The sequence below is a fragment of the Notamacropus eugenii genome, chromosome X, assembly GCF_028372415.1.
Source record: "Notamacropus eugenii isolate mMacEug1 chromosome X, mMacEug1.pri_v2, whole genome shotgun sequence".
Classification (NCBI taxonomy): domain Eukaryota; kingdom Metazoa; phylum Chordata; class Mammalia; order Diprotodontia; family Macropodidae; genus Notamacropus; species Notamacropus eugenii.
The window spans coordinates 22,876,508-23,004,911 of NC_092879.1; the positions used below are offsets into that span (position 1 = coordinate 22,876,508).

The following is a 128,404-nucleotide window of genomic DNA, read 5'->3' on the forward strand; positions in this document are numbered from 1 at the left end:
GACTGAAACTTTCCAGGTTAAGTGGGAAGAGGAGGTTGTCCCCCAGGAGTTCAAGGATGCCTCCATTGTCCATCTCTATAAAGCAAAGGAAATAGATTGTGCTGCAACAATCACGGGGGGGCGGGGGGGGGGGCTCTCTTAGTCATCGCTGGCAAGATTCTTACCAGAGTCCTCCTAATAGGCTGATCCTTCACGTGGAAGATGATCATCTACCTGAAAGCCAGTGTGGCTTCAGAAAAGGCCAAGGAATGGTTAATAGGTGTTTGCTGCCCAACAACTCTAGGACAAATGCCAGGAGCAAAATGGAGGTCTATATACAATGTTTGTAGATCTGACCAAGGCTTTTGGTACTGTCAGTCATGAGGGGTTATGGAAAATTATGTCAAAATTTGGTTGTCCAGAGAATTTCATCAGCATAGTATGCCAATTTCATTACAATATGCTGACCTGAATTCTAGGTAATGGACAATGCTCTCATGCTTTCCAAGTCACCAATGGAGGGAAACAAGGGTATGTGCTTGCTCCCATGCTTTTTAGCATGATGTTTTCAGCCATATTGTCAAATACTTTCAGTGAGGATGAACTACCGTATTGACAGTAAATTCTTCAATTTGAAAAGGCTACAAGCCAAGACCAAAGTGCAAGAAATGTTGGTGCATGGTTTTCTGCTTGCAGATAACTGTGCACTCAATGCAGCCTCTGAAGCTGACCTGCACCGAAGTATGGATCAATTCTCTGCTGCTTGTGCTAATTTTGGCCTAACAACACCAAGAAAACACAGGTGCTCCACCAGCCAGCACCACACCATCCGTATGTTGGAACCATCGGTTACAACAAATGGGGAAGTTTTGAATGCTGGGGATAAGTTCACTTACCTCGGTAGTGTACTTTCCAGGGATGTACACATTGATAATGAGGTTGATGCACACATTGCCAGAGCCAGCTCAGTATTTGGGAGGCTGAAGGAAAGTGTGAGAAAGAAGAGATATTAGACTGACTGCCAAACCAAAGGTCTACAGAGCCATTGTGCTGAAAGGAGTGCCATGCCATTTTGGTCCTCTTCAGGAAGGAAGGACAACAACCGATCTGTGGGATAAGGGATTGAGAATGGAAAGGATGGAGTTATAACTGGGATTTTCTTCTCTGCTCTGTTTCAGTTTGGGATATAGCAAGGCCAGAATGGTTTTACTCTGTGCTTGTAGAATTGTATTAGAGCTCTTATGGGTTCCCCATTCAAGAAACTTGAAGAAAGGCCTTCTTGCTGTGGGTTATCACCCATTCTCTCCCCCGTCACCTCCCAAAAGCAGTTTCCATTCCTGCTGCTTGGGAACAAGACAAACTTGCTCGGCCAGCAGGTGGGGGTACTTCATGTCCATCCACAATAATTCAAACTCCCCTCTACACTCATCATTATCTTTGTGCCCGACCTCCCCAGAGACAGAATAAATCTTGTAGATTTAATGGAGATGAAGGCTTCTTGGTTTTGTTCAGTCTTGTCCCAACTCTCTGTGATCCCACTTGGTTTTTCTTGGCAAAGATACTGGAGTGGTTTACCATTTCCCTCTCTAGCTCATTTTACAGATTAGAAACTGGGACAGAGTGAAGTGACTTGCCCAGGGTCACACAACTAGTAAGTATGTGAGGCCAGATTTGAACTCACAAAATTGAGACTTTCTGACTCCAGGCCTGGAACTCTATCCAGTGTCACCTAGCTGACTGAGCAGAGGTTTAGTGGACCCCATAGGGCAGGCAAGCCCAGAATCCTTGAGAACAGAAGCCTATGGACATCCTCACCCCTCCCCCACTGGCCCCCTCTCATTCTGATCTAGTAGCCATTAGACCTTTTAGAGATGCAACCTGTTAACTGCCTCTCCTTAAAACTGTCTTAATTTTCTATTTGTATCCTTAATGTTTTACATATAGTAAGTGCTTAGTAAATACTTTTTCATTCATTCATTCACCTGTGATCAAGGAGCACCCGTATTTTACCACCTCACATCAGATTGGCTAACATGACAAAAAAGGAAAATGGTAAATGTTGGAGGTGTGGGAAAATTGGAACACTAATGCATTGTTGGTGGAGTTATGAGCTGATCCAACCATTCCCGGAAGCAATTTGGAACTAAGCCCCAAGGGCTATAAAACTGTACATACCCTTTGATTCAGCAATACCACTATTAGGTCTGTATCTCAAAGAGATCACAAGAAAGGGAAAAAGACCCACATGTACAAAAATATTTATACCAGCTCTTTCTGTGGTGGCAAAGAATGGGAAGTTGAGGAGATGCCCATCAACTGGGGAATGGCTGAACTGGTTGTATATATGAATGTAATGGAATCCTATTGCGCTACAAGAAACAATGAGCAGTCTGGGACTCTATCCCCAAGAGATCATAGAAATGGGAAAGGGTCCCACATGTACAAAAATATTTATATCAGCTCTCCTTGTGGTGGCCAAAAACTGGAAATCAAGGGGATGCCCATCAACTGAATAAGTTGTGATATATGAATGCAATGGAATACTATTGTGCTATAAGAAATGATGAACAGGAAGACTTAAGAGAGACCTGGAAAGACTTATATGAACTGACGCTGAGTGAAAGGAGCAGAACCAGGAGAACTCTGCACACAGCAACAACCACAGTGTGTGAGGAATTTTTCTGGTAGACTTAGTACTTCATTGCAATGCAAGGACTTAAAAAATTTCCAATGGACTCTTGAGGCAAAACGCCTTCCACATCCTGAGAAAGAACTATGGAATTGGATCACAGATAGAAGCAGACCATTTTCTTTTGTATTATGTTTTGTTTTGTTTTATGGTTTCTCCCACTCATTTTAATTCTTCTATGCAACATGACTAAGGTGGAAATGTATTGAATAAGAATGTATGTGTGGAACCTATATAAGATTGTATGCCATCTCAGTGAGGGAGTGGAAAGGGAGTGGGGAATAAGGGGGAAGGAGGGGAAAAAAATCTAACATATATGGAAGTGATTATAGAACGCTGAAAACAAATAATTTAATTAAAAAAAAAGAAATGATGAGCAGGTGGACTTCACAAAAACCTGAAAAGACTTATATGAAGTGATGCTGAGTGAAATGAGCAGAACCATGACAACATTGTACACAGTAACAGCCATTGTGTGATGACTAACTTTCATAGACTTAGTTCTCAGCAACATAATGATCCAATTCCCAAAGACTCATCATGGAAAATGCTATCCACATCCAGAGAAAGAACTATGGCGTCTGAATACAGATCAAAGCAGACTATTTGCTCTCTCTTTTCCCCTCTCTCTTGTGTTTTTCTCCCTTTTGTTCTGATTTTTCCTTCACAACATGACTAATGTGCAAATATGCTTAAATGATTGTACATGTATAGCCTACGCCAGATTGTGTGGCGTCTTGGGGAGGGGAGAAAATTTGCAACTCAAAATCTTATAAAAGTGAATGTTGAAACTAAAAATAAATTTTAAAAATGTTTAAAATAATAAAAAAGCACCCCCAGTCAAAGTGCTCAGAACACTCCCTCAGGGGAGCAGCCCAATCACTCCCAATGGGGGAATCATCAGTGTAGTTGGCAAGGGTGGGGAAGGAAACCCCTTGTTCCAAATAGGTTGGGATGCAGGTATTAACTTAGGCAACTGCCATTCTTGGCCCAGGCTGAGGGAGAAGAGGCCCTTTCTCCAGTGCTTTTGTGAGGAGCCTTCCCTCTCTTTGGCCTATAATAATGAGCTCTCTTTGGTCTCTTCCTGGGAGGTTGAGGAATCAGGTTCACCACTGCCCATAACCAGAGAAATCCACCTACAGACCACTGGTTTTGTTGGCTGTTGTACAGATAGCCAAGAGGAAGGGGAGACATGGGGAACGGGGCCCACTGTGCCCATGGAGGTTGGTGTGGAGAGGACACATGGCCCTGGGCCCAGACCCTTCTCTTTTTGTGCATCTTCCTGAAAATCAGATTTGATTATGTCCCTGTTTTGCTCAGATTTCCACAGCTCCTGCGGCTACCTACGGGATAAAGTCCAAAACACTCGAGCATGGCACTAAAGCTTCTCCACAATGATTTGGTCCCAATTCACCTTTCCAGCTTTACATTTCCCTTTCACATACCTTCTCCCAAAGGCACTCCTATCTTCCTTATTCCTACCTTTGCTCTCAGTTGCTCCCCACCCCCAACTCTTTATTAGTCCCTACATGTCCCAACCTTCAACATCCAGTTTAAAGTATTTTTTGCTTCGAAGCCTTTCCAACAACTCACTTGTTCTCTCCTTTGAGCCCCTATAGACAGGCTTGGTCCAAAGCACACTACCCTATTTTTTGGAGGGCATCCCATTTTACCAGCCAGCCTGATAGCTCTCTGGGGCGGCGGGGGGGGAGGGGGGCAAGGCTTCCCCCTTCTATTTCTCCAATAATGCTGGGCATAGGATCAGATCGTGGGAAGAGAGCTGCAAGGCTTCTCCAAAGCCAGTTATCTAGCCCAACCTTCTCACTGTATTAGCCCAAAGAGAGGAAGGAACTTCCTGGATGACATTACTGAGCATCTGTAGAGAATCTAGCACTAAACACTTTTAGTGCTGGGGTCAGGAAGACAGGGTCATAAGAGAAATCTTTGGGTCTGTCCACTAAGAGAAACAAGATAGTGCTGGGGGCAAGTGCTGGAGTGTGCAGAGAAGTGTGGAGGAAGGATTTCCTCAGCTGGGCCTCAGGAAGAGGCAACTGGGTGAGGGGTGGAGGGCAAGCACTGGAGAGGCCAGGGAGGGACCCCAGCTTCAGAAGGCACAAAATGAAATCCTGCCCAGGGGGTTCAGACCTGCTAAAGGGAAACAAGCATCTTCAGGGTAGCTTGAAAGCCAATTCAGGTTCCTCTGGACCCAGCTGGCTTTTAGCAACAAAAGAGACTTTATATAATATAGACCTAGCTCTGAAATTAACTTGGTATGAGACTTTCACTTTTTAACCAATAAAATTTGCTTTTTCTAGCTGGGGAAAGATGAGATTGGACTTCAACGATTGTTTTCTTCCACCTTTAACATTCTCTGATCAAGTTGGGAAACTGAGAAACAGCAGGTGACATAAATAAGAGGGAACCCCATTTTTGTGCCCAAATGTGGTATGTTGGTAGGTCCCTGTCCTGGTTTCCTCTTCTCCAGTACAAAGAATTCGAAGAGGGAACTGAGCAGGGGAAGTCTAAGTAGCAAAGCAGCCAGTTACATCACCCCCCAGACACCCTGGGACATTCCATCCTCCACCCTTTTCCTCCTGGTTCGTGTGCTCGGCTCCATGTCATACTAGGGGAACGCAGACCCAATGGATTATTTTAACGCATTTCTTCAAGATATAACCTCTCTAAGGTGGCCCCTTAGATGACCTTAAAAGTCACCTCTGTCATCTCCTTTTCACAGATGGGACAACTGAGATCTAGAGTTTTGAAATCCAGAGATTTGAACCTGTCCAAAGCCAAACAGCTGGTTAGAAGTGGGACTCAAAGCTAGTCTCCCCGGGTAGCAAGCTTTACTCTAAAGGAAGGTTAGAAACTCCCTCTAAGCTGGGCCCCATGACTCGAGTAACCCAAACAAAGTACTGTACTTTCCATTTGGAGAGCAGAGGTAGAGCAAGGGAACATGTGTTTTCCACCTCTGGGCCTTTGGGGATGCTCTTTGGAGAGTTCCAGGATTGTGGGTGGGGGAGAAGACAACCACATGGTTATTTCAAAAAAACGTATTTTATTGTTCAAAATAGCACAAACAACATAGCACTAGGGTAATATTGAGTCACAGGGGGAGGGGGGCTCTACAATGGAAGATAGAACAGCTGTTCTTAAAAAAAAAAAGCAAGAAATTAAAGGGGGTGGGTGGTAGAAGATGAAGAAAAACAGATGGCAGGACCAGGCGAATGGAATCTAAGAGACTAAACAGTAAAGTCTTCCACAGTGAAATATACTATAATACAAAAGAACAGAGGCCCTACAGTTTTGTAGGGTCCAACAGCAGAGGGGTGAAGATGGTACCTCGGGTGAGTGGGGAAAAGGATAGCGGTCACTACCTCTTCAGGCTGGCCCAAGAACTGAGAGACCCTACCCAGGTCCTCAAGGCTGGCTGCTCGTTTGGAAATTCTTTTTGTATAGCATTTTTCAAAGTGCTCATTTTGCCAACGCGGATTTTGGGCACTGGGGAGCTTGGCTCCCCACAGACATCCTGCTTACATTGAGTTTAGCTCCCATCTCACTGGCTCTACTCTTCAGGAGAGCAGGTGGGTGAGGCTGGAGAGCAAGGCCTACAAATTCATGGAATCTGTAGGCCAGAGTTGCTGGCTTTGATAAAGAGCACCCCACCCCCCTCCAATCACCAAACTCCAACCTCTTCCAATCCAATGATCCACTCTTCCCTTTCAATTCCCCTCTCTCCCAAAATTCCAAAGCTTTGGGGGAGGGGAAGGAGCAGTTGTCTCTTGTGACCCCATCTTCGCCAAAAACTTTCCTGTTTGGACTGGCCCTAGCTGGGCAGGGCTGGGTCTGGAGGGAGCGCAAACATAAAAGGATTGGGGGGACAGGGGAGGCAGCATGTTCCAACATTACCTTCCCTGAAAACCAGCCTGATTTAGGGTTCGCTCATTTCCCAACTTGCCTGGTGACTAGGGGGTTTGAGCGTGTTGTGTGCTATCGGCTCCTTCCTCCCAATTAACCTGACATACCCTCCTCTTTTGGGGGAACTGGACCAGCAGAAGGTTAAGGGACCAGCAATATGCAATGTGTTTGCAGTCGAGAAATCAAAGTATCTAAAGTCTCTGTCTCTGCTGGTACTACCCAGGGGTGCCATTCTCTTCTCATCCTGGCCAGTTTAGCCTCCCCAGGACATCCCTGCCAAGACTGACACTAAACCAGAAAAAAAAAAAAATGAATCCGTTTTGTACATTGCTAAAAGATACCCCCCCAAAGGGAAAAAAGCCCCACGTACTATAAGATTGTAATAAAAATGAGCTTCATTTCTTCAATTTTTTACTTAAAATAAAAAAAAAAAAAGATGAGAATTCCTCCCTTCCCCCGACCCTAACTTGTCTGGGGCTCCCTCACCCTTGTGTGGCAAGGGGGGGGCACAATGTGATGCCAGGGTCCTGGGGAGTCCCAGGCTTGGAGGGTACAGGGGGGAGGCAAGTTTAAGGAACTTGGGTGGCTGCAAACTAAAAGGATAAAAAGACAAAAGATGCCCATGAGGTTGGCACAGCCTGTGGAGGAAGGGATAGGAAGGGAGAAGAGGGGAGGAAGGCTAAGTGCCCTTTGCCGGTTTCTCATGGCTCATGTCCTCTTCCTCCTCCTCCTCCTCCTCCATTCCCATACCTGTCTCCTCTGCAACCCCAGGGAAATCAAGAATGAAGAAATGTTTGTTTTAAAAAGGAATTTTCAGTTTCTCTTTCAAAGGTTATGAATATGGAGCAAGCATAAAACCTACAGGGGACTGTTGCTGTGGACAGCATCCATGGGCAGAGGGAGGCTGCCAATGGGCCCCTCCTGGGGGCTGCCTACTGTCTGAGGCTTGGGACTACATGCAAAATTCAGCACGGGGGCCAGGGTGTGAAGGCCTCTCCTTCTCAAGCTAACTTTTCTCCCTTCCCAACCCAACAATCAAATGTGCTTTCTTCATAATAACTTGTCCTCCCCACCCCTTAAAAAAATAACAAAAACCCGGAGAGCAAGCAAACTGGGCAGAGGGAGGCTCCGAAGGTGCCGGGGCGGGAGAAGTTGCACAAGGCGCAGCAGGCGGCGGCATCTCTGAAGCAGAGCAGGGGCCGGGGAGAGGGGTGGGCATCTGGGAGAAGGGGTTGTTCACTGGCCATCTGTCTTGGCTTTCTTTGGAGCAGATTTCCTTGAGAAGAGGGCAAAGAAGAGTCAGGACCGGATCCCAGTAATTCAAGACCTCAGTGGCAGGAAGCTTCCCATGGACAGTGGTGAGCACCCCCCCCTCCCACTCTCCATCCCGTTTCTCTCCAAGCTTTCATGAGCCCCAGTAAGGAGGCCCCACTTACATTTCTGGGGAGGACAAGGGCCGCTTGGTGGCAGGCTTTGAGCTGGAGCTGTCTTTGCTGGATTCTACAATAGAACATACAGGATGGAAAGAAGGGGGTGAATGGAAGTGGAGAGGAGATCGGGTCTCAACAGCACGTTGGCGCTGTGCTTTTGGCATCCCAACTCCCTCATCAGAGAACATGGCCCCTTCTTCAGGACTCAAGTTGTGAAATCACCTTGTATCTACACACATACACGGGTTATCTTAATTAAAAAAAAAAAAAGTAATAACCTGTTCCCCTCTCCTAGTCTCTTTCCATCCACCCCCCTCCCTTCTTCAAATGTCTTCTCCATGAGACTATGAGCTCAAGGGAAAGGATTAGATCTTCTTTGTCTCTCCAAATCTTAGGATAGGCTTCTGGGATGATAATCCCCCTTCTCCCCTGTGGAGGGGAGGCAGAGCATTATGGTATAATGGATGACCTATAGTAAGAAGTATCCTTCAAACCCTACCCAGAAGACCCCCAGTTCCCCTCCTATGGACAGTGCCTACCTTGCAACCACCTGACTTGTGTGGCAGGGCCATAGCCCTTCTCATTGCGGGCAGCAATGCGGAAGATGATGGCGGGCTTGGTGGTATAGTCAATGTGGGCATTGGAGAGGCTGGAGGACTGCACCAGGCAGGACGGGTTGGGCCCACAGTAGACCCGCATGAAGGCCAGCTGAGCTGGGGCAGAGCTTTTTGGTTCACCTGCCTGGGAGCTCTGGATGGCTAGGTATACCGAATACTCAATGATCTTGCCTGAGGTCACTGAAGGTGGCTCCCAGGTGAGGTGTGCACCATCGGGACTCTTGGGGGACAGAGGAGAAAGAGAGAGAAAAAAGAGAGAGAAGTAAAAAACTGAAAGGCCCAAGGCAACCATTGTCAGTCTGAGATGCCAATATGCAAATACTTTACTATGGAAGAGGGAACAAGTGGTAACCAAAGATCCAAAATTTAAGACAGGTGAGACCCTGAAACACAGCTACAAGCTCCCCTTCTCACCACCCGCTAGATCATAGAAAGACACTCACAGCTGTGAGCTAGTTCAACCTCACTTTATAAGTAGGGAAACTGAGGCTTAAAAAGGAAATGGTGGCTTGTGTGAGGTCATGCAATTGATTAGTAGGAGTGGTAATGCCACGAGGAGGACTATGTCCCAAGCCTAGGGCTCACACACCACACTGCTTCTCAGACTTACTATGTTGGTGTTCCAGGCAGACAAACACATTTCCTGCATCCACCCTACCCTACCACTCCACTCCTTCAACCTTCCCACTTCTGTTCACCATAAGCCTTCCCAGCTGTCCCTGGTGCTTTGTATAGAGGATGCCACACAAAGAGAGGCTGGGGACAAACTGGACAGGTAAAGAAGAGACCCTAGAAGGTAGTCCAGACTCAGGCTAATACTCACTTTACTGATTTTAATGGCACAGGGAGCCCCAGGGAAGCCAGGCAGACAAGTCTTAAAGGCTGAGATCTCACTGAAGGGCCCCCGGCCACAGGCATTGATACCTGCGACACGGAACTTGTAGGCTGTGCCTGGCTGGAGCTCTTGCTTCTTTAGCTGGTTGTAGTCAGGGATAGTGCCTGAGTCATCCTGGGGAAGGGAGGGGAAAATATAGCTAACTGTTAGCCAGCTGAAGCTACGTGCCTGGCTTCCCACCAAGGACCTTCCAGTGGGCTTGGCAGCCAGGGTACAGGGGAGAGCAGAAAAGCTGATGCTTTAAGTCATTACAAAAGGACTACAAGCTGTTGCTTTAATTAAGGGAATGATTCTCTCCCCAACTTTCTTAGCACCTAAAAGCCTAAGAAAACAGTGGCTGAAGCTTTTCTCTGGTCCTACCCACTATATCTAATGAACAGACCCTGACATCTGACTTCAGTCAAGTGGAGTTATTCATCAGCAAGAGGTGGCAGGGACTGGGGCAAGACAGTGAAACATGAAAGATCTCAGTTACTAGAACCTGGGGGCAGGGGAAACGGAGCACCCTCCGTGCCACACTCAGACCCAGGTTGGAGGCGAGGGGACCAAACGCTCCCAGGGGCACTCACATCACTTGGGGCATCATCTGGAGGCAGGAAATAGTGCATCACCATCATGTTGGTGCCCTTGATGACCCCGACATCAAACCACTGGTTTTCCTTCTTTGCTGTGGCTTTCATGGGTGGGGGCAGGGGATCTGGTTTCTATGGAAGACAATCAAGGGATGGAGTCAATCTCAAGGCTGTGTGGAGGGGTCGTGTTCCCTTATGGACCATCGCACCCAACTCACCCCCACTGGTGACTCGATGCCATTAGCTACCTCAGCCAGGGCAGCAGCTGCCTGGAGTTTCGCTGGACTAGCCACCACTGGCTGAGGAGCCACAAATGTGTTGGATGGAGCCAAACCTGGGAAAACAAAGTGGCTGATGAAAGAGGTCCCAGGGAGACCTGGCTCTCACATCCTGTGCCCTGCACCTTCTTCCACAGCTGCTATCCTGGCCCTGCGGCGACTGCCAGTGGTACCAGGCCCTTGGGGCAGGGCCTCTGCCATGGCCACAAAAGGGCACATGCTTTCAGGCTGTTGCCTTCTTCCTTAAATGAGCTTTCTTCTCCCGAGAACTGTGAAGAGGACTTCACTGCGAAGAGGACTTTGAGAGAAGTCTGGGGTGTGAGTCTTGAATCCAGATCTCTTCCCTCTAAATCATTCCACCCCACACAGGCAAACACTTAAGGCTGGCCGCCTCCAGGGGCTTCTTAGCTTTGTCTGCTCCCTGAGGAAAGGGCTGAAAGTCACCTTAAGTCTGAAGGTGATGGTAGGGGATGGGGGGGGGGGGGGGGAGCTTGGCAGCAGGCAACAAGAAATGTGTGTTCCCTAAGGATCGGTTCAGGCCCCAACACTGGGAGGATCCCAGAGTGATCCCCACATTACTCCTGGTCAACACTCCATTCGAGTGGCCAAGGCACCCACTTACTCTCTGTTGCTGTGGAAGGCAGAAGGGCCACAGTGCTGGTGACAGCACAGGCTAGGTCACTGAGGCCATTGCTTTCCGTGGCTGGGTCATTGAGGCTGTCAGCAGGGGCCAGAGCCTCAGTGGGCAGGTGGTGGTGGTGATGGTGCACCTGAGCCTGGGCTTGGGCCTGAGCCTCCTGCAATTGTTGCTGCTGCTGCACCAAAGCAGCCAGTTCCTGCTGGGTCAGCACAATGGGGATAGAAGTAGGCTGCCCCTCCTGGCCCTCGGCTGTCAAGTGCCCCAGTTCTGCCTGGGCCACTGCGGCTGCATCAGATGTGTCCATTGGCTCGCCGGCACCTGCTCCAGGGCCAAAGGGAACACAGATCAGAGCTCTAGCCAATTCAGGAATGACATCAGCCCTGGCTCCCCAGGTGGCCATTAGTGACTTGGGACCCTTACCTCTCCCAGCTCTGGGGAGTAGGGCCAAGCTGCCAGGCTTTCAGGAGAGACCACCCCATTCCAGTCCCCCCGCCACCTAACGAGAGGACAAGCCAAAGAACCCTCTGCACCTTCCCACCCTCATTTCTTACTGTTCTTCAGCACCAAGTAGGGCATTCTGCTAAGTGGCCTAGCTTCTTGGGCTGCTCTCCTGCTTTGCTCAGACCACTGCTACTGCTTCCTCCTCCTCCCCCTCCTCCAACCTCTACCCACACCTGGCCTCTATTGCCTACCACCCACTCATTCCCCTGAAACCTTAGAGCAACTCAGATCTCTCTGTGCCGTAGCTCTGAGTTTGGGCCTATCTGCAGCAGGCCCTTAAGAAGCTGGGTACCCCCACCTCACTGACTCCAACAGTGTCAGCAGAGATGGCAGCATCCTCAAACAGGTATGGGTGGCTCTGAAGGTTCTTTCTACCTAGATTCCCTCTCACAGAAACTTACCCATCACAGCCTGCTGGGCTGCCTGGAGCACAGCCTGGATGGCCAGGGCCTGGGCTTCCTCAGTAGCTGCTGCCTGAGCCGCAGCCTCAGCTGCTGCTGTCACTGCCAGTTCCTCTGGGGTAAGGCCTGTGACCATAAGGGTCGTTGTGCCAGCCTGAGCCTCAGCCATCAGCTCTTGGGGCAGGGACAATTGGTCCACCTCAGGCTGCGGCTGCGGCTGTACCATGACAGCAGTCACCACTGCTGAGCTGGTAGCCTCCTGTCCTGGGGAGGGTGCCCCAGCCCCACTCATGTCTACTGCTGCCTGTAGATCAGGGCTGTGAGTAGCTGATGGGCCCTCGCCCTGCTCCCCTCCGGGAGCAGATGGGGGCTGTAAGAGGTGCTGTGGAGCTTCTGTCTCAGATGGGATCTCCTCTAAGGGCTGGAGAATGTCTGTGGCCGAGAGGGCCACCTCCTGCGCGTCTGCGCTAGTCACAGCCACTGCTATTGTGGCTGAGACAGACGCTTCCGTAGTCATGGCATCGGGAGGCATCTCCGTCATTGCTGAAATGTTCTACAAGGTTAGAGGGAGGTAGCAGTCAGATGAGAAGCAACAATCACAAACCGTTTCTTTCCTAAGGTTTTCCTTGGAAATGTTAAAATGACGTGCTTTTGTTGAGGGGGGAGATGTACCCACAAAAGCTGCAAGAGCAACCTACTGGGAGAGCCTTGATGTGGATGAAAGGGCTAGGGACACTAGTTCTAGTTCCAAGGTTCTCGGTAACTCATTTTCTGTAACCATAGTAACCTCTGAGTTTCTGTTGCTTCACCTCTACAAAATGGAAGTTCCAAATCCTGCCTCCTTGTAGCTAAGTGGGTTTTGTGTAAAGCTGCTACTGAGAGGGGGCTTAGGAAATATAGCCAACTCTGCTGCCTGGGCAATGGCTGTTTCTTCAGGCTCTTAGGCTTCTTGACCTGGTGGCCATGATGGGCATGGTTATACAGCACTCCCTCCCCCTCAAAGTTGCTCCTCCTCTTCTATCCCATCTGTTTTCTGCCCAAATGATGGCATGGCTATATAGCGCCCTGATCTCTATACCCGGGAAAGAGAGAACACTGAGTGTCACACACAGTAGATGGAGGTTTGGAGACAAGAGATGTCACACTGGAAGGAGAAGTGATGGGAGTGGACAAGAGAGCTGTGCGGGGTCAACACTCAACATCCCAGGGGCCACAGGGGCTGGGGAAAAGGCAGATTCAGAATTTGCTAAACAGCAATGGCAAAGACAACTAAGACAAAAGGGTTGCTAATAGTCCAGCTGAAGCAAAAGTTGGTGCAAGGTAAGGGGAAGACTGACTAAGGGAGAACTAAGAGCATGTGGCCAGTGGGGGCTTCTTGGGATGGGAACATGAAAGGGAAGCGGGATGCTGGAGAGCCAGGCCAGGCTAGATCTTGGCCTACACTCAGGTCATCCCTCTCCCGTGTCCTGGTTGGGCTGCTTGGTCCGACCCCAACATCCTGTCTGAGGCCCACAGCAACCCCACAGAACCACAAATATACTACTCTTTCATGGACACGAACAGAAAGGACATGAGGAGCCAAGAATAACAGCCCTACCCAGGAAGGTGCCCCAGCCCCTCTGGTTTGTAAAGGAAAGGTTAATGATGGCCTTCTCACCGGCACTGAGGGACCAGGAACTGGTGTGGACTGGGTCACAGTGGTCACAGCTCGGGTCTGGATGGAAGACACTGTTGTGGCGATGGTACCAGAGCCAGTGGCGGCCATGCTTTCTCCTTGGGTGTTGTCCTGCTCCCCCTGACTGCCTGCAGATGGCGGTGGGTCTGTGGGAAGGCAAATAGGTGGGTTGGGAATGAAAGCTGGGCTGGGGTACACTCGGTGTAGGAAGGGCCTAATGATACTTTTCATCTCTCCCATGAGACTCTAGAGAAGTGGGAAAAGAGGTGTGGGGCCCAATAGAAGAAACCTGAGTTAGGAGTAAGGTGCTAGCTCCTATGGTGCCTCTGCAGAGGTACATGACCTTAAGACTTTTAGCTGATTTCTCTCGCCCAACTTATCACAGAGGTATCTTAAGATGTGATTGGGGGCAAATTCAAGTTTCCTTCCCCTGGGGAGCTCCCATTCTAAAGACTCCTGTTCTAAAACCAGGGTTGGGGGCCTGAATAAAAGGATGACTTGCCTCTAACTCACCTTGGTTTGAGCTCATGTTTGAGGTGACAGTGGTGGCCGTATGTGTGGTGCCTGTCTCATGGGTTTCACAGGGGGGGTTGGTACACACCCTCTGCCCTGGGGAGGGGGCTGGTGCTGCTGCAGAATCTAAGGCTGCCTCCAGGGTCTTCTGGGAGGGGCTGGGCCCAGAGGATGGGACAGCAAAGTTGACTGTCATGGTGGTGCCAGTGGAGGTGGTCTGGTGAGTCTCACAATGAGGGCTAGCAGGTATCTGCTGCCCAGGCTGACTTGAGCCTACATTGGAGGTGGCAGTGGTGGCCGTATGTGTGGTGCCAGTCTCGTGGGTCTCACAGGGTGGGTTGGAGCACACCTGCTGGAGAGTGCCTGCATTCGAGGTAGTGGCTGTGTTGGTGGTACCAGTCTCATGCGTTTCACAAGGTGGGTTGGAACAGGAGGCAGCAGCGGCCAGGCAAAGCACCTCTGTGGCTTTCATAGTCATAGTGGTGCTGGTGGAACTGGTCTGATGTGTTTGGCATGAGGGCTTTGTGGGCCCCTGTACCCCATTGGCCTCCCCGGGGCCCATGGTGGACCGGGCTGTAGTCGGGGTGTTTGTTGTATGGGTATGCTGTACCTCAGTCTGCCGGCTGATGAAGGCTAGTTGCCCTAAGCCTGTGCCGGTACCACCCCCACTAGCTGAGCTGCTCTGAGCTGATGGCCCCACAGAACCTGTGGTGGTGGCACCAGTCTCACAAGATGGACTGGGGCAAACTCGGGGAGCAGCTGGGCATGGTGTCTCTGTAGCTTTCACAGTCATGGTGGTGCTGGTTGCGTTGGTCTGATGGGTTTGGCATGGGGCCTTGGCAGGAGCCTGTGCTCCCTCTGGCTCCCCAGTGCCCCTATTAGGCCGAGCTGTGGTGGGGATGTTGGTTGTGTGAGTGTGATGTGTCTCACGCTGCTGGCTGGCAGTTGCTGGCTGCCCTGGGCCCATGTTGGACATGGCAGTAGTGGCAGTGCTGGTGGTTCCTGTCTCATGGGTCTCACATGGGGGGTTGGAGCATACTTGCTGCACAGCCATGTTCGATGCAGCTATATTGGTGGTACCTGCTTCCAGGGGCAGGCCTGGGGGGTTGGAGTACATGTGCTGTCCGGCCATACTAGAAGTGGCTGTATTGGTGGTCCCTGTCTCATGGGTCTCACAGGGGGGGTTGGAGCACACAATCTGCCCTGCCCCTAGCAGTGTGGGGACTGTAAGGTTGGCACTGACCACAGTGGGAGTGTTGGTGGTGCCTGTCTCATGGATCTCACAGGGGGGGTTTGAACAGACCCGCACCACACTGCTGTTCTGTCCCATTGCTGAGGTCACCAGTGAGGCACCTGCCTCCTGCCTATCACAAACAAATTGGACCTGGGTTGGCTGCTGGAGGCCCCCAAGGTTTGCTACTACGGTTGTAGTGGCTGTATTGGTAGTGCCCGTCTCATGGGTCTCGCAAGGGGGGTTGGAGCACACTAGTGTCACAGTGCCGGGCTGCACATCACCCTGGCCTGATTCAGCGATTGTGACTGTGGCCGTGGGCTGCTCTGTTGTAGGCGAGGCCAAGATGGAGACCGGCAGGTCATGCACTGGCTGGGCCTCTACTCCACTGGGTGTGGTAATCAACGTCACTTGAGTGGGCTGAGAGACAGGCTAGGAAAAAACAGAAGTAGAAACCCCCCCCCAATCCATCAAGTCTCCTTTCTCATGTCATCCCCTTTTCTTCCCATCCTCCCCAGTCCTCTCCACCCTGGCTCAGCTCTGAGGCTGGGGCAGCCTCCTAAGTTGGGTAAGCACAGTGCTGGCATGTAGAACGGGTATGGCACGGTGAGAAAGCCAACCCCAGCCCTTCAGATTAATTTGGGAATCCTATTTCTCAAGTCCAGGAAGGTATTTGGGGGTGTCCAGGGAGGGAAAGGAGAGTGAAGAAATGAAGGAAGTCACTTACACCAATACACTTACATAAAGGTGTTCCTTCAATCCCCAGTCCAGGAGACCATACCCCACTTGCTAGTGAAATGTTCAAAGTCTCATCCACATGGCAGTGGGAGGTTTTCTCCCTTCACCTTACTTAATGTTACCATGTGAGGTTAGATGGGAGATGATTCAATAGGAAATTCAAACAGGAAAATCCAAGGATTTGTCCAGGGTCATACAATGAGAATCTGGCTCTCCTGCCATCCAGCCTGACCTGCTTATCATGCTACCATACTGATTAGTTCTATGGTGAGCTGTTTGGCTGAGTGCTAGTGGAGGAAGGGCCTACCTGCATGGTAATGGTTGGGGTGGTGAGCCCTCCTGCCGCCGTCAGAGTGGTCTGGGCAGCTGACACAGTAATGGCTGTAGGATTGATCACCTGGCTCGAAAGGGTGGCAATGGTGCCCAGGGTGGTGATAGGAGTGGCTAGGGAGGCATTAGTGTTATGCCCGCCTGCTCCAGCGAGGCTGGTGGACACTGTACCGGTTACAGTGCCAAGGGTTGTGACTCCTGGAGGAAAGGGGAAACCAGATGAGATAAGCCTCACTAGCTTACCTGCCCAGCTTTCTGCCCCATGGGAGCTGAAGAGCTCCCCATTCTCTCTCTTAGTAACACTAGTTTGGTAGATCCTGAGATGGCAGGTACCAGGGAGAAAATATCTGATGCCTGGAGTGGACACTAGCAGGAATGTAAGTTTAAAGGGGCAAACAATGGTAAATACAGTGAGTGTGGGACATAGAACAGTAAGGGAAAAATAAAAATGAAAGACCCAAGGAGCTCTTGAAAGTGAGTTGAATGTGAAGACACAATATCGGAACATGTTTGGGAGCTTCTGGGGGTTCAATGGTGCCCTCCAGGGAGGATACCTCGGTCCCATGACCTCCATGCCATTCTCTCCCTTTCCCCTCCTGCGAGGCAGCAGAAGGATTAGATGAAGAGGATGCAGAGGCCAAGTGCTTGACCTGACTCCCTCCTGTCTGTCAGACATACCTGTGGTGCCTTTAACTACCAGGGTGGTGACAGTTGGCTTGACAGCAGATACTGTGACTGGGGTGACAAGCCGCACCCCACCCATGGGAACTGTCCGGAGGATGGTGCCTGGCTGTCCAGGGGCTCCCTTCAGCACTACCTGTAATGCCAAAGGTTAGGGGGCTGAGCAATTCTTGGCAAATACTCCAGGATACCCCAAGAAAGCAGTTTGAAGATCTTCTCAAAGGATGGGGAAGAAGGCGATGGATAATGTCGGATAATGTCAGTGGAGCAGTGGGCATGGCTCACCTGGGTCACGCCCTGCTGCCCATGCCCAGTAGCGATTTTGGGGACAGCAGTGATGATTTTGGCAGGTGTGCCTGTGCCCGATGTCATGACCTTTGTGGTGATGATGGTGATGGGGGATTTGATGCCAGGGCTGCTGGTTACACCTAGAAGGATGGGAGACGCTCTGGTAGAAGACAACAACTGCCAACTTTGCCCTCAAAACCCACCTCCAGCCAACTGTGGCTCAGTCGTTGCTTTACTCCCAAGTCTATTACCTTCCACCCCTCCAAGTGTCCTAAAAGGAAAAGTCATAGCTACCATGCCACCTCCCCGCAAAGCTTAAAAAAAAAAAGAAAAGGGAAAATAAGAGAACTCCAAACTGCCCCATTTGCTCTCTCCAGCCTCGTAATCCAGTTACTCACCAGCCTGGACCTTATACCCCGACTCAGAATTCAGCCCATTGGGGGACACCCAGGATGTTGTGTCGGGTGACTTTTGGAGAGTAATTGTATTCGGGTACATATCGCGCGGCCCCTGCCCGACGCCCCTACCCGTCGCTCCGGACTGGGTGATGATAGCCGACATGGGGATGGTTTTGATGATGGTGGTGGTGCCCGGTTTGGTGGTATTAGGGGAGACACTGCTGATGCCCAAGATGGTGGGTTTGGTTCCAGTCCCGCTGGCCTGGGTGGTGGTGATGATGGTGGTAGGTTTGCCATCTGCTGACGTTACCAGCTTCAGAATGGTACCCGCTGGCAGGGGTCCTTTGGTCTGAGAATGGCAGAAGTAGGTGAGAGAGAGAAGTGGGAAGGAAGAAATAATGTTCTAGCCAGGCACTGGTGCTCTTTAGCATCCTTTAGCACAGGTCTGGGGGCAGGGAATGGGATAGTTCTATCACTTTGGAAAACCAAGCATCAGAATCTTTCTTGCCGGTTTTTGTTTAAAACTTCTATACATACATGCATACATGTGCGCCTGCCCTAGCTCCAAACCTCTTTTGGTTGAAAAAAAACATAACGAGTGACATTTGTAGTAGGCACAGGTAAACAGCAGCAGCCCAGGCCACTCGCTCCTCTCCTTTTTTTCGTCCTTCAAATGAGATCACATTTGTAAAGTGCTTGGCAAACCTTCACCAGGTCTAAAATGCTAGCTGTTCCTGCTACTGCCGAGTGCTGGTGGCCTGGCCTGGTGCATTTTGGGAAGAAACATGTTTCACTGCTCTTAGTTCACAAGGCCCTTTGCATCCACCCCTTGGCCTTGTCTCTCCCCTGAGCTACTCCAGGGCAGATGCTTGTCTCCTTATACACCCTGCCCCGGCCCACCCCCCACCCCGCCCCAACATTCCATAGCAAACAGTCAAATCTTGATCATCAGTCCTAGTAAAAGAAATCACCCACAGTCACTTACTAGGGAAGTGCCACAAATCTGGAAAGGCGCCTGTTATGTCCTTTTGCAAAATTACTTTTAGAAGGATGAATACATCACCCCACTTCCCCCACTGCTACCCTAGGTTGGGTCGGTTACCTGGATGATCTGAGTCACAGGGCCAGTAGAAGCCTGGCCTGTGACTGCTGAGGTCTGAACCGGTTTGGTCTGAACAACTGACATCACTTTGCCCAGATTAGAAATCTGAAAAGTAAAGGAGAGATGAGATAGAGATTCTGAATATGGACGATTTAGGCATCTGTTTGGCTTATATGTACGTATTTTTAATTTAAAAAAAAAATCTAATTTTTAAAAAGATTTTAAAAAAGCAAGTCAGGACAAATAGGGTAGAGGCTTCACTAGAAGCCAAGTGGTAGCTGCAGTGAGGACTTTCCTAGAATGTACCTCTAAGGTTCCAGCTAGCTACAGCCAGGCTGATCCAGCTCTCATGCCCCTGACTGGGAATTTGCTGTGGTGGTTCTTGTTACTCACCAGGGCACTGCCCCCTGGGACAGAGATGGGGCTCTTCACCAGAGTGATGGTTTTGGTGACCCCACCAACCACGGTGGTTACCACCTGGGCTTGCTGTGCCACAGTCACAGTGCCTGACTTGTGGACAGTGATGATAGGGCGGGTGGGAGTGTTGGCAGCTGAGGACACAGATGTGCCCACTTGAGCGGCTGCCGTCTTTAGCATCCGAGTGGCCGGGTTGCTCACCTGAGGTGGAGGCAAGAGAGACAGTGTGACACCGATTCTAGGGGTCCCTAGAGATAATACCTGAGTGGGCTCACAAAAACCAAACAAAACAGAATTAAAAAGAGCTCCAGATGTTATGCTCTAAGAGCCCCAGAAGTTCTTGCCTTTGTGGATAATTTCCAATGAAGGGTTTTGGGTGGAAGGAAGGGAGACACATCAGTCAAGTGGTCAAGGCTACCATGGTTTGGGTGAAGAGTTCAGCCTCAGTTTCCCTGAATCCTAAGGAAGGACTAGACTTAAGCTACTCCATGTGCAGAATTTGGAAGCTCTCCCAGATCTCAGATCACAACCTTGCTTCTGCTCACTAAAGCCTGCTGTTCTCCTCCAGAACTCCAAGAACAGCCCTGGGGGCTCTGGCTTCCTTTCCTAAGCCTGGAGGATCACAGCAGTGCCAGGAATATCTTACTTCCACCCAGAAGAGAGGGCAGACCAAGCTTACCATGACTGGTGAGGAGGCCACTTTCACTGCGGCTGGAAGTGTGGTGGTGCCAGGAGACACTGCTACTGTTTTAACAATGGTGGTTCCTGCAGGGACACTCAGTACTGTGGGAGCTGAGGAAGGAGGGATCTTTTGGGTGGCTGCAGCTGCTGCAGCCAGGGCTGCCATGCCACTCATCTGAGGGTTGCTTCCAATCACCTAAAAAAAAAAAAAAACACAAGGGAAATAAAAAGGAAGACCTGGCTTGGGCTGGAGTCCTGAGTTTGAGTTGCTCCAACTTGCCTTGCCTTCTGGGTCCACAGGACCCTCTCCTACATTTCAACCTCAGGCCCTCAGCTAACAGAGCTACCTTCCAGAACTTCCTTCTCCTTTCTCCCCTCAGCACAAGCAGGAGGAGTAAGAGGAAGAACCCAATGATCTATACCATGTCTACCATCCCCTCCTCCTGACCCCAAAGTAATATTCTAAAAGGCAAGGACAGATTCCCAAACCCTGGCCACAGGGTTTTTTAATCATCAAACCCCCTATTTGTATTCTCAAGGACTGTGCAATCAGATACAAGCCATTCCTCCCAAGGCCTGTAAAGGCTTTTTAGTTTCTTTTTGTGTTCTCCTCCAAAGGCACAAGCCATTCCTCCCAAGGCCCAGAAAGACTCTTAGTTTCCATCTGCGTTCTCCTCCAAGGGCAACAGAGGATCTCTCTCCAACATCCTTTCATGGTAAAGCCAACTGGGCATCAACTCACTGTCCCCTGGGCACTCTGTGTCGGCACAACCATTCGGACACCAGCAGGCAGCGAAGTCACAGTAACTGGAGCTTTTCCAGGTTGGCTGGCTGGTCGAACAGTGACCAGGGGAGTTCCTGCTGTTGCTTGGGGGCCAGTCACTTTGAGAACAGCAGGGACACCTGCCAATAAAGGAGAGTGGGCGTGCTGGACTTCAGGAGAGCATGCCTACTGTATGACTGCAGAGCAGAGGCCCCTTCCGGGAGTCTCTGTAGGCTGACCCCACCAAGCAAGCTCATGCCACTAACCCCCAGATAGCTAAAGCTCCAGGCCACTGTTCCTAGTTGGGTTGCCTGGTTTTGTTTGTGTGTACCCTAGGAGTACAGACTGTACCGCTACTCCTCTCACACAATGAGTTTAAGATCTGACTAAATGACCACAAAGTTCAGTTGTCCAAAGTCAGATCTCCCTCAGACCTTGCTCTCCCCAACCAGGCAGAGGCCAGCTCAACATGTGGCCATATGGCTCACCTTGAGTCCGACCTGTGGTGGGCACAGGGATGGGGCTGCCAGGCACTGTCGGCAAGACCTGGATGGTGGTGGTTGTGGTTGGGGGGGTTGCAGCTGCCTGTGGGAGCAGCGTAATGCCAACCTGGGCCAGCGGCTGCACGGCAGGGGCTGCTGCAGCTGGGGCAGGGCTCTTGGGGGGATTGATAGGCACAGATGGAACTGGGTTGGCTGCAGGTGAGGTGGCGGCGGTGGCAGCAGCAGCAGGAATGTCATACTTCTGGAGCTGCAGAAGATAGCTGTCAGCTGTTGGCACGGCTCCCCAGCTCACCTCCAGGGAGTTGGTGTTGGCTCGGACCAGCTGCACCCGGGATGGGGCAGGAGGCTTTTCTGTAAATGCAAACACATCAGAAAGGAATGAGTGGAATACTTCCAGTGAAGCAGTGGGCTTGCCTCAGAAATCCATCTTACCTGTCTCTAGGTACCAGAGGTCCTTACAGCAGACTTGGTTATTCCACGCCTTTCGGTAACCATCTCGCCCACTCCAGATATAGAGCCGAGTATTAATGGCCACAGCACAGTGCCCAGCTCTAGCCCGGGGGATATTGTCCTCCAGTGTGTCCATCAGAATAGCTTCCCATGCCATGGTGTCTGGGGCAAGGGAGGAAGGATGAGGAAACCAACAGTGTGCATTAGACTCTGAATCCCGTGAATTTCTGCAGCATTGGTTCTGGGGGTGGCAGGGTCTGACAGTTCTGCTGGGCCCACCTGCCCACAGTGCCCCCTGCCCAATGGGTGAGGATTGAGCCATACCCAAGTTGAGACAGGCCAGTGTGTTGGTGCACTTCCACTCCTTCTCATGTGTGGCCACTTTGACGTCATCCATGACAAGAGGAACCCAGCCACCGAACACATACATTCTGGAGGAAGGAGGACGGAACATGTAGATGATGGGCTTCGAGGCTCTCCCAGGGCAAAGCCTTCAGCCTGCCTCCTGGGGCTGGGAATTCTCTGCTCCACCTCACCTCTGTGCCTAAGTCTTTATTTGAAATTTGAACCTGAAAGCTCCTCACTGAATTCCTATGAACACCCTCATTCACTTAGCTTCCTGACAATAGTGCCAATCCCCTCCATTCTGAAATTCCTCCTGAGTCCATTTGGCCCAAGGGCTCAGGGCTGGGGCAAAAGTCTCCAGGGAGCATCCTGCCACAGCTTGTTCCCAAGACAGAGTCCAAGGGCTCTGAGCTAGGCAGGGGATCCTGATAGCTCCCTACTGACCACTCCTCTACAGAGAGGAAGCAAGCTCCTTTTTGTCTGGGGTGCAGATTCTATTTGAGATAGGGAACCCTTCTGGAAAAACTCTTACAAATGCAGAAGAGTGGCAGCTAGTCTGCAAAGTCAGAACGTCAGAGGCAGGATCTGAACCCAGGTCTTCCTGACTCTAAGGCTGGCCCACCAGATATGATACCACGTGGTTTCTCTTACCCTGTCCTTGTCTTTTTATAGGGACACAATATTAAAACCAGAAGTGACCTGAGATAGTCTAACCTTTTTATACTCCCAGGCCACTATCCAAAGTTATTTGCTTCTCTTTGGCTCTAGCCTCACTATTGCCTCGATGGTATTGGGTTTGTTGGTTTCCATGCCCTGGTGCATGTGTGACAACTCTTTATTTGAGTTCACTTTAAGTATTCCTGTAAGTAAGGCATTCAATTTTTCTGAAAGCCCAGGCACAAGCACGATCCCCCTTTGGGAAAGAGGTGGGATTCCAGGGATCCAATCCTACAACTCAACAGCCTTGGGAAGCTGCCCAATGAATGAAGACACTCATCCTTGGCCCTCAGGGGCTGCTGGGCCAGTGGGCATGAAAGGGGAAGATGATTGACTCACTTGTTTCCTATGGTGGTGGCAGAATGCAGACTTCGAGGAAGAGGAGCCACCCCACTGAGAGTAGGTTTATTCCAGGTCAGGGTCTCTGTACACACAAGAAAGAGTTCAATTTTCTACCAACTTCTAATAATATGGACCTAATCTACAGGGAGCCCTGCTGGCCCAGAGTGACACGTTCTGTGGGAAGGAGAGTACGGAATGCAGAATTGCTAGATATTATCCGGTCCAGTCTCCCATCCATGTAGAACTCCTTCTACAGCACCCGTAACTGGTTGTTTCACTTCTACTTGAACATTTTAACTGATGGGGATTCAACCAAATTTTGTGGTTGGCCAGTTCTAGTTTTGAGAATACTCTCAGGTTAAGTTGAAATCTGCTTTAAAAATTTTTTTGGTAACCCAAAGCTACTTTACCCTCTCTTTTATATGCCAGCCCTTCAAAGAGAAGGACTGCCATCCCCTTGCCCCACCAAGTATTTTCTTCTCAAGGATACGCCCCTCCCTCAAGCTCCTTCCTAGGTCACAGCTGTATGGTGGAGTGGACAGTATGGGGAGGCCCCTGATCTATGTACACTCTCTGTCTCAGGCTGATCCCACATAAGCCAACAGGCCATTGTGAAGCCAGCCTTCTTCCTTTGGACACTGCTCTCTCCCAGAAGTGAGAAAGTTAGTCATCAGCATCAGAGAAGCCTCTTTACACAGATAGGGCAGGCAGAAAAGCTTGCTCTTTGACCTCAGGAAGTGCCGGAAATCTTAGTTCTAAAGATGACTGATTGGATGAGGGCCACCACACAAAACACAACAACCATTCAGAGAAGTTCTGCCCGAGACAGCAAAAAAGAACAAAGATATACCTCTGTTTCCCCCAAAGTTTTGCCTCATACATTGCAGATGCCAGACTCTAGCTAGAAGTCAACCCTTCCCTCTAGATTCTTACCAATATCTAAGGTCCACAGGTCTCCAAGCCTGCAGCCACTCATTCCCCCGTAGATGACCAGCTTGGATTTCTTGTTGTCCTTTTCTGTATAGACTACAGCTGTGTGGGACTCCCTGGGGGGTGGCAGGACCCCATAAGTGATGGGGATGTCCCAGGCTACCACGCCAGAGCCTGGTCGTAACTCCAGGATATATAGGTCATTCAGGTACCTAAAAAAGAGAGTAGTCCTATCAAGTTGCTACATTCCCTGAAACTTATAACTAGGTGATAGGTTTTATACGCCAGATATTTCTAGATCACATCTGGATGCATGGAGAATCATCAAAAGCCACAAGGCCAAGTTCACTCCTATTTCCCCTTCCACCTTCTCCCTGGGAAGGGTCCCACATCCATTGCCCAAAGTGAGCCAAAGCCCCAGGTAGCTTTCTGCCCCTCCGACACACAGAGCTAGGCATTGTACAGAGTGAGACAAGAACATCTCTAGACAGGAAGGCCCCTTGGCCTAAGGCCCTGGAAAATACCACACTTGCAGGCAGCCAAGGCTAAGCAGAAAGGCCAACTCGAGCTCTATGGGGGTGTGGGGAGGGGCTGTATCCCTGAGACTGGCAATTCATACAGGTCAAAGCGGGAAGGGCTATTCACTTCACAGCTGCAAACCATGATTCAGCTGTTCCATGATTCTCAGAGTGTCTAGGTGTTAGAACAAAGGGAGCAGCAGGAGAGATCCTTAAGAAATCCAGTCATGACATCTCCACTGAGGCCCTTCCTAACCAAGTGCAGCTCCTGGCTCAGGCTGGGACCACGGAGTCTCGGAGCCTTGACTACGGGATTCTAGGGCTGAAGGGAAAAGCCTCACCTCGGAATGTTGTTCTTAGGATCCTCGCTGTCGTTAGCCAAACCCCCAAACAGGTAGCATTTGTTGCCCACGAGAGAAAAGCTGTGCCCGAGTCGAGGGCATGGAGGAGGCCCATTTTTGGGGGCTTTTGCTTTAAGCCTTTTCCACTCCCACCTGCTTGCCTGTAACCAGAGGACAAAGGGTATCAAGTCCTGCTGAAGAAATGGTGGGAGCCTGGAAGGTGGATGGCGGGGTGTGGCCCCAGGGAGGTCCCCTCGAGGAGGCCCCATTCAGTTCTGGTCCCTTTTGTCTAGAGCCTCTCTGCTAAATTAGCTCCTGTACCCCCAAACTCCCAACCTTGGAGGCAGAGGATTGTCCCCCAGATCCCAAGGCCAGGCTGTTACCTGCAACTCGTAGAGGTCGTTGCTGTACTTCCCATACTCCACCATCCCACCAAACACCAGCAGGCGAGTCCCATCACACACAAAGCCATAGGCTGCGCAGCCTGGAGGGATGTCCCCTCGAACCGCGGGGATGAACCATTGGTTGGTTGCTGGAAAGAAGCAGCAACAGTCAGAAAACTGCTCAGGAAAGACTTTGGGCCAGGGACAGAGGCTGAAGATTCTGCCATTTCTTCTCTGTCCCTTATTTACCAAGACGTGAAAACCATTCTATCACTAACCCCTTGTTTCACCTCACAGGAAGATGTTGCTACACTACAGATTTAGGGGGGTGGTCAGCTTGGACCCCCCCCCCCACGTACATACAGAGTTCACCGCCGCCCCCCCCCCCCAGCTCGTTCTGCCTTGAGAATGACTTTGTTTCACGCCAAGTTCCTTATAATATGAAGAAAGTTAGTGACCAATATAACCTGATTTTGGGAATCTTCTTCCCTGAATGTCTCCTGTTTTCCACTGGCTACTTATCTTGCTATAATGTTCAACAGTTTGCCCAACAGAATGCACTCTCCAGAGGGCCTCACCATCCATCAAGGCTTGAAACTTCAGTGCACCTCAATGCTGCTTTCCCATTCACTCCACATATTCAATCTGTTGCCAAATCTTGTCCTTTCTGGCCAAAGACTTCTATTGAACACTTCTCTTTTCCAGTCACATACAACCAGAAGTCTAGCTCCGGGCCCTCTTCTCCTCTTACCTAGACTACTGTGATAATTTTCCTGCCTTCAAATCTTCCACTAGGCTATCAGTGATTTTTCTCAAGTTAGCTTGGACTCTGCCAGGCCTGCTCAATGAAATCCAGTGGTACCTTACTGCTACTGTCAAGGGAATAGGTTGGGGGGGAAAGGGGGAAGAGAGAATTATGATTTCCATAATAATCGATATGTGTAATAAATACACTAATAGATTAGATTTTTATGTAAGAATCAGAATTCCCTTCACATCCCCAATAGAAACTACTGTTCAGCATTAAAAGTTCTTACCTTTTCAATCTTTCTTCCATACCCTCTCTATCTAGCTAGACTGGTCTCCTTGCAGTTCCTTGAAGCCACATGCCATGTCCTGTGTCCATGCCTTTTCTCTGGTTGTCCTGCAATGCTCTCCCCCAACCCCCCACTACAAGAAGCCTTTCCAAGTCTCCAAAGATAGAAGTGATTACATTTCGCTTACTTTGTCTCTATCTTCAATAGTTCTATGTTGTATCCCCACCCCCCACCCAAGGGCTTAGCAAGTGCCTGGCACATAGTAGGCACTTAAAAACGCTTGCTGCCTAATTGAATGCTGAATATTCAAGGCTTAAATCTCCTGTACTTGGAAGCTATAGAGTCTTCTTCCCTGTCACGACCTCATCAATAGTGTCCCTTTAAATCTGCTGAGCACGAGGGGAGGCACACTGCTTCTTTTCCAGGGGTTCAGTCGGAAGATGAAGCAAATAGAAGAAAAAGGGGAAATTAAGCGGAGGTCTTGTTTTTTTTGTGGCTGAGTAAAGGACTAATCAACCCCTCCTTACAAGAGCAGAGTGACTATTCAGTGGTGATAAAACACCACAAACCACTTCCCATCCTGTGTGTGCGTGTATTCGTTCACAAGCACTCCGGGCGCACCCCCCCCCCCCCATCCTGAGGAGCCAGCTCCATCACATCCAGTTCTGAGGAATGCAGAATGGGATCTCCCCAGATCACCACCAGACTGGCCTCCCTTGCACTAAAGCATAGTACTAACAAACCAGTGAGATCAGCAGACCATGGTGAAAGGCCTGGGGGAGCCTGGACAGGCTAGTCAAATATCTTCCAGTTGGAAGTGGGAGGGCAAAGGTACAAAGAGCCAGGGGAAGCCAACTGCTTCACAAGAGATAAAATGCTACATCCTTAGTGAGTTAGTGTTCAAAGGCAGAGTAAACGGACGGTGAGATTCAAGTTGCTTCTTTGAGTTGCATATAAACTGCTTTTCTGACTGTGGCTGTGGAAGTGGGGGTTGGTAGGATTGGGAAGCCCATGGTCATGACCTGATTCCAGCAGCCTCACCAAGAGTTGCCACACTTGTCTCAGGGTCTCTGCTTTACCATCTGTGCTATCTCCGAGATGCCCTTATAGTTGCAGTAGAGCCAAACAACTCCCTTTTCTTAGGTAGTACTGCCCCCCCCCCAATAGAAATGCAAATTAAAACAACCCTGAGCAACCACCTCACACTTATCAGATTGGCAAAAATGATAAATGCTGGAGGGGACATAGGAAAACTGGGACACTAATGCACTGTTGGTGGAGTTGTGACCTGATCTAACCAATCCTGGGAGCAATTTGGAACTATGCCCAAAGGGCTGTAAAACTGTGCATAGCCTTTGATACAGCCATACCACTACTAGGTCTGCATCCCAAAGACATCCAAAAAAAGAGGAAAGGACTTATTCATACAAAAATATCGATAGCAGCTTTTTGTTGTGGCTAACAATTAGAAATCGAGGGGATGCCCATCAATGGGGAATGGCTGAAGAAATTGTGGTATGTACAATTGTATCACAATATTATGTGGTATATGAGCAGGCAGATTTCAGAAAAACCTGGAAAGACTTAGATGAAATGATGCAAAGTGAAGTGCACAGAACCAGAACATTGTACAATAGAAATATTGAAAGATGAAGAACTGTGAATGACATAGCTATTCTCAGCAATACAATCTAAGACAATTCCAAAGGACTCATGATGAAGCCTGCTATGCCTCCAGAGAAAGGACTGATATTGTCTGAATATAGACCCAAGTAGGCTATTTTTTTACTTTCATTCTTTTTCGAGTCTTCTTGTACAAAATGACTAATATGGAAATGTTTTACATGACTGCACATGTATAACCTGTATCTGATTGCTTACCGGCTCAGGAAGGGGGGAGGGAAAGATTTTGGAACTCAAAACTTAAAAAAAAATTTTTTTTCATTGGGGAGAGGGAGACAATGAAATATATATTTTTAAAAATTCCTCTAATAAGGTTTGGAGAGGTATTCTCCCTCCCTCCTTTTTCCTAAAGAGGTTTCTGACAAGATTCAGGAAATAGAAACACAAGAAGGTTATCAGAACTTTAGTAAGAAAAGCCCCAGTTTTAAGTCTCTGTAGAAGGGCTGTCTCAGGAAGGATGCACAAACAGCTCAACTTTATTTTAAAAATAGGCAACCCCCAGGACATCACTTGGGTTTTCAAAATTGTAGCCATTTTGAACCATTGCAAATTCAGGGGGGTGGGGGGGAATGGGGGAAACAGCTAGGTGAGCATAACTCCTTCAAACCAAATAGCTTCAGTTGGACTTGTTCACACATCCCCTATTGCATGCTGGGTAACAGGCACCCCCCATCCCCTAAACAGCCTTTCTACAGCTTACATCTACATTAAGATTTTTTTTTCATCTGCTTGGCCCAAGATGCCTCCTCTCCCCTTATCTCCCAGGCCTGCAAGGGTGGGAAACCTGCTGCCTCGAGGCTGCAGGTGGCCCTCTAGGTCCTCAAGTGTGGCCCTTTGACTGAATCGAAACTTCACAGAAGACATCTGCGTATTCAGTCAAAGGGCCACACTTGAGGTCTTAGGGGGCCACCTGTGGCTCCCTGGCAGGTTCCCCACCCCTGGGGGATGGGCCAAGAAAGGCACAATGCTAAAGCTACCAGGCAAATTCCCACAATCTTCTAGGTAAGTGAGCCAAACAATAAATGCAGGGATAAAACAATCTGTAAATAACTTGAGTCAAAGAAATTTCACACACCCTTGGGAGACAGAGAGAAGGTCTACTCTGTGAGACCTAAAACAGTGACTTTTTGGTACTAATCAGAATGAAGACAGGAAGCTATCAATCATCTAGGTCTCAGAGCCATAAAAAAAACCTCAGGACATTTAGTTATTTAGTTCAATCCTGTCCATTTGATAGAGGGGGAAATAAAGGAGGTGTGTGTGTGTGTGGGGGGGTGTGTGCGCACGGTGGTGCCCACAGGAACAGAATGGTCAGAAGGGCATATACTACCTTCCCCATACTGACCAAGGTGTCTGCTGTATTACTATGGGGATACGTGCCCAACCTTTCTACTGAGTCCACACAACTTTGGAATGATCAGCTTGGGATGGAATTTGTGACTAGGAAATAGTAAAAATCAGTGGGCCAGAGTGAGATTAAACCCGTGGCAGAATCATGCTAACTTTCACTCACCTCCAATTCTACTTTTTAAAAAAGTGTCAACCAATGCACTGAGCTACCCAGTCCTCAACTGTACCTATTAGACTGAAAATAAATACCCTATAGGTACCACAGGTTTGGCAGGGATCTTGAAAAATCCTACAGTTTAACCTTCCAAGTCGTTCATCAATTTTCTAATTGATATTCCAGCAAAGTATCATCCAGCTTCTGCTCAGATACCTGCAGAGCCAGAGAGCTCACTATTTATCACACCACTGCCTACAGATCTCTGCTGGAGAAGCAGCCCCCTTCTTCCTCTGCAGGAAGCCTCTTCAAATATGCCCATCTAGAGAAGCAGCTGAAAGACTACGAGGCTGTGTGCAGGAGAGCCCTAAAATCCCACCTCTGACCACTTTGACCTCCTTATACCTGGTTTCCATACATATCAAATACGGATAATATCTATTGTACCTATTGCCTCATGGGTGAAACTCCAGTAAGCACAAACTGCTATTGTTGTCTTAATCATCCAGTTCTTTAGATCTGACTTTATTTGTGTGAAAAGAGTTTTGTAACTGTGTTCATACAGTTTCTGGCAGGGGGACTCCCAAGTATTTTATTTATGTCCAGTGATTTTAAATGGAATTTATGTCTAGTTATTTTAAATGAGATTTCTCTTTCTATCTCTTGCTGCTGGGCTTTGTTAGTAATATATAGAAATGCTGATGATTTATGTGGGTTTATTTTATTTAATTCTCCAATTTCCTTAGGATTAGCCCTGTATGAAGTCAATACTTATGTGAACAGGTAAATCCCTTCTCTTCTCTCACAATTTCCTCTTTTTTTCAAATGAGGGGGTTAGATCAGATGGCTTAACATTCCATGACAATATATACAGAAAGGAAAATCAAATGCAAAAGTTAATAATTCAAGTGCCCATTACCTAGGGTACCCAAAAACTGTGTTATGAATGCACACCTAGCACTTACAGGTCCTAAATACTTAGCAATGGTCATTTTTTTGTCTGACTTTGGAACTTCTGGAGGGGCAAGACCTGCATCTGACCTAAAAAGCCCCCAAGACCCCAGAGGAGTGCCTTGTTTTTTAGATGTTGATGAAAAGGCATGCTTCCCAGGAGGCTCAGACAGGGGGAAGCACTGGTGTTGGAGCATTTGAATTCAGGTTCCCATCTGACTTTCTACAAGGGAGCTTGGATGTTAGGGAGGCTGCTCCAGGCTTCATCTGCATAGGATTTCCCAAACTGTTCATGGCTCAGAAGTTGTATCTGAAACAGGCCTGGTACTTGAGACGTAGATTTTCTTCCTATCTCATTTTGCTTCACTATTTCCTCTAACTGCAGCTGGGTTTGTCCCCTGAAACAAAGGTCCTTTTCTGTAGGGAGTGTGCAGAGATGCTGCAGATGAGGAACCAAAAACTTAAGCAATCTCCACTTGAAAGCTGATGTTGGCAGGAGTGAATGCTTAAGTACAAACTGAAGAACTGTCGCTTGCGTGCATGCGTGTGTGTGCGCGTGTGTGTGTACATGAACTTCAAAAGGTTATCTCATTTGATGCTACAGCTGCTCAGGGAGGTAAGTGTCACAGCTGTTGCTCATTTTACAGATGAGCAAAGTAAGGTTCCCAGAGGTTGGAGGGCTTACCCAGGGTCACATTTCAGAAGCAAGTTGTGAAACCAGGTCTTCCTAAGTCGGGTATGCTGCCTCTTTAGCAGTCTTGGTAGCCTAGCTCAAAACCTCTTCCTCTCAGCTCCCCCTCCAACCAATGCCAGCATTTGTGGCAATGATGCCAGGCACACAGAGTAACAGGGCATTTGACTGTCTGCCAGTCAATTGTACATTGGCAGCAAAGACAGCAGCATCATCAGGTAGTTCAAGAAGGAGAGCATTTGTCCTCAGAGCACCCCTAAAACCCAGACGCAAAGATATACTCAAACCCATCTCTTGCCAGGCCTGACCACCCATTTTTGTACCCTGGCACATTGCAGGATTAGTTGTTAACAAGACAGGCTTAAGGAACACGGAAGAAAAATTATTTCTAAGTTGGTTTAAAAAAATAAAGAGGAGGGATCAATTCTTCTCTATGCATTTTAACCTAGTTTCACACCAATTAACATGAAGCACTTTCTCCAAAAAGGGATAATGGAGCCAGGCTTCCCTTTCTTTGCTCTTTTTAGTCCTTAAGCATTTTTCGGGGTATACCCCAACAAAACTCCATTCACTGTCTTCTACAAAGCTTAACCCTTCTCTTAATAGAGGATTCCCTCAGCCTGATCCCCAACTTTGAGTTGCAACTATCTGATGTGCTAAGCAGCCCTTTCACGTAGGTGAACTCCAATTAAATTGGTCCAAGTGGCTGAAAGGATATACCAAGCTTGGAGTAAAAGCTATCAGCTTTTGGCCAGAGGCATCAATCCCCTCCTTGTTTAGGAATAAACTAGGGGGCTGGGGGGATACGCTTCAGCTCTAATCTGGACACAGTAGAGGGAGTAAAAGATAACTAACTCCAAGGAGTTCCAAAGATAAGGCTGTGGGAGCTGACTTACTGACAAGTAAACGGAGGCTCCCTCTTACGGACTTTCGCTTGCACAGTTGGAGGCTCATTTTCAGGACAGCTAGTGCCACTGTTAGGTAAGGAACTTTGTGGCTTTTACTATGGAGCCATTTGTTTATTTGCGTACTCTCACAACATTTTCCCATCAACCTGAGTTGAGCTTTTTGGAACAACAGATCTCCAGTTAGGAAATGCCTACTCGCGCCAGTTCTGGCAACTGCAGGAAAGTGGTGCTGAGCAAGGAAAGCCAGCGCGGAAAAAGTAGCGGGGAGCTGCGCGTCCCTGCGGGGCTGAGCCCCGCACCTGCCCCGTGTTACCGGGGCAGGGAATGTAGGGGGCGGTCACTGCTCCACCAGCAAGGCAGACAAGACAGATGAAAGGGGGCGGCGGCAGCGGCGGGAGCAGCAGCAACAGCAGCAACAGCAAGAGTTCAGAGGCGGGAAAAGAAAAGCGGCGGCTTTCCCGCCTGCAGCAGCCCCGCCAGTCCCGCTCCCGGTTTCCCGTTCCCCGGCTCCCGCCTCGGTCCCGGTCCCCTGCTCCCGCCACCTCCCCGCAGCCCAGGCGCACTCTCGTCTACAGGGGAAAGACAGGGTTAAGGCGAAGGGAGGGAGGGGGCGGGGGCGGGAGAGGGAAGGAAGCCGGGCGCTCGCAGCAGCGGCCGCAGCAGCAGCAGCCCCGCCGCCGTGCCGCCCGGCTGCCCCACCACGCTGCCCCCCGCCCCCCCCCCCGGCCCCGGGGCACACTCACCCGTGTTATACACGTGCAACTCGTCCACGATGCCCTCGTTGCCACCGCCAAACACCACGATGAGTTCCTTAATGGCCACGGCGCGGTGGCCGTGGCGGGGTCGCGGTACCGGTCCGGACCAGCCCACCACGCGCTTCCAACGCGGCTGCAGGAGTTGAGCCACCGAGCCGCCCGCTACTGCGGTAGCGGCGGCGGCTGCAGAAGAGGAGGCGGAGGCGGCAGAGGCGGACGCCGCCGCGGGCTGCAGACCCGAAGCCATGGCCCGGAACAGGGGCAGGCACACCAGAGGAGAAGGGGGGGGGTGCTCGAGTCGGGCGGAGACTCTGTAAAAGTTCGCAGTCTCAGTCCGGCAGGCGCCGCGGGGCTCGGGGCTCCGAGAGCGGTCGCTGGCTGGCCAGCAAAACCCACTCACACGGCAACGGGCGCCTCTATGGAGGCCGCCATCTTACTCACCCCCCCTTTACTCGAGCCTGACTCCCCGTTCTCTCAGCAGTTGAGACGCCCTGAGCAATAGTGGCGGCAGCAATGGAAGCAGCGACAGCTGCAGCAACAGCCTCGGCTCCCAGAGAGCGCGTTCGCCTCGGCTCCGAGGCCCCAGTGGCCCGGCCGGCAACTCCGCCTCACAAGCCAGCCCTGGGAGCCGCCATCTTGTGCAGCCGCGCTCTCGCCTCCCTTCCTCGGGCTGAGCCCTCCTCCACCGGAAATGGCCGAGCCCCGGCAGCACGCCCACCTCCCCCTGAGCTGCACTGGCTGCTGGGCTCCCCGGGCGGGCGCTGCAGCCGACAGGACGCACCGAGCCCTGCTCCCGCGGGCGTCTCTGACGCTCAGAGCGCGCTGCTGGGAGCCGCCATCTTGGGACGGTTTCCCTGGCCGCCGGCCCTGAGCCCGCTTAGGGCTTCCTGACGCAACCGCCTACGCTGCAGCCCTGACCTAAGCCCGCGAGCAGCCACCGGGGCAGCCACGAGCTCTCAGGACCCTTCGGCCCGTGTGCACGCGGAGCCTGAAGCAGCCACTAGGCACCCCCAGCCTAGCCCAGCCCAGCCCAGCCCTGCAGCTCAGGCCGCCGCAGCTGCCCTGGGAGCCGCCATCTTGGGACCGGCTCCTCCTTTCCCCCTGCTCTCCTCCCGGCTCACTTTCCCCAACAGCAAAGCAAATGAAAGACAACGGCAATGCCGCGTCCTCCTTCGCGAGGATCCCCTGCTCCCCTCTCTGCGCCCTGCAGAGCGCCGAAGTTAAGCCCGAAGGTAGCAGCTGTACGGCACAGACAGCGGCAGACTCGGGGCGCTCATGCCTCCTCCCTGGGAGCCGCCATCTTGAGTGGAGAAGCAACAACTAAACATGGCGACGGCGGCTGGTCGGGAGGGCGGGGTTTGAGAAACGTCACTCCCCCCGCCCTCGTTCCTCCCGCCCTGCTAGGGCCCTTAAAGGGCCCGCCAACCCGAAATTTTTAGGCAGTCCCGCCGCGGACTTTTCGTAGCTACCAACGTTTTATCTTCTCCTTCCCGTCAGGGCCCCTTTGGATGCGTGTCATCCTGCGGGATTTTATGCCTCCTCCCTGAGAGCCGCCATTTTAGCCCCGCCCCTCTCCCCCATAGCGACAGTAAGTAGTTTTCTCCATCAACACTAAAAAGATGGCGATGGGCGGAGGGGGAGGGTGATCTCCCGAGTACCCGGATGAAGACTAGTAGAAAAGTTTAGCAAGAGACCTCGACCCGGGCAGTCAGCTTTTGAAATGTGTTCAAAGACACTCGGCGTTGAGGAAGCCACTTAGAAACAAGGGAGTCAGGGTTAGTTAAGTGCTAAACGCAATGCGAATTTGGAGTCATGCCTTGTATCTGGGAGCTGCCATATTTTTTTTTTCCGCCCCTCAAAACAAACATGGCGGCGATGGAAATACCCGGATGAGGGTGGTCAAGTTTGTGGGAAGGAAAGCGGCGTGATGTGGGTTCGTTTGAAAACAAACATGGCTGCGCTGGTGCAAGTGCCAGGATGTGGCATCCCTAGCTGCCGTTGCCAAGGCTGCTCAAGATGGAGCTGGGCATGCGATTGAGACATACGGTATCACCACCTTCCCACTTACAGTGCCTTCATTACTTTATACCCAAATTCGGAGGCGGGGGCGGGTGGAGCCGAAGAAATGGGCTGCCATTTGATATGAATGTAGCCTCGGTTGCCTGGGAGCCGCCATTTTAGCTCTTCAAAACAAAGATGGCGGCCAGCTGCCCATGTGGAGCACCTCCGCTCCACTGCGGCTGAAGATGGCCGAAGCGGACGCCACGCCGCCCGTCCTTGCGCCTGATTTCGGCGACAGAACCCGTTCCCCCCAGAACGAGACCTGGCGGAGGCCGGAAGGGCGGCCGGCTTATTGGCTATTCCTCACGCCTCTTACCAGGGAGCCGCCATTTTGGCCACTCCCTAGGGCCGGCCTTCCCCCCCGCCCCCGCCTTCCTTCGCTGCCAACAAAGATTGGGGCTGCCGAAGGGTGCGCGACCGTTACTCCTCCCTTCCCGCCACGCCTTAGGAACCCTGGATTTCCCCTTTTAGGGAAGAAAATGGTGGTCCCGGAGCCCTGTCCATTCTCTTTTTTCCCCGCCCCCCTCAGCTCCCCGGCCATTTTACAGCGAGGCCCAATAGGGAACGTCAGGGCTGCTTCATTCTGACGGGCTCAGGGTCATTTATTTCTATACGAGGGCATTAGAAAGGAGTATAATCTTGAAAACGCGGCAGCCTTGACTAGCTGAATTCCTGCGCGCCAACTAAATGGGCGGGAGAGGAAGGAGGAGGAGGAGAGGCGGAGGCAGTAAGTGGCTAGCCGCCATCTTCTCTAACTCGCTTCCCTTTCCCCGTAACAAAAATGGTGGCGCGGGTCCCGGATGTTGGCGGATGGGGAGGGGCACAGAGAGAATAAGATGCAGTCCAGGTGCCGGACTACCCCATGTCCATTGGGCTGCTCCCTCTCCTTCCTGAGCCGAGGTGGTGGTGGGGAGGGGGTGTTTGCATTCTCACGAACTTCCCACAAGCCCTCAGCGAATCCCCGTGCTCCATTAGCCACGGGCGCCATTTTCTGTCCTCCTAGCAACAGCCCTTCCCCCCTGCCAACCTTGCTTAGCAACAATGTTTCTCCCCCAACTCGGGTTCTGCGCATGCGTGTACGGTGGCTTTCAAACGTAACAATTTTCGAATTCGAACTTCCAAACTGGAATTACTTTCGATGAGGACGGTGGTCAGGTCGGGCGCCAGGGACTTGCGTGGCCGCCCTTCCTGAGACCTGTCTTCATTTTGACAGGTGTTTCAAAGTTAAACGGAAGGGAAGGGGGACCGGAGGGGTACGCAGGCGGCAGCGGCCGCTACCGCCCCCTCCTCCCCACTCCCGGAGACTGAGGTGGGTCCCGCCCACCGCGGACCCAAAGAGCCGGAGTCCGGCTAAGGTAAGCTTGGGCCGCCTCGGCCTCCGCGCCTGGCTCCCTTTCCAGGCTGCAGCGAACACCGCCCTGCTCCTGGCCTAACCCTCGTCCCCTCGCTAAGGAGAGTCCCTCTGGCGTAACGTCCAGAAAAACCAAGTCTCCTATCCTTGTTAACTACAGCCGGCTAACCGACTGACGTAATCCCCGCCCTCCCTCGGCCCAGTTAACGGAAGCCAGCCCACGGCCCTAGGAAAGCCCCGCCCCTGTCCTAAGTCCCGCCCGTCCACTGCTGCCCGCCCACTGACTGGGGTAGCGGCCTGGTCTTTCGGATACTTAACCCGCCCCCTGACGTAAACCCCCTTCAGTTAAGTGCAGTCCGCGTCCCGCCCCCGGTGGAGCCACCCCCCCTGCTGGGTTTAACCCCGCCCCGCCCAGTTAACTTGAGTCCCCCCCCTTTCCCCCCATCGCCCGAAGTCCCCATCCCTATCCTCGTTCACTTAGTCCCCGGGAGAAAAATATTTGCCAACCGCCCTGTGGGGACCAATGGAGTCTCCGCTGATGCTGAAAGGTCCTGATGGGGCAGAGGCTTGGGATAAGCTTCCACTGCCAGCCAGTAGGGAGGCGCGGTCTTTTGAGCCCCGAAGTAAAACGGTCCCTAAATTTTCTTGCCTTAGAAAAGACATTTTGGCTGCGGGGCGAGGAATGGATTAAAGATTAAAGGCTGAGAAAGTCATTGGGAGACTCCAGTGGTCCACGAGACGAAGTAGACCGAGTCTAGGCTAGGGCTGTGGTACTGAGGCAGGTTAGAAGCAGCCTCAATCTGAATAAGGTTTTGGAGACAGGTTGCACTAGTGGAGAGAGCACAGACCTAGGAGGCAGGGGGCTGCTTCCACAGATGCTACATCTTTGCAAATAAGCAGTTATTTTATTTCTGATTGGTGCTTGTGGAAAATGAGGGAGTTGAACAGATTACCCAGATACCTTGATTCAAGCTCTAAACCCATCATCCAGTAATCCAGATTCAATGCCCTCTGCCCCCTAAACTTGCCATAACCAACAGTTGCCAAGTCAGAACTTTTCTCTCACTTTTACCTTTTCTCCTTCCACCTAGGATCCTAGGTTGTCCCATTTGATTATTTCAGCAGCAAAGGAAGCAAAAAAGACTACATACCTGTCTGAGTTCACCTCTCAGCTGTATCTTAGGAAGTTTCATTACCAGCAGGCAAGCTTGGGTTTCGGGAGTGAACAGTTGGGGGCTTCAGTGATAGCCCAGTATTATCCTTACTGGTCCCCACACCCCTTTCATTCCTAGAACTTCAGGTTTCATTTCATTTGTTGCAGGAGCCTGGTTTGGTCTTCAGCCTCTAAGGCCATCCTCACCTTGTATGATGTTTATACAGTTCTAGGGACTGTACATTTAGTAAGAACTAGATCTTCAGGTTGAGGTCCTTTCATCTGCTAAAATGGGAGGAGGAGTGCTGCTGGGAAGTTAGAAAACAGAGGAGTTGGTAATCCAGAAATAATGACATATACTTAGGCATAGAAAACTACAGGAAGGGGTGTGTGAAGATGGGAATGAAATCCAAGAACCTGAAATAAAGGGGCATTCCAGTAGGAGTGATATATCTTAACTGGGGACTCCCGGATAATTTCCCTGAAGAAAATTGGAGGGAAATTCTTTCAGATGGTTTAATGCCCAACTGAACCAGATCACCAAAGGAAGGCTTATTCAAGCCCTAGTGAAGAATTGAAAGTGTCCAGCAGGGGATAGGATGAGGAAAGGCAGTGCAGAAATGGAAAATGATAATCCCAAAGGGCATTTGTACTGAATATGTTGAGTTAGAAAGTCGAATGAAAAGATTGCTTCAACTAGTTCTACCTCAGATTCCCCATATTTAAAAAAATTCAACTAATAGTATAAGTAGAATTTTGATTTACTGGAATCTTCAATGAGAATTTCTTTCTTTTAAGGTAAAGAGGCAACTGACAAGAAAAACATCTTTCTTCAGGGATTTAAGAGACTAACTTAGATGGTCAGTACATACCCAGCCCAATTTTCTTCATCCTCTATAGCTACAGTCTTCTATGGTAATCATTGATGATGACAGTGATGACTGAAACCCTACAAAATCTTGAATCTTTAAAACAAAATAGTCAAGATACATTATTAGTAAAATGCAAAGGTAGATACTAATTTGTAAATACTTTCAACTTTAGTTGAAACCAAAATGGTTTCTACACAGATTTTCTTGTGTATTCAATTCCATTCTTTTCTTCTAGCTCTAGAAGACAGTAAAAGGTTAAGTGACTTGTCCAGGTTCTCAGAGGTGGGACTGTGCTAGATCCCCCTGGTTCCCAGGCCAGCTTTCTATCCACTAATCCTTGGCTGCCTCTCATAATAATAGAACAGCTCAAAGGAAACACAGGATGCACAAATTTAGAGAATCCATCCCAAATGTTCACACGGACTATTTGTTCCTAACCTACTCTACTGTGGTAGAGGATTCTGAGCTCATTAGTCTGATCAGCCACACACTGAAACTTGACTCTAGCAGTGATGTCATTTTGTTCCTCTTGGAGAAAAAAGGACAATAACCAACCAATACATAATAGTAATAAAAGCTAGCATATATTCAGCACTTTAAGTTTTGCAAAGTGCTTTAATGTATGTTACCTCACTTGATCCTCACAACAAACCTGAACTATTATTCCCATATTAAAGGAAACTGAGGCTAAGATCAGTTAAGTAACTTTCCCAAGGACACCCAACCAGTATGTGTCAGAGGCAGAATGGGGACACAGGTATTCCTGGCTCCAAGGCCAACTCTCTATCCACTAAGCCGTGATTGCCTCTCATTGAATAAGAATAATAAATAATCAAAATTTGTATAGTACTTGAACTTTAACAAAATACTTTCTATTCATTCATCTCCTTTGTTCTTTAGAGCCCCACAAGGTAGGTACTATGAGTACCTACATTTTTATAGATGAGGAAAGTGTCCCAATTTGGTCTTTCCTGAATCGCAATCCAGCAGCACTCTTTCCGTTCTACCTTGCTGCTGCTTCTTATAAGCAATACTTCATTCATTCAGTTCACCATGACAGCTCTTTATTGAGTACCTACATGAAGAAAGCTCTTTTGTGAAATGTTTCAGAAGATATAAAAATGAGTAAGATACGATCCTTGCCCTCAGGCAGTTTATGGGGGAGGGGCAAACACACAAATAATTATAGTTCAAGCAGACTATGCAAGTACCTAAGAAGTACAAGCAATGTGAGGAGGGTTCAGAAGGAAAAGATATCTAGAACTCAATGCCTGACAATCCTAGGTAGTCCCCTGAAGAATAAATCAGTTTCCCAGATAGCTAAAGTCAATTCCATTTTTTGTTCTTTGTTTAACTTTTTATTAATATCTTTTGTTTTCACATCACCTGTATTTCCCAGTATTTCCATCCCAGAGAGCCATTCCTTGTAAGAAAGAATAAAAAGGAAGGGAAAGAAACAAAGCTAACCAACACATTGAACAGCTCATTCCTTGGCATGCCACATTCCATACCCCTAACTTCCATCTTTGCAAAGAAGAGGATGAGTTGCCTCTATTTCTCTTTTGAGGAGAATATAAACTTACTCCTTTGAAGCTTAGTAAATTTTTTTTATTGAAGCCATTTGGAGCAGAAATATTTCTACAATAAGGCATACTTCCTTAGTTCCTTAAATAAGTCCCTGGCTTACAAAAAGTTGTGTTTTGCAAGTATGCAAGTAAGTTGTTTAGACTTGGAAGACAACAAAAGAATATAAGCTTCCCACAACAATCTCTTTAATAATATATTTGAAAAATATTATTGTAGTGATAGTTACTGGATCCTAACTACAATGAATAAGAATGTTTCTGTGGCAAAATATCTTCAGAATCCCAACCTGGGGTTCCAGAAGTCCCCTCCCCTGAGCTGATGGAATTCTGGCTGCAGGCCCACAGCCATCCTGGATAGTGGGAAGGGAAATAACTGTGGGAGCATAAGGCCTCTTGTTATTGGGGACTCTATAGGGGTACTTGTCCTTGGGAGCCAGCTCCCTTTGTTTTTTTCCTCTCCCTCCCCCTTTCCCACCAGTTTCTCTTGGGCTGCACCATAGTACCTGTGCTTTCCAATCAGGTTTCTCTACTGTGGTGTCATTACAGGACAGAGCGTATCCTCACAAATAGCCCTTTTAAGATTTTGTGAGGTATTTTACACCTGCTGTTGTTCAGTGGTTTCAGTCATGTCCGACTTTTCATGACCCCATTTGAGGTTTTCTTGGTAAAGATACTGGAGTGGTTTGCCATTTCCTTTTCCAACTTGTTTTACAGATGAGGAAACTGAGGTAAACAGGGTGAAGTGACTTGCCTGGGGTCACTCAGCTAGTAAGTGTCTGAGGCCAGATTTGAAATCAGGTCCTCCTGACTTCAGGTCAGGTACTCTATCCACTGCAGCACCTAGCTGCTCATTTTGCTGTTAGCAGCACCTATGGAAAGGGACAAACTAAAGACCATAATTCTGAACCATCATGTCATAGGCTGTTAGAGTTGAGAGGGACCTTAGAGAGAATACACCCCCACCATCTCATTTTAAAGATGAGGAAACTGTACCAAAAAAAGTATTTCACGGAGCTAGAAAAAAAATACCAAGATTCATTTGGAAGGACAAAAAGTCAAGAATGTCAAAGGAGCTAATGGAAAAAAAGGTAAAGGAAGGAGGTACCAGATCTTAAACTATACTGTAAGGCAGTAATTATCAAAACTATCTGATGATACTGGCTTAGATATAGGTAGATCAGTACAACAGAGTAGACATACAATCCGCAGCAGCAGACAAAAATAGTAACCTAGTGTTTGACAAGTATAAAGAATTACGTTTTGGGGATGAGAATTCATTACTTGGTAAAAATTTTTAGAAAAGCTGGAAAGCAGTCTGGCAGAAATTGGACATGCCAATTTCCTCCATGTATCAAGATAAGGTCAAAATGGATACATGACCTAGATATAAAGGGAGATATTAACAAAAAAATTGAAGAACATGGAACATATTACCTATCAATTAATGAACAAACAATAGATAGTGTTGTGAGATGTAAAATGAAAAAAGATTTTGTGCAAATAAATGTCTCCAAGATCAGAGGGATCTTTGCTCAAAGATTCCTCAAAGCTGTTCTTAAAACAATACTGCTGTTACTGTATGCAGTATTCTCTTGGTTCTGTTCATTTCACTCTTCATTATTTTGTGGGGGTCTCTCCATGCTTTTCTAAAATCAGTGAGCTCATCATTTCCTATAGGACAGTAGTATTCCATTACGAATACATACCATAACTTGGTTCAGCTGTTCTCCAATTTATGGGCATCCTCCCAATTTCCAGTTCTTTACCACCACAAAGAGAGCTGCTATGAATATTTTAGAACATGTAGGTTCTTTTCCATTTTCCCTAATCTTCTTGGGTAATAGTAGTATTGCTGGATCAAAGGGTATGGGCAGTTTAATAACTCTTTGGATGTCATTCCAGATCTCTCTCCAAAATGGTTGGATCCACTCACAGATCCACCAGTAGTGAATTAGTGTCTCAATTTTTCCACATCCCCTCCAGTATTTGTTGTTTACCCCTTCTATCATTTTAGCCAATCTGATAGATGTAAAATATTTTGCATTTCTCTAATCATTGATGACTTCGAGTGTTTTTATATGACTATAAATTGCCTGTTCATATCCTTTGATCATTTATCAATTGGGGAATCACTTGTATTTTTATAGATCTGACAGAGTTCTTTACATATTTGAGATTTAAGACCTTTATCTGAGAAACTGTCTGTAAAAAAGTTTTCCCCCCAGTTTTCTGCTTTCCCTCTGATCTTGGCGACATTTATTTTATTTGCACAAAATCTTTTTTTCATTTTATATCTCACAGCACTGTCCTAGGTAATATGTTCCATGTTCTTCGATTTTTTTGTAATATCTCTCTTTATATCTAGGTTATGTATCTATCTTGATCTTATCTTGGTAAATGGTGGACACTGGAATGCCCAATTTCTGCCAGACTGCTTTCCAGCTTTCCTAACAATTTTTACCAAGTAATGAATTCTCATCCTCAAAACTTAAGTCTTTACACTTGTCAACTTGAACAATAATATAATTATTATAATAATGACTATTATTAATAGTCATTCTGACTTTTACAAATACCCCCATTAATTGCAAAAATTCTCTGGAGGAAAAATGCTGTTCGAATCCAGAAAAAGAAAAATAGATACATATATTTCATAAATACATCTGTATATGTGTGCATGCACATACATATATGTACATGTATGTATATATGTGTTTGCATGTATACATGTACAGATTTGTGTCTAATGGTAGCCATCTCAAAAGTTTGAGTGGGGAGGGAAGGGGGAAAAAATCACATGATAACTTTGTTGTATATTTGAAAGAAATAGCAAGTTGTATAAATGGATCTGCAGTGCAATCCTCTGTTTTTCTATCCCACTTTGTTATGAAAAGACTTGTTTATTAAGTTCAGAATGAAATAAATTATTAAAACTATATTCAAAAAAGATGAGGAAACTAAGATGAGGAAACTAAGATCCGGAAAGGCCAAGTGACTTGCTCCAAATCCCACAGTTAGTTGGTGGCAGGACCAAGTGTCCTGACTTCTAAGGCCAGGACCTTTTCTGCTGATGTTGTGCCTAACAGCAGTAGCTACAAGGGCAGGGGTTAGGGCTCCAGGCTTATTTTGGGAAATTTGTCAGTTTCTTCCCTCCTTGTCAGCTGCAAGTATACCCAGTTTTCACTCCCATCTAATCTGCAGCTTATTAACCCTAATTCCAAGGGACTTTCCTTTGAGTAAAGTGCATTAGATTTCATGTTTGTGATCTGTGACATTGTTTTGGCCAAGCAGAGGCCATTTGTACAACATGCTGTATGCTTGTAGTTGCTGGACAATTGGTGTCTGGGTAAGCAAAGTATTTGGTTTGTAAGAAATGTCATCTTTCACTGTGAAGCTTGAGCAGAGTGCTTTCTCTTAGCCCTGGACTCAGAACTTGAGTCTTTTTGTATTGTGGTCCTGGCAATCTTCCAGATATGATTCCAACAAATATTTTCATTTCCAACAACAAATTACCTGTCCTTTTCCTGGCCCAAGCCACTTCCATATTAAGGAATTTCTAATGCTACCTTTTAGGATTTTTGTTCAGGAAAGATAGGCTTGTGTTTCCTCTTCTGTTCTCTAATGACAATACCAAAACTATTTATAGCCTGGAAAGGGGGAAAAAAAAACCCCAGCCAGTTGTCATGAAGCAAACTTGAGCATATCTTGCTTTGGTTTTGTGCTTAATATACTTGAGAAGCCAGGATAAAGGCTTCCTAGGCTCCCTAGCAGTTGGTCCTCTTGATAATGTATCAGTGTTTGCTTTGTAGCATGTTGGAAGACCAAGGCACACACAGATCTTTTCAAACACTAGGCAGACAGTAACTTGATATTTATTTTATTCTGTTTTATATACTTTGGCTGCATGTACACTGAAGTCTAAGCTTCTCTCACATGCTCTGGTTGCTGCTTTTACGTACAGGAAACTGCTTAAGCAACCAGCCTTCCTGATAGTCATCATGCATAGCCTCCAAAGGAATAATCTAAATTTCAGAAACACATCAGAGGATTTGACTCTGAGGAGCAACTTCTGGGTGGGATTCACTTGTTTGGGGCAATTGCCCCCCAAAGAATATCTCTTTTCATCACACCCCCAGTGCCTGAATTTTTTTTTCCACTTGTTTGGTTTTTTTGCCTGAAAATTCTACTGACCAGATGTTCAGTTGGGTTAAAAAAAATCCTTCAAAAACCCCCTGATGACTCTGGTAAGATTAATGAGGTGATATATTCACATTGAGGAAATGGAAATGTCAATGGGGGATGGGGAAGGAAGATAAATGATCTTGAAGTTTAGAGTCATTTGTGAAGGGAAATTGGTCTGAATAGGATGCTATAACATTGGACTTAGAACATTGGGATGACATTGAATAGTGTTTTGAAGAGAGAGGGTGCCAGGAGTATAAATATTTAAAAATTTTCATTATGGTTGGTCCTTATCAGAAATGGAGAAAAACACCTTCCTCCTGGGACCCAGGATTTAGGGTACTACTATAATTCAACTGCATTATGGGTTAATAATCTATTGGTAATGTTGTTTCCATGAGAAAAGGAATTCCAGGTTTTCTACAACATAAAAAATATAACTGCCTTATTTGTTGGCATGTTTGAAGGAAGAAATTTGAAGAAATCATGTCTGGACTTTCCTGGGCTTTCCTTGCCCAAAATATCAGTGATACACACACACACACATATGTATCTGGCCACCTATCTATCTAATTTATCTATTTAGCAAAAGAAAAGATAACTAGAAAAGTTTAAAGTCTTCCATAGACAGGAAAATAAGACTATGAACTTGATGGAGGCCAAAAAGGAGACATTTTAGATGTCAAAGAAAGAACTTGGTAAAGCTTCTAAGAAAGTAAAGATTAGGTATCATGAGAGGAAAAAACAGAGCAAATGAAACCTACATGTTTGGTGGAGGTTTAGTTTCACTTTTGATTTTTTCTTTCAGTTATGAAAAAATGAGGGGTTCCTAGGGTACCATGTGGACCCACGCTTGCTCTTGTTTTGATCATCTAAACTTTAAGTCATAACCTGAAGAAGAAACTATGGAATTGAAAAGCAGAATGACGCAGAATATTTTCTCTTGTGTTATGTTTTGGTTTTTTTTTTTCTCGTGGTTTCTCCCATTCATTTAATTCTTCCATGCAACATGACTAATGTGAAAACGTATTTAAATAAGAATGTATGTGTAGAACCCATATAAAATTGTATGCTGTCTCAGGGAGGGAGGGGGAAGGAGGGGGAGAAAATCTAAGACTTGTGGAAGTGATTGTAGAAAACTGAAAACAAATAAATTAAAAAATAAAAAAAATTAACCTGAAAAAGAGGAGGAAGTTTTCTCCCTTGGTACCAACCAGCGGACACAGTTTCTGTCTGTGAGAAAACTCAGAAGGTTCAATTTATTAAAGTCTTTTTTCCCTGTACATTTAATTGTAGGGGTGGCATATTTTATAACAAACTTTTGAGATTAATTCAGAAAGAATTGACAAAGGTTTCTATTTGACTTTGTAATCAGGATTTGCTCTGATTGTTGTTACAGATGAAACCAAAGTATCACCGGGCCTTGATCCACGTGCTTCTTACAGCCTGTGCATGCATTGCCACTGTCTACACTGGGCTGTTTGATGATATCTTTGTTGAAGTTGGCTACAAACATTATGCAGAGGTTCCCGTTCCATCTTTCCCTACCTTTTTTGCCATGCCTTTCAATTCCGCTATTAATCTTGGCTACATGCTGTTAGGATGCTACTGGCTGCTGAAAAGCAAGAGAGTCTTTGGAAATGATGAAGATGTAAGACAGATCCATTACCTGAAAAATGTCTTTGCAGTCATGGTCCTGATTTATGGTCCTGTTCAATGGGTACGCATCTGGACCCAGACTCACTATTCTGCTGTTCTGGACCAGTGGTTTACCTTGCCCATTTTTGCTTGGTCAGTGGTCTGGTGCCGCTTCGTAGAGAATGGTTGGCAGCCCTGGCTGTTCGTTTGTATTGAGTGTATATCCTTGGCTAGTTATGGTCTTACCTTGCTCCACCATCTTGGATTTGATATAGCCCTAGCATGTCACATTCTTGTTGCTATGTGGAGTGCCATACATGTGCACCAGGAATATGGAGATAATGTCTCTGCCATATACATCAGCCTAGCTTTCCTATTTTGCCTGGGCTTTATTGTCCTTAAGCTGGCTGACCACTGGCTTGCTCAGTGGATTCTCTTCAAAGAACTGACTGGACACTTCTGGTCTAAACTTTGTGATATCATGCAGTTCCACTGTGCGTTTTTGTTCTTGACACACTTCAGTGGTTCTCAAAGACGCATTGCTGAGGAAAAGAAAATTTGAGTGAACAAAAAACGCTTCTAAAGTGTTTTAGTTGACACATACATTTGAAAAACAGTGTTCCAGCCAAGAATATACATCCACTCCATGCTTATGCCCAGTTCACTTTCTATTGACCTTGTTCATGTTTATCATGGGCCAGTAAAATAAAATCTGTCAACTAAAAAAATGAAGACTCTTCCTTACCCCAGACAACACCGTAGTCTTGGATCTTCTTCATCTACACTATTATCGCATTTAACAAATGAATAACAAACAGCACCACTAGACTTGCACATTTATTGGAAATATACAAATATCTACCTATATGAGAAATATATAGACCCTGGCATAGTTCATGCAAGTCTCTTCAACTCAACAAACATTAAGGGTCAACTATGTGTAGGATACCTTTTTAGATATTAAAAAATGAAGTAGTTCCTACCCTTAGGAGTGAGATGTGGATGGGTTCTTAGTCCATCTTGTTGCATAGCTTCCCTGAAAAATATCCATAAATTAGGGAGGGCAAGAATTAGGTATATAATAATACTAATTATATTAATTAATGAATTAATAATATTAATATAATTAGTAATAATATTAATTCTTTAATCTACCTCTCACAGAAGATACTAGACATGCAATAGGGACCTGGTAACTGTTTGCTACAAAGACAAATGAAACAAAAGCTCATTCAACAACATGGGGAGAGCAGAAATGGATGGGAGGGGAGATAGAGCTCCATCCACTTGAGTGCAGAGTGCATGACAGATGCTAAATGTGTTATTATAAAGTTGTTCAGTCACGTCTGGTTCTTTGTGACCCCGTGGACCATTCTGTCCATGGGGTTTTCCTGACAAACATACTGGAGTGGTGTGCCATTTCCTTTTCCAGTGGCTTAGTGCAAACAGGATTAAGTGACTTTCCCAGAGTCACTCAGCTATTAAAGTGTCTGAGGCTGGATTTGAACTAGCATCTTCCTGACTCCAGGGCTAGCCTTCTATCTGCCAAATCCACCTACCTGCCTCCTATATTTCTGAATTAAGTTTTGGGTGAGGGAGACATTTTAGCATGACCCTTCCACTGCATAGATGAATGGCTTCCAAGCTTTTTTTGAGCAGGCGCCCCCAGTGTGTCTATACTTATAAACTATATACCTATACTACTGTACAAATAATTATACATATTATGAAATAGAGGTTTTAAACAGATGAGATGAATAAAAGTTGATCTTAGAGTCAATATAGAGCCACTGGAATTCAAACAAGTAGGGTGACATGTTCAGAACTGTACTTTAGGAAAAATCACTTTGGTGGAGATTGGATTGCAGTGGGGAGAGACGAGGCAGGGAGGGAGACCAATCAGAAGGCTACTGTCATGGACCAGGTGAGAGGTGATGAGGGTGATTGAGAAGAGGACTCAGATGCAAGAGATGTGGAGGCAGAAAGTACAAGATTTGAAAATTGACTGGATAAGTGGGGTGGAGGGGGAGGGAGGGAGGACTACACTGAGCTTGTGATTCTGGATGACCTAAAGATCATGGTACCCTGGGCAATACTAGGGCAATTTGGGAGAGGGCTATGTTTGAGGGGAAAGATAATACAAGGAGATGTAGGTAGGATCTATGGCAACTCTTCCATGCCTGCTAACCCAAAATGAAAAGGCATAGGGAGGCCTTGAGGGAACAGGCCTCTTACCTGTCACTGACTTAGCCACAAGGGAACCAGGAGGGTATTTTTCCAGTGACTCCTTTGAAGTGGCTGCTGTAGGGAAAGCTATGAGCTTGTACAGTGGAGGGAATGTTGGAAAATAAGGGTTGAGCCCTCCTCCACCAATACAGACCGGCAACCCCTCTGAAACTTCTCCTCTTGGAGAGGTGATTTAGAGACCAAGAAGTTAAAGTGACTTGCCCACAGTGACAAAGAGGTGGGGATTTGAATCCAGTCTTCCTTGATCTGAGTGTCCACTATGTGGGCATATTTCTCACTGGTGTGTTGTTTAATTGAATGATTGTGTACACATATGAGTTCTAGCGGCTGTGGACACAAAGGCAGTCCCTTTGAGTTGGGGCAGCTAGTTGGTACAGTGGATAGAGTACCTGGTTTGCATTCAGGAAGACCTGACCGAGTTCATAATCCAGTGTCCAACACTCACTTAGCTGTATGACCCTGGGCAAGTCACTTTACCCTGTTTGCCTCAGTTAGAAAACTGTAAAATAAGTAGGAGAAAGAATTGGCAAACCACTCCAGTATCTTTGGTAAGAAGACCCCAAATGGGCCCATGAAGAGTCAGGCATGACTGAAAACAACTGAACATCATTAATGAATAAATTAAAAACTATTTTTAGGAAAATCATTTATTTTATCCTTTAAAAATTTGCATATATTTTATAAATGAACTCAAAAAATTTTTTTTACCAAGAGGGGTATATGATCCCCAAAGTTTAGAGACCATTGGTATAGACAAAAAGTGTCATAGGATTTTATTTTTTTTCAATTTTTATTCATTTTAAACATAAATACAAAATGAGAAGAGAAAAAAGAACATTTCTATGTACACAGAAGAACACAAGAGAAGATTTAATATAAAACCATAAACTTCCATTTCTTGAAAACCTATGTAATAAATCTTACACATTGTTTTTAAAGCAACCCCACTTTTCTGTGCTTTCTTCTAGGTTTTCTTTTGTTCTCTGATGTGCACTTTTTATTTTATTTTTTTCCTCCCTCCCCTCCTCCATGCCCTAGAGAAGGCTATAACTAAATGAATATATATACACACATATTATATATACATATATATGTACACACATATCTATAAACATATATGGAGGAAGGGAGAGAATGTGGAACTCAAAGCTTTAAAGATGAATGTTAAAAATTGTTTTTGCATGCAACTGGGAAATAAGATGTACAGGCAATGGGGTATAGAAATCTATTTTGCCCTACAGGAAAATAGAGGGGAGGGGGATAGAAGAAGGGAGGATGATAGAAGGGAGGACAGACCTGGGGAAGGGGTGAATGGGGTGCGTGCTGTCCTGGGGTGGGAGATGGGGAGAGGTGGGGAGAAAATTTGGAATTCAAATTCTTGTGGAAGTGAATGTTGAAAACTGAAAAAAATAAATTATATATTAAAAATGAAAAAAAACCCATATACATATACACATACACGTAAGATCATGTTATGCATATTTCTAATTGTCATCTCTTTCTCTGGAGGTGGATAGCATCTTTCTTCACAGGTCCAAGACTTCCCTCGTTTTTCTTAATCGATCAGTTTATTGTTTCTTATATCACAGCAGTATTCCGTCACAGTCATATCCTATCTGAGAGATGTTTATGAAAATCCTTTCCCAATTTTGTGCTTTCCTTCTAATCTTGGCTATGTCAGTTTTATTTATACAAGAAAATTTTTAATTTAAAATAATTGAAATTATCCATTTTACACTTTCGCAATGCTTTTGCCTTATTATGTAGTTTAAGTTCTGATACTACTGAATCTTTCCCTTAAGTTTCTTTCGAATTCTTGACCTTTTGTTCTTCCAAATGAATTTTGTTATTATTTTTTCTAAGTAAAATAATTTCTTAGTAATTTAATTGGGATGGCATTAAGTAAATAGATTAGATAAAACTGTCATTTTTTAAAAATTATATTGACTTTACCTACCCATGATCAATGAATACTTTTTCAATGATTTAAATCTGACTTTATTTGTGTAAAGAGTGGTTTATCTTCGTGTTGATGTAGTTCCTGTGTCTGTTTTGGCTGGTGTATTCTCAAGTATTTTATACTTTTTAGTTATTTTAAATAGCCTAAAACAATATTAAGTAATATTAGTGACACATAATGTAGTTTCCCTCTTTTTCTCTTTTAATTAAATGTGTTGTAGCTTTAACTTTGTCTGAGATCATGATTACTACCCCTGCTTTTTTTGCATAATAAATCCTACTCCAACCTTTTATTTTATCTGTTTATAGCTTTCATTTTTATTGTGTTTCCTGAAAGCGATATGTTGAATTCAGATTTTTAATCCATTCTGCTATCCATTTCTACTTTATGAGTAAATTCATCCTATTTACATTCTGTCATAATTACTTATTGTATATTTCCCTCCAGTCAATTTTTCCTCACTATCCTTCTTGCTCTTTTTATCCTATCTCCCTTACCTCTACCAGCTTTCTTGCCCTCCGATTCCTTAATTTACCAACCCCTCTAAGAGTCCCTCCCTTATCCTCTCCCCCCACCCTATCCCTTTGCCCTTTTATTTCTTTTTCAATTTAGAAGACTTTCATACCCTTATAGACATATATATTGCTTTCTCTTTAACCCTTTTCTAATGAAAGTAAGGTTCTAGCACTTCTCCCCTCCTCCTCAATTGCTTCTTCTGTATCAATTTGTTCTTTCATATCTCATTTGTATGAGATAATTACTCCTTCTTATCTCTCCCCATGAAGTTTTATTTTTTTAAATCACCTGATCATACACTGTTCAGCCAAGCCTCTCTTTCAAACTACTCAAATAATGATGACAGTCATGAGCATACTGATTACATTTTCACATATAAGAAGTAAACAGTTTAACCTTAGTGAATCCCTTATAATTGGTCTTTAATGTTTACCTTATATTTCTCCTGGATCTTATATGTCAATGTTATAGGGTTTTAGAGGTGAATGTGCTCCCCAACAGCTGAGGCAGTAAGGGAAGAATTCATAAAAGCATTGGGACTGTGGCCTGGAGGTCATGTGGCCCTTTGACTGAATCCAGACTTCTTGAGGACCTAGAGGGTCACATGTGGCCTCCAGACCGCAGGTTCCCCAACCCTTCATGGGACTTAGATGTAGACAAAAGTGGGGATGTTTGTGGAAATGCACATTATTAGTAGTAGTGGTGGTTTATTATCTATTATCTATTATTAGTAGATAATGGTTCTCATTTATAGGTTGCTCCTTATGTGACACTTGGGGCACTACAGTAGTAGCAGTTCAAATCAGCTTATGTGCTGCCTTCCTCAAGCCTATAGTATGACAGTATGTCACCATACTAATTATCCAGCATGAGAGATAGAGAGTAATGTCTGAGTTCCCCACCAGGGGGCATTCTTTAGACCAGTTGCTGCCTCAATTCCCCTCTGGCACATGCATGGGATAAGACTTCCAAAAGATCACAGGATTAGAGGATCTTGGCTTCCAGAGGGAGTTTAGCCCACAAATGTCTAAATTACTTCCCCACAGCCAAAGTACTCTTATTTTAAGTAGTATCACTGAGCGGTCAAAACTCATGCTAGCTGGGTTTGGAATTTAGTTAGAAGTAAAGCTTGATAAAGTAGAATATTGCTAAAATAAATAAATAAATAACTATATGAAATAGAGCCCACACTCTAGATCTGGACCGAAATTCTCAGCATACTGTAGCTACATAGTTTATTGACCATAGTGAAATAGGAAGGAAGGAAAAAGTGCTCCTACATGGATATTTACCTCTAACCATCTCCCCAAACCTCATCCTCAGTGATCCCCTAGTTCTTTGGATGTTTTTTGGTCAGATTCCCAAACCTCATGTATAGAATGAGAGGCGGGGGAGGTAGGTGTCTGGGACCTCAACTCCAAGTCAGACACTATATCAGGGGAAATCTGGAAGAGGGGACAGAGAAAATAGTCCTTCTTGCCTTACTAAACCATCAATGGCGTTCTCAATAACTGCCAGTGCTGAAACTTGAGGTCCTCTAGGTGGTGTAGTGGATACAGTATTGTACTTGATGTCAAGAAGATCTGAGTTTGAAGGCTGTCCGAGACACTTGCTGTGTGACCCTGGGCAAATCACTTAACCTCTCTCAGTCTTAGTATCCTCATCTTTAAAATGAGAATAATATAGCATAGAATTGTTGTGAGAATAAAGTGAGGTAACATTTGTAAAGCACTATTATTATTATGAGAACAAAATATCTCTTTACTTTGATATGTTAATGACACTGGTCTTACCCAACTTGCCATTTCCAGGGTTGTTTGGTAATGATGTGCATCAAGATGATCATGAACTTCTCAATCCCCACCCCTGGTCTGGACAGTTTGGAGGGGTGTAGCTGCTGTATATGCTACAGCTTCTTGGAGCTCCAGGTGAGAACTGGGTGCCATGTGGACACCAATGGTGGATCAGCAGCCCTGAAAAGGGCTTGGCTGCCCTTATACCAGAGGTGCTAGTTCTCCCTGAGAGCTCATAGTGAGGCATCTGGGAGTGCTGGGCCTGGAGTTGGAAGACTTGAGTTCAAATCTGTCTTCAGATTTACTAGGGGTGTGACCAGTTTCCTCATCTATAAAATGAAGCTAATGAAGACCATCCTTACAGGGTTGTTGTGAGGATCAAATAAGATATTTGTTAAAAGTGTTCAACCCAGTAGGTGGCACAAGTCAGAGCTATAGAAATAGATATTCCCCTAGATGAAAAGGTGAGTTTGACCTGATCCATGAAATCTTTCAGATGAAACCAAGTGTCTAAACTGGGAATTTCTATGTCAAGAAACAGAAAAGTCTTGAGTTTTGTTTGGTTTTGGAAACATTTTGTTTTCTTTTGGTTTTCTGTAGGGATGTGTTTGTTGTTTTTTTAGCTAACTCTATCCTCAGGTAGAATGGGAAATATTATTTCTTTTCTTTTTTTAATAGTATTTCATTTTTCCAATTATATATAAAGACAATTTTTAACAATTCATTTTTACAAAATTTTAAGTTCCAAATTTTTCTCCCTCCCTTTCTCCCCTCCTATTTCCCAAAAACGGTAAGCAATTTGATACAGATTATATATGTGCAATCATATGAAAAATATTTCCACATTAGTTATGTTGTGAAAGAAGAAACAGACCAAAAGAAAAAAGTCATGAAAAAATAAAGTGAAAGTAAGATACATCAATCTGCTTTCAGAGTTCATCAGTCCTTTCTGTGGATATGGATGTATTTTCCATCATGAGTCCTTTGAAATTGTCTTGGATCATTGTATTGCCAAGAAGAGCTAAGTCACTCATCATTGATCTGTAACTGTGTGCGATGTTCTCCTGGTTCTGCTCCTTTCACTCAGCATCAGTTCATATAAGTCCTTCCAGGTTTTTCAGAAATCTTGCCTGTTCATCATTTCTTATAGCATAATAGTATTCCATTACATTCATATACCACAGCTTGTTCAGCCATTCCCCAATGGATGGGCATCCCCTTGATTTCCAGTTCTTGGCCACTACAAAAAGAGCTGCTATAAATATTTTTGTCCATGTGGGTCCTTTTCCCATTTTTATGATCTCTTGGTGTTACAGACCTAGTAGTGGTATTGCTGGGTCAAAGGGTATGCACGATTTTATCCCCCTTTGCACATACTTCCAAATAGTTCAAATGGCTGGATCAATTCACAACTCCACAAACAATATAATAGTGGTTCATCCAAAGGTTCTCTTTGATCCTCCATTTCTGGAGGGTGCCACAGAGGGCAAATGATACTATACTCCATAACATCCACATGCTGCAGTTTGTTTAGTCATTCCCCAGTCAGTCAATGAGCATTTAGGAAGTTCTTCCTATGTGCCAACTAAGCTCTGGGGACATGAAGAAAGGCAAAGACAATCCTTGCTCTCAAGGAGCTTATAATCTAATAAAAAGAGCTGTATAACTGTTCCATGAGAGATGATGAATATGATGAATTCAGAGAGGCAGAGAGAAAGACTGAAAGCCAGGAAACCACAGCCATAATGTCCACATTGATAGAAATGGAAAGAACCACCCTTCCTCACCCCTATCTCCAAAAGGAAACTTAACATGCATGATTTTTTTTTGTTTGAAACATTATTTTGATAAAATTTATTTTTGCTTCAAAATGAATGCAGATACAATCCTGGCCACAAGCAGAGGGAGGGGAGAAGAGAAGAGGTCTCACAGTGAGAACCCGTTGCAGGAATGGACAGGCCACAGGTATAGTCAGGTAGAAGAAGGCAAAACTAGCTTCAAACAGCAAAGCTTGGAATTTTAGAGCTTTTGTGCTTTTATTTTTTTCTTCATAATAGGGGAAAATATTCTAAGTACCCCCATCTCTGGTCATCCCCAGCACCTCCAGAGCTCCCCTTACCAGGAGGAATAGTCTCTTTTCTGAGCCAAATGCATTTTCTTTTGTAACCTGCACCAGCAGACCACAGCTACAACCAGTCACAAAAGCCTAGCCATGGCACAGCCCAGGATCATCATGAGAATGAAGATGTCACTGGATGGGTGTGGGGGACTCACAGGCACACATCACAGGCCTCTAAGATGAGTAGGAGGCTCTGAGCCTGGAACTTGTACACCTTGAGGGGATAGGGCCTGGGCACAGCAAGCTGGCTGCAGGTTAGTACTGGGGGATGGTGTCCTGGTGATGGGAGACAGTAGCCTGACAGACTAGCATGTTAGGCAGTAGATTTATTTCTTCCAGGTTAGGTCAAGGCTACATCTTACCTCTAGGTTGATCTTTTTGGGAGATACAGTGGCCAAGGGCATCCTCCACAAAGGGCCAGAGGCAAGGCCTATAGGCACAGTGTTGGGTGGGCATAAGACCTTCCTCCTTGGGGTGCAGTCCAAGCTTTGGGGGCAGAAAGCATCTGGCTGACTGGCAGTTGCACTGCACAGGCCTCCCCTGAGGATAATTTTGAAGAGCAGAAACCATAGGGTTGGCATGACATTCTTCACCACATGCTGGACAGCATAACACTGGGTGTGCTGGAGAGTGTTTACCACTTGCACCTGCGGGACCAGAAATGGAGATACTACAACTCAGTACCTCTCTCAGCTACTGGAGCCAACAAGGGTTCTGAACATTCATAACTATAATGACCAAACTTGAACCTGGAGAAGAGTTGAGAAAATCCAATTCCCTCTCCTTTTTGCAGAATTGGGTGGCTATAAAATATTATGTATTGCAATATTGCATATACCATAAAACATATTGCATATATTTTATGTAAAATATTGTATATACTGCTAGATATGGATCATGCTTTGTTTGGGGGGAGGGATACATTTGTAAATGAAAATTCTGTAAAAACATAAGATTGCAGCCAGAATAAGATACAAAGTGTTCTCCATTGTTGGGGTGTAAGTTTGGTTCTCACGTGAACAACCTCGGGTCAGGTAAAGGTGAGGGCTTTTAAACCACCAAGCTCTCATGAGGCCCCCCAGGGAACAGCTGGGAATTGAGGAGTGAAACACGAGCTATTTTGTTTTTCCACTTCTTCTCAGTGGAAACTTGCTAGGGAGAGCATCCCACCCTTGAGATAGGTCCATGGTCTGAGCACACCTGTTGTTAATTGGCTAGGGGCTGAGAGCACACACGGTGTCCACGAGCAAGCGAACTAGCAGGGGGAGAGCTTAAATGGGGACAGGCAAGCCTGAGGGTTCCTCTCTTTTTTCCTTGCTCCTTGGGAGGAGGAGGGGGCTCAGTAGCACTAGCCCTGCATACTGGGGGGTGTGGTTCCTTTCTCCTTGGGAAGAACTCGCCCTGCATGCTGACATCATGTAGCTGGTATCCAGAATAAAGCCTACAACCTCTGTTTGACTCTGGAAGTCTCTTTTCTCTATATGTTTATCCAGCTGGCTACCAAAGACCTGGAGATAGGTAAGATGACCCAGGCAGCCCACAGCGCTTAGGCTGGACACTCCATATTAATTGTCATTTACTAGTGCTTTAAGGTTTACAAGATAGTTTACATGTATTTTTCCTTTGAGCCTCATGACATCCCTGTGAGTGGGTACTAGAGGTGTTCCCATCATACTTTTTACAAATGAGGAAACTGAGGTTCAGTGCCTTCCTTGTGGTCACAGGGAGATTTGAACCTAGGTCTTACTTTTTCCATGTCTGGTATCCTTTTTGATATTTTTCTGCTGCTTCTCACATTCCATTTTTTTATTTTAAATTATTTTATTTGTTTTCAGTTTTCTGCAATCACTTCCATATATCTTAGGTTTTCTCCTCTCCTTCCCCTTCCTTCCTCCCTCCCTCCCCCCTCCCTACCCAAGATGGTATGCAATCATATATAGGTTCTACACATACATTCTTATTAAATACATTTTCAACTTAATCATGTTGCATAGAAGAATTAAAATGAATGGGAGAAACCATAAAACAAAAACAACAAAACAACACAAGAGAAAATGATCTGCTTTATTCTGTGACCCAATTCCAAGGTTCTTTCTCTGGATGTGAAAGGAGTTTTGTCTCAAGAGTCCATTGGGCATTTTTTAGGCCCTTGCATTGCTGTGAAGGGCTAAGTCTACCAGAAAAATTCCTCGTACACTGTGGTTGTTGCTGTCTCGCATTCCATTTTGAAAAAACAAAAACCAAGAGACATTGTCATCATGTGAAGAAGACTGGATTTGGAGTTTTAAGAACTTGGGTTCAAATCCAGGTTGTATTACTTACTGTGAAACTTTGGATAAGTAATTTTTTCCCTTTGGGCTATTTTTTTGTTGTTGTGGTTAAATAGTTCAGTCATGTCTGACTCTTCATGACCCCGTGGACTATATCACAGCAACAGTGTCCATGGGGTTTTCTTGGCAAAGATACAGGAATGTTTTGCCATTTCCTTCTCCAGTGAGTTAAGGCAAACAGAGGTTAGGTGACTTGCCAGGGTCACACAGTTAGAAAGTGTCTGAGGTCACATTTGAACTCAGGTCTTCCTGACTTGAGGCCTAGCACTCTGTCCACTGCAGCACCACCTAGCTGCCTCTTTGGCCCATATTCCTAATCTAGAAAGTTATTTGCTTGGAGTAGGTGATTGCTAAAGTTCCCACTAGGTCCAAGAGCCTGTCCATATTAACAGCTACCCTGGATTTATACTCCAGAACACAATTACTCTGGAGTCAGAGGAACTGGGTTTAAATCCTGTTTCTGCTACATTTTACAGATAAGGAAACCAGGGCCCAAACTGGTCATGGGATTTGTCCAAGACCACTCAGATATTGAGTAACAGAAATGAGATTCAAAGCCAGGTCACCTGACTCCAAATCCAACACGTTTTCCATTGTACCACACTGCTGCCTCCTCCTCCTCTGCACACAGAGGAATGGATTAGGTGACTTCTAAGTGCCTGTCCATTCCAAAGACCATGGACCCTTATGTTTCCTACATTGAACCTGGATTAACAAACCACTATGATTCTGTGTTTTTCAATCCCAATGATAACTCTTCCCAGTGAAGAAATGTGTGCCGACATCTAAACAGAACAGAGGTTTTTGGTTTGGTTTTTTTTTTTTTTTGGAAAGTGAGAGAAAGTACACAAAACCAGACTCCAGAGACCTGACATTTTGCTTTTCTTATTTGTTGAAGATCGCCTCCATTAGGGACTCACAGTCTCTCATAGGTCGAATCTTTAGTTTTATGGTTATTTGGATAGCTCTGCTGATGCAGGAACCTCCCAAAACAAAAGTTTAAAGAGTCAGACATTCCCCAGTGGCAGAGACAGAGGGATTCACATCCGAACAGCCAGCCATAGAAATGAAGGATGGGAAAGAGGTGCTCGAGTGTCTAGTCCATAAAGAAGTGCTCTGGAAAGCTTTTTCATAGCAAGTGCAAGGGGTTCAAAGACCATTCTCCAGGTGGGAGGCCCTTTCATTGCAATTTCTCCCAAACGGTCTTGAAAGCAGCCCCTTTCTGTGTGTAGCAAACACAGGAGCGACAGATGTGCTTTTAATCCCCATAAATGATTTCTGAAGCATCCTTCTTTAGCCCAGAACAGCTGCCACCCATTAGGATCTTACGACTTTTTCAAAAACCTGCCTGGTGAAGAAGTATCGTTGGCCGTAGAAAAGAAAGCTATTCTTATCTGATGGGGGCAAGGTCAGTAGCCAAGACAGAGATGTTCTGAAGCTTTCTGTTGATACAGTACAAAATAAATCCATTATGGGCTGTTTGAGGAAATTGCAGAAGCATTTTCAAGTACTCCCAGCCCACAGTGATAGCCAGAACTCTGTTTTGGAGGACTGTAACAAGTTGGACTGCCAACTTCATGAACAATAATTGCCCAGATATCTGGGAAAGTGAGGTTGTTGAGTGATGACCAATATTGGATGGATGGTTGGACTGGGAGCTGGAAGGAACCCGAGAGGCCATGAAGAAATCATTTTGTGTCTTAGTGCCCAGTTCCTGGCACAAAGTAGGCTTTTAAAAAGTTTTTTGAGTGATTCTAGCTCTAAACCTTATCTCTTGTGTAATGTGCTCCTCCCCGTGGGGCTGAATACTGCAGGTGGCAGCTGAGAATTGGATGACTTGGTCTTTTCCCTTGGTTCCCTTGGAATTCACAATTCAGATTTTTTATTTAATTTTCAGAGGGGGCTCAAAAACACTGGAAATTATCAGAAGCAAAGAGAAGTACTGCTGTGAGCAACGTTATAGCAAGCTAGAAGCCCAGAAAAACGTCAGCTGCAAAGGCCAGACTCAGTGATGGCAGTGCCATCTGCTGTGTGGCCAGACCTTGGAAAGAGAAAGACGGAAGTTTGTGCAACTTTATCGGGTGGGCAAAACCCTACATAAGACAAGTGGGGATGAGGAGCAGCCCAATTGGAAGTGCTTCAGGGTCAGCAGCAGAGCAAATGGTGCTCAATGGCTGCATCTTGAAATCTGAAGGCAGGGTCTCCAGGGATCCCTTCTGGCCTCTGAACATGGATTTCCTCTCCCCGAAGATGTATAAGTCGGAGACAAATGCCTCTTTCTTTCCCCGTGTGTAGCACAGTCAGGCAGCTAGCTGTACAAGCACAGACGGGAGTGTACCTGGCAAACTTAGCCTTTGCCCCATCCCAAAGTGTGTAAACTAATAGGGGTGTTGACAGCTGCTCCATGTTTGGGAAGTATTTTGAAGCATAGATACTGACCTTAAAATAGAGAAGCCAACCTAGCCTTCAGCCCTATGCAATAGCAAGACCCTGTCTGTCCTAGTTATTAATAGACTTCAGGCATGCACACTTCTCACTCATCCTTAGAAAAACTTCTCTCTTGACCCTATCATTATCCCCTCAAGCTATCATCTTATAAAATAGGGCCACTCATTGCAGCAATTTGAGTAATGACCCTCTATGTGATTTTGAAGTTTTTCAATAAGACGGAGAATTAATCAGTTTCTTCCACCCATTTTGCTTCCTATATAGCTGCAAAGGCCTCTCCAAAGGACTGATTAAGTGGTAGCTCAACTCGTCATCTGAACTAGGGAAAGGAAAAGGAGAAAGTCCATGCACAATACTTCTGTGCCCAAAGGAGATTTATTAAAAGACATTCTGGGTATGTGATCAAGGTCCCAGGAGGACTGGAGATGGGAGGGGTGTTCTGGGTCTCCAAATCTGTATCCAGATGTGGGGGGAAGTGGCACCTCCCCAAGATGGCTTCCCAGCTTTCCTTTTTTGTACAGGAAAAGTCCCATCTCTGCTGTGTGTCAGGAATGCCTTTTTCTTTTTCCTACATTCCAGGATGGTGATTGGTAGGGAGGAAGGTGTTCTCTGTTGCCTTTGCTTCCAGATTTACACTTTGGGATCTTTGAGCTCAGTGATTAACTAAGGGGGATGAGGTACCTAGAATTAGTGTGGGGCCCATGAGTTCAGAGTCAACTTACAATGGGGATGTGGAGGATCTCTTCTATGATCTCAGATGAAATGGAACCATTTAGGCCCAGATGGACCCTTACTTATCTAAGAAGTTAGAATTGGGGAGATGGGAAAATCTTCTCATTTGGTTTTAGGAGTTTAAGAAAAAGAAATTAAGAAGCAATTAAAATCGTCTACTTATCTAGGACAGTAGGTAACCGATATGAGCATAAGTCTTCCCAGGGAGTTCTGACTCTAACTCACATGGCCATTGCCAAGAGGGTTTCTTTGGGCTGCTCTCTGAAGTCAGAATGGAGTGCCCTCCCATGGAGGTGACTGTAGCTATTTCTTCTTGGGATTCTTCTACATAGGAATGCTCATTCAGATTCTGTAGAGAAGGGGAAATAAACATGCAGTACACAAAGATGGTGATGCAGAGACTAGGGCCTCAGTTATGGCTATGACAGATAATGGGAGTCTGTAGGTGTATGCCTCTGGGAAATGAGATTGATTCATTTGCTGCATCCTTCAGAGGGAGGAGAGCATTTGTAGTTACAAAATTCTAAGCAGTGAACTCAAAAGTCATGGCAGTCATGGACACCATGAAGTGAATCACAGTAGTCATAGTTTAAGTTCTAGTAAGTCTTAAATCCTTCAACATCCCATTCTTCTCCATTTCTCAGCAAAAAGCCTAGAAAAAGCTACTTCTATCCTTGTCTTTACTTCCTCTCCTCCCTCTCCTTCATCCTTTGCAGCCTGGCTTCTGGTCTCCTCCCTCCAGTGACATGGGGCTCTCCAGGGTGACCAGTGAACTCTTAGTCACCAAATCTCATGACCTTTCCCTTCAGTCCTCATCCTTTTTGACCTCATTGCAGCCTTTGACTTGCCTAGCATCTTCTCCTGGACATTTTGCTCCTCCCTGAGTTTTCATGACTGTGGTTCTCTTCTAATTCTTCTATTTTTTTAAACTACTTCTTCTTAGTATCTTTTGCTGGATCATCATCTATATTCTATACCTTATTCATGGATGTCTTGGTTCCTGTCTTCTCTCTAGGGGTTCTCATCAGCTCCCATAGGTTCGACTGTTGTCCCAATGCAGATAACTCCTAGGTAGTACTGGACCTGGAGTCAGGAAGACTGAATTCAAATCTTGCCACAGACACTTCTTAACTCTGTGAGCCTAAGCCAATCACTTGATCTCTTTCAGCCTCAGTTTCCTCATCTGCAAAATGGGGATAAAAATCTCACCTACCTCATAAGGTTGTTGTGAGGATCAGATGAGATGACAACGTGTAAAGCCCTTTGTAAACCTTGAAATGTTTCATGAAAGCTAGTTGTTATTGTTATTATCAATAATAATTGTTGCTGTGATAGTTATACTCTAGTTCAGGGGTGGGGAACCTATGACCTTGAGGTCACATATGGCACTCTAGGTCCTCAAGTTTGGGCTTTTGACCAAATCCAGACTTCACGTACAGGTTCCCTACTCCTGCTCTAGTCCATCTCTGCTCCAGTCTGGTCTCCCACAGTCACAGTCTGTGGCTTCCACTTTACCTCATGGAACACCAGTAGTTCCATTCCAGTAGCAACTACTTTGCTCATACCTCCCCCTATCCTATTGTTCAGCAACCTGCTTATGGTGAGGTGCCAAGTGAGGGATTGTGTTTGAATCTACCAGTCTTTTTTACCCCAGAGGATAATCAAGATGTCAAAATGGCACAGGCACTGTAGATGTGACTGATGGGTGCATCAGCACAGCAGGGGGCAGTGAAGTGTCAGGTGGAAGTGAGGCAGAGCTGGGGGGAGGGGCAGCCAACTGGGGAGGGGTAGCAAACTGGGGAAGGGCAGTGAACTGGGAGTATGTCTCTGGGCTTATTAGCTGCAATTTATGCAGCAATTTTCACAACAAATCTGGGAAATATTTATTTCGATGTCCATTGCACAAGTGAGGTACATGAGACTTCAGTTAAATAACCTTCCCCTGGTCATATGATTAGTACTCATAGGGCCAGAATTCAAGGACAAGATTTCCAATTGCAAATACAGTGCTCTTTGACTCTGCTCCTCCTCCAATCTCACTGATATCCCTCTAGTCTAGTCGGGCATTGATCACTTTATGCCTAGACTTTTATGTATTTTCTAACATTCTGCTTCCAATTTATCTCATACAATATTGCCAAAATAATCTTCCTAAAACACAGTTTTTTTCCTACTTGATTTGTTTTTGAAGGTCATCTTATTTTTGTTGATTCCTTTTACTTTCATATCACTTTCTTTTACGAATATATCCCTCCCCAGTCTGACCCAGTGAGCCATCCCTTGTAATAAAGACCAAAAAAAGCCAAACCCCAAAAACAAGAAAAAAAATCCATTGAGTAAAACTAACCAGAACATTGATTATATGTGCAATATTCCCAAATCCTAGTTCCCCATCTCTACAATGAAGGAAGGGAAGTATTTCTTACTTCTTTCTAGATTCATGCCTAGTCATTATAATAAAATAGCATTATTATTTTTTTAAAAATGTCATTGTATTGTTTTCCTGCTTCTGCTTTTCACATACGTATCACTCATTCATTCATTTGTCTTGGGGATCTTCTATGAATTCTTCACATGTCATTTCATATGATACAACAATATTCTATCACATTCATGTATTTATTCAGCAATTCCCCAAAAGAATGAATTCACAAATAAGTACTTACTAAGTGATTACTATGTGCCAAGCGGGCACCTAGCTGGTGCAATGCATAGAGCACCAGCTCTGAAGTTAAGAAGACCTGAGTTCAAATCTGACCTCAGACACTAACTAGCAGTGTGACCCTGGACAAATCACTTAACCCTGTTTGCCTCAGTTTTCTCATCTGTAAAATGAGCTAGAGAAGGAAATGGAAAACCATTATCTTTGCTAAGAAAACCCCAAATAGGATCACAAAGAGTTGAACACAACTCAATAACAATAGTAACAACATGTGCCAAGCACTGTGCTAAACCTCAAAGATACAAACAGAAAAGTAAGACAGTCCCTGCTCTCACAGAGTTCACATTCTCATCAGGGAGACAAATCCAGTTGATGGGCATCTACTTTGTTTCATGTTCTTTGCTACCACAAAAAGTGCTGCTATGAATATTTTAGTGTATATGGGACTACTGTTTTTGCCTTTGACCTCCTTTGGGTATATGCTTAGAAAATTGGATCTCTGGGTCAAAGAATACAGACATTTTGGTTACTTTTTCTTTTCCTAATTCCAAATTGCTTTCCAGAATGGTTGTGCCAGTTTGCAGCTCCATCAACCATGTATTAATATGTCCACCTTTCCACAGACCCTCTAGCATTGACTATTCCCATCTTTTGTTATAGGATCATATATATAGATATGGAAAGGACTTTAAAGGTTTTCTAGTCTCTTACAAATGAGAAAATGGATGCCCAGAGAGGTTGACTAGCCCAGATTGTAACCCAGATTCAAGCCTGGAATATTTGTGCTTGTATTTAATAATTGTTTATATATCTTAGATACCAACTCCTTTCAGAAAGATTTTTTTTGTCCCCATTCTACCACTTCCTTCTTATCCTCTCTGTATTAATGTTGTCTGTGCAGAAACCCTTCAGTTTCATACCATCAAAGTTGTCTGTTTTATCTTTCTTAATTGCTTCTCTCCCTTGTTTGGCTAAGAACATATCTCTTATTCGTAGTTATGGCAGGTATAGGATCTCTTTCTCTTCTAAGATAATTTTCTTTATAGTAGGATCTTGAATATTTATGTTAGGTATCCATTTGGAATGTACTATAGAATATGGTATAAGACAGAGGTGTCAAACTTGCAGCCCATAGGTCCCAAGAGGATTGGAAAAACTTCTGAGCACCTTTAAGTCAATATGTGGTCTGCAGGGATCTGTTTCTATTTCATATTGACACCACTAGTGCAAGATATTGGTCTCAGCCTAATTTTTACCAGAATGTTTTCCACTTTTCCCAACAGTTTTTAATCAAATAAGGAGGTTTTTCCTAGGTGATTTATGTTTTCTACTTTATCAAACACTGAGTTATTGAGTTCTGTTGTTTCTGATTCTCTCTTGGCTAGTTTGTTCCAATGATCTAATTTCTTTATTTTTAAAATCAAAACCAGGTGATTTTTGATGACTGCTGTTTAATAATGTAGTTTGAGGTCTGGAAGTGCTGTTTCCTCTTTGTCCCTATCTTTTCTCATCATTTCTCTTGATAGTCTAGATCATTTGTTTTTCCAAACGAATTTTGTTTTTATTTTATCAAGTTCATTAAAGTATCCCTTTGGTACTTTGATTAGTATGACATTAAAATTAAATTAACTTTGGTAGTATTATCATTTTTGTTATACAAGCACAATTTACTCATGAACTCTGAATACTCTTCCCCGCTATTTCAATCATTCTTTACTTCTTTAAGGAGCACTTTGCAATTGGCCCTGTGATGTACTAATCATTTGAACTTTCCCAACATGACCATGGGAAGGTTATTTAACTCAAGCCTCATGTTCCTCACTTGTGAAATGGAAATCAGAATAAATACTTCCCAGATTTGTTGTGAAAATTGCTGCACAAAGGGACCCAGTTAATGAGCCCAGAGACCTACTTTCAGTTTACTGCCCCTCCTCCCAGCTCTGCCGTTAATTTCTTTCTCTTGTCTTATTTGCTATTGCTAGCCTTTTCAGAACTATATCAGATAATAATGGGAAGAAAGGGTATCCTTGCTTTACTACTGTATTTATTGGAAAAGTTTTGAGTGTTTTCCCCTTGCATCTGATCCTTGCTTTTAACTTTTGATATCTTTTTCTGATATCGAAAAAGGTCCCTCTATGATTGTACTTTGTAAAGTTTGTAGCATAAAAATGTTGTACTTTGTCAAAGACTTTTTCTACCTTAATCAAGATAATCCTGTGGTTTTGGATGTTTGGTTTTTAATATGATTATGTTGATTGTTTTTGTAATATAGAAACACCATTGCATCCTTGGTATAAATCCAACTTGGTTGTAATAAATGATTTCTTGGACAAATCACCATAGTCTGTTTGACAGAATTTTGTTTAAAATTTCTGGGTCAATATTCATTAATAATATTGGCTTATAGTTTTCCTTCCATGTTTTATCTTTCTCTGGCTTAGGTATTAGGATTATGTCTCATAAAATAATTCTGGTAAGGTACTTTCTTTCTCAACTTTTGAGAACAACTTGTGAAGGATGGGAACCGATTGTTCTTTAAAAGTTTAATAGAATTCTTTTGAATTCATGAGGACCAGGAGTTTGTTCCTTTATGTCTAGTTCAATTTCCTTTTCTGAGATTGGGTTATTTAAGATCTCTAGCTGGATTTCTGATAGTTCGGGTATTTTGTATTTTTGAAGGTATTCCTCTATTTCTTTTGTGTTCTCAGTTATGTTAGCATATAACTATATATCATGTTCTGATTATTCTTTTTATTTCTTCTGGGTTTGTTGTGACTCCACTTTACTCATTTGCTATTTAATTGATTTGATTTTCTTCCCTTTTATTTTTATTCAGATTAGCTAAAGGTTTATCAATTTTTTTGTTTCCATTTTATCTACTTTTGTGTGTGTCTGTTTTTTAAATGTGTTTCTTGTAAGTAACAGATTGTAGGATTTTCTTTTCTTATCCAATCTGTCACTCTTTTTCTTTTTGCTTTATTGGATGGTTTAATTCATTCACATCTAAAGTTATGTGAATTAGGTTTATATTTTCCTCCATTTTTCTCTAATGTTATTCAAGTTATGATTTTTTTCCTCTTCTGCTGTAAACATAATACCGCGCATCAGTTACTTTACCTTACTCTTTTTTAAGGTAGCCCTATTCCTTTAGGGTCTCTTCCTTTCAGCCCCGATACCCTCCTCTCATTCATTTGTTATCCCTTTCCCTTTGGGGTTTTAATAATTTGTTCCCTTTTCTCTCCTGCTTTTATCTGGTTATATAATTCTTCTCTCTCTCTCTCTCTCCTTTTTTCTTTTCAGTCAAATAGATTCCCCTTTCCTCTCCTCCCCTTTAACCAGACCTGTTCATTAGTTTTTAAAATTTCATTTTTTGATGTTCCTTTCCAAAAAGGATTTTTCTCACTCTCTTCATTTGCCATCCTCTCTAGACCTTCATTGTCTGATTTATGACTCCTATAGTTTTCAAGTTTCTCTCTAGTTCCTGTATTCCTCATGGAATTAAAATCCCCAAGGATTCTTTCTAGACTCTCCCCTCTAGATAGTTTCTGTCACTGCCTCATGGATTTCCCTTTTCCATTGTGCCTAATTTCCAGGACAATGTCAATTATTGCAGGCATCAGAGAGAGTGCTGGCCCATAGTAGGGTCCCTTCCTCACCATGTCTATGATTAGGCAGCCTACCACTAATCTATACCCTCTCCTGGTTGTTCCCCCTTTCCCCCAATCTGTCTCAAGATCTTCCTGATCCATGCTTTCCCACTTCCCCAGTTGCTAGTTGTCCCCAGGAGTTCTAATTCTGTCCACTCTGTAGGTGAGATGAAGGAGCCTATTCAAGCACCAAATCCCCTCAGAAAATACTCAGCATGTGGTTCACATCTCACTTCACAGAACATCTCTCTTCACCCATAGGAGCATTCATCAGTGGAACCTCTTCCCAATGCCAAAACAAGGCCCTCCTTTTCCTCTTCTTTTCAGTCTTAGTCTCTACTCCTCACTCATTCCCCTGCAGTCTCTTCTCTTCCTGAGAGAACACAGAGATCACCTCCCCCTCATTGCTAGCTCCCAAAGTGACCCAGGCACATTACACACTCCCCTCTATCTTCCTCTCCTTCCTCCCTCCCTGCACCCTCCCATTTTGTAATATAGTCCCACAAAAAAAGGTTCACCTGTAGGTGGAGGTGAAGTTCTGTTTATACTGTCCCAGACCACCTCTCCATCATCACCTCCACCTGACTTAGACCTTCATTTCAGTCTTCTTATGTACATTTAAAAAGAAGTTTCTTACTGGTCTCTCTGTTGTCCCTCTATTGTTATCACTGTCTTTGGCTGATGAATTCATTCACTTCCCTTACATTTCTGTTGTCTGAGGCATTTGAGAAGCAAATAATCTCTTTAGGTCCGGTTTTCTTTCTAAGAATGTTTTAAATAGCAATTTATTATTGGACATCTATCTTTTTTCATTTAGAGCTAAACTTAGATTTGCAGGGTAACTTAGCCTGGAATGCACCCTGAGCTCCATTGTTCATTGGGCCACATTATTCCACTCCTTTCTACATTTTCTGGTGGGTACAGAATAGTGTTATATTATTCTAATTTCCTTTCCTTTATATTTGAAGATCTTTCTCCTGACTGCTTGCTGAAACTGCTGTTTCTGAAATGAATTATTAAATTTAACCACTACGTGTCTTCAAGTTGACAGCTTTGGTGACTTTTTTTCCCCTCAAAATTATCTATGCGTTCTTTCAATTGGTATTTTATTTTCTGTATACAGAAGTTCTGGGCAGTTTTCTTATATTATTTCTTGCATTATAGTGTTCAGATTTTTTACTTGTCATGTTCTTCTGGGAGACCTACAATCCTTAGGGTATCTCTACACATTCTGTCTTCAAGATCAATATGTTTTGCTTGGATAGAGAGCATATTTTCTTTTAATGATATTGCCTTTTGTTTTTCTTCTTCTAGATTATCCTTCACTTCGGTCTATTTGTATTCCTAATCAGTTGTCCTCTCTTTCGTTTCCTTGATGAGACTTGTCATATCAGATTCCAGTTTTTCTAGTCTGCCAAATATTTCTGTTGTACAGGTCTTAAATTTCGTTCTTATATTTCTTGTTTCTCTTTTAAACCACTCAAGAATAGTGTGTTGTGGCTCCACATTCTCCTCAAATCCCATGGGGTCCAATGTGTCGTCAAGTGTTGAGTCATTTTCCCTTGTTTTGCAGTATTTATTCACAGAGGCCTGAATTAATTTACCAGATCTGGTGGCCATATTCCTATTGCTGTTAATGTTTTCCCATTGATTTATCTGTTTATGCTTTAAGGTCTTTGAGTTTTCTTTTCCCTGAGATCTTTGATAATTTCAATCTTTCTCCTTTTATTTTTCCCTATTGCTCATTTTCTAATGTGCCCTCTTCCTCCCCCACCCCATAGTGGTTTCCTGGGGCTGTTGTGCAAAGTGCCTCATCCTCCTCCCATGCTGGGCAATTCAGTTCACCAGCCTAGGTCTCTGCCCCAATTAACTTTTGGAGGTACAGATTGGTCCCACTAAGTTGCTGGGCTCTTTCCCTCAGACATACTAGGATGCCACATAACTCTCACACAGTGTCCTATCTTGTTCCCTCTGCTCCTCCCTTCCCTGGCCCAGACATTCAGCGTGCTGCCAAGCTGGTGCTATTGTAGCTGGAGCTGATTTCTGTTGTTTAGAGTTTGTATCTTTAAGGTTCTAGTTTCAAGCCCAGACATGTGTCCTGCTCCATTTTCTCTGTTCCTCTTACAGAAATCTTTTGAAAGACAGAGCACTACCAGAGCACTGACTATCACAGTCTCAGAAAATTTTTTGCAGTTTGGAGTTTGGATTTCCATGGCATTGGAAAGAGGGAAGGGGGACTGAATTGCATTTTTTTTCTGGTTAGGTCAGCTAGTGCAGCCTCAATGGCAGTAACATGGTGGGCTGCTGGAGAGGGAGTGCTGAGTAAACTCAAGGTAGGTATTAATTCATGGAGTTGTTTTTTGTTTGTTTGTTTGTTTGTTTTTTTACCTTTTTTGGGTTGCTAGTGTCTTAGCCAGCACTTCTTAAACCATATGGGGTTGGAAAAATTTGGCAACAGGAAAAGGTTTCTGAATGTACAATGACCAAAAATTAATTAAAAATCAAATGTATAATGAATCTGAGGTGTTTCTGGCAATGCTTCCCCATGTTGCATGAAATTTCACTGCAGCCTTGGTTTTGAACACAAAGCATACGCACTTTGGACTGTGCATGCCCTCAGGCCACATAACATCAACCAATGCTACCAAAATCCAAAAAAGGGGTGCTAGTGGAAAAAGTTTAAGAAGCCCTGTCCTAGACTATGGAGATAGCTGAAATTGCTTTATCTTTGGCATATAATTTCTGTTTTGGAGAGGTCTGAAAGGTCATGAGGATCAAAGAAAATGTCTATTCCACCATTTTGTTTGTCGTGTGACCAGCCAGACTTCTCTTGTTAACTGGTAAATGACCTATGAATGTCTCATTTTGTTCCCACATTATATTAAAAGGGGTTTTCTCTAGTATGAATTTTCTTATGTGCATTGTAAGTTTTCTTCTGCCTGAAGGTTTTTTCCACATTCATCACTGTATGGGATGGCAAGACCCCTACTCAAACTGATTACTCAGAGGCATCTCAAAGTGTTAACAGAAAGTTCCTTTATTTGATTCTCCCGAGAATAGGAGGAGTCCCTTCACCAGGTGGTCTGGAGCAGGGAAGCCGTCTTATAAAGGCAGAACAATGGTTATATAGATCCTAATGCAGGAACCCCCTCCCACCACTGACCATTATTCTCATTGGCTGAGAAGCATGATCTTACATTCTAGGCGTGAAATCTAACCAATCCTTTCTGGGGTTCAGTTTAAATTTCCCACTTTCCAAACGTAACAAAGCCCGTAAAAATACACATCATTATATGCAAACTAGGGATTGAAAAACTTATGCAAATTAGGAGGACCTGTGTGAGGACTGTGGTTGCTTATGCAAATTGGGCATTGAAAAGTTAGTGAGTTCTATCCAATCATTGATCTTACATGGAAGTCACCTAATTCTGGAGGAATTGAAACCTGGGCCTAAGGTCCCTTTTCCCTAGGGAAAGACTCCACATTCCTGAGAAGTCTTCACTAAATCTATTCCCATTCAATCACATTAAAATCCATCACTCCAGTATGGATTATCTGATGTTCAGTAAGGAAGTCTCTCTGAGCAACAGCTTTTCCGTACTCATTACATTAGTAGGGTTTCTCTCCCATATGAGTTCTCAAGTGTTTAATGTAAAACATGTGGCAACTGAAAGCCTTCCCACATATACTACATTTATAGGGTTTCCTTCTACTGTAGACTGATGAATAATAAAGGATGCCCTTAGACTGAAGTGTCTCTCCTGAGTATCAGTTTTTTAATGTACATGAAAGTATCCCTTGTTTCTGAAGGTTCTCTCACAGTTGTTACACATATGCCTTTTCTCTCTTTATTTTTCCTTATGTGCACTAAGGCCTCCACTGTCTCTGAAAGCTTTTTCACATTCATTAAATCCACAGAGTTTCTCCTCAGTATGAATTCTTTTATATACACTCAGGTGACCCCTGTTTCTAAAAAGTTTTCCCACAGTTACAACATTCAAATGGTTTCTTCCCAGTATGATTCATCTTATGCACTTTGAGACTTTGCTTTGGCTGAAAGTTTTTCCACATTCAAAATATTTTTGGAGCTTTTCTCCAGTATGAATTCTCTGATGATAAATAAAAAATGCTTTATCAGTGAATTCTTCCCCACAGATTTTACATTTATAGATGTCTCTCTGGTGTATATTTTCTTGTATTTTATAAGGTACATCCCCTAACTGAAGCCTTTCCCACATTTATTACTTTATAACAGGACTGTATAACCTGCCACCTGCTGGTTGCTTATGACCTGCAAAAGGCTTGTGGCACGCCAAAGGATTTCCTCTACATACAAAGGAAACTTTCTTCTACATTTTTTGGAGGCCCTTAAAATCCTGTGGCATACAGCGAGTGGTCGTGAGCCGGAAGTAGCCTGGGGGCTGCAGGTTGTGCAGGCCTGCTTTATGTGGTTTCTTTTCAGTATGACTTCTCTGATGTTCACTAAGGTTTTTCAGTTGTCTAAAGAATTTTCCACATTCGTTACATTCAAAGAGTTTTCCTGTGAGTTCATTTATGTTCACTAAGGTAGCTAGACTGACTGAAGGTTTTTCTATATTCATTACATTTTGGTATTTGGCATTTCTTTAGGATGAATTCTCTGGTGTTAATGTGATTCCGTCTCACCTCACCCATCTTCCCCTCCACAGGAAAAGCTTTTTCTTGCCTCTTTTACGTGAGATACTTTGTCCCATTCCACCTTTCCCTTTCTCTTTCTTCCAGTACATTCCTCTCTCTGACTCTTTAGTTATATTTTATTTTTTTTTTAGATATCATCCCCTCATATTCAACTGACACCTGTACCCTCTGTCTATATATATTCCTTCTAACTACCTTAATAATGAGAAAGATCTTATGAGTTACAAATATCATCTTCCCATGTAGGAGTATATATAGCTTAACCTTATCAAGTCCCTTTCAATTTCCCTTTCCTGTTTACTTTTTATGCTTCTCCTAGTCTTGTATTTGAAAGTCAGTTTTTTTCTATACAGTTCTGGTCTTTTCATCAAGAATCCTTGAAAGTCCTCTATTTCAAAACTGAGTCAAATTTATAAGAATATAAGTCATCCCCCAATTGATGAATGGTCAAAGGATATGAAGAGGCAGTTTTCAGATGAAGAAATTAAAGCTACCTATAGGCATATGAAAAAATGCTCTAAATCACTATTGACGAGAAATGCAAATTAGAGTAACTCTGAGGTACCACCTCACATCTGTCAGATTAGCTAATATGACAAAAAGGAAAATGATAAATGTTGCAGAAGATGTGGGAAAATTGGAACACTAATGCATTATCTGTGGAGTTGTGAACTGATCCAACCATTCTTGAGAGCAATTTGGAACTATGCCCAAAGGGTTATAAAACTGTATATCCTTTAATCTAGCAATGCCACTACTAGGTCTGTATACCAAAGGACCCACATGTATGAAAATATTTATAGCAGCTCTTTTTGTGGTGGCCAAAAACTGGAAATTGAGGGGATGCCCATCCATTGGGGAATGGCTGAACAAGTTGTGATACATGAATGTAATGGAATACTATTATGCTATAAGAAATGATGAACAGGCAGACTTCAGAAAAACCTGAAAAGACTTATACTAACTGAAGCTGAGTGAAGGGAGCAGAGCCAGGAGAACACTGTACACAGTAACAGCAGCACTGTAAGATGACCTACTTTGAGAGACTGAGCTCCTCTCAGCAATGCAAGGATCTAAGACAATTCCAAAAGACTCTTGATGGAAAATGTTATCCACATCTAAAGAAAGAACTATGGAGTCTGAATGCAGATTGAAGCAGACTGTTTTCTCTCTTTTTTTCATTCTTGTGATTTTCCCCTTTTGTTCTTATGCTTCTTTTACAACATAACTAATGTGGAAATATGTTTAATATGAGTGTACATGTATTGCCTATATCAGATTCCTGCCATCCTGGGGAGGGGGGAGAGGAAGGAGGGAGTGAAGAAAAAAATTTGAACTTAAAATCTTATAAAAGCAAATGTTGAAGACTATCTTTATATGTAATTGGAAAAAATAAAATGCTATTAAGTGTGTGTGTGTGTGTGTGTGTGTGTGTGTGTGTGTGTGTGTGCGTTTCATTGAATATCCATTTTCTCCTGAAGGATTATACTCAGTTTTGCTGGGTAGGTGATTCTTGGTTATAATCTTAGCTCCTTTGCCCACCAAAATATCATATTCCAAGGCTTCTGATCCTTTAATGTGGAAGCTGCTAAATCATGTGTTATCCTGATTGTGGTTCTATGATATTTAAATTGTTTCTTTCTGGCTGCTTGTAATATTTTCTTCTTGACCTTGGAGCTCTGGAGTTTAGTTATAATATTCCTGGGAGTTTTCATTTTAGGATCTCTTTCAGGAGGTGATTGGTGGGTTTTTTTCTGTATTTCTATATTACCCTTTGATTCAAGGGTATCAGGGTAGTTTTCCTTGATAATTTCTTGAAAGATGATGTCTAGGCTCTTTTTTTGATCATGGATTTCAGGTAGTCCAATAATTTTAAAATTATCTCTCCTGGATCTATTTTCCAGGTCAGTTGTTTTTCCAATGAGGTATTTTACATCGTCTTCTATATTTCATTCTTTTGGTTTTGTTTTATTGTTTCTTGATTTCTTATAAAGTCATTAGCTTCCATTTGCTCAATTGAATTTTAAACTTTCTATTGTCATATTTTTTTTCTGTTCATTATCTGCTCATTTTCCCAACCTATTTCTTGACTTTTACCTCTGTTAAAGTAGATCTCTGCTTCCAGGGTGGAGGGTGCACTGTCCCAAGTTTCAGGGGATTTGTGCAGCTGTTTTCATAGATACTTCTAGGGACCTCTTCCAAGGTGGTATGATCTAAGGAGAGATGTGTTTACTCCTCTCCTGGCCTGTGCTCTGATCTCTGAGTGACCACAAGTACTGTTTTATGCCCTGGAACTGTGATGAGGGTCCCTTCTCCACTGTGACCTGCAGGTTCTGCTGTGCCAGTACTCTTCCTTGCCTTGGAACTGCCACCCAGGACTATGACCCAGATCTCAATATGGGCAAAGTCACAAAGTGCTGCCCCCTGAGCCAGCAAAGAGACCCTTATAATCTCCTTCTGACCAGTTGTTGGACACCCCCCCCCCCCCCCCCCCCACTGACCTGTGGGCTGAGAACTCCTGAAGCAGCAGCTGCTGTGCTGCTGATTTAGTGGCTCCTAAGGACTGCTCCTGGTTTGCTGGGGCCAGGTCTGGTTGGTGTGGCTTCTGCTAGACTATACACCACTCTTATCTAGGTACAATAGACCTTTCCTGCTGAACTTTTAAATTGTCTTTGGCTGGAAAATTATTTTACCCCATCCTTTTGTGGTTTCTGTCACTTCAGGAATTATTTTATGACATTATTTAAAGGTGTTCAAAGGGATTTGGGGAAGAGCTCAGGCGAGTCGCTGCCTTTTCTCCAACATCTTGGCTCTGCCTCCCCTGACGCTGTTTGAAATTTGGTCTTCTGAACAAAAAAACTTGATAAATGCCTTTTAGCATTTTTCTCTGTCTTATCCATGGTGTGTTTCTCTCCAACTGTGAGATCACTTGCAGTTTGGGGGTTGAAGGGCTCCAAAGGAGACAAAGTTCTGATAGCTCTCTGGCATCACATCCCTGTATAGGTTCTTCCAAGCCAGCTCTAAGTGCCCCCACTCCTTTCAGGTGAAGTCTTCTGCCACATCCTGGAATGTCGCTGATTCAGCTCTCCTCATGCCTCAGCCCCACATGGACGCACCTCAGGACCAGACAGCTCTCCCACACCTGCACCTACCTTTGCCTGCTTTGAACACTGCCATCTCTGAGAGTCACCAAAATCTGACCTCCGACCTCCTCCACCATCAGTGCTGTGCACACTCATTTTGTTTTATCATTTTGAAACCAGTAGATTTTTAATAAATGTTTATTGACTGACAATAAAATAATATCAGTCCAATATCATGCAAGTTCCTTGAGGGAAGAAGCTGTTAATGTTTTACTTTTCTTTCAAATCCCAGCACATGCTACATTAATGTTTATTGAATTGAATTGAAACATAGTAAAGTGGGAATGTGGAATACAGCACTGGGCTTGGACTTGGAAGATTTGAATAAAATTTGGCTTCAGGTACTTAACGGCAAGGTGACCTTGTACAAATCACCTAACCTTGGCCTACCTTAGTTTCCTCATCTAGAAAATAACAGATAGTAATCCAGGTATTCCCAAAGTAGGTGATACAACCCCCTAGGGGTTGCTGGAATGATCTGGGTGGGGTGGTAGTAGCCTTGGGTGCAAGTGGGAGGCATTGAATAAAAATAAGGGGGCAGTGGAAGCATAAGAAGGGAAGAACATTGTGAAAATACATGTTTCATCTGTTGTATAACAGAGTTAAGGCTGTAGTGATTATATTATTTTTCAAATAAACACACAAAATACAAGTTACAACCAATCAGTGGTCAAGTCTGCTGACAGGTCTTACCAAGGAAGTGTTGGCAGGTAAGTGTGTCATGCATTGTCAGGAAATCCAGCATGTACTGGCAGGGATATGTGTATTAATGACTTGTTTACAATATGATACTATACAGTTACATGATGTAATATTACATCATCAAAATTTTAATGAAGAAAAAACAGAAATTTATAATAAATTATTAAATTTAAGATGTATCATTTAAAAAAAATTTATATTTTAAAAAATGATGCAAATTTGAAAAAAAAGTTAAAGGGTTAAAGAAAGCAGATTTCCAGGGGGGTGCTGAGTATTTTTTTAAAAAGGGGGCAGTAGGCCAAATACATTTGGGAACCTCTGGTACCCTTACATTCCAGACTTGTGGTGAATATCAAAACTCACTCTGTTTCAATGTTGAACCTAAACTACTAGTGACTTGGCCTGAGTTAGTTCCAGCCCAGAGCATGTTTAACAGTAGTTTGAAATTTTGAGGGATAGATCTGAAACACTTCTTTATATTGATAAACCCTCATCAAAAATGTTAAATGGCACCCTTGTGCCCACAAATAAAATCTAGACTCTTTAACTTGATCTTCAAGGTCCTCCTCAATCTGGTACCCTCTATTCATTCTTGTCTTCCATTACTTTCCTTCCCAAACTCTGCTTCAAACCAATCATAGTTGTACTTACTTAGCATAGTACCTGACACATAGTAGGTGCTTGATAAATGTTTATTGACTAATTTATTGACTATTCATTGCTCCCCTAGAAGGAACCTGACTAATGTGAACTATGACTCCCCTTAAGTGGTGGCATATATTCAAATTCACACTATTTGAAATTACAATGATGTAAAATTTACTGGTTCTAGCCCATTTGAATAATACAAGCATTTCAGATGACTCATTTTTGTCACATTAACTGGGACTTAGCTATATATGAACTGCCTTTTCTTTACCCTGCACATTTTCTCTTGTTCCGGCAAGGACTATGCTCAAGTTTCAGCTGCTTCTTGTGGCAATAGTCTTATGGCTTGAGTTCCTATTCTAGTTTTGATAGTTTACTACCTACCTATGCGATTTTGGGATGTCACTTTCATTCTGTCTCAGTTTCTCTGTCTTTAAAATGAGGGGGGTTGACTAGATGGACACTCATATCTATTCTGGCTTTGATTTTTTTCCAATGGACAATGCCTACCCTTGAGGCATCTCTCCCTTGCATGAACTCCATTTATTGACTGTACTGAGCATTTGGCACTCAGTGCCAAATGCTACTTTGGTTTGGCCATCTGTTTACTTTGACTCAGATCCTGGCTCTTTGAAGCATAGGATCAGATAGATATCTAGAGCTGGAAGGAATCTCAGAAATTACCTCTAGTCCACCTCCTCATTTTATAGATCAGGGTGGAGTGACTTGTCCAAGGTCACACTGCTAGTAAGTAGAACTGGGATCAGAACCTAGGTTCTTTGATTGCAAATATAGTACTCTTCTTATTGTACTATACATACACTATTACTATTACTATTACTATTACTATTACTATTACTAGTACATATACATGTACTATTCAATATCTTGAATACACTATCTTGAATCCTGAGGACCTAGGACAGTAAGCATTAGGCATTCAATAAAAAGGTGTTGTTACTTAACTTCTGAAGATCATAGGACTTGAGATCTAGAGCTGTCAGGGACCCTTGAGGCCACTGAGTCCAACTGCTTCATTTCACAGAGGAGAAAACTGAAGCCCAGGGAGGGGAAGAGACTCATCTGAAACCACACAGAGAATCCCAGCTCTAGAGCAAGAAGCCAGCTGGCCCTGAATTTTCCCATACATTTCAGCAACCCAGTCCCTGAATTTTCCCACACAACCCAGTCCCTGATGTCTTGCCCAGGGCATCTGGCCCAGCCCAGCCCACCTAGATACTCAATAGTCCTTTTAATAGTCCTTTCACCCACCCCAGACCACTTCATTTCTTTCATTGTTGCCCCTGGGCCACCCCAGGCTATTTATCAGTCCTTAATCCCAACAGATCTTCACACTGTTTGTTTTTTTGGTTTTTGTTTTTTGTATACAAGTATCCATTTTAGCCCCAGTAAAGCATAGATTCACTCAGAATCTAGCTCGCTCTATTAGTGTTACAATAAACCTCACTACTTCTGTTGAGGTTTTAGGGGTGCTGGAGACCCCCAAAATACTGACACACTAGGTCCTGCTCGAATGAATTTGACTCAAGCCTTCTTAAAGCCAAAGAAAAACAAAGTTTATTAAAGATTCGCCTTACTGGGTTGACTTTTAAGGAGCCTAAGCATTTGTAACACTTGTATTCACAAGCGGGCCAGATAGAATCTCAGCTCAGAGTCTGAGCTGGATTGAATCTGAGCGCCTTCATAGAGGCAAGATGGAACTTAAATACAGAAAAGACTGTAGGAGGGATCTAGGGGTGGTCTGGTAGTCTAAGGTGATGGGAGGAGAGGTTTAGGGAGGGTCTTGAGGAGAAGTCCAAGGAGGGGGTGACTGGTCAAGTGTTGGAAACAGCTGGAGGCAATCAGGAGATATCAGACAATGGAGGGCCTGGGTCAGAAGCTGGTGTCGTCAGGTAGTCTGGGGTCCCAGGGAGGGTCTCCATAGATCAAACCCAGGGAGGATCCTGATTGGAGTGGTCAGCAGCCTGGGGAATGGAGTTTTGATAGGATCAAGAGTGGGGAGTGCAACGGAGACCAGGGCACATAGATAATGAAAAGCCCATGGGCTTCTGGAGATTGCCAGAACAAATGGGAAGATTAGATTTAAGTAAGAAAGGCCAGATTAAGTGGGAAGATTAAAGGAGAATTCAATTTGAGTATGAAAAGCCAGGTTAAGTGGGGAGATTCAAGGAGAATTCCAGGAAGTTCCCAGAGTCTCAACCTCATCACTTTGAAACAAGGCTTGAGTGCTAAAATTCTTTCTAGGCAGACACTCTGTACCCTTACACTTTGGAGTTCCCAGAATCCCAAATTGCATCCCCTTATTACAGAGGAGGAAACTGAGGCCCAGGGAAGGGAAAGAATTTGTCCAAAGTCATACATAGGACCCTAACTCTACAGCTGGAAGTGACCTCAAAGGCCATCTCTTTCAACCCCCTCATTTTACACATGAGGAAACTGACACTCAGAGAGAGGAAAGGACTTGCTCAGGATCCCACAGCTACTGTCATGGGCAAGATTTGAACCTGAGTCTTCCTGACTCCAGATCTGGAACATTCCCCACTATACTGATGGGGGGAATACTTCTTAGGTGAGTTGTCTTCTTTCCTTTATTCAGGCTAGTTATGCTTTGGAATGGTATTGTAAAAAGGCCTTATGTGGCTGAGAAGGAGAAGTAGCAACATCCTTTTCTCAGCCACATTCCTTGAGAAAGTGTCTATAGTCAGTGTCTCCACTTCTCTTTTCGATTCCTAGCTTGGGACCTCATCAGTCAACTGAAAGTGAATGTCCAAAGTCACCAGCGAATTCTGAATTTCGAAATTCAGTGGCCTTCTTGGGTTCTCTATGGCCTGGGAAGCTGCCATTCACCCTCCCTAAGGGGAGTTATAGCCTGACTGACCTGAGAGAGAGAGAGAGGGAGAGAGGGAGAGAGGTAGAGAGGGAGGGAGAGAGGGAGAGAGGCAGAGAGGGAGAGAGAAGATGTGTTTCACTTCTCAGGTTATGGAGTACTGGATTTGCATATGTGCATATTTTCTCCTTCCTTGTAAGCTCTCTGAGGGTAGGAACTGTCTTTGCTTTCTTTGCCTCCCTAGTACTTAGTACCAGGCCTGGAACGTAGTAAAGGTTTGATAAATGTTTGTTATCTGATTCTTGTTGACTAAAATGACAGATGCCCTTCAATTGGGGAATGGCTAAATATGCTGTCATATATGATTGTGATGGAATACTGCTGAGATTTAAGAAATGATGAGCTGATTTAGAAAAACAAGGAAAGACTTGGACATACAAAGGAAGAGAAAGAACTGACAAGTAGAAATATGCTTAGTATGGTCTTACAAATATGTATGTGTGCATATGTGTATAGGTATATATGTGTATATATACGTGTGTATGTATATGTGTGTGTGTGTATGTATATATATATACATACACACACACACACATATAAATGTATGTATTGATAGTTATTTAAGATCATTTGAACCCCAGTAAGGGCCAAAGCCTGAACTAGTCAATCATTCTTTGCTTTGCTCTAAAAATGCCCTTTTCTTGTCAGCAGCTACAGGATGAGGCTGATTAGGTGCATTCTTCCTATTTGTAACTGCTAAAGGACAGTATGCCTGGGACCACAATCTTGAATGGCGGGACTTCTCTCATCTTGGTATCTTATGGACATACAGTATACAGGGGAAACACAGATATCCTGGGATTGTAATTTCCAATTGACATTTTGTCGATTGTCTTTTCCTATTGTATTGACAACTTATTCAACTAAGAAACTTCCTTTCTTATGGTAAATCTGACATCCTGAGATTGGGATTGTTCTAAAATGTATTTAAGGCCACACAGACACACAGACACACACACACTCACACACACACACACACACACACACACACACTCACACACACGTTTAGCCTTCCCCAAGGTGGGGGTGGGGAAAGTGCGCAGCAGAGAACAAAAAATGTAGAATCATAGAAAAGCTGGGTTGCTTTAAAAATGTATAGGATTTATTACATAGGTTTTTGTGAAATGAAAATTTGTTTTATATTGAATCCTCTATTATGTTCTGCTGTGTACATGGAAATGTTTTTTGTTTTGTATTTGTTTAGAAGGAATAATTTTTTTTTAATTGATTCTGGTTGAACAAGAAGTCTGCAATTCAACAGAAAACATGACTTTGGAGATCCTAACATTTGGTTCACTACTCAACTATTCCAAGTTTGCTCCCATTAAAAGCTACTTGTGGAAAACATTCTAATTTAGTACTTTCAATCCTGGTTAGATTGAGAGCTGAAGGCAGAAGGGAGGAGCTGGCCTTTGCACTGCATCTTTTTTTTTCTTACTAGAAAAGTCCCACTCCCCCACCAGAAAGGTGTCCTTTCTTCAGAAATGATGCCTCGGGTCCTATAAATTAATCATTCAGCAGTCTTTAAACATCTGCCACATTGTATGTGAGGGTGGTGCAGGGTATTTGGAATATAAAGGCAAAAAAAACCAACAATGAAACAGTCCCTACTCTGAAAGACTTAAGATCTCCTAGTTTTAGGGAAAGTTTTTCTACGTGTAATTCAGATTCCACTAGATTCCTCTCCCCTCCCACCCCCAAAAAAGGCCGGGCATGTTTGATTTTATAATTTCCCTCCTAAAGGTCTCCAGTACCCTAAAGGGAGATTCGAGTTAACCAGCTTCCCGGGCCGCCAGTTCCATTTAGCTACTTGACAATCAGATTAGCTTTTACAAAGGGAGGACATAATCAAATATAGAAACGTACTCCCCCCCTCCTCCCGGCAGTCTTAGCCCCAGAGTCGCCAGGGTTTGAACTCCGGGTCCTATGGGGATCATCTGTGGCCCCTCACAACGACTAAGACAAACTGCACGGGACAGGAAAAGCCACCCCCAGGCCCATTTGTGGGAGTCAGAGCAAAAGAGAAAGAAAGTAACAAGAGCAGGAAGTGCGCCTGCTCTCAGCGCGCCGAGGCTGAAAAAGGATATCAACCCCTCCCCCTCCCATCCCATGCCCCGCCCCGCCCCGCCCCTCGCGGAGTCCGCGGAAGGGAGGAAGCGGAAGGAGTCCAATAAAGAGAGAGAACCGTTTAGAGTCGAAGGCAGCCAATCACAGAGGCGAACCCCAACCATGTGATATGCGACGCAGCGAGTTCTACGTGAGGAAAACGGAGCATGCTCAACAGGCTTCTTAAGGAAACCTCCATGTTAGGAGAACTGAGCATGCTCAGATATGCCCAGGTTACACAGGCAATGGCAAAGATGTGTCAGATTCACGTTCAGGAACGTGCGCGAGCCTCCTCAAAAAGGCTCTCAAGAGCTCATAGTTAAATTTTCATTGTTAGTAATTACACCTTGGAAAGCGGTGAATGCTACAAGTCAGCCTCTGATTGATGCTTTTGTTGACTAACTAGACTTAAGAAAACGGGGTGTGTGTGTAAATGTTAATGCAAATTAAACTTAAAAGTTGGCACAGAGAGCTGGTTGTTAAGTATTTGCCAGCGCCCCGCTGCCAATGGTCTCCAAATTGAATGATAACAGAATAGATTCTGAATTTCCTGAAGAAGGGCTTGACTATTTGGCGTTTGGATAAATTAGCGGGAAAAGCTCATATGGATTTGTTGCAGCTTTAAGTGGAGCACCTCTTAGCTTTTGCTGGCCCCAGAAGGATGTATTCTCTTCTTGGCCAGGCCTTAGGGGGATGCCAGGCTCTCATTTACATCTAAGAGACCAGCCTCAAGGAGGGCTCCCCTTCCCTATAACCATTATTACAAGGTTTTTTGTTTTGTTTTGTTTTGTTTTGTTTTTGGAGTACCAGGAAATGCCCTCACCACCAGCCTGGCTCAGTTTTTGTGACTGTCAGTTACCAAGCTTTCCTCATGCTGGATGAGTCATGGTCAGGAATGACCACACCTTCCCCCACTGCTGACTCAGCACTCAATGAGATTTTTTTCTTGTCTTGGCCTTACACAAATCTTCAGCGATGACATTTTAGATTGCACAAGACCAGCAGCCAATGGGGCAGAGAGACCAGAACTGGGTGAGAGGCACATGGGACACAGTCTGGAAGCACCTACTTGACAAAGGCAAGTCAACCCAACCCTCTTCTCAGCAACAATATTTGAGTTTCATTATTTTAGCTGGGTACATATGTTTGTATAGGCATGTGTCCTCATTTCCTCCCCAGATTGGGAGTTCCTTGATGAAAACAAGGGAAGGAGAGATTAAGCATCTATTAAGTACCTGCTATGTGCTAGGCACTGATCTAGACACTTTACAATTATTATTTCATTTAATCCTGACAACATCCCTGGGAGGTGCATGCTGTTATTATTCCCATTTTACAGTACAGAAAACTGAATCAGGCAGAAGTGAAGTGACTTGCTCAGGGTCTCACAGCTAGGTGGTGTCTGAGGCTGTATTTGAACACGGGTCTTCCCAGACTCCAGGCCCAGCACCCTTCCCCTACCTCCCCCCACCCCAGCAGAATTCCCTGAATACTGAGGCTAATCCATACCTTCTTTCACCCAAGAGTAGCAAGCAGATTAAATTTTAATTCAGGACACATCTAGTACTCTGGGTCAGCCATTGGAACTGTTTTCTTCCACATTATGTTCCTTTTTCAATCCACAGTAACTCATAGGGCATAAGTAACATGGTAAAGCCTATTGTGTTTTCATAGACTTATAGATCTAGAACTGGTAAGGACCTCAGAGGCCAGCTAATACCACCCCCTCATTTTACAGATGAGGAAACTGAGACCCAGAGAAACTGAGTGATTTGCTCAAGGTCACACAGGTAGTAAATTAATGAGCCATGATTTGAACCCGGGACCTCTGACTACCAAATCTAGTACCTTTCCACTATACTATGCTGCCTTTCAAAGAGAGGACTGGACTCAGATTTTTCCATTGAATTAGAACTACTCAATACAACAGTTCCAAGGAGGGCTTGCTATGGATTGGAGGAGTTTTAAGGTAAGAAAACTGCACCAGGAGTGGGGAACATTCAGCCTCAAGGCCACATGTGGCCCTCTAGGTCCTCAAGTGTATCCTTTTAACTGACATTCAGTTCCCCACCCTTGTCTACACATTTCATTTTCTACATTTACTAACAAAAGCCTCTCTAAAGGAGTGATCATTTGAAGTGGTGAAAGGAAGGGAATGTCCATGTACAATACTTCTGTGCCCAAAGGAGATTTATTAGAAGACATTCTGCGTATGTGATCAAGGCTTCAGGAGGGCTGGAGATGGGAGGGGTGCTCTGGGTCTCCAAATCTGTATCCAGATGTGGGGGGAAGTGGCACCTCCCCAAGATGGCTTCCCAGCTTTCCTTTTTTGTACAGGAAAAGTCCCATTTCTGCTGTGTGTCAGGAATGCCTTTTCCTTTTTCCTACATTCCACGATGGTGATCAGTAGGGAGGAAGGTGTTCTCTGTTGCCTTTGCTTCCAGATTTACACTTTGGGATCTTTGAGCTCAGTGAATAGTTGAGGGGGATGAGGCACCTAGGATTAGGTTCAAGGTCAGTTTATAAAGGGAATGTGAAAGATCTCATCTGTGGTCTCAGAGGCAATGGAACCATTTGTACCCTTATTCACCTATGAAGTTAGAAATGAGGAGATGGGAAAATCTTTCTCAGTTAATTTAAGGGGTTGAGGAAAAAGAAATCCAAAAACAAACAAAATCACCTATTTCTCTAGGATATTAGTATTACCCTTTATGTCTAAATCATGTACCCATTTGTCTAAATCTTGTACCCATTTTATCTAGGATATTAGGCAATGATATGGGTATAGGTCTTCCCAGGGGGTTCTGCCTCTGAGTCACTGGTCATTGCCAAGAGAAGAATGTTGGGCTCCTCCCTGGAATGAAGATCAGAGGAGGAGGTGATTGAAGTCTTTCTCCCTTGGGATTCTTCTGCATAGGAATGCTCACTCAGATTCTATAGAGAAGGGGGAATAAATATCCAGTACACAAAGATGGTGACATAGGGGCTAGGGCCTCAGTTATGCCTATGGCTGTGTACGAATGGGTATCTGCAGGTATATGCTCTCTGGGAAGTGAGATCGATTCATTTGCTGCATCCTTCAGAGGGAGGAGGGCACTTGCAGTTACAAAATTCTAAGAAGTTAATATATCTTTATGTACATCATACAAGAGGTCACAGAAACCACAAACCAGACACTGTGAATGAATCATGGTAGTTATAGTTTAAGGGGCCCTGCAACACCCATTCTTCTATAAGCAATGCTCATGAAGTGCTGGGATCTGTGCAGACATCAATGACTTAGAATTTTTTCAGATGGTTCCTAAGGTTGTCCATCATTGTGAAAAAGATTCTTCTTCCTCTATTGCCCTCAGAAATATTTGGAGAGGGCAGCTAGGTGGCACAGTGGATACAGCACCAGCCCTGAAGTCAGGAGGACCTGAATTCAAATCTGACCTCAGACACTTGACACTTACTAGCTGTGTGACCCATGGCAAGTCATTTAACCCCAATATCCTTGCCAAGAAAAAAACCCAAAACAAACAAACAAAAAAGAAATATTAGGAGTCAGTGATGGGGATTTGGGAGGACAGCTTCTGGATCATAGCTATGGACATATCATCCATGTCACTTGTAGGATGGGATCTCACCTATACCACACCATCTTTCTGCCAATATTCTCCCTCAATGGATCCCTTTACTCTTCAGGCTTCTCAGGGTCACTTCTGAATTGCATCAGCCAGTACTCTCACTGTTATTTTTATTTTTTTTATTGGATTTAAACATCAAAGAAGATGAGCCTTTCTACATACAAATCAGAACAGGAAAAAGAGGATCACACAGACAAATCCACACAACCTACAGCATGCTCAGATTTCCCAACATGGAGACACACAGAGTAGCCATGTTGCCTAACATGGAGGCCCTATGCATCCCATACCATGTGGGTGGGGGTAGCCTCCTGTGATTCAACATATTCTATTATGTTCTGCTACACTAGTCTGTATTTCCCACTGACCTTCATTTGGTTCTCTTCTGTACATTTAAAAATATACTCTAATGACCGTCTTTCCTTTCCTTTTGTCTTCTTCCCTTTTATTTCGTCCATTTTAGCAACTTTATCACTAGCCCTCCTCTCTCCCCAAATAAATAAATCTATTGTAGCAAATATTCAATCAAGTCAAATAAGTTCCCACATTCATTCTTTTAGGTACTTTGGAGTTAGCTCAAATAGGCTAATGAAAGCTGATTGTTAAATTTTCAGTGTGAGCATTTCTACCTTGGAAATAATCAAACACCGCAAATCAAGGCTTGATTCATTGTTCTGTTGATTTCCAGACTTAAGAAAATGATGGAGAAAACTAATAATGCTGATTAAACTAAAAATTTAATTACTTAAAGTGTGTTATGCACTTTTGTGTGTGTGTGGGGGGGACTTGTTAAACATTTATTAACCAGTATACTCACACCTGCTATGGTGACGGCATAGCTTAGCGAGAGGAGCAAGTCTTATGCCTGACCAGCAGGCTGCTTGTCCTCCTGTGGAGCTTGCAAGTAAAAGAATGAGGCAGGAGAGCGGGTCAGTGAAGCAACTCCAATTTATTCAAGCAAGCACTCTGATTATATAGTCTTTGCCAGTTAGCCCAGTAAACCATGGTAACACACATAAACAAACCCGAAACTATAGAAATGAACACAAGCTGGAACTATAGTGACAACAACAAACCGGGGGGGGGGCCGTCCCTTCCAGCGCCATCTTGTTCACCCTTCCCTGCTCTGGACTCAGTTTACCTGATGTCCGTCAGTGTGGCATCCCAGATGGTGTGGCAGTTAGCACCCCTTACACATACCAGCATGCTCATTCTGCATCTTGAGTCCATCACCATCAGGAAATGGGTAGCATGGTTCAACATTGGTCCCCTGAAATCATGGTAGGTCACTGCATTGCTTGGTTGATTTCAGAGTCATTTGTCTTTATAATATTGCTGTCATAAATTGTTCTCTTGGTCTTACTTCACCCTGCATCAGATCAGTCAAGTCTTTAGAATAATTTCTCTAAAACCATCTCTTTAGTCATTTCTTATAGCCGGCTAGTGTTTTTGTGAAGTTCCCTACCCCTACTTACCTTTAACGTCCTGTAAGTTTCTGCACAGGTAGTATAGATGGTTAAAGTGTTCTAACCCAGGTCCCAGGTTGTTGCTAACATCTTGACTAGGCTGGAGTTAGTTTCAATCAAAGCTGGCAGTTCAGAGATGCTTGCTGGGACTGGCCATCCCAATCAATCACCAAGCATTTTTAATAAATGCACTTATGATGTACCAGGCATTGTTATGTCCTGGAGCCATAGTGTTGACACCAACAATATTATTCTGACGTACTCTAAATGTTATGTAATCCTCATCACTTGTTCCGCTGAGTCTTAGCCCTTTCATAGATTGTAAAGACATTTTCCTTCAATGTTTCTCATAAAATGTTTGGAATGCAATGGTTACTTAAGGTCTAGTATAGCAGTGTATGCCACACATTCAGTCTTCTCTATTTTGTCTGCACATGATCCCATGAGTCCAGATGGGAGAGACCCATAAGCAATTGATGATAAGAGAGGCTTATTGTTTTCAGGGTCTTAGGAGACCTCTGGCCCTGGCCCTTACTGTTTCCCAAAGCATTCAACTGACTCAGCAACTCTGCATTCCATCTAGGGGTGTGCTGGTAAATGTTTAATAATCAGCACCCCAGAAAAATGTATGCATGATACACTTTTAAGTTTAATTTGCATTTTTCCCATTTTTCTCATCATTTTCTTATGACTAGACAACAAAACAGGAAGTCAAGCCCTGATTGGTAGCATTTGTTGATTTTCAAGGTGTAAATACTCACATTGAAAATTTAACAATTGGCTTTTCAGTTTAAGCTGGCTCCACTACATGGTTCCATCATTGTGTGCTCATCTAGGCCAGAGTTGTAGAAGAAGACAGCTCTCCCTCTTCAGCTGTATTCTATGGTTGGTTTTGGTGGCGTTGTTAGTGGTGGTGGTGGTGGTTTTGCTTCCAACTATTGGGATTCTTTTCTCTTGATCCCTTGTGTTTCCAAGTGGAGGTTTCTGGTCCTTGGACTTCCTTCTCTGGCCTACAGAAAGTCTGTGTGACCATTACAAGTTTCATGCTTTTCTTCGCTAGTCCATACTTTTAGGGTTTTTCAAGGAAATTTTTAGGGTCAGTGGAAGTTGGATTTTCCTAACTTCAATCAAACATGTCCTCATTCTGTTTTTCTTAGTAGCTGGTCCCAATTCAGGCATATATTGGCTTCCATATAGAGATAGGAGTTGGAATTGTGATTTTATTCATAAAGAATTTCCAAGTGAGGAAAATCCTTCTACCAATGCAGGTAGATACCCTCTCTGCCACTTACAGTCTTAGAAGACTTCCTAGAGCAGTGGAATGTTTTAAGTGACTTGCCCAGGGTCATACAACCAGCATGTTTCATCAGTAGGACTGGAACTCAGGGCTACCTGCCTTTCTATGCTGCTTCTGTGATAGCTTGTAACTGTGCTGACTTTTGCCCATTTCCTAGATTTGTAGTGGCTGGCCAGAAAATTGTCCATCTGTGTCATGCCCTTGCCCCATCTTCTCCTTTTGTATTGAATGCAATCCTGATACAGGATTTTAGGATTTTGTGTTATCAGCCTTTGCATACATACAGAATCACTTGACACTTTCCACAAGATTTCATATTTTTCCTAGATGCTGTAGTTCTGGAATCACATGCCTTGGGCAGTTAGATGGCACAGTGGATAAAGTGTTGGACTTTGAGTCAGCAAAATCAGAGTTCAACTCGATAAACCTCTCTCAGACTCAGTTTCATCATCTGAAAAATAGGAGTGATAATAATGATGCCTACCTCACCAAAAGGATGGCGGTGCCCTCAACAGTAATAAGGAAGTTAGTTTTGGGGACATGATAATGAGTCATTTTGGAATGTATATATGATATAAACATCCAGTTTAAGATATCAGATAGGCAACTGGAGATGAGAGAATGATGCTCAGGGGAGAGGTTAAGGTTAGATAAGTAGATGTGAGACTCATCTGCACAGAGATAAAGATTGGGTGCATGGAAGCTGATGAGTTCATTTGGTAAAATAGTATACAAGGAGAAGAGAAGAGGGCCCAGGACAAAATCATGTAGGATAGGTAGTTAGTAGGTATGATCTGGATGAAGATTCAGCAAAAGAGACTGAAAAGGAGTGAGTGGCCAGAGAGGCAGGAGAACCATGTGGTAGGTGAAAGATGAAATGACTGAGGAGACAAATGTTTGAACTTCTGAGCCTGTCAATTTATTAAGCAATGCATGCCAATTGCCCAACAGATTGGGACCAGGCTCCTTCTTCAGCTTTGGCAGTAGACCCTGATTTTTATGCATTAAAAACAATTCATCAAAGCAGCTAGGAAGTACAGTGAATAGAGCACCGGGCCTGGAGTCAGGAGGACCTGAGTTCAAATTCAGCCTCAGATACTTACTACCCATGTGACCCTGGGCAAGTCACTTCACCCTGACTGCCTTCCCTCCTTCCAAAAAAGAGGAAAAAAAAACCCCAATTAATCAAATAAGACCAATTAACTAAAAGAAAACAACCAACTAGGATACAACATTAAGTAATCTGATTTCTAATTAGAGGAAAGATTAGAGACTTTCCAAACTGGGAGGGGTAGAGTGAATTCAGAAAAAGAGGTGTCCTATTCCCCCCAACTAATCAACCAAAGGAACATGGAAACAATGACTGATTAGTATGGGACCAGTTTTCAGATAAGACATTGATAGATAAGATGGGTTGCTTGAGATGTACAATTGTGAAAAAACTCCTTGCATCAATCTTTGCATCTAACTGGGTTTCTGGTCAACATAACCCAGGTCCTTAGTTAAGAGTCTCTAAGCAACAGGTAGGGGTGGTCCTGATGGAATCCTAATAAAGCTGCGCCCAGCCCCAACATTCTAACTTCTTTATGGGCCCCATTGAACACCTGGCATGTCCCGATTTAACCACCCAATCTAGCTTTAACCATACCTCACGCTCCCAGACTTAATATAGTGACTGCCCCGAAAACCAGGTATGTTCTTGTACTCAACCACAATCACATTCCCCTCAAGACAGGACCACAATACCTAACTATCCATCCTGACCAGACAGGATCACAATAGCTAGGTAATCAGAAAGCAGCACTACTAGGATGTTTGACCACTGAACCATAGAAGGTACCCCATCTCTATTACCTAATCCCTTGACAAACCCCTACAAATATTGTGTATATTTAATATACATAATTTCTGTTGTGTAATAAGCATCATTATACTATAAATTTGCCTGTTGTCTTATTAAGTTGCTGGTTCCTCTTGGAACCTAGACTACTTCTGAGGGGCATCAATCTTCAATAAATGACCATACTTGAATTAGAGTTGGTCTGACTGAATTCTTTGAGACAGTACCACCGCAACACATGTGAAACCACAACAGTCCAGTTACCCAGCCAGGCTAGGTTCAAACAATGCAATAAGATTTTCTCCCAATTCCCACAAATGAAAAAAGTTTTCTCACAGGACAGAAATGGGGCCAGACTCAAATTGAATAGAAAGGGAACTGACCTAGCTCTCCAGTTGAGTCGCAACATGGAGTCAGTGTGGTTCATTCAGTTCCCACAATTAACCACTTACTGTTTTAATTCCCTCAACAAGGAGAGAGCAGTGTGATGAAAACCTTAGAAAGCGATAGTGATTGACACTGTCAAAGGCTGCAGAGAGGTCAAGAAGGATGAGGATTGAGAAAAGGTCATTGGGTTTGGCAATTAAGAGATCACTGGTAACTTTAGAGAGAGCAGTTTTAGTTGAAGGATGAGATCAGAATCCAGACTTCAGAGAGTAAAGAAGAGGGTGAGAGGAAAGGAAGTGGAGATACATATCTCTCTCTTGAAAGAATGTCTCTCCTAAATTACTGGTTCAAAAGTTCTTCCACCAATTCCATTCTTTACCCATTGCATTACATTCAACATTCTCTCTACCAATATGGAGTCACACACATACAGCATGCAAAATGCCCAAGGCCTGACTTGAAGTGTGGGTTACACTGAGTGCATCCCTACCTTAGACCTGATGTTAATCAGTAAGCATTTATCAAGTTCTTAATATGTACCAGGCACAGTGCTTGGCAATGAGGCCACAAAGACAAAAATGAGATAGTTCTTGCCCTCACAGCACTTACATTTTTTCCTGTGGAGCCAACATGTATGTATATGTATATATGCATATATGTAAATACAAAATAAATACTAGGGATTTTTTTTCAGCAGCTGAAAGGCTCAGAAAGGGCTTCATGTCGAACGTGGTAATTGAACTGCATCTTGAAGTAAATCAGAGAACCTAAGAGATTAGGTAAGGAAGAAAAGAATTTTGGGAAGAGGAGATGTTGGGTATCCACAACAGTAAGAGCCCCAGTTTGTTTGGACAAGGGAGTAGTATACAGTAAGGCTAGAAAGGCTGGATTGGGGCAGTGTGACTGCCTTTTAGGGCTAATCGGAAGAGTGTATTTGATCCTAGCAGCAATTGGAAGTCAATGGCATTTATGGAACAGTGGAATGATATGGTCATTCTTGTGCTTGAGGAATTTAAATTTGGCAGCTTTGTGGAGGATGGATCAGGGAGAAGAGAGAGCAGAGACATGCAGATCAGTTAGGAAAGCTGTAGCAATTGTCTCAGCAAGAGCTGATCAGGGTGTGAGCTGGGGTGGTGGCTCTGTGGATGGAGAAACATGGAGAATCCAGCCTCAGCACTATTTGCCTATGAAGCATCTTTTCCTGAGTTAAACAAGCTTCCTATTTTCTCTCCTCTGGCAAGTTTTTCTATTACCCATAAAGGCTTTTAGATTTACACCCCCCCCCCACCCCCAGAATTGATTCCTCCTTCTTCCAGACTTGCCTTTGACATGATTTCATCCTTCTGAAGGTAGAGGAACCAATTAAGGGGGAAAATGTCTTCTGGATCCAATTCTCACTAATGGGGAGGAACTGGTTGCTAGGGTAGAAGTGATGGGAGTGCTGGTGCAGTGTGTATGAGGGGGTGGCCACTCCATCCTAGATTTTGTGATAGAGAAAGAGCAAAAAATCTAGGCATAGTCTGACATGCATTCTAGATTTGGGAAGGCAGATTTTGAAGGGCTCCAAGGAAAGGCAGGATCCTATGGAGTCAAATACTCCAGAGGAAGTCAGCCAGGAGGGATGGGAGATGCTCAAGAATGAAATTCAGAAGGCACAAATGGAAGCAATTGCAACAGGGATGAAAAATAAGAGATATCTGAAGAAGCTACATAGGTGGTATGGTGACTAAATCGCTGGACTTGAGAGTCAGAAGAGACCTGAGTTCAGAACTATCCTCAGATTCTCACTAGCCGTATGACCCTGGGCAAGTCACTCAGCTTCACTTTCCTCATCTGGTAATAATCCTCATCAGGTAATAATAGAACCTACTTCATGGTGTTGTTGTGAGGATTGAATGAGATTATATATATGTATGTGTGTATATATTATACATACATACATATATATGTGTATATATGTATGCATATATAAATATACTTACATATATGTAAATATATAGAGAGAGTGATTTGAAAACCTTAAAGAGCTTTAGAAATATTGGCTGTTATCTTGTTAGTTATTATGAGAGTGAGAAGACTAAGCTGCTGAAATATTCTGCTTCTGTTTTTTCTTCCAAAGAGAATGACCTTTGTTCAGGAAATGACAGAGCAGAAATGGCCAGTAGGGAACTGATGCCCAAGATAAGTAAGGAGATGGCAAGAACATAGCTGCCCTTGATGAATTCCAGTCCTCTGTCCCAGATGGATGAACTACATTCTCTGGTCCTGAAAGAATTGGAAGATGAGATGGCCAAGCCACTGGCCCATGACATCAGAAGGAACATGGAAAACGGGAGAGGTGCCACAATACTGGAGAAGGCCAGATGTTGCTCTTTCTTAGGACTGAGGAAGGCCAGATCTTTCTTTCTTTCTTTCTTTCTTTCTTTCTTTCTTTCTTTCTTTCTTTCTTTCTTTCTTTCTTTCTTTCTTTCTTTCTCTCTCTCTCTCTCCTTTTATTCCTTCCTTCCTTCCTTCCTTCCTTCCTTCCTTCCTTCCTTCCTTCCTTTCTTTCTTTCTTTCTCTCTCTCTCTCTTTCTTTCTTTCTTTCCTTCCTTTCTCCAGAGTTGAGAGCCATGGATTTTATTTCCTTATTTTTAGTCTCAACAAACACTCAATGAAATGAGCATTTACATATACATAGTATAATAGAAGAGCAGCATCACAGATAAAACTGTGGATCTCCATTAAGTGTAACTTGTTTTTCTTTTAAATACAAAATAAATCTTTCTGAGTTGTTCTGTTGGTCTGTAATCCTCTCTGGCTTCCTTCTTTTTGATATCCCTCTCTTTTTTATGACTTTCTTTCCTTGCTTTTTGCTACCCTATCCCTATCCCCCTAGGACCAGATAGATTTATGAGTGACTTCTATCAAACATTCAAAGAACAATGAATTACATTACACAAACTATTAGCAAAATACAGTAAAATAAGAAGTTCTTCCTTGCATCTTTCTGTGATACAAATATGAACTCGATTTGTAAACCAGGGAGAAACAAAGTAGAGAAATGAAAACCATAGACCAATGTCACTAGTGCATGTTGACACAAAAACTTTAAATAAAATATTAGTAAAGAGGCTACAACAACATATTTAAACATATTTAAAAAGTGCTACAGCCACAGCTACTGAAGATCCAGGTGGAAAATTTGGCAAAAGAAGAACAAAACTCTTATAACAAATATGCATAATTGAGCAAATAAGTTCCTATACCAGCTGAAAATGTGTGGCTACTTCCACATCTTTGTCAGGAGGTGAGTCATATGTTTCATCATTAGTCTTGGAATCATGGTTAGTCACTGCATTTATAGAGTTCTTAGATGTTTCAAAGTTGTTTTTCTTTACGATGTCACTATTGTTTAGATTATTTTCCTGGTTCTGCTCACTTCACTCTGCATCAGTTCATACAAGTATTCTGAGGTTTCTCTGAAACTATCCCCTTCATCATTTCTTACAGCATAATAGCATTCCATCACCTTCATTGTTCAGTCATTGATGGGCATCCCCACTGTTTTCTAATTCTTTACCATCACAAAAAGAACCGCTAGAAATATTTTTGTGCATATGTATCATTATCCTCTTTGCTTGATCTCTTTGGGGGTATAGACTCAGTAGTGATATCACTAGGTCAAAGAGTGCACAAAGTTTAGTGACTTTTAGGTCATGTTTCCAGATTGCTTTCCAGAATGACTGGACCAGGTCATCACTTCACCAAGGGTACATTAGTGTGCCTCTTTCCCTGTATTTCCCTGTAACCCTTCCAACAATGGTCATTTCCCATTTTTGTCTTTGCCAATCTGATAAATGTGGGGTAGACCTTCAGAGTGGCTTTGATTTGAATTTCTCTAACTATTAGGAATTTGGAAAAAAATTTATATGGTTATTGATAGCTATAGCTTAGATTTCTTCCTTTGAAAAATGACAGTGCATATCCTTTGGCCACTTCTCTATTGGGGAATGATTCTTGTTCTTATAAACTTGAATTAGTTCCTTATACTGGATATCTTGGATATAAGACCTTATCAGAGAAACTTGCTGCAAAGATTTTGTTCCTAGTTACTTGTTTCTCTTCCAATTTTAGCTGCATTAGGTTTTTGTGTAAAAGCCTTTTAATTTTGTGTAATCAAAATTATCCATTATCTAGTCAAAATTATCCATTTCATCTTTTGTGATCCTCTCTATCCCTTGTTTGGTCATAAACTTTTCTGCTTATCCATAGATATGAAAGGTAATTTCTTCCTTGCTCCTCTAATTTGTTTATGATGTCACCTATTACATCTAAATCATGTATCCATTTGGAGTCTATCTGATGTATGGTATGAGATATTGGTCTAGGGGTGATAATAGTCATCTTTACCTCTGTTCTTAGGAGAAAGACTTCAAGCCTTTTCCTGTTGCTCAGAATGTCGGCTCCTTTTTTTGGATATATTCTACTTGTTATATGTAAGTAAGTCTTATTCTTTCTCCTGTTATTTTTATTTTTCATGTTGGCTTTTGTCAAAAGCTTTTTTTAGCGTCTATTGACATAAAAAAGTTTTAGAATTATTTTTGCTATTAATATGGTCTCTCATGTTTATAGCTTTCTTTAAATTGAACCAACCCTGTATTCCTGGTGTAACTCCAATCTAGTCATAATGTATAATGAAGCGTATAATCTATATAAGATTGCTTGCTATCTTGGGAGGGGAAAGGAGAGGGAGAGAGAAAAATTTGAACTCAAAATCTTATAAAAATGAATGTTGAAAACTATCTTTACAGGTAATTGGAAAAATACTATTTACAAAAAAAAGTATAATGAAGGAATAAAGCATTTATTAAGCACTTACTAGGCACAAAATGAGGCAACTAGATGGCCAAGTGTATAGAGCTCTGGGACTGGAGTCAGGAAGACCTGAGTTCAAATCCAGCCTCAGACACTTACTAGCTGTGTGACCCTGAGCAAGTCACTTAACCTCTGTTTGCCTTACTCCACTGGTGAAGGAAATGGCACACCACTCCAGTATCTTTGTCAAGAAAATCCACAGACAGTATGGTCCATAGGGTCACAAAGAGTTGGACATGACTAAACAATAAACATGCAAAACACAGTGCTAAGATACAGGATACAGAAAAGTAAGACTGCTCTCAAGGAGTTCACACTTTAATGAGAGAGATAACACATAAGGAAGGTTTCAGCTAAGGCGCAGCAGCAAAGCAGATGGTAATGATATTTCTTTAATGTCATTTCCACCAATAAAATATCAGTTTCTTATGTAGATCTGTTTGAAAGTGCCAAGGATTTGAAAGTGTCAAGGACCTTTTTTTCTGGGTTTCCAGGAGGTATTGTTTTAGCATCTTTTAAATATGTCATTGTAGCTTCTTTACTAATGTTTTATTTAATGTTCCTCTTTCTCCAAAAAGAGGAAAAAGTACAAGGAAACAGTTTAGAGGGAAACACACAATAATTATAACCATGAACATGAATGAGATGAACTCACCCATAAAACAAGAAAATCATAGAACAAATCAGAAAGCAGAATTCAGCCTGATGTTTATAAGAAACATATCTTAACATAAAAAATTGATATCGAGTTAGAATTAGGGATTGGAGCAAGATCTATTATGTTTCCAATAAGCTCAAAAAAGCAGGGGAAACAATCATGATTTCAGACAAGGCAATGGCAAAAACAGATCTGATAAATGTTGTTATTCACCCTTCATTCTCAAAGAGGACCAATTACATCAGGAGGGTGATGTCTTGACTTTCATGTGAACTGGATTTAAGTGAGGCAGGGCTATGCAAAGTCATCAGCCTCACTCTCTCTTCCAGAGTCATCAGAGTCCAGTGGCAAGACAGCAGTCAAGATGACTTGTGATCAGCCCCCTCAAGAAACAATAAAACAAAATCAAAAGAATGAAAAAAATAGAAGCAAATGTGAAGTATCTCACTGGAAAAACAATTGACCTGAAAAATAGATCCAGGAGAGATAATTTGAAAATTATTGGACTACCTGAAAGGCATGATTAAAAAAAAAGCTTAGACATCACTTTCAAGAAATTATCAAGGAAAATTGCCCCAATAGCTTAGAAACAGAGGGCAAAATAGAAATTAAAAGAACCCACCAATCACCTCCTGAAAGAGATCCCCAAATGAAAATTTCCAGGAATATTATAGCCAAATTCCAGAGCTCTCAGGTCAAGGAGAAAATATTGCAAGCAGCCAGGAAGAAAAAATTTAAATATCATGGAGAATAACACAAGATTTAGCAGCTTTTAAATTAAAAGAGTAGAGGGCTTAGCATATGATATTCTGGAGGGCAAAAGAGCTAGGATTACAACCAGGACTCATCTACACAGCAAAACTTGGAGGGAAAATGAATATTCAATGAAATAGGGGACTTTCAAGCCTTCCTGATGAAAAGACCAGAGCTGAATAGAAAATTTGACTTTTAAATACAAGACTTAAGAGAGGCAAAAAAAGGTAAATGGGAAAGAGAAATCATAAGGGATTCAATCAAGTTAAACTGTTTACATTTTCACATGGGAAGATGATACTTGTAATTCCTAAGAACTTTCTGATTATTAAGGTACTTAGATGTCATAGACATAGAGGGCACAGGTGTGAATTGAAAATGATGAGATGATTATCTTTAAAAAATAAAATCAAGGGGTGAGAAAGAGGAATGCACTGGGAGAAGGGGTAAGGGAGAGATAGAATGCAGAAAATTATCTCACATAAAAGAGGTGCAAAAGGGCTTTTAGTGAAGGGGAAAATGGGGGAAATGAGGAGGGAGTACGTGAACCTTACTCTTATTGGAATTGGCTCAAAGAGGGAAAACGCATTTACATACTCATTTGGGTATAGAAATCCATCTTACCCAACAGGAAAGTAGAATGGGAAAGGGATAAGAGAAGGGAGGATTGGGGGAGTTGGTAGTCAGAAGCAAAACACTTTTGAGGATGCACAGGGTGAAAGGAGAGAGAGTAGGATAAATGGGGAAAATAGGATGGAGGGAAATACAGTTAGTAATCATAACTGTGGAAAAAATTTTATAGCAAGTTTGTTTAATAAAGGCCACATTTCTCAAATATAAAGAGAACTGAGTCAAATTTATAAAAAGCCATTCTCCAATTTTCAAATGGTCAAAAGATATGAACAGTCAGTTTTCAAAGAAAGTTCTCAAAGTTATTAGTCATATAAAAATGCTCTAAATCACCACTTGATAAATATAGATAGAGCAACTATATTATGTTTCTAAAGGCTCTATAAATAATGAATCAATAATGATACTTATTATATATGTACTGCATGGTATAGCATCGAAAGAACTTCCAGAGCACTGTATATGCTGCATGTGCACTGACCTGATTGGTCCTGTCTCCTGCTGTACCCCTGACACATTGTCTGGGTGCCGAGCTGCTTGGGCACCAAGCTGTCTGGGCACTGTGCTTACATGGGCACTGAGCTGCCTGGGTGCCAAGCTGAGCTGCCTGGGCGCCAAGCTGAGCTGCCTGGGCGCTGATCTGGGTCCAGGTTTTGACTTCTCCTACTTGGACATGTCACCATTCTGAGCTACTACGAGATTTGGCAGTCTTTTTGTACAGTCCTGGACTAGATGGAGAAATTTGTAATTCTTCCCTTTATTTTTCTTTATCATCATTCCTTCTGGTGCATTTTTTGAGCACTTTTGGAGGATCTGTGGGATATCTGGGCTCCTCTAGTTCCTAACCTGCCCAACCCTCATTAAAAAAAAAATAGGAAGAGAACAATATACAAACTGTAGGCTAGTGAGCTTGATGTCAATTCCTGGGAAAATCCTGGAAAGGATCATTAAAGAGATGAGTAGAGAACATCTAGAAAGGGAAATCATTGTCACAAAGCATAGGTCATGCCAGACATACCTCATTTCCTCTTCTGACAGGATTACTAACATAATATATGTGGACAATATTGGGGAAGTCTTTTGGCCAGATTTTAGCAAAGCTTTGATCAAGTGTTTCATCCAGACAATAAGACAAGTGGCAAGATTCAGGACTGATTGGATGACTGGACTTAGAGTAGCTGAGTAGCCAGGGTGGCAAGAGGTCTCCAATGGAATGCCCCAGGCAATAGTGCTTGGTCATGCACTATTGAACATTTTTATTAGTAATGTGGAAAATGGCATAGAGTTTGCAGATGTCACATACCTTGGAGGGGTAGCTAAGCCCCTGAATGAAATCTTGACAGGCTAGAGCCTTAGATGGAATCTGATAAAGATCAAATTCAATGGGGATAAATGTAAAGTCTTACACTTGGGTGCAAATAAATCTATTTTGTAAGTACAAGGTAAGAGAAGAATAGTAACACAGAAGTTGTTCTAAAAGAGCTGGGAGCAGCAGGATGCAATTTGAGGCTACATGATGAAGGTCCAAGCTTCTAGGAATGGGGAGGTGATTATCCCACTAGCTTTTGCTTCTCTAGAGTAATGTGGTCAGTTCTGGGCACCATGCTTTAAAAAGACCATCTCTAAACTGGAGAGAATCCCGGAGAGTCAAAGGCCTTGAGTTCATGTCCTGCTAGTATCATTTGAAGGAACTGATCACGTTTAGGGTGGAGAGAAGGCTCAGGGAGTACAATAAAGCTGTGTTCAAGTATTTTTAGAGCTGGCACATGGAGACAGAAGACTTGTTTTGTCTAGCCCAGGAGGGCAGAACCAAGAACAATGGGTGGAAGTTGTAAAGAGGTATATTTAGGTTTGATGTTGAGAAAAACTTAACAGTTATGGCTGTCCTAAAGTGGAATGGGCTGCCTGTGGAGATGGTGGACTCCTCTTCCTTAAAGGTTTTCAAACAGAGGCTGATCAATTGTGGGGCATGTTATAATGGGGATTCCTCTCCAGCAATGGATTGACTAGACCAGGGGTGAGGAACCCGCAGCCTTGAGGCCACATGTAGCTCTCTAGGTCCTCAAGTATGGCCTTTTGACGGAATCCACACTTCACAGACCAAATCCCCTCTAGGTTCTCAAGGGTGGCTCTTTGACTGAATCCAACCTAGAGGGCCACATGTGATCTTGAGGCTGCAGGTTCCCCACCCCTGGACTAGATGGCTGCTGAGGTCCCTCTCTGACTCAAAATCTGTGATTTCTCATGGAGGAAGGAGGTGTTGGCCATCAGTTTCCACGTACTATCACCTACTGTGTCAGAAATTTCTGAAACATGTCTGGAAAACTCACAAAAAACACAGTGTCAGCTCTCAAGCTGGCCCTGTTGTTCACATTACTGCACTCCAGGGATCCTGGATCATTGTGCTCCTAATCATTTACAACTCTTTCTTATTTCAGCCTTCATTTTGTCCAAGTATTAGTGAAAAATTGCACTTAGCAAACCCAACATGCTAAATCAAAATGTGGTACCATATGGTAATAAAATGCTAGGCAAACACCAAGCTCTTCCAGAGTGAGGTACCCTGAGCCTGTGGGCAAGTGTGCCGGCCAAAAACGCAAGTAAATAGCACATGGATAGGTGAACACTAGCCCAAAGTCAGCATCACATGTAAATGAGCAGCCACTTAGCACAGTTTCAAGCATCAGGAATCATCACAGTCGCTAGTGGCACAAAGCCCTTGCCAGCCTATGAAATGCACATGTTGAGCACGAGAGAGGAAATGAGGAAATGTAAACAAAATTGAATTCTTGACTAATGTGGAAAAAGAACAGTTCCAGTTTAGGAATCAGGCAAGGTTTCTGAATTGAAATATTGGAAGAAAAGAAGTCCCAGAAAAAAAATAGCAAACCAAACCAGAGAGAGAATAGTGAGACGAGAGAGAGAGAGAGAAAGAGAGAGAGAGAGAGAGAGAGAGAGAGAGACACACACAGAGACAGAGACAGAGACAGAGGTAAACCTGCTCAAGAGGAAAATCAAAATGAAAGAAAAAATAATTATACCAAATATCCCAGGCAAGAAACTCTACACTCCACCTCCTCCCATCCCCCCAGTGGCATAACAGTTCATTTTTTGTGTTCTAGCCAATATTCACAACTGCAGTTCAACAAAGCTCAGTTATGCCCAGGCCATTGGCTACTACACCAAGAAGGAGTTTTTCCTTTGAAAGAATCCTGAATAGCTCCTGGGTTATTTCCTAATGACTGGTTCCAATGTTTTTCTTCTCTTGCTTAGCTTATACCAGCAACTTGAGGGCTGAGGTACTCATCTGCTGTTTTCAAAACAAATTTTGAGACTTTGAAGGGTAACACTATCTGTGTGTGAAATGACGTTGATGTCCAACGTTTGCCTAAAAGCTTTGACAAAGCCTCCTCAGCCATCTAGGCTTTATCCTATATAGGTTTGCTTTCTGTAACTTTGGCTGGATCCTGGACCCTAATTTTTCCTTCTCCCCATCCCCACGCTAGCCTGAGCTGGATGGCTTTTTAGATCAAAGGGTATAAAAGTCACTCACTAGCTAGAAAAAGAAAGGCTCTTTTAAGATTCATCTTCTGGCCCTCCTCCCTCTGATGTTATCTGGGCATGGATTAGCTTTGGCAGCTTGGGTGTCTGATGACCAGCAAAGAGCAGCATCTCAAACATTTCTAGCCATGTGACCCTGGGCAAGTCACATGTAAAATAAAGAGGTTGAACTTGACAGCATCTAACAAAGGATCCTAGTCCAGACTGACCACAGAAAGGAACATTGGGTCCTACTGACCAGAGAAGCCCACCCAGTGAATGGTTGAGGAATTGTCAGGGATGGACAAAAGCATAGTTCTTTTCAGTCCCGAGCTCCATGAGCACTAGAGAAGGTCAGAGTTCCCTAGGATCTTCAGAGAGATTCCACAAAAGTAGCCAACCAGAGGTAAAAAATATACAGAAGACTTTATTGCCCAAGGAAAGCGTGGTCTTCATCAAATACATAGCTTTGTCTGGAGTAGGCCAGCCTGGGGCCTGTAGTGACTCCTAGGTGGCCAGGTAAGGGCAGCAGCAGCAGGGGTGCCAGCTGCCAACCACACTCCTGTGCCATTGAGGTACCGTGTGCACCAGTCCCAGGCTATTTGGGGGCTTTGCTGCCTCCTCCCTCCCCATTCAAGTCTCCTTCCTACACCAGGACTCCTGTGGAGAAGCAGAGCTCAGCTGGCCCCAGCCAAGGATCAGCAGGACTTCCCCCATCTTGAAATCATTCCCATTTGCTACTGACCTTCCTAGTGGTCTGTCCAGATCCTGGGGGCAAGGATCAAAGGCCTCACCTGTGCTAAAGTGAAGCTGGGGCCAGCTCTCAGCCCTCACTGCTGCCTTGGCATCCTCACCTAATTCCTTTATTTCTCCAGGGTGTCGTTACTAGGCTGTAGTGGCACTGAAGTGGGCGGGGGTGGGGTGGGGAGCCTCTGACTGGAAGTGTACCACTGATCTGCCTCTCAGGCCCATTTCCCTATGAAAGGGTCCACAAGGGGAGGCTAGCTGACTTCTGATTTTCAGGCAAAATCTTGTCACGGAAGTGTGGGGTGGTCACTGTCTGGCTCCGGGATGAGTGGCCGGAGGAGGGGCAGAAACCATCAGTGCTGGGTAAGCTGTTCATCCTTCTCCTCCCTAGCTGCTAAGTGGAAGCCAACTTAAGAGGGACTCTGGCTCTTCTACAATTTGGGCCAGAGACAGAGAGAACATCTGCTTCCTCTTGAGACAGCTGTGATCTAGCATCCTAGGGGCAAGGGTTCTCTCCTTAGGGGCTGGTCTGAGGCAGGGCTTGTATCCCTATGGGAGAGACTACCCTTGGGTCAGGTGCCAGAGCATGGCTCCACAGAGGCACCTTGCTCCTCTCCTAGGGTAGCTTGCTTCAGCCATGATCCCCCCACCCATAGATGAGTGTTTTTGTGATTTGAGAACGTCCAACCATGAGAACTTTGACTTCCATTTCTGGGTATCTGTCCACATGAGCAAATCAGCTCTGATATTCATCACTCTCTTCAGGTCCCTGCCTGTTTCCTTGGTCCAGCCTCAAACCTAAGGAAGGAAAAGGCAACTGGGTTTAGAAAGAAAACTTCTAGCTCCTGTCCCGTTTTAGAGACTAAGCCAGAGGTGACTGAGGTGTGAGAGCCATCGACAGACTGGTGAGAATCTTCGAACGTTTCAGTAGGCCGGTTCATTTGCCTTGGCCCCACGTAAAGGTCCTCCTCCTAATATGGGGAGGATACTAGGCCAGGCACTCAAAGGAAGAGGCCCAGGGACATGCTAAGTACCCAGGAGAGATGAAATAGGGGAGAGGACAAAATCTGTAAGAGGAAAGCGAACCAAGCCCTTTTCCCACTAACCAAAGCAAAAAAGCAGGAAAACAAAGTAAAAGGACTCCCTGCTGAGCAGGTTAGCTTGGCCCAGCCAGGGGTCAGGGAGGGAAGTGATCATGGCGGGGCAGTGGTCAGGGGAGGAGAGGGGCGCTACCTGGGGAGGAGCTGGAGGAGAGAAGCTCCAGGCTGGTGAGCACCCCATTTTCATACAGGGCCAGTTTTTGGACAAACTTCTGCCGAACAGGGTTAATGATGATCTGAGGCCTTGTGGAGGTGACGCTCTCTAGTTAAGAAAAAAGCCCCGACCCAGCGACAGGATCAGGAAGGAGTCCAGGCCAGACAAGAACAAAAGGCAAACAGCAGCTTTGAGGGCAGCTTCTTTCTCAAGCTAGTCTGACTCATTTAGATGTGGAAATCCTGTCTCTCTCCCTGTCTACTGGCCCTCTCTCTACTGCCTACAAACATGCCCATGTCTCTTCCATGCTGAAAAAATCCTTGATTGGCCCTTTCCTGCTAACTTATGATCTTATATCTCTTCTGCCCGTCATAGCTAAACTCCTCCAAAGAGTTGTCTATACTAGGCGCCTCCACTTTCTCTCCTCTCTCTCTTCTTAACCCCTTACATTCTGGCTTCTGATCTGATGGCTCCACCAAAAGTGCTCTCTCCAAAGTTACTGATGATCTTAGTTGCCCAATCCAATGGCCTTTTCTCCATCCTCATTCTCCTTGACCTCTCTGCAGCTTCTGACACTGTGGATCCCCTTCTCCTCCTTGATGCTCTCTTCTCTCTACGTTTTTGGGGCAACCCTCTCTCCTGGTTCCCCTCCTCCTTGACAGTTCTGTCTCCTTTGCTGGATCCTCCTCCAGATCACACCATCTAACCTACAGCTGGATTCTGTCCTGAACCCTCTTCCCCTCTCCCTCTTATAGTACTTCACTTGGGGATCTCATCATCTCTCCTGGATTTAATGACTGTCTCTATGCTGATGATTCCCAGATCTATCTATCCAACTGCCTATGGAACAACTCAAACTGGATGTCCCCTACATCTTCAACTCAACATGCCTCTAATTGAATTTGTTATCTTTCCTCCCCAAATCCTCTCTTCTTCTGAATTTTCCCATTCTTCTTGAGGGCACCATGGTCTTCCCAGTCACTCAGGCTCAGAACCTAGGTGTCATCTAGGTCTCACATCCAACCTGTTACCAAAGCTTGCCGACTATACCCTCCCAACTCTTGTATATGCCCCCTTCTCTCTCCACTCCAATCCATCCTCTATTTGGATGTCAAATGAATCTCCCTAAAGTATGTAGGACTGTTTTGCCCTCCTTCCAATTCAATAACTTCCAGTGGCTTCCTGTTGCTTCCAGGATCAAGTAGGATATCCTCTGGCTTTTAAAGCCTTTCATAATGTAGCTCCCTCTCCCTACAGTTCCAGTCTTCTTACATGCCCCTCCCCATCCATAGAGTCTTCCATCCAGTGACACTGGCCCCCTAGCTATTCCATGAACCAGACTCTCCCTCTCTCATTTTCTCCAGCTGTCCCCCATGCCTGGAATGCTCTCCCTCTTCATCTCTGCTTACTGACCTCCCTGGCTTCCTTAAAGTCCCAACCCAAACCCCATTTTCTACAGGAAGCCTCTTTAGTTCAGCTCCTTGCCTCTCTTCATTATTTCCTCTTCATCCTGCCTAGAGCTGGTTTGTACGTATCTGCTCACTGTCTCCCCTTAGGCTGTGAGCTCCTTGAGGGCAGGGACCATCCCCAGGCTAAAATAAGAGGGTTGGCCTAGGTCTTAAGGTACCTTTACATAGGACTCTATCTCTTTAAGTATGGGAATGATGCACCAGCGTAAAGCCAGAAGCCTTCAGCCACCAGAGTAACAGCTCGATCCTTCCCTGTTAAACCCCAGCCTGTGCTCTCTTCAGATTTCTGGATGGAGCGTGTCCAGTTACCTTCAGAGCTGTTTGGTCCCCGTCCCAAGCTGTTTATCTTGGTCTGGCTGCCCCAGCTCTGTCCTGGAGCTGCCTCTGGTGGACAAGAAGCCTGCCTAAGAGAACACGAGAACTGAGCTCCTGTTCTCTCTTCTGGGCCGCCAGGCAGGCTTGGCACCGAGGGCAAGTCTTGGTTCAAATTCCAGGAATTGAGAGCATTGTAGAGGCCAGGTGTGCTCTCGTCACTTTCCACAGGCTGGTTGGGGTGATTCCGGAGCTGCTTTGAGTCCTGAGCAGGGGTCCTAGCTTGGGAGTGCAGCAGAGGGGTTCTAGCGTCAGGTGCTGGGCTAGGGGTGAACATGTATGAGTTCTCCTGAGGCGAGGCTGGGCCTCTGCTTCCAGTCTCCTGCTCGGACAGCCCCGTTGAGGTCTGCAGCTTCTCTAGACTTTCATATACCTGCAAAGAACAGATGATCCTAGATCTAAAGCTGAAAGGATGGCTGGTCCAAACCCTTTAATTTAAAGAGGAAGAAACTGAGGCCCAGTGTGAGGAAGTGACCTGCCCAAGGTCACCCACAGGATCACAGACCTAGAGCTGGAGTGACCTTGGAGGCTCTAGTCCAATCCCCTCATTATAGAGAAAAGGAAATGGAGGCTCAGAAACAGGAAGTGATTGGCTCAAGGCCTCAGAGGCAGTCACAGAACTGGGCTCTGAACCCTGAAATGCTCAGCTCCATGGGCAGTGCCCTTTGGCTGTTGTTCAGTTGTTTTTCAGTCATGTCCAACTCCCCATGACCCCATTTGGGGTTTTCTTGGCAAAGATATGGAGTTTGCCATTTTCTTTTCCAGCTCACTCTACAGTTGAGGAAACCGAGGCAAACAGGGTGAAATGACTTGCCCAGAGTCATACAGCTAGTGTCTGAGGCAAGATTTGAACTCAGGCCTTCCTGACTCCAGACCTGGCACCCTATCCCACTGTGCCATCTAGCTGTCTGGGCAATGCCCATCTACTATATTAATGAAATCAGACCCTCCTCTTTTGGGTTATGGAAGGGGTGGGAATCAGACATTAATGTCTCTTAATTGAGACATTTTAAGCCATATTAAAATGGCTTTCCCCCAATCAGGCCACTGTAGTTCCTCATTTTCCTAAGGCCTGGCCTCCTGCTGCTGCTATTTCCTGCTCCCTGGAAAAAGGCACCAACCTGCTGCAGAGACCCCACTATTCTCCAGATGACCCCCCCACTGTGACTTCACCCCTCCTCAATTAGTGGCAATAGGTCTCTTGGTCAAGTTGCCACATTTTCCGAGGGAAACATCACCACTACAACGGATTCAGCACTTCTGAGCTCAGAGCAGTCACCTGGGGGTCTGCAGCCTCTGCCTCTACCATGTTACCAGAGTAATGAGAGCTTTCTATGAAAGGTCTGATTTTGGAAATGGCAGAAAAGAGGGGGTTCCATGCAGGAATGAAAAGGGTAAAGGATCCTGCCTCTGATGTTAACGACCTGTGTGACTTTGGGCCGGTCCCTTCCCCTCCCTGGCCTCAGTTTCCCCTCTGTAAAGTGAGGGAATTGGATTAGCGGGCTGTGGAGGTTTGAATCTAAGATCACATGACCTTACTCAGGTGGCATAAGGGAGAATGAGGAAGGTCAGAGAATGCCTGAGGTAGTGACCTACAGTGGACAGCAGGAGGTATTCCCAAGGCAAGGCTGGGCCTAGAGAAAGCCCTAAGGAGCCTATGAAATGAGATCTCCTCCCAAGCCCCCCATTACTACAACAACTGGAAAGAAACATCTCATTAACAAGGTTCAGGGCAGGGGGACCCTCCTGTCACACCCTATCTACACCCTCTAACCCTCCTCTGTCAGGCCATTGTTCCTAGGCCTCCCTCAATTCCTGGCCAGCTCTACCTTGGTCATGGGAGGCCTCCTCTTGCCTCGGCGGTGCAGGCAGCGGCAGGCCAGTCGTCCGAGCTCCTGGCCCAGCTCCTGAGGGCATTTTCCAGGCCTGGAGTCTGTGTACTTTGTATAAAGTCGAGAGCCAATCTGGGCGGCCCAGGTGTCCAAGTCTGCTCCAGTTCCTGTGGTCATCCCTTTGCAGGGAGCTGGGGTGTCTTCTTCCTCTTCTTCAACTAGATCCTTCTGTGGGATCAGAAATGGGGCTTGTCCACAGGTGCCTGCCTCCCCTTCTGGAGGCCAGCTCTGACACTGCCCATTACTGTCATCTGGCTCCTGGCTGCCTACCTCTCAGACATGTACCTCGGACCCCTCTTCCTTCTTCTTTCTCCAGTTCTCTCTTCCCAGGGACACAGTTTATTTTTTTCAGATACGCAAATACCCATCAATGGTTGTGACTACTCTGGGCTGAGGAAATAGAAATCTAGACCCAGCCCTGGCCTTTCCTTGAGGAGCTAACTTCCAATGGTTTTGTTTTCTGGTCAACAAATATTTGTCGATCCAAACTTTATAACAATTTGAACGCCCCAGCAATAGAACAGCACATCATGGTGCCTGTATGAGCCCTTATCAGGAAGACCTGGGTTCAAATCTCATCTCACACTTGCTGGATGGGAGGTAGAACTCAAAACCCATAGAGGGTCCTTCCATGGCAGAGATTCTGGGAATCCCATAGAAGGCACGTAGCTTTCATCATGAAATCACTCAAGAGGAGAAATCTCAATAGTGACCAGGCAGTAGGATCATCAGTTGGGAACCAGAAGGGACCTTAGAGGCCATCTAGAGCAATCTGCCCCAGATTGGGGAGAGCCTATTTTATGGATGACAAAACTGAGGCTAGGTGATTTGTCCAGGATTACACACCTAGTTTATACTTATAGAACATCAGAGGTGAGAGGGATGGGGGGGGAGGGGGAGGGAGGGAGTTTTTGCCTAGAGACCTCCAAGGTGGGCAGGCCATCCTACTTGGGGCTAACTCTTACTGGGTTTTTATTACTATACTAATATTTTTATTAGTATCTCCTTTCATTTCCCAAGATTACGGATAGCTACCTTTAGAGCTCTAATTGTTAAGAAATATGTCTTCATGTCAAGCCTCCATCGGCCCCTTTGCACTCTTCCTCCATGGCTCGAGTTTCTGCCCTCAGGCCAATCCTCCTTCAAATACCTAAAGGCAGGTCTCAGCCCCATCCCTCCCCTCTCTTCCACTCCCCCATCTCTTCTGTGCTCCAGGGTACACATGCCTAGTTCTTTCCCACATAACAAAGACTCAGGGTCCTTCAGCATCTTGGTCACCCTCTCTGGGATGTTCTCTAGACTTAAATGTTTTTTATATCTACCATCTCATTTTGACCTCACTCCAACATGGTGAGGAGGGTATTACAGGCATTGCAAACTTCCCTGGACCATATTCCAGATGAAAAGACTGAGGCTCTGACAAGTCAAATGACTTGTATCAGATGTAGGATTTGAACCCAGGACTCTCTGGACTAAGTCCACTGCCATAAGCCTCTATAAGTAGGGTCCTCCCTTTCAGTTTATAAGAGGGGTTTCAGTTTCATAAAAAGGAAATCTCATTCCAAGCAGCAGGGAATAATCTCACATTACCCTGAGAGGTGGTCTAGGCTAAAAATAGTCTCGTGGATTCCAGGGAAATCTTAAATGACCCCTCAAAGGTGATGTTGGGGAGGGCCCAGGAGCTCACTTTCAATGGTTTTGTTTTCTGGTCAACAAATATTTGTCAAGCCAAACTTCATAACAATTTGAGCCCCCCAGACAATAGAACACCAGGTCACATGGGCTGGATGGTCCAATCCAACTCAGGGGCCCACTTCTGTGCCACAATAACAAAAACCCTCACAAACTGGGGCTATAGCCCTCCTTACTGTAGGACTCTGCCCTGCTGGTTGGCTCCACCCTGGACTGGTTTGATCCCAGTTGAGATGATGATAAACAAAAGCCCTTTGAACCAGCAGGAGGTGAGACAGGTTCTCCTTTGAAAGTCATGTGAGGATGGGAAGGTTTTTCTGGGCCCAGCCTAGTCACAATGGCATCATGCTGCCAGGAGCTCCCTGGCCCCTAACCTTCTACCTGCCTCTCTGGATTTTCTCCTCCCTATCACAAAGGATTCCTCCCTCCCTAGCTGCTCTTGATGACTCACCAGGTACTTGGTCCTAGTCCCGTCTGTCTCAATGGCTCGACATCCAGTCAGGATTTCCAGCAGCACCTGAGGAGTAAATAGGCTAGTCTTCATGAACAAGGCCTAGGATAGCTGGAGGCATTGGGAATGGGAGGATGCTAGAAAGGGAAGGCAGCCTCTATCTAGTCGTGCTAGTGGGGTGGGCAGTAAGAGCCCTGTGTCCGGTGGTGACCCAGGGGGAACCCAGCTCATTTGCCTTCTCAGTTGAGAAATGGGGTAAGGAAGAAAACAGAACCACTACTGCTCTCCCCAGTAGGCCTCAAGGCCTAGCCCCCAGGCATTGTGCCCTGCTGGGTCATTTCCATCCATGAGGCATGATCTTTGTGCTAGCACCCTCAGACCTTCAACTCTGTGGTCAACCTCCAACTGTGTGGTCAAGATTTGCATCACATGGCAAAGCTCCAGAGGGAGGGCCTCAAGCTTTGTTAGTGGGTTCAGTTTTAGAGTTCTCCACCCTGCCCACCCCTTTTTCCCCTGAGTCAGGCTATTCCTGTTGCTCCAGAGGCCTATTCAGGGCTCCTCCCTATCCCTCCCCTCCAAGGGCTAGACTCTTACCACGCCAAAACTGAAGGTGTCAATCTCCACTGTCAGCTTCCCTGTCTTGACATATTCCTCGGGAAGGTAGGCCAGGGTGCCCCGAACCGTCTGAGTTCGGGCCAGGGAGCTGCTTTTCCCAGAGGCAGCCCCTGAGTAGCGGCTGAAGCGGGCCAGGCCAAAATCTCCTAGTTTGGGCATCAACTTCTCATCAAGGAGGATATTTGAACTGGGGGAGGGAAAGGACAGAGAAGGATCCAAAGGAAAGTCAGACTTGTCCTTGCTGTCCACCCCAAACCACAACCCATGAGAACAATATCTGAGGACCTTTAATTCCCTACTTGGGACTAGGCCTTGCTAAGACTACTTGAAGGTACTCAGGACGTTTAGCCTGGAAATCTAAGATTCAGAGCAAACATGGCTCCCAAATTTTAGTTGTTAAGTAAAACTCCCAGCCTCCTCAAGGCAATGATCTGTACACAAGCAGGGAACTACCAGGCCAAGAACTGTTTTCGTTTTTACATTTGAATTTTTTTAATGTTGAGGTTTGCAAAAAGCAGAGTATAGCTTGGGGCCCATGAGTTTATTGACCTCATAGGCACTGGAGTTCATTTGAAAATGCTGAGGCAATGGGTCGATGGACTTCAAGCGGGAAGAGGCCTCAGTATCCAACCCCCTCATTTTATAGAGAAGGAAACTGAGGCCTGGGGAGGGTCATAGGATCCCTGAGCTAGAGCTGGAAGGGACCTTGGCAGCCTTGCAATTTAATCCCCTCATTTTACAGAGAAGGAAACTGAGACCTGGGGAGGGGAATTGATTTGTCCCAAGGTTATATAGCTAGTAAGTGGCAGAGCTGGGATTTCAGCCCATGGGGGATCAAAATACTTTAGGGTTGACTTTGAAATACCTCTTACATCTTTGAATACAAATAAGCAGACAAGCTTTAGTGCAAAGAATATTGGATTAGGAGTTAAATCTGAGTTCTAGTCTAAGATTTTCTGCTTTTAGCTTTGTACCCTTGATATGTTGCTTAATTTCTCTAGGCCTCAAATATTCCTCAAATATAGAATGAGAAATTAGACTAGAAGATGTCTGGGGCCCCGTTCAGCTCTAAACCTACAATCTGGGTTCAAATCCCAGCTTTGTCTGGTATTCTCTGTAACTTTGGGCAAGTCCCTTTTCCTCCCCCTGGGCCTCAGTTTTCTCCTCTGTGAAAAGAGGGAGTTGCACTAGCTCGCTTCTGAGGTTCCTCCCAGCTCTAGGTCTTTGATCCTCTATATGACCTTGGGCAAGACCCTTCTCCTCTCTGAGCCTCAGTTTCCTCCTCTGTAAAATAAGGGGTGATGGACAATATAGCTCCTGAGGTCTCTTCCTGCTCTAGATCTAAGATTCTATGTGTGACCATGAGCAAATCCCTTCTCCTCCTTGGTCCTCAGTTTCCTCATGTGTAAAATGAGGGGGTTGGACAAGAATGGCCTCTGAAGTCCTAAAGCACTCTTAGGTGATGAAAGCTGAGATTTAATATTTGGCTGGGTCCTAAAGGGAAGACTAGGAACAGTTGGGGGGGAGTTGTAAGGATGCCACTGGATTCCGACCACTTATCCCAAGAGGGAAAGGGCTGATCTTTAAACAAAAGCTGCTTGACCACTTATTGCCAACTCGCACTCAGGTCTGAGTCACAATGTCCCTTTTCAACTCCACCTTGGTGACAGTCGGCCCAGCTGGTCACAGCATGAAGTTAGTCACAGACTTAGTCCCCTGCGTGAGCCTGTTAGCTGTTCTGTTTTCCCAGAATGCATCTGAAACTCAGTCAATTTCCACCTAAATGTATATTATCATGAGGAAGAGGGACTGAGTCTGGAAGTATGGCTGGCCTTCACAGTCTGCCCATTCCTACTCCCAGGGATACAAGGAAAGCCCATTTTGCTGATTTTGCCTTCTACCCATCTTTTTCTGTCTCCAGTGGAGGTTCTCAAAACATGGGCTCCCAGACAGGATGGGTGGGTCAAGTAATTACTTTATGCCACCTTCCCATCCTACCAGTGACCAGGGTTTAAGCCCTCAGCATCACCTTTCACTCTTCCTCGACTCCTATCTGTAGTTGCTGCCAACTGTCCTTTCATGACCTTAGCAGAGGCCTCATAACCTTTCTCTTGGCCTATTTCTGGCCTCTCCCCCGTACCTCTCCACCCCCATCTACCTTCTATCTTGCTGCTAAGCTTGATACATTATAAGTGCTAAGTAATAGCTGATTGTCCAATAGCATTACTAGGGTCACACCGACATGGGCTTCTATTGGGTCCTCCCCACCTATTAGTCTGTTGCCAACAATACCCTGCCCAGACCCCTACCCAGGGTCATCTATTTGAGCCTTTATCTTGACGAATCCAAATCCCCAGTTCTAGATACCACACCACACTGTCTCTCCAACAATGGGAAAAGAACTCTGGGAATGTTCCCAGGACTGGGCCCTTTATGGTCTTCTCACATCTTTTTCCCACATTGAGTCAGTATGATAATTCCCTTTGGCCTCTGGGCCTCTAGTCTCTCCTGAGTCAAAGTTATTCTCTCCTCAGCTGCTAAATCACTTGCAAAAGTGGTAAAAAGTACTAAAAGTACTAAAGTATCAGTTGGGCCTTGTCACTGCCCTGCTGAAGAAGCTTCTGTGACTCCCTATTTGCCTCTGGGATCAAATACAAACCCATCTGCTGGGTATTTAAAGTCCTCCACGAGCTGGTTCCTCACTTCTACCTCTCAGAATGCCTACTCAGCTCCAGTACCACCTACAACACGAGACCCTTCCTCTTCCCACACCAGCCACTAGTGCCCCTCTCCCAACTCTTCTGTACATATTTTGTATCTACTTACTGATAGGAAATAAGCTTTTTAAGGATAGGGTTTATTTCATTTTTGTCTCTCTACCCTCAGCAGTGAACACAGTGCTTGGCACACTGTGTTTCTCCCTCAACATTCCCTCTTCCCTGTGCCCTGTCAGCAGTCTCCTCTCACCTTTTGACATCTCCATGAATGAGGCTAGGGTTGTCCTGATGTAGGAACTGGATGGCCCTTGCTGTGCCAAGCAAAATATCTACTCGTTGAGCCCAGGAGAGGAGGGAAGGATTCTGGCTCTGGAAATATAAAAACAGATTAGGATGGAGAATTGGCAGCCTCAGATATCCATTGACCTGAGAAGGTTAGCTCCCATTTTTGGGTCTCACCTTTTCCATTTGGAAAATGGGACTTTCCACCTTCCGTAAATCATAGGAACGTTATGAAGGGATGAGGACAAAAACTCGGGAATCCCATATCTGCAAGGGAGGCTTTTCTAGCCCCAATTCTCCCTCTCACCCAGTCTCTTATCAATTTTCCCCCTTCCTTCTCATCTCTCATTCATCCACTCCCTTCTCTATTCAGTGGGTTTACCATAAACCTCTGGCTGGGCCAGGAGGTCCTCCTCCACATTTTCAGGGGGATGGATTCTCAAGATCCCTTGGCAAGCCAAGAAAGCTATTAAGTACTACCTCTCCAAAGTTTTCACCCCTCAGTTCTCTGTGACAATCAGAGTTGAAGCTACAGCAAAATGCACCAGTGGCTTCTGACCATATATGAGCTCCATTTTAGCAAGGTAGGATTGTCCAAGTCTGCACCAAGGAACTCCAAACCAAAATGCAGAGTAGGAAGATTCCCTGGATTTCACTGTCTGCCTTTCTCCTGGGTTTTGTTTAAGTTTTATGTATCCCATATGCTATTTAACATAGAAAGCCCTTTGCCATCTGGCTCCAGCCTATCTTTCCAGGCTTATTATATGTGATCGCTTTTCAAAACAGCATCTCCATGATGTTGCTGAGGCTGTCCCATGCCTGGAACGTTCTCCCTCTTCACTTCTGCTTTTTTGCATTCCTAGTTTCCTTCAAGGTTAAGCTCAACCATTTGATTTGCACATACTGCCCTCTCTCCAACTCCTTTTCCTTCTCATACCTTATTCATCCATCCATCCACCCACCCATCTATCTATGTGTCTGTTGTTTCCCTGTAATAGAACGTATGCTCTGGTCAAAGATATGACTCAATGGTTTTGAAAAGAAGAGATGTGAACCACACTCCAGGAGCAGGGAACCTACAGCCTGGAGGCCACATGGGGCCCTCTAGGTCCTCAAGTGTAGTCCTTGGACTGAATCTAAACTTCACAGAAGAAATCCCCTTAGTAAAAGGATTTTTTCTGTAAACCTTGGACTCAGCCAAAAGGCCGTACCCAAGGACTTGAGGCCGCAGTTTCCCCACTTCTGCGATAGTTGTCTTAAAGAAAGTGCCAAATCACTAATAATAATGCATATATAATATGCATATATAATAATGCATAATAATAATGCAAATCAATCAAAACAGCCTGAAGTCTCCCTTCACACTCAGCAAATTGGCTAAGATGACAAAAGATGGAAATAGTTTTGGAGGGACTGTGGAAAGACAGGCACATTGATGCTTTGTTGGTAACCTGGTCCAACTATTCTGGGAAGCAATATGGAATTATGCAAAATAAGCGATTAAAACTGTCCACACCCTGTGACTCACAGATCCTACTGCTAGGCATAAACTTCCAAGGAGGTCAAGACAGAAAGGTCTCAAATTGTGATACATTAATGTCATGGAATATTTCCACTCATAAAAAATGATGAATATGAGGGACAGTTAGGTGGCACTGGAGTAGATAGAGCACTAGCCCTGGAGTCAGGAGGACCTGAGTTCAAAGCCAGCCTCAGACACTTGACACTTACTAGCTGTGTGATCCTAGGCAAGTCACTTAACCCCAATTAATTGCCTCTCAAAAAAAAAAAAAGATAAATATGAATTCAAGGAAGCATGGGAAGACCAGCATGAACTGATGCAGAGGGAAGTAAGCAGAATTAGGAAAACAACATTGTGACTAGCACAATGTAAATGGAAAGAACAAAAACCTCCCAGTTTTCTGAATTGAAATTCAGCCTCCTCAATCAAAGTGAATATTGGGTAAATATAATAACCAAGCTTGGTCCTGGAAAATATTGAGAAAATTGAAGAGGTGGGGAGACTAAGGGAGTGGAATACTGCATACATTGTCAACATGTTGGGGAGTTTTGCTCAATTGTTTTTTCTTCATTTCTTTTTTAATATTTGTTAAAAGGGATGGTTAGATGGGGGTGGGAGATGGATATCTTCAGGAACGAAGGGGACCTAAGCAAAGACATCCATCTAAAAAGAAAGTAAGCTCTTTGAGTGTTGGGGCTATTTGTTAATATTCCCATGACTTGGCATGGTCATTAGCAAACACACAGCAGATGCCTACTACATGGACCTGGGTTTTGCTTAGCTTCTGATGCCCCAAAGGCAAGGATCATGTCTGACAAACTACACAAAGACCAGCTGTGTCTGACTAGAGAAAGTCAACATTACCCAGTTGGTTGAATATCTACCTGAGAGTGGAGCTGGTCCTCCAGGGAGCCATTGGGCAGAAAGACGTAGACCAGGCAATAGATATTGTCTTGAATGCAGTAGCCGGCAAAGTCCACGATGTTTGGGTGACGGAACCTGGTTGAGAAAGGCAGGGTCAAAAGCCGTGGAAAAGTGTTTCAAAAAAGGCACCCTGATTATTGCTAACTATCTGTCTCAATTCATGATACAAGAACCATAGGGTCACCCCATTCCCAAACAGAGACAGGGTGTATAATACAAATCACCTGGGTCTCCTCCTGGCTCTGCCTCCTACTAACTCACTGTGACCCTTTGCATGATAAGGACAATGATGATAGCTAAGAGTTACATAGTACTTTAAGGTTATATCATTGAATCCTCCTAACAATGTCACGATCCCTCCATTTTGCAGATGAGGAAAATGAGGCCAAGAAAGATCAAGTGACCCACTCAGGGTCATACAGCTAGTTAAGTGCCAGATGGGATTTGAACCCAAGTCTTTCTGACTGTACATCTGGTGCCACAGTCCTTTCTCTGGGCCTTAGGATTTTCACCTCTGAACTAGATCATCACTGCCATTCCTTCCAGTGACCAGGCAATATGGTTATCCTCAAGGGTTAGTTAGCTCTGGCTCCTGTTTACCTCCTCACATTCATGGTCCTCCTCCCACCTAAGCCCACAACTGTCCCTCTTTCCCCCTGCCCACCTCTCCCAGGGATTCCAGCTCAAGGCGGGGCTTTCACAGCTTACCGAGACAACTTTTCCACTTCAGTGCCAAAGCTTGTCTTGATGGTGTTCCATTCCAGCTCGGCATCCTGTAGCCAGGGTTAGAGGAAAGAACCTCCAGCAGCTTCCCTGCCTCTGCCCTGCCCCCAAGTGATATCCCTCTGCTCTGTCAGCCCATTCCAACTGGACCCTTACACTTCCCTCAGGTCTTCCCTGGATTTCTAAATCTGGCACTACTTTGGACCTCTCCCTCCCCCATCCCAACCCATTTCTCTTCAAACCTCCTTGAGCCTTTTAACCGCATAGGAAGTGTTTCTCATAACAGCCCGGTATACACAGCCAAAGCCTCCCTCGCCAATCTTCAGGTCCTCTGAGAAGTTGCAGGTGGCTTGGGCGATCTCATGGAAGGGCCAGCGGAAGGGGGATGGGTTGGCACAATCCACTGGGGAGATTCTGTTCTCTTCTCCTTGCTGTGAGAGGAGACCCCCCCACCCCAGGCTGGGTGAGGCTGGAGCATATAGAGTCCACTACCTCCCTCTGCCCAGTGGCCTCAGGCCCACCACCAGGCCACTCATGGGGCCCTGCCTCTTTCCCTACGGGAACTCAACTCTGCCTAGCCATCTCCTGAATGACCAATAAGCTACTGTCTCTGCTCTTGCCTTTTTAGTGAAGTACAGGAAAGAAGACTCTGTACTTGTGTACGAGGAAGGAGAATTTCTCAGGCAGACTATGCCTAGAGAAGACCAACCCTAGTCCCCAGAATCCTCTCCTTCCCTGTTTCAATCCAATTCGACAAATGGTGGCTGAATGCATTCCTGTGCAAAGCACAGGGGAGGTCCCTGCCATCTTGGTGGACCTGCCCCAGGTCACACAGTTAGAAAGTGGCAGAGCAGGGATTTGAACCCAGAGCCTCTACCTCTGTCCCTTAAATCCTCCCCACCTCCACTGAGGCCCTTTAAACTTTGGATGACTTGCTTTGCTTCCTGCTGCCCATCCTTTCTCCCAGAGTTATTCACATTTTTTCCCTCCTGAGATTATCATGTAAGACTCAGTTTCCTCATCTGTTAAATGAGAGGTTAAGATTCTAAGGCCCCTTCTTGCTCCAGATCTGTGTATGTGTTGTCACTCTGTGGAGTACAAGCTCCTCAAGGGTAGGCTGGGTTTCATTAGTAGCACATAGTAGGCACTAAATGCTTATTAGACTGTCGGATCAGAATATAAGCTCATGGAGGGCAGGGAGTGATTGTTTTCATTTGTGTCTTTATATCTCCATCCCTAAAGTAGAATCCTAGCTCTAGTGCTGGAAGGGCCTCAGAGGCCATTCAATCCAACTTCTTCATTTTACACAGGAGGAAACTGAGGCCCAGGGAGAAGTGATTTCACCCAGGTCACACAGGTAGGCAGTGACAGAGCTGGGATTTGAACCCAGGGCCTCTGCCTCCAGAGCCAGGGCTCTTTTCACTACACACACTGCCTCCTTCAAGGCACTTAATATATCTGGTAAATTGAAATGAACTGTCCGTCTGTCTCCTGGACGTTCTCTTTCTTCCCTACTGGATGAGGGGTCTCCCTGAGGGTGGGAGTCTCCTCTTTCCAGTCTCTTCCCCCAGTGCCTAGGTAAGGGCTCTGCCCAGTGGGGGCACTCGGGGCAGATTGAGGGAACACACATACCTTTGTGGAAGAAGAGGTGTTAGAGCCGATTGGCCCAGCCCCTTGGGGTGCAGGGCTCGGGGTAGGGCAAGGGGAGGGCCAGGAGTCTGAGGGGAAACCTGGAAGAGTTTGGTGAGGGGAAGAAAGTAAAATGTGATTGGGTTATCCCAGATCAGGGCCTCCCCAACCAAACCTGGCCACCCATCCCCCTTTACCCTGCCAGTTTCAGTCTGATGCCCAGGCCCAGGGGCCTCTGCCCCTTTCTTAGGGACTGGATGGGCCGATAAGTGTCAGAGGCCTTTGGGCTTGAAGCAAAAAATAAAAAATCAATCTAAGGGAGATTGTTCTACTTGTTTACACAAGGATTTGGCATTCCAGAAAGGTCTCCCCAAAGCCAGATCCTGAGTTTCACCTCAAAGAGAATCCAATTTACAGAAATCTGAAGGACATACAGCTTTCTAGGAACACAGCTGGCCCAGGACATACTAGGGCCTGTTATCTGAGAGGGAGGGAAGGCTCCGAAAGGACCCCTCCTTTCCTTTTTCAGAAGGAGGCTTCACCCTAAGCTCATGATTTGAGACCCCTCCCCACCTGTCCACGACAGCTGGCCCAGGAGGTATTAAGGGGGGGTCAATGTTTCACCCCTTTCCTTCAAGAAACTCTGGATTCCCCCTCCCCAAATACAGTGCCCCATTACCTGGGGAAAGGAAGGTCGAGGCAGACTGTGGCACCTTGGGAGGTCTGACTCCCTCTTCCTTATGGACGCTAGTGGGCTTTGGGTGAGGAGGGGGCCATGGAGGGGTGGGTGTGCACATTAATGAGGCAGCAGGGGGCAATGATGGGGGTTCAGGATTCCCTAAAAGTATAGGGAAGGAAGGAAAAGACACAAAGATACTGTTAAAAAAGCAAGAATGATAGCAGGGAATGATATGGGGTATGTGGGGGAGATAACATGCTTTCCTCCTGCACTCCATCACCTTCTTGGGGCCAAGGGGAAAGACACAGACCTGCCTCCCTTTACAAGGGTGGGGTGAGGGAAATCCTCTCTCCGGGGGGTGGATGCTATTTCTAGGAGCCCAGCTGGGGCCTGGTTGGGGTGTGGGAGGCAGGGGGAAAGTCCCTTGGACTTTAGGGCCCAGGACTGGGGTTAGTTCTTTGAATTGAAACTCAGCCTTCTTTGTTGCTGAAGCCTCCCCAATCCAACTATTCTTCCTCAAGTTCCCCTAGGACAGGGGGAGCTCTAGGGGATAGCTGGGGACTTGAAGGAAGGGAGGGGTTTTGTTTGGGCACTGACAGATGACACTTACAAGTAGACGTGGGGTTGGGTATATGTATGTGGGGAGATTGGGGGATTAGGGTTTGAAGGGAAGGCTCACAACTGGTGATGATGTCTCGGGCTCGAAGCAGTTGTAGGTGAGTGAGGATATGAAGGAGGTCAGCAACCCGTGCGTTTTTGTTAATCCAAGGCCACATGATCCTGGCTGTTCGATCATGAAAACGCTCCCCCAGCCGTAGTTCTGTCTGGTCCTGAACAATGAGGGATGCTGACAAGCAAGAAAACGGGTCACCTCCACACAGTCTAGTCAAAGCTGTCCTTGGGCCATCTTGTCAAGGACAGAAGCAGGTTGGGGCTTGGCTGTTGGCTTTGGTGACATCCCACCAGGCCTTCCCCAGCCCTCGCTCTGACCACAATCCCTGCTGTGGCATGAAGCCAGTGCTGGCCCTGTCCTAAGTCACTCACACCTTGCATCTGCCCATGGACAAGGAACCCTGAGTTTTGAGTCACAGGACTGGAGTTCTAATACTGGCTCTGCCACTAACTTCACTGTGTGACCACGGGCAAGTCACTTCACCTTTTCTGAGCCTCAGTTTCCTCATTGAAAAATGAGGGAGCTGGACTAAATAATCACTAGTCTCTTTCAGTTCTCAATCCCATTTGTTCCCATAGCCCCAAATCACCTGCAAGAAAGAATTTGAAAAGCTTCTGGGAACAAATTGGTTGGTGGGAGGGAGAATAGGCCAAAGTGGCTTCCTTGGCCTGATTGCTTCCCCAGTAGGTTCTTTTCTGCCTTCTTGCCATCTCCCTCTCAGTTTCTGGCTATCTTTACTCTCCTCACATTGAATATTGGCCCTTTTTCCTCTTGACCTCACTCTTGGTGGCAAGGTGTTGGGGTGGGGGCAAGAGAAGAGCCTGATATTGTCCTTTTGGACTATACAAACCCTCTTGCACGGTCCTAGTTTAGAGTGGGGGAATAGATGGGGGAGGGCAAAGGGAAGCTTTCCTTTTTCTGCAAGGACCTACAGTTATTAAGTTTAGGGTTCATGAATTTACCAACAAGAAAGTGGTAGCCTCTGGGCAGCCAATCTCTAGAGGTCCTGAGCTTGAATTGCTTTCCTACCTGTCCCTCTGGGAAAGTGGCCCCTTCTGGGTTACCTCTCTAGGTCTCAGTTTCCCCCGCTGTCAGGTGAGAGGCTTAGATTAGATGATCTCTAAGAAAAATGATGGAGTATTGGATAGGGTGCTGGACTTGGGGTCTGGAAGACCTGATGGAATTCACACACTTAGTAGTTGTAAGACCTTAGGCAAGTCACTTAATGCCTCTCAGACTCAGTTTCCTCATTTTGTATTTGTTGCTGGGGACAATTGGGAGCCCCTGGAGTTTATTTCAGGGAGTGGGGGGTGGAAATGTGTGTGTGTGTGTGTGACATAATAAGACCTGAACTTTATAGGAAAATCACTTTGGTGCCTGAATGGATGGTGGACTGAGGTGGGGACAGGCTTGAGGCAGGCAGATCCCCTTGCCCCTCTACTCCCCTGCCTCCCCAGCAGTTATTACAATAGTCCAGGAGTGAGGGAAAGAGGGCCTGCATCTGGAGTGGGGGTAGTGTCAGGAGAGACAGTGGGGTCAACCCTCTATCCTACGCTCTTGAGGTGTCTCATGATTCTCCCTATCTCGTCTCCCTGGTACGCCGATCACACAGAGGGCACGGGTGGCCTGGGACAGAAAGGAAGGTGGCTAACGGGGGGGAGCGGCAGCCCCAAGGTTGACGACCAGGGGCGGAAGCAGATGGAAGGGGTTCCCCGGAGCGCACGGGCCATTCTCAGCCTTCGGGCCCTTTCCTATCCCGGTGCCCAGGGCTGGGCTGGGGGAGGGGGGCCCCAGCTTCCCGCCCGGGGCCACTTCCCCTCTCCTTCGGGCTGGCCCGCGGCCCCAGCGCGACTCCCTGGCCATGCCCCCTTCCCCCGCCTCCTCACCGAACTTGTACCAGTCGGTCGACTCCAGGGAATCCATCACTTGGTAGAAGCGACACATGATCCAGGCCGGCACCTCGTATACGAAACGCTGGGAAACGGAATCCCCAGATCTCCTCGGGCCCGCCCCCTCGGCCATGATCCTCCCGCGCGGCCGGCGCCTCCTAGCCCGCCGACGCCGAGGCCAAGGCCAAGGCCAAGACGAAGGCGAAGGCTGGCCAACAAGCGAGCGAGCCCCGGGGCTCCAGAACCAGGCCGGGCCAGGCGAGCCTATGAAAAATGAGTCACTTCCCCTTTAAATGGATCCCTTTAAACGTCCTGATGCTGGCGGGGGCGGGGATGAGGAGAGGAGGAGGAAAAGGCTGCCCCCTCTCGCTCCCGCCTTCCTCTGGGGCCGCCACGTCGGGCGAGGCTGGGGGGCGGGGCGAACGGTGGGGACGTCTGCTGGGCGTGGCCTGGGGAAAATGCCTGCCCTTTTTCTCTTCCTCCACTCCTCCCCCTTCCCTCTCTTCCCCCTCCTTTGGAGCCCGGAAAGGTTGGAAGTCTTCCAGCCGCCTTCCGGCCTCAGGCATCCCGGCCAATGGCTGAGGCGGGTCAGCCTAGGGGAATCCTGCTTGCCATCTAATGCCGCCAGGAGGAGGGCACGATTGCATGGGCCAGTGGAAAGTGAACTAGCCAGAGTTGGCCTCTAGGGTCTGGCTCTGCGACTAACTTGCTGTGTGGTCTTGGGCAAGTCCCTTGCCTCTCTGGCCTCAGTTCTGTTTCTGTAAAATGAGAGAGTTGGCATCAGTCACCCACCCGCCAGAGAGGTGATGATCTTGAAACGCAGAGCAGCATTTCGGGGCATGGCCAATGTGGGAATTACTTCTACTGGAACACACATATTTATGATGTTTTTTATTTTTTTTATTCAATGGAGAGGCAGTGGGAGGGGGGAGCTTTGCATCATTCTTTAAAAATAAGAGGATTAGGTTAGATCACAGACTCTTAAACATAGACCCCTTCTTAGAATCCTATTCTTAAATTGCATAAAATAAAATCCATAGGAATTACAAAGGAACCTGATTATACTGAAATGCAATCATCAGTATATTAAAAAAAAAATAAACTCACCTAGTTAACTCATAGACTCCAATTTAAGAACACCTGGAGCTGTTTCCTGTGCCTTTTATATTTATGACATTTTGGAACTATGTGCTCCCAACTCTGCTGATGTAGGATGCTGGGACCACACAGGACCTGGCCACAGGTAGCAGAGGCCAATCACTACCATGCATTGAATATGAGACGATGTACATTGTTATCTCTGTATGAATGGGTCTGAAGCCTTGAGATGTTCAGTAAAAAGAGCACAGACTTTTTAAAGTCAAAGGGTCCAGGTTCAAAAATTCCACCTGGTGTTTTATTTCCCCTGTCTTTGTTTCTTTCATTTGTAAAACAAGTGAGATAGGGAAGTTTGGGAGACCCCAAATCTAAGGTGAGAGAAGGCCTGGAATTGTAAGGGGATCTCTCACCATCCCATCAGCCCTAAGGGCTTAGCCTGAGGGTAGAGGAGCTTGGTATCTGCCCCCATCAAGTGACATTCCCTAATCCACTAGGATCCAGGCCCTGTTGGGTATGTTGTAGGGAGGGGGCTGCTGTTAGAGACAAGTGAGAGAATTCCTTTCCCCCCTCCATTTCTCTCAGAAATCTTTCGGTCAACAGGGGAAACAATTTACTGGATTCCAAAAGCATTTTATGCTGGGGTAAGGCGAGAGGGAGAACATTTAATCCTAACTTTCAAAAAAATAAAAATATTCAAGTCATCTAACTTCAGTGGCAACTCAAGGCTCTCCACTATCTGGTCCAAATGTACGTTTCCATCCTTAACCTGTGCTGAATGTTGGACCTGGAGTCAGAAAATCTAGATGTGACCTAGCTCTGGCTCTTACTAGCCATGTGACCTTGGTCAATTCAGCTCTAATTTGCCCATTTGTAAATGGAGAGGGTGTATCCTCTGCTTTGGCTACGCCATTCAGTCTTTGTCCCCACATAAACAGTCATTCTCACCTGGTTCCTAGCTACCCACCCTGTCCCCCATCCTCTCCTCTTATAGACTCTTCCAGAAAGATATCCACTTCACTTCAGCCTCAAAGCCTCATGGTCTGTGCTGTTCATCAGCTCCTAGGGGACAGGGTCCCACCATTTTGGGGTGTGGTCTCCTCTCCCCTCCAACCCTTTTGGATCCAGAGCAAGTCACAAGGGAGGGAAAAGCTAGGTGAAGAAGGGCCAAAAGGACCTACTAGAATGAGTTTGGGAAGGGGGTCAGAATTGGCAATCTCAGGATTAGGGTCAGGCTGAGGCTACCCATTGCCTGCTCCAGCAAGGGGGAGAAGCAGCTTACCAGTGTGGTTCAGCTGACAACTAGGTCAAACAACCACAGCACAAGCTAGAGTCGGGGAGGGTAGGGGCAGGCAGCACCCAGGTCAAGAAACCATTCCCTGTGTGTTAGGTAAAAGAAAGGTGACTAGGAAGGGCACCTAGCACCTTGGCCCATAAAAGTAAATAGTGGGACCCATTAAAGTGGCCCCAACCCCTTAAATCGCCCAGCAGGTTCACTCAGTGGGCCAAAGTTGATCTTTCCGGCAGGAAGGACAGTAGGGTGGGAGGGGGAAAACCTAAGGTGGTTGAATTAATTGTAAAAGGGCTAGGGGAGTAGGAGGAACAGGAAATTACTGAGGAGATAATGGAAAAGAGGACAAGGGGGGGGGGGGCTGGGGCGGGGCCCAGGGACTGACTACTAGGCCCTTACAGAAGGAGGAGGACCAAAGCAAATAGAGGAGGTGAAGGCAAAGACCCCAAACTCTCCCTCCTTGCTGAGCCTCAGTTTCTGAATCTGTAAAAAAGGGATAATCATAGCACTTACCTCCCAGGATCATTGTGCCATTCAAATGAGATGATGTCAGTAAAATGCTTGGCAAATCTAAAAGCACCAAGCACTGTGAGGTAGCAGAACAGAAACTCCTCCAGACGCAGCTCCATTAGAATGGCAAAGCTCCTGGAGGGCAGAGAATATGGGGCTTTGAGCTATGTTATGCCCAGTTCTAGGGACAGAACCTCAAACGTTTGGGATGGCAGGCTTGCAATGTCATTGGTATAAAAAACACTTATCAATGAATCAGCAAGCATTTAAGTGATTACTCTGTGCCAGACCCTGTGATAAGCTGAGGATGTGAAGAAACACCATGGACAGTCCTCGTTTTCCAGAAGTGTATATTCTAATGGGGCACACAAAACACACATACTGAGGTACATATGGGGCAGATGGCAGGTGATCTCAGAGGGGAAGGCCTCACTTGAACCCAGTCTTGAGGAAAGCCAGGGATTACAATAGGAGATGGAGCATGTGTGAGAAAGTCAGTTTGGGAGCAGTGATGAGGGCAGTGACAGGCACCTGCTCAGCCATTGCTGGTGTTAGGGGGCTGCTGGGGACACTGAGAGGCTGAGACTTGCCCTCCAGTGACACATTTGGTCTTGAAACCTGGTTTTCTTGACACCTTCTTACCCCCCCCCCCATCCACTACACTATACTACCTGGTGCTTGTTGACAAAGCTGCAAAGCTTTGCTCACTCTCAGGAATAGCAAAGAGAAGGTGTTAAAGATGCGTTTCTTTTAGGCTCTAACTACTTCTTTCTCTTCCAGCTCTCAGTACCTCTTTCCTTTCTAATGGCAGCAGAGGCTAACCTTATGGCAAAATACCTCACTGCACCCACATGGGGTCTGACATGTTTCTGTTCATTTTCTCTTGAAAAGACTGTGTGCTTTTATATGTAATGCATGTGTGTAACAAGGGAGAACACATCCCCACACTCAACACACTGTCCCCTTTCTGCTTATCCCCTGGATTCCATTACATTCCCCTTCTCCTCAGAGATGGCCCTTTTGGTCATGCCTTCATTTTTGAATTCTCCTTATCCACTGGTTCCTTCCCTATGAAATATGCCTAGATGATCCCCTTTCTTAAAAACAAACAAACAAAAAAACCCAAACCAAAATCTCCAAACCCTTCACTTAGTAACAATTGAATTGTAAAGGCAAACTGCTGTGAATGACTCCAGAACCCTGGTCAGTACGACCAAACCACACAATTCCAGAGGATAGGTGATATAGCATGTTACCCAGTTCCAGACACACAGGTGACGGACTTAGGGGACAGGGTGAGACAGATTTTTTTGGACATAGCCAACACAGAGATTTGTTTTGTTTCACTATGCAAATTTGTCACAAGGATTTTATTTTTCCTTCTTTTTCGTTGGGGAGGGGAAGAAGGGAAGGAGAGGTAGGGTTTTGCTCATCGAAAAAAAAATTTATTATTAAAAAATAACCTTTTACTTAATCTTACTATCCCTTTAAACTATCATTCTATCTCTCTCCCAGCCGGCTCCTAAAAAAGGCAGTCCATACTCAGCCTCCTAGCTGTTTTCCATGCCTTGTAAGTTTCTCTTTCTCCTCTCCACTTGACTTCCTTCAGATCTCAGCTAAAGTCCTACTTTCTGCTGAAGTTCTTCCCAGTCCTCCTTAATCTGCGTGCTTTCCCTTTCAGACTCCCCCCATTTATCCTGTATTTGTCTGGTTCGGATGTACTGTAGCTCCTTATATGTTGTCTCCCCCATTAGACTGGGTGCTCCTTGAGGGTAGAGGCTGGATTTTTTTTTGGGGGGGTCTTTCTTCATGTCCCCAGCATGTAGCACAATACCTGGCAGGCTGTAGATGCCACTACATGTTAACTGATGGACTTTTCCTCCATCTTTTCATTTCCTACCTGCTTCTGAACCCTTTGCATTCTGGCTTCCCTTTTTCTCACTCACCTGCTTCAAGGTTACCAGTGATCTCTTAATCGGCAAATCCTCAGTTCCTAGCCTTCTTAACGACTCTGCAGCATTTAACGCTGTTAAACCCTCTTTCCCCTTAGACACTCTCTCCTCCCTGGGTTTTCAGGACACTGATCTCTCCTGGTTCTTCTAGCTGCCTGCTTGCTCCTCGGTTTCCTCTGCCCATATCCCACCCCTTCGATCCTGTCCTGTGCTCTCTTCTCTTTCTATACTCTATTGATGATCTCTTCAGCTCCTATGGATTCACCTTTCACTTCTATTCAGATGACTCTCAGATCTAGATATCTAGCCTCTCTCTAGAGCCAGCTCCATTCCCACCTAAACAATTGTCTATTAGCCATGTCCAAAATAGAACTTATTCCCCCCCACCTTTTTTTGAGGCAATCAGGATTAAAGTCACTTGCCCAGGGTTACATAGGTAGGAAGTGTCTGAGGCTGGATTTGAACTCAGGTCCTCCTGACTGCAGAGTAGGCACTCTATACAGTGCAGTGCCACTTAGTTGCCCCTCCCTCTCTTCTTAATGTCCCTATTTCTATTGGGGTCACTACTATCTTTTTGTAAGCCAGATTTCCAGCCCAGGAGCCATCTTCAAGTTTTCCCTCTCCCTCACTCCTCGAGTCTGTCTTGCTCATTCTACCTTCACTATGTATCTCTATTTCTTTCTCTTTCTTTCCACTCATGCAGTAGACAACCTTACCACTCATTCCCTGGACTACTGCAATAGCCTTCCGATTGAAGCCTCGAGTCTTTCCCTTTTAATTCCTACTCAACACAACTGCCAAACTCATATTCCTAAGGTCAGAGTTTGACCAAATCACTCCCATGTCCAAGAAGCTAGATTCACTCCCTATTTCCTGTTTTCAAATACCTATTTTGGGGTCAAAGCCCAGGTGCTGTCTGTGAGAGCAAGTCTTTTCTGATGTCTCCTCCCTCCCTCCCCAATTCCTTCCTGTTTTGTATTTAATTTTATGAACTGACATTGCTTTTTCCTAGCAGGGTATGAGCTCCTTGAGGGGCAGAGATTGTTGGGTTTTCTTTGTGTCCCTGGTACGTGGCCCATACAGTGTTTAATAAATGCTTGTTCAGAAATAGAAGGTTGTGTCATCACACTGACAAAGCTTGGTTCCTGAAAAGGGATGAGATGGACCTTGTCTTCCTTTGCAGAGGTGGGGGACTATGGCTGTGGAATACAGCATACCCTGTCAGAATCAGATGATTTTGTGATGAGCTTTTTTGAACTGCTTTTCCCCCCCTTTCTGCCATTTTTATTCTTTGTTACAAGGGATGGCTCACTGTGTAGGAGATGGGAGAGGGCAAATCTGGAAATGACAGTGATGTAAGAACAAAAGGCATCAATGGCATTTAAGAAAACGTTTGACCACTAAATCCCTCTCAGTGAACTGTGCCCTTCCCTTCAGAGTGGCACACTGAGGACAATTTCAGGGGCTAAGACAAGCAGAAAGGATGGTCCTTTCTGGTGACACCCCTTTTTTGGCCTCAGCCTAACAGCCACTCCACTCCTCACTCCCACCCCTGGTCATTCCCATTCTTACCTCCCAACAACTCCCCAAATCCACCCAGAGGAACAAGATGTGCTTCAACTGAAGATATCCCAAAGAATGTGCTGCAGGCTATTCCCCAAGAGAGGTCCTTCAGGAGTCCTGAGACCCACTTTGTCTTTCTGTCTATATCTCCATGTCTTTTTGGAGAGGCCAGGGGAAGGGGAGGGAAGAGGAAAGGACAGAAAATACTGGTCACCCTAAAGCCTGTGTGGGAGAAAAATGTGGGCTTTTGGCCTTCACAGGATCATAGGTTAAAGCTGGAAGGAAGGGCAAAGGCAGAAGACCTTGGTTCAAATTGAAACCTTGCTGCTTCTTAGATGTGATTGGACAAATGTCTTACCCTGTCTGGATTTAGTTTCTTCCTAGGTAGAATGAAGGAAATCCGTGTGTTACAGGAGATGGAGGGCTGGGCTTGGGGCAGGAGTGAGTAGGAGACCTTCTAGCAAGACATTTGATTGAATCCTCTTTACAGGTGAGGAAGTAAGCAACAACATTCAAACCCAGGCCCTGACACTCTCTACAGCTAGAATTCTTTCCAGGGCACAGCCAGTCTTCAGGTGATTTGGGCAAGGCCTTTCAGAATGTTCTATTTGTCAAATGGGGATAACTGTACTACTTATCTCAGAGTTGTCATGAAGAGGCTGCTTTGTCAATCCTCAAATGTTACAGCAATGAGTTATTATTCTATGCTAGCTAATGGTGCAGTGGATAGAATGCTAGGCCTGGAGTCAAGAAGACCAGAGTTCAGATCCAGCCCCATCCTGTATGACCCAGGGCAAGTCACTTAACCTCTGCCTCAGTTTCCTCATTTTTACAATGGGGATAATAACAGTACCTCCCCCCCATTTGTTAGAATCAAAGGAGATATTTGTTTGGCATCGTGCCTGGCACATAGAAGGTACTATCTAAATACTCATTTCTTTCCTTTCTCCCTGTAAGTCTATTAAGTCAATCACTGAATTTAAGGCTAGAAAGGGTCTTGGTGCAACCTCATTTTATATATTGGGAACCGGGGCTTAGAGAGGTTAAATGACTTGCCCAAGGCCATAGAGGTAGGAAATGGAAGAATTGGGATTATGACCCAGGCCCTAATTCTGTAAACTTTTTGCTTAGGGTTCTATTATTCTGGCCAGGAAGTGTGGGGTGTGGACAGGTTCAAGAGGGACCACCAGAACCATCGAGGTTAGAAAACAGCAAATTCTCAGTTTACTGGTGTGTCCATCATTTGGGCCCAGGCCAATATTTTCCCCTAGAGGGCCTTTCTTTCCACAAAATCAGAAAATGGCTTGAGTAAGGGGAAAAAAGGTCAAGTCAGAAAAAAACACCTCACATGGTATTACTGGTTGGGGGAAAAGGGAGGGGGGGGAGATGATATTTCTACCTTGCAATGAAAGCCCAGACCTTGAATTACTTTTTACATAGATTTATAGATAAATTCTAACAGCACAGGATACAGTACTTACCAACAAAAGATGCAAACTAGTCACTTAGAAATGCATGCTGAGTACTCTGCTTTTACAGGTAGAAAGGAAACTCACAAAAAGAAAACCAAATAGCGTGCTGCCCATCTTTTCCAAGAAGAAAAGAATCATAGGGGGAAAATCACTAGGCTTACAACAAAAGACACAAAAAGGACATTGTATGTAAAGTTATAAGGCAAACTTTTTATATAATAAATAGGTTACAGGGATTTGTGGGGGGAGGGGATTTGTTTTAACGTATATAGGTACATTCAGACAGATTTACTGAAATGGTACAAATTTCCTTAATAAATTGCTTTTTTTTTTTTTTAAATATATCAGTGCTTTCAGTCATTTGGCTATACACAAAGAACCTTTTTAGAACACTACAAAAGAGCAATCCTTAATTTCTAAAGTAATTGTCCCCAAACACAAAAACCCAAGGTGAATGCAATAGAGGGTTTGAGGAAGAGGTTCGTTCCCCTCAAGGCCTTCTCTGAGATTCCCTCTCCAGTGGGGCTGCAGTCCCATCAGCATGGCCCAGGGCCTGCTGTTTCTCCCATTCCATAGTGGAGGCTCTGGAGCTGAACTGCAAGGGACACTTGAACTCCTGAAGGTTTTAGGGTTTCTAGAAAGTGGCTGCTGGGGCAGATGGGAGCAAACATTGAGCCTGTGCCCAGTGCCACAAAGCTGCCTCTTTTGCCTTAGAGGTGGCAGCACCCAGAAGGATCTACAAATGTAACTAGGGTGCAGATGAGGTCAAAGAAAGGGGTCCCTTGGGAAAATCAACTTATTGCCATTTGAAAAAGGTGGTAAAAAGACTTCATGTTAATTTTGTGCATTAGAAAAATTGGGTGGGGGAGGAGTTTTAAGTGGTGAATCGAAATGGGAATGGGATACTAACTTGTTTTTGGGAATATCATCCTGGAGGGTAGTGTTGGATTTCCCGTCTCAGCTCACAATGATTTTACTTTTCAAAAACCTAACTGACCTATCATAGTAAAAATAGAGCTCTCTCTTTATAAACCCTTTAAATAATCTTTAGCACAGATTCTTGCTCTAAAGTTTGCTTATAGCCTTCCTCCCTCTCTTCCCAAGTCTCCCTACAAAAGGAAAACAAAACCCCACTCTCCTCCCTTCCCCCAGTGAAACTAAACCTGTGGCATTTTCCTTGGAATTAATGGTGAAGATGGGGATAATTGTCAGGAAACTGATAAAGTAATTCACTGGGGACCAACCACAGGTGGGAGAAACTTCCTTCAAGAAAGACTGCTTTCAGTCAAGATCGAAAGAACAGAGACAGATCAGCTCCTGGATGCATGTGGTGGTTTTGAAAGGGATTTGCAGAGAGGCCCCAGCAGGCTTTGCTTCTCTTGAGGCTTGAGGCCAATGGGCAGGACTGGGGGAGTTCTCAGTCCCCCTCAGCAAGCCTCAGGCCTCCCTAGAGGGAAGAAGGAGCTCTTCTCACTTTTAGTCTCGAATTTTAAAAAAAGAATTGATTCATTTACGCCCCCCCCCCTCCCCCAAACATCTAGAAGCATTTGTCTCTGGAACAATTACTTTAACATGGTTACAAATACAGACTTTAGCTCAAACACATAAGAGAGATCTACTTAGCAACGCTCCTTTTACCCATCAAACAACACACAAAT

At 45.0% G+C, this 128,404-nt stretch overlaps 3 protein-coding genes and 1 pseudogene across 11 annotated transcripts; 1 reads left to right on the plus strand and 3 right to left on the minus strand.

Annotated features, from left to right (window-relative positions):
* Window positions 1–5,706: 5,706 nt before the first annotated feature.
* Window positions 5,707–34,102, minus strand: HCFC1 (host cell factor C1). Of its 3 annotated transcripts, none has more exons than XM_072626247.1 (26): window positions 32,784–34,102; window positions 25,267–25,415; window positions 24,884–25,044; window positions 24,028–24,236; window positions 23,092–23,176; window positions 22,015–22,121; window positions 21,673–21,852; window positions 21,226–21,591; window positions 20,717–20,877; window positions 19,973–20,170; window positions 19,270–19,494; window positions 18,877–18,981; window positions 17,904–18,123; window positions 17,374–17,516; window positions 17,086–17,224; window positions 16,385–16,605; window positions 14,109–15,771; window positions 13,578–13,741; window positions 11,921–12,473; window positions 11,001–11,336; window positions 10,319–10,434; window positions 10,098–10,232; window positions 9,457–9,642; window positions 8,556–8,853; window positions 8,023–8,086; window positions 5,707–7,862 (listed from the first exon to the last, which is right to left on the minus strand). In XM_072626247.1, exons 1-26 carry the CDS (start codon window positions 33,040–33,042, stop codon window positions 7,823–7,825), a joined length of 6,483 nt encoding a protein of 2,160 aa, XP_072482348.1. In that variant the 5' UTR covers window positions 33,043–34,102; the 3' UTR covers window positions 5,707–7,822. The 3 variants fall into 3 exon arrangements, with proteins under 3 accessions (XP_072482348.1, XP_072482347.1, XP_072482346.1); XM_072626246.1 differs by having other exon boundaries at window positions 10,349–10,434; window positions 17,775–18,123; XM_072626245.1 differs by having other exon boundaries at window positions 17,775–18,123.
* Window positions 34,103–35,391: 1,289 nt separating this feature from the next.
* Window positions 35,392–46,366, plus strand: TMEM187 (transmembrane protein 187). Of its 5 annotated transcripts, XM_072626249.1 has the most exons (5): window positions 35,396–35,583; window positions 36,070–36,211; window positions 37,299–37,409; window positions 38,159–38,220; window positions 45,400–46,366. In XM_072626249.1, the coding sequence occupies exons 4-5, from the start codon at window positions 38,218–38,220 to the stop codon at window positions 46,198–46,200; spliced, it is 804 nt and encodes a 267-aa protein (XP_072482350.1). In that variant the 5' UTR covers window positions 35,396–35,583; window positions 36,070–36,211; window positions 37,299–37,409; window positions 38,159–38,217; the 3' UTR covers window positions 46,201–46,366. The 5 variants fall into 5 exon arrangements, with proteins under 5 accessions (XP_072482351.1, XP_072482350.1, XP_072482353.1 ...); XM_072626250.1 differs by lacking the exons at window positions 37,299–37,409; window positions 38,159–38,220 and having other exon boundaries at window positions 35,392–35,583; XM_072626248.1 differs by lacking the exons at window positions 35,396–35,583; window positions 37,299–37,409 and having other exon boundaries at window positions 35,927–36,211.
* Window positions 46,367–54,249: 7,883 nt separating this feature from the next.
* On the minus strand, window positions 54,250–70,693 carry LOC140516282 (neural proliferation differentiation and control protein 1-like; annotated as a pseudogene).
* A 29,047-nt stretch (window positions 70,694–99,740) lies between these two features.
* IRAK1 (interleukin 1 receptor associated kinase 1) lies at window positions 99,741–119,140 on the minus strand. Of its 3 annotated transcripts, none has more exons than XM_072627401.1 (14): window positions 118,861–119,140; window positions 116,981–117,148; window positions 116,302–116,460; window positions 115,626–115,723; window positions 114,236–114,424; window positions 113,979–114,043; window positions 113,231–113,345; window positions 110,793–110,911; window positions 107,805–108,012; window positions 107,211–107,276; window positions 105,005–105,235; window positions 103,113–103,548; window positions 101,314–101,442; window positions 99,741–100,878 (listed from the first exon to the last, which is right to left on the minus strand). In XM_072627401.1, exons 1-14 carry the CDS (start codon window positions 118,994–118,996, stop codon window positions 100,817–100,819), a joined length of 2,181 nt encoding a protein of 726 aa, XP_072483502.1. In that variant the 5' UTR covers window positions 118,997–119,140; the 3' UTR covers window positions 99,741–100,816. The 3 variants fall into 3 exon arrangements, with proteins under 3 accessions (XP_072483502.1, XP_072483500.1, XP_072483499.1); XM_072627399.1 differs by having other exon boundaries at window positions 116,981–117,131; window positions 118,861–118,981; XM_072627398.1 differs by lacking the exon at window positions 101,314–101,442 and having other exon boundaries at window positions 118,861–119,138.
* Between the last annotated feature and the right edge of the window lie 9,264 nt (window positions 119,141–128,404).

Coding starts and splice junctions, on each gene's coding strand:
- HCFC1 (XM_072626245.1), bottom strand. CDS start 33,042: ATGGCTTCGGGTCTGCAGCCCGCGGCGGCGTCCGCCTCTGCCGCCTCC. Junction 21,853..22,014: donor ACTGGCCTGTCTCAACTTGG/GTATGGCTCAAT, acceptor CCCTTGCCCCAG/ACACCATGGCATGGGAAGCT. Junction 11,337..11,920: donor AGCCCAGCAGGCTGTGATGG/GTAAGTTTCTGT, acceptor GCCCTGGAGCAG/GTGCCGGCGAGCCAATGGAC.
- IRAK1 (XM_072627401.1), bottom strand. CDS start 118,996: ATGGCCGAGGGGGCGGGCCCGAGGAGATCTGGGGATTCCGTTTCCCAG. Junction 108,013..110,792: donor ATTCATGGAGATGTCAAAAG/GTGAGAGGAGAC, acceptor TCCCTCCCCCAG/TTCAAATATCCTCCTTGATG. Junction 107,277..107,804: donor ACACCTTCAGTTTTGGCGTG/GTAAGAGTCTAG, acceptor TTTACTCCTCAG/GTGCTGCTGGAAATCCTGAC.